The sequence below is a fragment of the Microtus pennsylvanicus genome, chromosome 3 (assembly GCF_037038515.1).
Source record: "Microtus pennsylvanicus isolate mMicPen1 chromosome 3, mMicPen1.hap1, whole genome shotgun sequence".
Classification (NCBI taxonomy): domain Eukaryota; kingdom Metazoa; phylum Chordata; class Mammalia; order Rodentia; family Cricetidae; genus Microtus; species Microtus pennsylvanicus.
In genome coordinates this window covers 21,090,761-21,199,602 of record NC_134581.1, presented here as the reverse complement: position 1 = coordinate 21,199,602, position 108,842 = coordinate 21,090,761, and the positions used below count along the sequence as shown (strand labels likewise).

Here is a 108,842-nt window from a genome sequence, read left to right as displayed (position 1 = left end):
GATAAAAGCATTTGGAGATATTCAGTCTCTAAGAAAACTGACCTCACCCAAGCCGTTTCTCTGACAGAGGACTACATCCAGTGAGGGGCATGGACCAAGAGATGCTACCCCTGACAGGAGGGGTGCCAGGAATTCCTGAGACACTGGCAAAGGAGAGTCTGCAGGGGAGAGGGAGGGGCTCACAGGGTAGTCTGAGAGATATGTCATCACAACAGAGAAAGGGGCCCTTGAAGAGCCTTCCTAATACAGCGGCCAAGAGAGCGTATGGAGTGCTGTTGAATTTGGAGGACGGTTCTGAGAAAGGTCTGCAGAACACTAAACCAATGCCAACCCAGCCAGAAAAGTATGTGCCAGAGACTGAATGTCATCACATTGCATGACATGTCGCTATTTGCATTATAGTAATGCAAATGTGATATTTACATTATAGCAATGTAAATGCTGTATGCTGATGTGTTGGACAGTTTGGATGTCTGGTAACCCTCCCAGCCCCATTCTTCCTTCCCTATCTCTGGAGGGCACAGATCTCTACTTCCCCGTGGAAACAGTAGGTCACAGCATTCAGGTGTGTGGATTACTAGCTGTTTCTGGGTGTGTATTGCTATAGTTTAGATGCTCTGGTAAATGGTCTCAACCTTTATGTTTATTTTCTCACTGTTTCTAGTCTGTAAAATGCATTTATTCGTATATGTGGATTTTATATCCAGTGAGCTTCCTAAGTTGCCTTCTCAACTGTTCACAGTTCAATAAGGAGGCTTTGTGGGGCTTTCTGCACACGGTATCACATTGCCTGAGAAGGACTTCATTTTCCCTCTTCTCTCATCCTGTCTTTTGTTTCTTCCCCTTGTCTGATTGCTCCAGGTAGACATGGTGAAGATAGTAGGTGTCTGCTCCATGCTTCCTATCTCGACTTGTGTTCAATACTTCACCTGGTTAGGGCGGGGCCATGCAAAACTTGTACGTTAGGAATAAATTCAGCCAGGTCACAATATATCATCGTTCTTATGCATCACACAGCTGGTTTGGTTTTGAGACAGGGTCTCACTGTAGCCTTGGCTGGCCTGAAAAACAAAATGTCAACAAGGCTGGCCTTGAGCTTGCAGCAATCCTCCTGCCTCTGCCTCTTAAGTACTAGGAGTGTAGTCATGGGCCACCACCATGCCTGTCTTCTACCATGGGATCTGATTTGTTGATGATTCAATTAGAATTTTTAATCAATACTCACAGGAAAGATTGACTTGCAGCTGTCTATTTGCAAGGCCCCTGTTGGACTCTGTGGAGGTTACAATAACCTTGAAAGCGACCAGAGAATTGCTGGAGAGCCAATGAGGGCTTTTTTCCCTCCTTAAATGTTCGGAAGCATTTGTTGGTGAAGCCACTGGAACCTGTGGTTTTCTTTGTGGGAAGATTTTCAATTAAAAATCAATGTCTTTAAATTATAGAAGACTTTTAGCATTCTGTTTCTCTGCATGTCTGCTTTGATATGCTGTAGTTTTGAAGGATCATCCATTGGACTTAAATTGTTTCATTAATTGCACCAGTTCCTTATACCTTTTTGTTAGTATCCATAGAATCAGACCCAATATGATTGTTTATTATTATTATTCCAGCTATTGCAAATTTGTGCTTTTTTTCCTTCCTATTTGTTCTTCACTGGTCCAACCAAAGTTTAGCCAATAGCTCACAACTAAACGTGGGGTGCAGATACCACTACTGAATGCCAGCTTTCATTCCTTCTGGAGTAGACCCAAGAGAGCGCTAGCTGGATAATATGATAGCTTCCTTTTAGTGTTTTGTTTGCTTTTATTTGATTTTCGTCTGGGGTTTCTGTATGTGTTACATGTGTGCATGTGTGGATTGGGGTGGGTACCACAGCGTCTGTGTTAAGATCAGAGGCCCACCTCAAGTGTCAGTCGTCACAACCACCGTGTTTGAGGCAGAATCTCTTCAATGTTTATTGCTCCAGGCCGGCTGGTCTGTGAGTTCCTGAGGATTCTCTGTCTATGTCCCACCTACCCAGTAGGAATGACAGAATAATAGACACACCCTACCATTCCTTGCTTTTCATTGGTTCTGGGGATCCAAAATTAGGTCCTCATGCTACCCTGTCAAGGTTTTACCAATGAACCACCTCCCCGGCCCCTCTTACTGTTTTGAGACAGGGTCTGGCTAATTACCTAGGTTGATCTCAACCTCCCGGTCCTCTACCTTTGGCCTCCCAAGAGATGGGATTTTTAGCACTCACCTGCGGTGTGCCACACACAGGTTATACATTAGCTTTCTGAGGAAACTCCATGCTATTTCCATGGTGGCTATGCTATCTTATTTTCCCACCAACTGTGTGTAGGGTTGTTTCCACCTGAATTCTCCCTGGGATTTATTGTCCTTGATGACAGCTTCTGACTGGGGTCAGTTCGAATGTCAGTGAGGTTTAGCACTTCCCTACTGACTGGGGATATTAAACATTTTCCATATCTATAAGAATTCTTACATACATAAACAAAAAACACATATACATACTTTATGGACTGGGCTTTTTGAGCCTTTTAGGAAGTTACCTGTTTAGTTCTTTTCTTGGGCATAATTAGATTGTTCTTTTTTTTATTATTTAATTAAAAATTTCCACCTCCTCCCCTCCTCCCATTTCCCTCCCGCTCCCTCATCCCCCTCCCCCTCCCTCTCCAGTCCAAAGAGTAGTCAGGGTTCCTGCCTAGATTGTTCTTTTCTTGTCAGAAATTTTGAGTTCATGGTAAGTTCTGTATGTTAATCTTCTGCAGATGAATATCCAACAGAGATTTTATTCCATCTTCCAAGCTCTTTCCACTGTTGCTTCCTTTGCTGAGCTGAGCTTTTTACTCTGATGAGATCTCACTTACCAGTTCTTTTTATTACTTCCTGAGCTCTTGGGGTCCTAGGGTTTCGTTGGTGCCTGTAATTATACCTCCAAGAGTTCCCCTGAGTTTTCTTCTAGTAGTTTCAATGTTTTCCATCTTCCATTAAGATCTTGTGTTAAACCTGAGAATCACGAGGAGAAAAAAAACAAACCCACAATTGCCCAATTGAAGCAAGTTATATTTTGGCGTGTACCTTGGACTGACGAGACAGTTATTTCACCCTAAGTCTGGATTTGAAAGACCATCCCCTGCCAGCCTTCTTATAGAAGGGATAAGGCTGACAGAGGCAAGAGAGTTGGCTGTCACACATTGTTAGAATAGAATAAAAGGGAAGGAACAAGGGTGAGGGTATACATCATATGGATGGGGTCGCAAGCAATTGACTAAGAAACAGGAACTTATTCTTCATTGCAAATAGAAGCCTTACCTTCCAAGAATTTGACACAGGACAAACAGGAACTTATTCTTTAACTACAAACAGAAATCTTAACCTGCACTGAACAAAGAGAAACTTAATGTCACAACTGCAAAAGAGAACCCTTAACCTGCAAGATATATTGTTCCTATTTTAGCCTTCCATTAACTTGCAAAGTATATTGTTCCTATTTTGGTCTCACACTTGGATGTTTTTAATTGTTTTTGTGGCAGATGAGAGATAGGGGTCTAGTTTCAATTATCCGAGTGCAGATACCCAGTTTTCATAGCACCCTTGATGAACAGGCTGTCTTCCCCTCCCCCATGTTGGTTTCTAGTACCTTTGTCCTATGGATCATATGGCTGCAGCTATTGGGTTTATTTCTGGACCCTCTGTTCTATGTGGGCTGTCAGCACACTGGTTTTTGCACTGGTACCACGCAGTTTTTGTTGCTGTGGCTCTCCACTGAAGAGTCTGTGGTACTGTGACACCCCAGCATTGCTCTTGTGGCCCAGAACTGACATGGCAGTTTGTGGTCTTCTATGCTTCCCTGAGGCTCCAAGGAGTACTTTCTGTCCTGTGAAGAATGGCGTTGGTACTTTGAATGGGAATTAAATTGAATCTGGAGACTCCTTTTAGGAATATAGTCATCTTAACACTATGAATTCTTCTGGGCCCATTTGCATGGGTCAGCCATAGCTCCATCTTCTAGCCACCTCTCCAGTTACTATCTTGGTGTTTTTTAAAGTTTCATTGAGGTTGCTCACTTCCACATGCTTAGGCTCACTCCTGGCTCTGTTCTTGTTTGTTTTAGGCCATGCCTAATGGGATTGTCTTCTTAATTTCTTTCTCCAACAGTTCATTATTGAGTTCTAGAAAAGCTATTGGTTGATTGGTTAGTTTGATTGATTGATATTTTGTTTTCACATGCATATGAAGGGTGTGCTTTTCTTTATTTTCTTTCTTTTTTCCTTTTCTTTTCTTTTTTCTTTAGATAGCATCTTTCTATGTAGACTGTCTTGGAACTCTCTGTGTAGACCAGGCTGGCTTTGAACTCACAGAAATCCTCCTGTCTTTGCCTCAGGAGTGCTGGGATCAAAGGTGTGCACCACCATATCCTCTCGATTATCTTTTCTCAGGAGTCGTCAACTTTGTTTTCTGAGATTGGGTAAGCAACCACCACCACCCCACCACTGTGTTTCCGCAGGCAACCCCAACTGAATGCACTAAAGGCATGACAACAAGGCAGAGTTGTTGAGAAGACGGGCGTCAGAGTAGATAAAACAGGATTATGTGGGGATTTTAATCCAAGTACAAAATACTTCTACGAAATTGTGAAGTTTTTAAAAAAATATTTCAAGTGTTTAGGGTTGTTTTTATATTTGCTAAGTTTTGCTTTAAAGCATAGAGTACCTGTTAGGGAGTAAGCTGTGTGAGCAGCTGAGAAGACTGTATCTATCAGTTGCTGTGTAGGGTGGTTTCTAGCTGTCTGCCCACTTGATCTACCATGTACTTTAACCCTGATGTTTCCTTGCTGATTTGGGGGATATTGGAGATACCTATTATTAATAAACATCATGCCCAGCAGTGTTTATAAAACTGCGTATACCAACATTCAATATATGTCTCTTCTTATTAATTCTAGTTTGAATTATACTTTGTCAGATATGACTATAGCCACCCCTGCTTGCTTCCTGGTTCCCTCTGCTTGGAATGTCACATCCCCCTCTACGTTCAGTCAGTGTCTATGTTGTCAATGTAAAGTAAGTTTCTTGCAGGCAGCAACTACCTGGAGCTTTTTTAATTAAGTCAGCTAGTCTGTCTTTCCACTGGAGAATAAAGACCACATACATTTACAGTTATTATTGAAAGGTATGCCCTAATTCATTTCATGTAATCTTCTTCTTATTTTCTTCTTCTTCTTCTTCTTCTTCTTCTTCTTCTTCTTCTTCTTCTTCTTCTTCTTCTTCTCCTCCTCCTCCTCCTCCTCCTCCTCCTCCTCTTTCTCCTCCCCTCCCTCCTCCTGTTCCTCCTCCTCCTCTTCTTCTTTTCCTTCTTCTTCTTCCTGTCGGGAATATTCTAATACACTCTTCCTTTCCCCTATTACCTTAGATTCCTGATTGTTTACTACATCAATCATCTTTCATTTCTCCCTGATTCTGATCTGTTCAGTGGCTCTTCTAGTGAGACTTTTCCTTTACTGAGATCTTCTGTCTTACTTCTCCTTCTATCTGTGTGTAGGATTAAGTATTTTATACTTAATTAACTAATTTAAGTATCACATACTGGCCCACTGGTCATGAATTCTTTTGTGTACACTGATCTCTGACAGTCTTTTATGGACAAGTTTCTAAGATAGAAACTAAGTTGGCAGTTGTCTTTTCTAAGGCCCGAAAGACATCACTGTGTACAATCCCTCCAGGCCTTTAGAGTGTATGCTGAAGAGCTTTCGGCATCTCTCTTGCATCTTAGGGGTTTCTCCCCTCTGTTCTTGATAATTTAACTATAATGTGATGTGAAGAGGCTCTTTTTCAAAACAAGGGGGGCTTAAATCAATACTAACAATTGCATAACAACACATTAAGGACTAAAAGTAAGAAATCTACCCAAATGCTTAGTCATGAAGCTGGAAATCCCCACTCATTTCCAGACAGACTCAAGAAGTTAATGCCCAGTAGCCAGCAGGAGGGGCCAGAGATCCCCAAGTTGTATCCACTATAGCTGGGAAGAGAGCGCAAACTCAAGCTCGCATCATCTACTTCTGGTGAAGAGCATGGACATAAAAGAAGAGAAAGGCTACTGCCAATGCTCTTCTGAGACGGCAGATCTTGGATGAGTACAGTATGCTGCTGCTCCCCACGTCCTCTGTTCACAGCTGGATCGAAGCCTTCAGTCCAGCTGTGGTCCACTCTTTGTCCAAGGGAAGCTACTGAGGGTTCTTCTGTCACCTCCAGGCTGTATTCATCATCTGTTTTGGGCTCCCTTGTCACTTTGATCAAAATACCAGAAGGATGCAAGCTCCAGGAGGAAACAGGACCAATCACTCCTGTATGCCAATGAGCTAGACATTGCGGGGGTCATTAAGTTGGCCACATGCTGCTTCTCCTCAGTGGCCTTCTGGAAGCTGAGGATCTCAGCCTTGTGCACACAGGCCACCAGGTGGTGAGTGCCCCTTGAGCCTCTCCCCACAACTTCCTGTGCTGGTGTGTCTGCTGACAGCTTCACATTTTACACGCCCACAGCAGAACACACTCATCACAGCTGCTGTAGCTAGAATATGCTCCCATGGGGCTGCTCTGGATGCTGTGCACATCCAGGGAACGTCCGTAGGCAATGGGAGGTCCTCAGGCACTCATGGAGGGGCTGAGCCCAAGCTCTGAGCCCGGGGCCAGCTACCATGCACTAGTCGAAATATACATGCTGAGCATCCTTCTGTCCAGCCTCTCAGAAGGCTGTCACTTCCCCTTGCATTCCGCCCAGCAGAGCAGCCTTACAGACCCACTGGCATTTGCCAAGCCTATAAAATCATGGCCAGCACCTAGGCTGCGGCATTTCATATCTAGGATGACAGAAGTATTTTTTTTAATCTCAGTTAAAGAGTTGGCAGAAATATCATCACTGAAACTATACAGGTAGATTTAAATTTATTGATAGACTTAAGTTATTAATATTTCAGTAATGGCCTTTGCATTCACATTCTTATTTATTTATTTTTATTTTATGTGCATTGGTATTTTGTCTGCATGTGTATCTGTGTGAGGATGCTGGATGCCCCGAAGCTGGAGAGTCTGGTAGAACACTTATCAGTAAATTTCTTGTAATGTCTCTGTCCATCTAGACTATTCTTTAAAAAATCAAAAAGGATTCTTTCTTGTTTTCTGAAAGTACTGTAATATAGTTGGTAATTTTTGTGTGTTTTAGAAAGGTTTTCTGAGATATAAATGATAGACCATAATATTTACTTTATATATGCATACACTTTGCCATTTTTATAAGGTTCTTGGTGTTGAATAGCCACTCCACAGTCCAGTTTCAGCACACGCCACTTACCCTGTAAAACTTCCCCAGAACCGTCTCTCACTCCAGGCAACTACTAATGTACAGATTTACATTCTAGATATTTTATACATAGACCCATGTTATCCATGACTTCCAGCTTCTGTTGCTTATGTAGTATGGATTTTCTCAGGGTTATCCATGCTGTAAAATGAGCCAACAGCTTGCTACTCTGCATGTCCTATAGTATTGTCCTGGTTGATTATAATATGCATTTAATTCCCCAGTTTATGGATGCTTAGATTGTCTCTGAGTTTGGGCTATTATGGATAGAGCTATAGACATTCCAAGTCTTTACACCAACATACATATAGACATACATGTTTCCATGTTAATTTGCAGGCTCCTAGAAATGAAATTGCTGTGTTGAATATGTAAACAGCCTTTACACCTTCTTAATAAGAAGACAAGCAGCCCAATTAAAAATGCGCAGAAGTTTTAAATAGACATTGCATCAAAGAAAATAGAGCACGCAAATAGCTAATAAGCCTGTAAAACTGAGCTCAACATCTTTAGTCATTAACAAAATGTAAATTAAGACAACGTGTGTTAGCTTTCCGCTACTGTAACAAAAGACCTAAGAAGAACAGCTATAAGGGGGAGAAGTTCATTTGCGCTCATAGCCTCAGAAGTTCCAACATGTAGTCAATCAGCTCTGCGGCTTTGAGACGATGGTGAGGCGGATCTCGTGGGGAGCTGGTTGTTGATCAAAACTTCTCCCTTCACGGTAGTCAAGAAGCAAAGAAAGAAGGGGCTAAGGTCTTAATATACCCTTCAAGAGGTCAGTGGCATGACCCAACTCCCTGTGACTAGACCACACCTCATGAAGCTTCCACCATCCCTAGCAGCAGTGCAGGCTGGGAAATGTAGCTTTTAACACCTGGGCCCTCATAAACATCTCTGATCCAGAGGCTGGCAATAAGTTCCCATGCTACCCACACACACTACGATGACTGTAATCAGAAAGACTGATGGTTGTCAAGAGCGGGTGAGGATGGGGTTAAACTGGAACCCTCAAATGTTAGTGGTGGGCAAGTAAAATGGCTTAGCCATTTTTGAAAACAGCATGGTATTTGAAAAGGCTAAACATAAACCCGGCAATTCAACATGTCACTCTAGGGAAAGCACAGAAATGAAATCTGTTTGAACCCAACCCAAGCCCAGGGCCCAGGAGTGACCTTGGCAGCTACCCACTTGCTGACTGCAGGTTTCACACATGGTGTGGCTGTCACTACCTCTGATGACACACAGAGCTACACAGCTTGTGGCTGTGACCACCACGACAGGTGCTTCCGAAGACAGAAGAGGACTTAGAAAGGCCACAAACAAGTTTATGTTAATTTGTATTCTGCGCTTTGAGCATATAGGATGAAATGGTGACATTTCTTAAGTCCAGGGGGAGAACGCATCTGCGCCTCTATCTTAAAGAATCTCTGCCTAACTCAAAAGAACAAAGTTTCTCTCTCTTTTTATTTTCTAGAAGTTTTATAACTGCAGTTTGCAGGGGTGTATGTGTATGAGTGTGTGTGTGCGCGCGCGCATGCGGGTGGATGGCAGACATCAATGTTTAGTGTCTTCCTCAATCTCTCTCCATTTCATTTTTGAGACAGTCTCCCCGTGCCAGGAGCCTGAATCCTCATTCGTCCACCTCCCCAGTGCTAGGATTACAGGCATGCAGCATGATAAACACCTGGCTTTTTATGTGGGTGCTGGGAGCCCACACTCGGTTCTAATGCTTGCACAGCAAGCACATTGCCAAATGAGTCATCTCCTTAACCCCCAGCTTTTTGGGGTTATTTTGTTTTTGAGGTGGGGACTTACTATGTAGCTCAGGTTGACCTTCAACTCCTGCCTCAGTCTCCCAAGTAGTGGCATTTCAAGCATATGCCACTCACCATGCCTGGTTGCCTTAGCTCTTAAAGGAGGTCATTGCATTGTGAAATACGCCCCATTCTTCCTGGATGATTGAGTGAGCAGGTGGCAAACGGTTAGATCCTGTGGCTTCAGTGTCTCCCTCCTTCCTCCCCTCCCCCCATCCCTACCCCAAAGCACTTTGAGCAACAGAAATGGCCTCCCCTGCTGTCTCTATTCTCCCTTTCCTGGGGTCCTCGTCTGTGGTGTATTATGGTCCTAAACCACCCTTATTGCTGTATTAGGACCATAAAGGTGGAGAGTAAAGAGCCTGCTTCTTAGTGTTGAAGTTAACTGGTATCAACATTTAAAAATAAGGAATGTGGCTTAAAATCTAACTGGCCATCTCCTCCCGAGAAGCTTGTGAACATCTCTGTGGGGAACCCAATTGTGCTGTCACCATTTGGCTGAGCTGGCTCTGCAGGCCACCCCATACCTGTCCCTCTGAAGGTCTTCTGAACCATGCAGCTGGTCAGCTGTCAGAACTGGTGATTCCTACAGATGCTATCTCTCCAACTGATGTTTCCTGCAGGGTCTCGTCCTCAGCTCTCCAGTTCCTGTCCCTCTTCAGCGTCTCACGTGGCCTGGGACAAGTTTGATGAGTTAGGTCACAGCAGGCATTCAGAATATAAAGATTCTGCCCAAGGGCATACAGCCGCTAAGTGGTGAGCTGGCTTTGAGGCCCTCTCTCTGCTTTCACAGTCAATGGACCCGAGCCCTGAGCCTGGGAGCTATCCTCAAGCGTTGGTGTGGTAGGTTGCTAAGGGGGCAGGTGTACCGTGAGTCCCGCCATACACACCTGTGCACCTTCAGAGGCACGCAGCTTCCAAGATGAGGGCCCTGTTTCATTAATGCGTGGAGGAACAATTAATAAATGGGGGGACAGTCACCCAGGCAGCTCTCATGTGGAGAACCATTAATCAAGACAGATTCAACCATAGAAACGTTTCAGCTGAGGTATAAAGGAAGAAGAGGGCTGCCCAACCAAACCAAGCCACCACAGTCCTGTCTTCTAATGACTGCACAGCGAAGGGAGAGCTTTCTGTCAAAAGCCTAAATAATAATGTTGAAACAGCTCTCAGAGGTCAATCTTCTGCAGCTAACTGGAGGATACCTGTGGTGCTTTGAATGAGAAGTGACCCCAGAGTGACTGTTTGAATACTTGATCTCTGTAGGAATATGGGCGGCGGCGGGGCTGCGTCCCCAAACACCCCAGCTGCCTGCCCTGCCCGGCTAGCTTATGCCCCGAAATAATTACACAGACACTGTATTCTTTTCATCACTGCTTGGCCCTTAGCTCTGGCCCTTACTGGCTAATTCTGATATCCCAATCAACCCATCTCTAATAATCTGTGAGCACCGGTCTTACCGGGAAAGATTCAGCATGTCTGACCTGGCGGCTTGCTTCATTGCGTGCGCCTGCCTGGGAGAGTGGAGCATGGCCTCTCTTCTGCTCCCGAGAGGAGAGCTGTGGAGTCTGACCTCACTTCCTCTTCCTCCCGGCATTCTGTTCTGTTTACTCCACCCACCTAAGGGTGGGCCTATCCAATGGGCCTAGCAGTTTCTTTATTGCTTAGCCAATGAAATCAACAGATTGATATATGACACTCCCACATCACTTCCCCTTTTTCTGTTTAAACAAAAAAAAGGAAGGCTTTAACCTTAACATAGCAAAATTACATATAACAAAAGTTATCAAGTAAAAGTTACATCAGAAACATTTATACATATAACAAAATTGACCGTAAATCTCTATCAATAAAGCAAAATCTAAACTAATGCAAATTATTCATGTCTATATCATATCCCCCTTTAAATGTAAAAGAACGTTTATAAACCATATTTGGGAACATGGGCGCAGTTTTTTCTCTCCAAACTGCTTCCTGCTGAATGGGGGTGTCGTTAATTAGGTCTTTCATAGTATAACCTGTGTGCTAGTTTCATCTCAGTTGGCAGTTGAGCAAAGCAATTTTCTGAAGATGTTCACAGCAACCCTTCAGGAGGACGTGGTCCATCATACCAAATCGGAATAGAAGAAATCCATAGAGTCTCATCCTCTGTGAAAACAAAAGAAGAATCTCTTTTCCAAAGTATCATATCCTTAGATCCAAATTCTGAAATCATACCCTCATGATATCCGTACTGGTTCCACTTGGCAGCCCATATAATGAAATGTCTCTCTGTACTTAGCTCCTTCACAGTCAAAAATTTTAGAGAAAACACAATGTACATAATCCAGACTCTCTGTGAATTTTCCATCTTTACGCGGCTTATTTTTATTTATATCTATAACTATCTGTACTCTGTCTCTTTAAAGACTTTACTTTTACATTTTTCTTTTTAAACCATTAACTTTATTCTCTATATTCTTTTTCTTCTCTCTCCCAAGCCTACGTACATTCATCCAAAAGTGTGATTCATTTAGTAGTCTGAATCTGTCCTATTGTGAATCTGCAATTTTTTACTATCCAGGAGCACTTTTGATTTACGCCTTTAAATCACTAGACGCTTAAGAATCTAAGCTGTGACATTCCTAGGTTAACTTTTTGCTTTTTGAGCGTATATCTGTAGACCAGGCTGTCTTTGAACTCTAGGAGATCCGCCTGTCTCTGCCTCCCAGGCATTGGGATTAAAGGTGTTTGCCACTACACCTTGAACTCACAGAGATTTGTTTGTCTCTGCCTTTTAGGCACTGGGATTAAAGGCGTGTGCTACCACACCTTGAAGTCACAGAGGTTTACTTTAAGAATTTTAACTTTTAGTCTGCATATATTTTTAACACACTTTAAATCATTTAGAAATTTTCTCTGTCTTTGAATCTCTCTTTACTGTATATCTCTCTTTTTCTGACTACAAGAGCCTTTAAATTACTGAGCAATATCAGTAGGACTAAAGGCATGGCTTTGCCGGCTGGATCCAGCCCATTCCTTAGCTTTCCAGCCTCATGGCTGAGGTACAGGCTGCAGCCATGTTTATAGCCACACCTGGCATTTCAAGGTCCCTGCCAGCCAGAAGCTACAGCAGACAACACTCAAGTCCTCTCTCGGTAGCCGGCCCTCCTGCCTCAAACAGTCAGAGTTTTCCCTGGCAGGATGGCCCAGAAAGCCGGCATTTTTAAACGGCACAGCTTTTTTCCTGCTACGGCTGATAACCGAAAAGCATGCATTCAGCTTTTCATCACCACCGTTTAAGTGTTTCGTGGCAGGATCTCTTAATGAGCTGCAGGGATTTGCAGCTGAAGCTGAGTCAGGAAAATTTCAAAATGGAGGACGTACCATTTTGTGCTAGCTCTGGGGCTACCAGGTAGGAGCGGCACTCAGCAGTTTAATTCTGAGACTGAGCGTGCAGCACAGAAATTCTTTTCATCCAAGTTACGTCCAAATCTGACACACAGAGCACTGTGCAGCCTGAAAACACGTCTCTGTATGGCGGCAGGAATCCGCCATGCTCTTCCGCCTGCCTACGCCTGATTCTGCCTTTTGCCCAGGAGCAGGCGGGGAGCTCTGAGTCATCGTCAAGGTCTCAGAGCACTCTCCTTCCGATCCCAAGCGGGAGCACAAACATAAAGCCAGAGTTTGCACTGGCGGCACAGCCCCAGGAAGCCACACTTTAAAATAACGCAGCTTTTTTTCTGCTGCTGTTGCTGAATCAGGAAATCTCTCTACAGCACACCACCAACAAACAGCAAAAATCTGTGTTAAATGCTCTCTCCCTTATTTTTAAGCCTTCTCAGGTTTTGTAAGTGGGTTTAGTTAGCCACACGTCTGGGCGTCATTTGTAGTAATAAGAGGGCGGTGGCGGGGCTGCGTCCCCAAACACCCCAGCTGCCTGCCCTGCCCGGCTAGCTTATGCCCCGAAATAATTACACAGACACTGTATTCTTTTCATCACTGCTTGGCCCTTAGCTCTGGCCCTTACTGGCTAATTCTGATATCCCAATCAACCCATCTCTAATAATCTGTGAGCACCGGTCTTACCGGGAAAGATTCAGCATGTCTGACCTGGCGGCTTGCTTCATTGCGTGCGCCTGCCTGGGAGAGCGGAGCATGGCCTCTCTTCTGCTCCCGAGAGGAGAGCTGTGGAGTCTGACCTCACTTCCTCTTCCTCCCGGCATTCTGTTCTGTTTACTCCACCCACCTAAGGGTGGGCCTATCCAATGGGCCTAGCAGTTTCTTTATTGCTTAGCCAATGAAATCAACAGATTGATATATGACACTCCCACATCAGATCTCCAGCCAGCTGCTGTGCTGGTCAGTTTCTATCAACTTGACACAAACTCAGGTCAACTGAGAAGAGAGCCTCTCAACTAAGAAATCACCTCTAGCAAACTGGCCCGTGGGCATTCCTGTGGGGCACTTTCTTGATTAATGGTTATTGGGGGAGAGTCCAGTCCACTGTGGGCAGTACCATCCTTAGCCAAGTGGTCCACGGTTGTATAAAAAAGGTAGTTGAGCAAGGCATGAGGAGCGAGCCAGGAAGCAGCCCTTCTCCCTGGCCTCTCCTTCATTTCCTTCTTCTAGGATCCTGGCTTGAGTTCCTGCCTTGATTTTTCTCTATGATGGACTGTAACCTGTAACCAGAAATAAACCCTTGTCCACTACCAATTGTTTTCAGTTAATGTTTCATTAGAGCAACAGAGAACCAAGCTAGGATCGTGGCATCATTCGGGGAGGTTATGGAAGCTGGAGGACAGGAGATTGCTGGGAGGAGTGTGTCACTGGGTGCAGGCTTTGAGAGTTTAGAGCCCCGTCCTACTTCTGGTTCATTCTTTCCGCTTCCTATATGTGACTGGAGATGTGACCAACATGTTGCCATGCCTCCGCCACCATTATGGGCTCTCCTGAAACTGTAAGCCAAGGTAAACTAACCCCTACGCCACTTCTGATCATGGTATTTTATCACAGCAATGAAAAGGATCTAATACAAAATATGTATGAGCTACCAAGAAATAGCCGAGTTCAGGTCCTTGGCTTCCCTGTAAAAAGGTGGGTGCTGCAATGCATATGTGTAGCTCCAACCCTGGGTAGACTGAGACAGGAGATACTCAGCTCTCACTGGCCAGCTAGTCCAGCCAAAATGGTAGACTCCTGGTTCAGTGAGAGACCCTGTCTCAAACAATAATGTGGAAAATGATAAAGGAAAACACTGTGACACTCTCTAACCTCCACACACCTACTACCATGTACACACATACTAACACAATGCACACACACACAGACACACACAAAGAAATGGTCATGTTGCATTTTATCATTAGTGGTATTGGAAGGCAAAACCTTTAACACATGATTAGGTCATTGAACATAACACCACTCTCAGATTGGATTAATCCTAAATTCTGGAGAGACTGAGCAAGCTCTAAACTCTCAGAAGGCTGCTTCAGTTGGGTGAAGTAATTCTAAAGCAAGGCTGTCCCCCATGCTTATCTCCTTCATGTCTCCCATGGCCCTGCTGTGCTCTGACAGTAGCAGGAGGTTCTTGTGGGTTGTGCTTAGCCAGTCTTGGATAGTCAGCCTCCAGAACCACAAGCTAAATGGAGCCTGTTCCTTTATAAATTACCATGGGTGGTAGTCTGAGCAAGAGACGTCCCTCATAGGCTCTTGAGGTTAGTGGTGCTGTTTAGAAAGTGTGCTAGTTAGTTGTTTGGTTTGTATTTGTTTTGCCAACTTGACACAAGCTAGAATTATTTGGGAAGAGGAACCTCAATTGAGGAAATGCCTTCATCAGATTGTCTGTAGGGCATTTTCTTGATTAGTGATTGATGTGCCACAGTAGGGCAGTGCCACCTCTGGGCAAATGGCCCTGGGCTGTATAAGAAAGCAGACAGAGCAAATCACGAGCTGCAAGTCGGTAGTTGATGTGGGAGTGTCATATATCAATCTGTTGATTTCATTGGTTAAGCAATAAAGAAACTGCTTGGCCCTCATAGGTTAAAACATAGGTGGGAGGAGTAAACAGAACAGAATGCTGGGAGGAAGAGGAAGAGAGCTCAGAGAGACGCCATGCTCCTCTCTCCCGGGCAGATGCACGCGATGAAGCAAGCCGCCAGGTCAGACATGCTGAATCTTTCCCGGTAAGACCGGGACTACACAGATTATTAGAGATGGGTTGATCGGAATATCAGAATTAGCTAGTAAGGGCTAGAGCTAAAGGGCCAAGCAGTGTTTAAATGAATACAATTTGTGTGTTGTTATTTTGGGGCATAAGATAGCCAGGCGGCCAGGGTGCTGGGGACGCAGCCCTGCTGCTCTTATTACAACAGAATGGCGCCCCACGTTGGGCGCCAAAATGTAACGGCATAAACGAATGCAGACAGATTGTAAAAATATATATACAGCTTTAATGGAGAAATAGACTTACAGAACCGCCGTTCCCACGGAGACCAAGAAAGCAGAAGCAGCGGCTGGGAGCACGCTCGCCAAATTTATAGGCAAACATTAGCCCGAGGCGAACACGCCCCCTTAGGGGCGAGACTTATCCCTACATCTCCCCTTTTTGTCTAAATAAGACAGAACTAAACCAAATACAACTATATACAATAATAACAAATAATAAATTTATAACAAACAACATTGAGAACAAAAGTTTTGCTAAACATTCTATCTCAAGGAGTCTAAATAATGTAGAGAGTAACTAAAATTATATAATCTTCAACTCCGTCAAAGATCTGAGAAGGGAATAAATATTACTTAACAAACGAGATATATCCAAAATGTGCAACAATTAACAGAGACAACTGACTACCTGGGCAATCACCCAAAGTCTCGTTTGCAATGTTGAGTCAACCAACTTTGGCTAAGGCCTAACATAACTGACATACCATTATTAAAGGCAAGGAACTTTTCAAAACTATCTTACCCTGTCTTGGCAGGATATGACAGTCCTGTTTTATCCATTGATGCATGCTCTGTATCTCTGTCAGTGGTTGAGGTATGGGCATTTCTTTGCCCAAAGGCCAGTTCTGCCAAATAGAAAGGCTCCAGGTGGAGTTTCTTTGGTGTTCAACATTCTCTCGGGAATAGAGCGGTGTTGCCAGGAGCAATTGTGTCTCACTATCACGAAACTCTGAGTTAGATTAAAGGCCATTTTCTACAGCTCTTTGAAGAGGTTGAAGATTATCTATCTATACTAAGTATAATCTCTATATATCTAGAGAACCTGATTAGTCTAATTATAAATGACAAACTTAGATGACTATTTATCTATATAATTCTCAATATCTATCTAACTTAAAGACTAAGACAATAAACAACTGTGTAACAAATGAGGATAATGACCTCCAAATATAAACACTGTACAAATATACATTACAATATGGTAAATATATATCAATACACAAACATTATATAAGTATCTTAATCAGAGGTAGAAATGTACACTGCAATATGGGAAAGAGCAGAGTGGTGCCCGACGTGATGGACTAAACCCACTTAAAAAACCTGAGAAGGCTTAAAAATAAGGGAGAGAGAGTTTAACACAGTATTTTGCTGTTTGTTGGTGGTGTGCTGTAGAGAGATTTCCTGATTCGGCAACAGCAGCAGAAAAAACACTGTGTCAATTTAAAGCGTAGCTTCTTGGGGCTATGCTGCCAGCATGAACTCTGGCTTTAAAGCATTCCAGTGGCTTTTATGGGACTGGATGTTTGTGTTCCCACTTGGGATCGGAAGGAGAGTGCTCTGAGACATGCTGATGGCATGCACCTGGGCAGAGGGCAGAATCAGGCTTAGGCAGGTGGGAGAGCATGGTGAATTCCTGCCGCCATACAGAGACGTGTTTTCAGACTGTGCAGTGCTCTGCATGTCAGATTTGGATGTAACTTGTGTTGTGCTTTCCTGTCACTTTAAGGGACAAGCCACGCCCACTCCATTACCTCTGACCTGCCCACCGCCATCTTGGGCCCTTCCTTTTCTGCTTCCTTGACATGCGTGCTTTTTATTATAAGGAAGACCTGGGAATGTTATGGTTTTGGTCCCTTTAAGAGACAAGCCACACCCACTCCCCTCCCCATCCGCTGAGGCAGGCTGATCTTCAGCTTCCAGCCTGAGCTCGCTCTCTTTTCCATCTTCCTCTCAGAGAGGCAGCTTCGCTTCTGCCTCTCTCCCCACTTCTCTGCTTCCCCCCTTCTCTGTCTCTTTCTCCTCTCTCTCTCGCTCTCTCTCTGTCTCTCCCTCTCTCTGCCCCCCTTCTCCCTTCCTCCTCCATAACCCCCTGAATAAACATTCAACCTCACCCTGCATGTCGTGTCTATCCATGTTTCTGTCTTCTGCCTGCCCGCCATGTATCTCCCTGCCTGGAACCAGCCATTGCTCGGGGACCAGCAGCCGTCTCTGCCTGGGGCCCACTGTCTCCTGCCACATGGCCTGCCACCACTGCTCTGAGACCAGCAGCCACCTCTGCCTGGGACTGGCTGCTCCCAGGGCCGGCTGTCTGCCGCCACATGGCCCGCCGCCACCATTTGGGACCTACAGCATTTCTGCTGCCTACTGCAGCGGGGATCTTGGAGCATTTTTTTAAAAAAGAATAACAACTTGGATGAAAAGAATTTCTGTGCTGCACACTCAGTCTCAGAATTAAAGTGCTGAGTGCTGCTCCTACCTGGCAGCCCCAGAGCTAGCACAAAATGGTACATCTTCCATTTTGAAATTTTTCTGACTCAGCAGCAGGAAAAAACTGGCTGTTTTAAAATGCTGGCTTTCATGGGATAAATCTGGACTAGCTGAACATAGCGGACAATGAGGAATACTGAGAACTCAAGAACAATGGCAGTGGGTTTTTGATCCTACTGCACGTACTGGCTTTGGGGGAGCCTAGGCAGTTTGGATGCTCACCTTACTAGACCTGGATAGAGGTGGGCGGTCCTTGGACTTCCCACAGGTCAGGGAACCCTGATTGCTCTTCGAGCTGATGAGGGAAGGGGACTTGATTGGGGGAGGGGGAGGGAAATGGGAGGCGGGGAGGAGGCAGAAATCCTAAATAAATAAATAAATAAATATGAATAAAATGCTGGCTTTCTGGGCTGTCCTGCCAGGGCAAACTTTGACTCTTTTACGCAGGTGGTTCGTGCGATTTGCAAGCACAGGCTGCTGAAGCTCGCTTGCTGGCAGGGACCTTGAAATGCCATAGAGTTGTGGCAGTAAACAAGGCTACAGCCAGTACCTCAGCCATGAGCTGGAAAGCTAAGGAATGGGCTGGATCTAGCTGCCAAAGCCACGGCTTTAATCCCACCCATATTGCTCAGTAATTTAAAGGCTCGTATGGTCAGAAAAAGAGAAATATACAGTAAAGAGAGATTCAAAGACAAAGAAAATTTCTAAATGGTTTACACTGTGTTAAAAATATATGCAGGCTAAAAGATGAAGTTCTTAAAGTAACAAACAAAAAAAGGAAGAAAGTAGTTGGGTGTGGTAGTACACACCTTTAATCCCAACACTTGGGAGGCAGAGGGAGATTGACCTCTGTGACTTCAAGGTGTGGTAGCACACGCCTTTAATCCCAGTGCCTAGAAGGCAGAGACAAACAGATCTCTGTGAGTTCAAGGTGTAGTAGTGTACACCTTTAATCCCAATGCCTGGGAGGCAGAGACAGGCAGATCTCTGAGAGTTCAAGGACAGCCTGGTCTACAGAGTTATTCCAGGTCAAAGATATACGCTCAAAAAGCAAAAAGTTAAAAGTAAAAATAAATGAAATAGAGGTTAAAACAAAGCTGTACAAAGATGGAAAATAAACAGAGAATTTTGATACTGTATGCTATTATGCTCTCTTTGAATTGTTTGAATACTGAAAAAAGAGCAACAGCTGCTAAAAGATATTTGTTTATAAATGCTGCTGAACTAATCCAACATAGATATTTTGAAAATGCCTTGACTTTGAAATTTGGATCTAAGAACATGATGCTTTGGAAAGGAGTTTCTTATTTTGTTTTCACAGAGGATGAGACCCTGTTCATTTCTTCTATTCCGATATGGTATGATGGACCATGCCCTCCTGAAGGGTTGCTGTGAACATCTTCAAAAACTTGCTTCGCTCAACTGCCAACTGAGAGGACCCTGGCACACAGGTTACCCCATGAAAGATATGATTAACAGTGCCCCCATTCAGCAGGAAGCAGTTTGGAGAGAAAAAACTGCGCCCATGTTCCCAAATATGGTTTATAAATGTTCTTTTACATTTAAAGGGGGATATGATATAGGTATGAATACTTTGCATTGACATGGATTTTGCTTTAGTGATATAAATTTAAGGTCAATTTTGTTATATGTATATGCATATTTCTGCTATTGATTAAGATATTGTGATTGTGTAGTTCATTAAAATGTAATGTATAATTAAGAAATATAGTTTAATGGATAATCATCAGAAATAGTCAAGCTTGTAGTCATGTTAGATTTTCTAGATATATAGAGATACATTTCAGTTAGATAGACATTCTTCATATCTTTCAAAGACTGCAGAATATGGCATTTAATGTTTTAATAACTTAGGACTTTTCATAACAATGAGACTCTGCTCCTGGCAGCACCAATCTACTTCAAGAAGATGGGCATCGAAGAGGATCCTTATGGAGTTTGATAGCCATTTGGGCAAGAAACTGTTCTTGACTGGACTATTGCATAAACTGGACACAGAGAACCTGCAGAGAGAAGACTGCTAAACTTGCCTAAAGGTGAGATGGTCTTTCGGGGTTCCTGATTCATGAAAGAGTCTGCAAGACATTCTTCAGGACATGCAGATAGTGACTGCCTTTGAAATTTCCTGCTTTGTGGAAATGTCTGCTGGAAACTATGGGCCTGTAGGCCCAACAGTACAGAGGAACTTTGGGTGACTGTCCAGGCAGTGAGATGTCTCTGTCATTTCTAGAGTTTTGGATTTCTTGTTTACTTAGGTAATATTATATTCTTCTGGAGTCTTTGATAAACTTGAAGAATGGTTAGTTATAGTTTTGCATTATTATAATAAAAGATAAGGTAGATATAAATATTGTAACTGTAATTCTTGCTTAATAACTGTTTTGTTATATGTAATTTGGCTATGTTAAAGTTAAAGCCTTCCTTTTTTTTGTTTAAACAGAAAAAGGGGAAGTGATGTGGGAGTGTCATATATCAATCTGTTGACTTCATTGGTTAAGCAATAAAGAAACTGCTTGGCCCTCATAGGTTAAAACATAGGTAGGAGGAGTAAACAGAACAGAATGCTGGGAGGAAGAGGAAGTGAGCTCAGAGAGAGCCATGCACCTCTCTCCTGGGCAGATGCACACGATGAAGCAAGCCACCAGGTCAGACACGCTGAATCTTTCCCGGTAAGACCGGAGCTACACAGACTATTAGAGATGGGTTGATCGGAATATCAGAATTAGCCAGTAAGGGCTAGAGCTAAAGAGCCAAGCAGTGTTTAAATGAATATAATTTGTGTGTTGTTATTTCGGGGCATAAGCTAGCCAGGCAGCCGGGGTGCTGGGGACGCAACCCCGCCGCTCTTATTACAACAGGTAGTGGCTTCTGCTGCTGTTCCCGCCCACAGGTTCCTGTCTGGAGTTGCTGCCCTGACGTCCTATCGTCTCTCGGTGATGGAGTGTGACCTGAGAGCTGCAGGATGAAACAATCCCATGCTGGTTTGCATGAGCATGGCCCCCATAAGCTCACGGATTTGAATATTGGTTCGCAGTTAGTAGAAGTGTTTGGGAAGGATTAGGAGGTGTGACCTTGTTAGGTGTGTCACTGGGGGTAGACTTTCAAGTTTCAAAAGCCCACACCATCCCCAATCCTACCTTCTGCCTTGTGCTTGTGGATGGAGATGTGAGAGCTCTAAGCTACTGCTCCAGCGATATGTCTGCCTGCCTGCTATGTTCCCCACCATGATGAGCACAACAGGCTCTAATCCTCTCTGACCATGAGCCCCAAGCTAAACTTTCTTTTATTAAATTCTCTTGATCATGGTCTTGTACCATATCAAAGGAAACCCTAAGACAGGAAGTGAAGACTTGTATGTCTCTGGAGGCTATGGGACTTTCTAGCCTTATCATACTTTTGTTGTCTCAATGCTCCTTGTATGTGGATAAAAACATGGCCAGCCAGCTTCCTGCTCCTTGCCTGCCACGATGCTGTACCTTTTCTGCTACAAGGAACTCTATCCTTCTGAACCATCAGCCAGAATAAACTTTTAAGTGTTGGGGACTGCAGACCCTCAGACTCTGAATTTTCTATGACCCCTTTGCCTGCTGGAGTAAACAACTTGTTTTCCTATGCTTGCAGCTGCTCTGGGCACGAGACCCTCATGAGTTCCTGATGGCAAAGGAGTGGTTTCTGGTGGGCTTGCAGCTGAAAAATCCCAAGAGCTAGGGCGTGACCATTAGTCAAGGAGAGCCCTGTATAAGCTTCCCTGGAAGACAATAAAATTGGCATTCTTGTTTCAAGAGTGACCCGTGTCTCTGTGCGGTTTTTAATCCCCAGACCCTTGCCGGATCGTGGTTCCAGGTTGTGCAGGCACTATGCTTAAGTTGCTTTTGGCCATGGTATTTCATCACAGCAACAAGGAAGTGACTAATGCATTTGCTCCAGGAATTCTAATCCATTGTCAGAAAACGGACAAAGACAATATGAGACAAATTTCATTACATTTTCTCTGAGATGTGTAATTACAATGAAAAATCCACACAAGAGGAATGGTATGTAGCTTATATGAAACTTTCAATGGAATCTTTGAAAGTTTTTTAATAAAAACTCTGACCTTTCTTGAATTACCTTAACTTTTTATATTAGGATTTATGTTTGAGACAATACACAATCCCTGTCTAGATATTTTTAGTGACAGCATCTTTAATTCTTTGTAGCCCACATTGATGAGACAAAAAAGTGCTAATTTTCTTTGCAATATTCATTCAGAAATCTTAACAGTATAGACTGTGCACAAAAAAGCAATGAGATTCCTCCTCTTTACCAAGTTTATTTCTAAACTTTTAATAAAATTATGCATAGATGGTTAATCCAATCAAACATTTTTAGATCTGATGTTTAAAAGAAAGAAGATGCCATAAGGAAACCCATTACCTTGTAAGCTAACCTTAAACATTAGTGACAAAGACTAATTTGAAGAACGTGTTTCTTGTGAGGAACAGACACCCTGGCTTGGAGTAGCTAAGGACACCAGCAGCAGATAGCATGAATTATTGGCTGCATGTTAAGTAATACTCTCAGCCTTGTTTGTAGAGGTTGCATAAAGATTCAGAAACTTGTTTGTAAAGGCAGATTTGGACCACTGCCTACACCCACCCAGGCTTTGCCTTGTCTCACCATGCCAACCATTCCCTTGTCTCCCCTGCCTCAGTGCCCTGGGGAATGCATTTGGGCATTGCACAGTTCTCCTGGGGCCACAGAGCAAGCACCGGGCTTTCTAATCATATTATGTGTTTCTTGTCCACAGTAGACAGTAGAACTCTCTGCCTTTCTATCAGAAGAGATGTCTAAGACCTCAAGTCCGCACAAGATGTCCCTCACTGGGCGCACAGCCCACAGGTACTTGAGTGGTTTGACTACACCTAAATTTCTTCCATAAAGACCCTGGAGATGAGTCTCCCTGGGGTTTGACCTGGCTGTTGATACCCTTAGGCCTTGTGATGCCTTGGAATCCCCTGCAACCCAGGCAGCATGCTCTGACCTACCAGATGCAAGGCAATAGTTCTCTCAGAAACTCAAATATGCTGCTTCGGGCTTTAAAAAAGTACCATCACTTTGTTAAGTTGCTTTGTTATCTCAGCCCATTTGAGAACTTGTTCTTAAAAGTTAAGGCTGTGGTGGTTTAAAAGAAAATGGACTCCAAAGGGAGTGACACAATTAGGAGATGTGGCCTTTGGAATAAGTGTGGTCTTGTTGGAGGAAGTGTGTCACTTGGAGGAGGGCTTTGAGGTCTCATGTATGCTCAAGCCACATTCAGTGAGACAGTTCACTTCCTGTTGCCTTTGGATCAAGATGTAGAATTCACCAACACCAAGTCTGCCTGCATGCTGCCATACTCCCACCATGATGATAATGAACTAAACTTCTGAAACTGTAAGCCACTACCTCAATTAAATGTTTTCTTTTATAAGAGTTGCAGTGGTCATGGTGTCTCTTCACAGCAATGGAAAACCTAGGACATGGCTCAGAGGTCAAGAGTACTGGTTGATCTTCTAGAGGACCCAGGTCAACTACTAGCACCTACAACCCACATTCCTAGCACCTACCACCCACTTGGTGGCTTACAATCATCTGTAACTCCAGTTTCAGGGCACCAGTTACATAAATGGTGCACACACAAACATTCAGGCAAAAACACTCATATACATAAAGTGCATTTAAAAAGGGGTTTACATTAAGTACAAATACTACCCCTACCCGCTAAACAAGTGAAATGTCTCCAGGGAACCAGATTGAATGAGACATCGGTAAATCTCTGAAATCTTAATCTGGAGACCACAAACTGCACCCCCAGGAGCCTAGAGCCAGAACACAGTCTAGAGCCCCATGAACTTGGCCCTCTAACTGAAATGTGGTTTCTTCTTTTGTAACTAGAGGCCATAACCCACAGTGGTGCCGCTGTACCTGTGGCTTTAATTCCAACAGAAATCACAGATGTTCCCACAGCTCATTAGAATTGCTACAAACATCCCAGAACATTCTTTGTATGCATGGCTGCTTCAAGGCCCAGTGGGTAAGAACCCTACCACTAGGCCTTGTTATTTAATGAGTTAATAAGAAGCACACAGAAGACTGTATCACAAATTTGCTTGTCTTGAATTGATAGCTCAGTGTCAACATAACAGCAATAGTTCCCTTTAATGCTATGCATTTTATTTCATGCACTTAGTCATGATTCAGAGAAGTTCCAAGGCTCCACCACAATGCAGGAGGACTCCTCAACACCAAGGCTACCAGCCCTTAATCCATTTGGTAAGCAATAAGGAAGGTGGGGGAGGGGATCCTGGCCAGTAAGAGGGGTTGACCTGCACCTTAGCTGTCTTGTAATGTTTCCTGTCCTAGTATGGCACATTCTTTGTGTGTACACATGTATGTGTTCATGTGTGTGGGTGTGTGCACAGATATGTGTGTGTGTGTGCATGCATGTGTGTGTATGCTAGGCAATCACTTTACACTGCATTGTCTTTTTCTACCCTGAATTTTCTAAATGGAACATAGCTGCCAGAAGACACTGGATAACAGAAAAAAAAATACGGAATTAAATCAGCCAGTATACTTTAAAGATGTGAAGACTTCAGAATGGAAGCCAGGATATGTGTTACATTGGGAAAGGTGTTTTGCTTTTGTTTCCACAGGAGAAGAAAAGCTATGAATACCATCAAAATTAATAAAGGTTTGATTTAAACACGAGAGACCTCTTGATTAGAAGAGGTGATAGTTCATCAACCAATGTGACCATTCAATCTAAACTAACTTATAAGACTAATAAATGCTTCTCATTTGATCAGATATAACTTGCCAAAAGGGAACTTCTCCAAATTTAGGGTTAGGGGCAGGGTTTTCTTTTGTCTTTTCAGGAGAATAGGAATCCAGCTAAGGAATCTGAAGACCACTGGACAAATGAGACATCTGAAGAAAAAGGACAAATCATCCAGAAAAAAATGTTCCAAGAAAAAGAGTAAATTGGCCTATTGGAATATCACATTTCCAACAGGATAAATTTTCATAAGTCTTTCCAAATGTTTGTTTCTGCTCTTCTCTACAAACATATAATGCAAAAGTTTTGTTGTAGTCAGACCAACTAAAAATTAAAACTGGTAGTTGGAGTGTGGCTCTTTCCTTCTCTAAACCCAAGCATGTTTGTTAAAGTAAAATCCAGAATCTCAGTTTCATGTCAGAAGTGTCACCTGATATGGAACAGAATAAAAACCAAAATTAAGGGACTATTTTATTGTCACTAATCTCATAATCCTTTAGTTTCATTTTGACTCTTTAACAAGTCTTCAGTTAGTTCTCCTTCCCCCAATGTCCACCAAGCACTCAGCAATCAGTGGTCTACCTCCTATCTATACAGGTTTGTCTGATCTGGGCACTTCATATAAAAGAACCATACTTTTTGTGATATTCTGTAGCTGGCTCCCTCCCTCAACACTGTTTTCCAGGTCCTTCCTTGTTGAGGAGTATTTATTTACAGTGTAAAAATGTGCCTCTGCCTAAGGTGCCTTCTGACTGGCTTAATAAAGAACTAAATGTCCAATAGCTAGGCAAGAATGAATAGGCAGGACTTCTGGGGAGAGAGAGGACTCTGGGAGCAAGACAGGCAGAGGTGCCAGCTAGAGGCAGAGCAAGTCAGACATACAGAATGGAAGAGAGGTAGAAGCCATGTGGTAGAACGTAGATTACTAGAAGCATGTTAATTTGAGTTTTAAGAGCTTGTTGGAAACAGCCTAAGCTAAAGACCAAGGTTTCATAATTAATAATAAGTTCCGTGTCATTATTTGTGGGCTGGCGATCCCAGAAAGTTCAATGAAGAAGTTTACCACACTTCCTTTCCTCATCACCAGTACCAGTCCAGTGCCTGGCTAGCTGCACGCTGCACACACACACTTCAGCTGTAGATGTCTGGCTTGCTTCCACTGTGGGGCTCTTGTGAAAATCGCCACTGTGGCCACGTATGGCCAGCTTCTTGCTTGACATGCTCCATTCCCTCGAGCATGCCTGGGACTGCTGCTGCCGAGGGACAGGCGACTCGTCACTAACTCCCTGAAGAACCATCATCTGCTCCCAGTGTCTATACCATCCTTCACTCCCATCAGCAACAAGAGAACCCACTTTCCCCACAACATCACCAGCACTCATCAGGGCCCTTCTTTTATAGTGGCTGTACAGTGGTATCTCAGTGTGGGTTTTGATCTCGTTTCCTGGTAACCAGTGATACTGAGTATCTTTTATGTGTTTTATCACATATCTGCATATCTTTAGAAAAAGATCCTTCACTGATTTAAGTTTTGTATGTGTATGGTTGTGCTGAGCCTCCCAGTCATGACCCTTTTGGCTGAGTACAGAGATTATGTGCACACACCACTGTAGTAATAAGGAGCAGCGGCGGGGCTGCGTCCCCAACACCCCAGCCGCCTGCTCGGCTAGCTTTTGCCCCGAAATAACAACACACAAACTGTATTCATTTAAACACTGCTTGGCTCATTTCTACCTAGCCTCTTCTAGGCTAACTCTCACACCTGGACTAGCCCATTTCTTATCATCTGTATAGCACCGGTCTTACCGGGAAGATTCTAGCCTAAGTCCATCCTGGGTCAGAGCTTCATAGCATGCATCTTCCCTGGAGCGGGGAGCATGGCATCTCTCTGAGGCGTCTGCTCCAGAGAGGAGAGCTGTCGAGTCTGACCTCAGTTCCTCTTCCTCTCAGCGTTTTGTTCTGTTTACTCCTCCCACCTATCTTCTAACCAATGAAATGGGCCAAGGCAGTTCCTTTATTAGCCAATGACCTTCCTCCATCATTTCCCCTTTTTCGGTTTAAACAAAAAAAAAAGAAGGCTTTAACTTTAACATAGCAAAATTACATATAATGAAACAGTTATCAAGTAAAAGTTACAATAATCTTTATCATAACTAAGGAAAACTATAACTAACTATTCTTAACTCCATCAAAGACTCCAGAAAGATACAATACTACCTAAGCAAACAAGAAAAAAGCAACTTTTAAAACTCTAGAAATGACAGAGACGTCTCACTGCCTGGACAGTCATTTAAAGTTCCTCTGTACCATTGGGGCATCCATCTTCAGCCTACAGGCCCATAGTTTGCAGCAGACATTTCCATAAAGCAGGAAATTTCAAAGGCAGTCACTATCTGCTTGTCCTGAAGAATGTCTTGCAGACTCTTTCATGAATCAGGAACCCCGAAAGATCATCTCACCTTTAGGCAAGTTCAGTAGTCCTCTCTCTGCGGGTTCTCTGTGTCCAGTTTATGCAATAGTCCAGTCAAGAGCAGTTTCTTGCCCAAATGGCTATCAAACTCCATAAGGTGCCTCTTCGATGCCCATCTTCCTCTTGAAGTAGATTGGTGCTGCCAGGAGCAGAGTGTCTCATTGTCATGAAAAGTCCTAAGTTATTAAAACATTAAATGTCCTAATCTGTAATCTTTGAAAGACATGAAGAATGGCTATCTAAAATATATCTCTATATATCTAGAAAATCTAACTAACATGACTACAAGCTTTACTATTATGATTATCTATTAACTACCTAGATACATTACATTTTTAAATAAACTACACAATCTCAATACCTTAATAAAGATCAGAAATACATATACATATAACAAAATTGACCTTAAATTTCTATCAATAAAGCAAAATCTATACTGATGCAAATTATTCATATCTATATCATATCCCCCTTTAAATGTAAAAGAACATTTATAAACCATATTTGGGAATATTGGGCACAGTTTTTTCTCTCCAAACTGCTTCCTGCTGAATGGGGGCATCATTAATTAGGTCTTTCATGGTATAACCTGTGTGCTAGTTTCATCTCAATTGGCAGTTGAGCGAAGCAATTTTCTGAAGGTGTTCACACCAACCCTTCAGGAGGGCGTGGTCTATCATACCATATCGGGATAAATGCAATCCACAAGGTCTGATCCTCTGTGAAAACAAAAGAAGAATCTCTTTTCCAAAGTATCATATCCTTAGATCCAAATTTTGAAATCATACCCTCATGATATCTGTTCTGGTTCCACTTGGCAGCCCATATAATGAAATGTCTCTCTGTACTTAGCTCCTTCACAGTCAAAAATTTTAAAGGAAACACAATGTACATAATCCAGACTCTCTGTGAATTTTCCATTTTTACGTGGCTTATTTTTACTCTATCACTTTACTTTATTCTGTCTCTTTAAAGACTTTACCTTTTTTTTTAACATTAACTTTCTTTTATATATTCCTTTTCTTTTCTCTCCCAAGCCTACGTCCATTTATCCAACAGTGTGACTCATTTAGTGGTCTGAATCTGTCCTATTGTGAATCTGCAATTTTTTACCATCCAGGAGCACTTTTGATTTGCGCCTTTAAATCACTAGGCGCTTAAGAATCTAAGCTGTGACATTTCTAGGTTAACTTTTTGCTTTTTGAGCGTATATCTTTGACCTGGAATAACCCTGTAGACCAGGCTGTCTTTGAACTCACAGAGATCCGCCTGTCTCTGCCTCCCAGGCATTGGGATTAAAGGTGTTTGCTACTACACCTTGAACTCACAGAGATCTGTTTGTCTCTGCCTTTTAGGCACTGGATTAAAGGCGTGTGCTACCACACCCAACTACTCTCTTTCTTATTTTTGTTTTTACTTTAAGAACTTGAACTTTTAGTCTGCATATATTTTCAACACACTGTAAACCATTTAGAAATTTTCATTGTCTTTGAATCTCTCTTTACTGTATATCTCTCTGTTTTTTGACCACATGAGTCTTTAATTTACCAAGCAATCTCAGTAGGACTAAAGGCGTGGCTTTGCCGGCTAGATGTAGCCCATTCCTTAGCTTTCCAGCCTCATGGCGTTTCAAGGTCCCTGCCAGCAAGCGAGCTTCAGCAGCCTATGCTTGCAAACCGCATGAACCGCCTGCGTAAAAGAGTCAGAGTTTGCCCTGGCAGGACAGCCCAGAAAGCCGGCATTTTTAAATGGCACAGCTTTTTTCCTGCTACGGCTTAAAACCGAAAAGCATGCATTCAGCTTTTCGTCAACACCGTTTAAGTGTTTCGTGGTAGGACCTCTTAATGAGCTGCAGGCTTTGCAGCTGAAGCTGAGTCAGGAAGCCTCTCTTAGATGAGGCGCTTGCTTGCCTCTAGCAAGCAAAGTAGACCAGAGAAATTGTCACAATCAAGAAAACATGCTTTACTCTTTCCCAAGCTTTCTCAGGCTTTCAGTGGGTTCAGTTAGCCACACATCTGGGCGTCATTTGTTGTAATATGGAGCGGCGGCGGGGCTGCGTCCCCAACCTGCTCGGCTAGCTTTTGCCCCGAAATAACAACACACAAACTGTATTCATTTAAACACTGCTTGGCTCATTTCTACATAGCCTCTTCTAGGCTAACTCTCACACCTGGACTAGCCCATTTCTTATCATCTGTATAGCACCGGTCTTACCGGGAAGATTCTAGCCTAAGTCCATCCTGGGTCAGAGCTTCATAGCATGCATCTTCCCTGGAGCGGGGAGCATGGTGTCTCTCTGAGGCGTCTGCTCTGGAGAGGAGAGCTGTCGAGTCTGACCTCAGTTCCTCTTCCTCTCAGCGTTTTGTTCTGTTTACTCCTCCCACCTATCTTCTAACCAATGAAATGGGTCAAGGCAGTTCCTTTATTAGCCAATGACCTTCCTCCATCACACCACTATGCCTAGTTCCTGTGCTCATCTTTAATAATTTGGGTGTCACTTTTGGGTATATACCCAAAGGATGCCCAACCATACCACAAGGATGTGTGCTCAACTATGTTCATAGTAGCATTATTTGTAATAGCCAGAACCTGGAAACAACCTAAATGCCCCTCAATTAAAGAATGAATAAAGACAATGTGGTACATTTACATAATGGAGTACTACAAAGCAAAAAAAAAAAAATAATGACATCTTGAAAAGTCATTTATTTGCAGATAAATGGATGGTTCCAGAAAACATCATATTGAGAGAGGAAACCCAGACACAGAAAGACAAATATAATCTGTATTCACTCATAAGTGGCTTTTAGACATAAAGCAAAGAAAAACCAACCTACAATTCACAATCCCAGAGAACCAGGACAACAAAGAGGATCCTATGAAAGACATACATGGATCTAAATAGGAAAGAGAAAAAGACAAGATCTCCTGAGTAAATTGGGAGCGTGCTGATCATGGGAAAGGCTAGAAGGGGAGGGGGAGAAGGAAGAGGAGCAAGAAAAAATATATAGCTCAATAAAAACAATTTAAAAAGAAAAAATAATGTGGGCATTTTTTTATTATTGAATAGTTTTCATTTTCTACTATACTTTAAAACTTAACACAGTAAGGAGGATTTGACTCCAACTTTACGTCTCTCACCAGGAAACAAGAGATTATCTCCAGGGCACTTAAGTCCTGAAAGCTGTGGCTCTTAAATCTCTTTTCAGTTCACAAATATCTGTAAGAATCTTAACGAAAATTCACTGCCATACAAACACATGTGCACACGCCTCTTTTTTTCATCTGGTACCTAGGAGTTTCTGGGCCTTCCACGGTCCAGCCATCACCTGAGCTAGATGCTTACTTTTTCCAGGACTGTAAACCCACTTTTGATTAACTGCCAAAGGGGGCAGCATAAAATGCCCAGATTCTAGGTTCCCACGGAGGAAAGTGTGAGCAGTGTGCTGGGACTATCTAAATTTCTCTTAGAATAGCATTTACAGTGGGCTGCTCTAAAGTCTCAACACCCACCCACAGATTTTTCTCCGGTCCAGCTTCAAGCCCGCATGCCTGGGATCCTCTCAGAACCAGTTCTGATCACACTTCACCCTAAGCCTTCGACCTGCAACTGTAAGGAAGCAAAGCAGATTCTTGATCAGTTAGGAGACTATTACAGTCTCCCCCAACACCTGTCGCCTAAACAGGTGTTCACCAGACCTGGCCAAGCTCAGCTTCTCCTAAGGCAGATGTCTGCTTCAACCTCAGAGGCACCAGAAGCCTTTAGAGTAAAAGTGTTTCCTCCTCTGCCTCTGCTGACAACTCCCTTCTCTTGTCTCCGTCCTGTGCGTCAATGCTCTTCATGACAACTGTTTGTCACCCATGTCCTCGGTAACATACAGATTGTTTTGCAGCATTATTCTCACCTGTAACTTTTAAGTTCTGGACTCAAGGGTGTTCTGCAAACAGAAAACACCATGCACAGCTCCTACATCTTCCTTGTCCCTGGGAGAGGGGAGGTAGGACCTGAAGTCAGGGAGACATCACAGAGCAGAAGGCGCAGGTTATTTCCCACTTAAGATACTTCCAGAGTATGCTGTGCCAAGTGAGCTGCTACGTGCTTTACAAACATACTGAGTTCATTTTCACAAAAACCCCGAGGTAGGCACTCTTTTTACTGTTCTATCTTACAGATGATAAAACTGAAGCATAGAGAGGTTTAGTTCAGTGGCTCAGGTTCACCTAACTAAAATGGGCTGTGCTGGAATTAGGAGGAAGGTCATTCATTGCCTGGAGTCCACACTTCCTCTTGGCTCTGCTAGAGGGAGAGCTCCAGGACCCTCCACAGACCATTTTAATTTCCTTATAAAGTGGGGGAAATTACTGCCACTGCTTCCTAGAATCTAGACACAAATTCATCAGGAATCCAGGGCAAGAGGAATGACCCAAGTTATGTGACACAGCAGTGTCTGTAAACAGCGAAGGAAGACTTCGTCCCCAGACACGCCGGTGCTGTGATCCAGCACCTACGATAGGTGCAGGCAGAAGGCAGCCCTTGGCTACCTAGGATGCTCCAGGATAGGCTGGGCAACAAGAGACCCTGACTCAACAACAACAAAGTAAACTTCCCATCCCTCATCATCTCATTTGCCCTGAGCAGTGAATTTTTAAAAAGCTGCTAAGAAACAAATTTACTTACTTTGAACAAATTTGGGTAGTAGCAAATCTGAAAAACCAAAGTCCAGGGAGTAACTACAATCCAATGTTCTACAAATTTAGACAACAGACTACTTCAGCTCTTGCAAAAGCACAGTTTAATTCTAAGGAAATTCACAGCACCTCGTGATTCCTTGAGTGCTCCCAGGGACTGAGCTGTCCTCTCCTCCCTGTTAGGACACAACACAGAAACCTTTCATCTAAAGCTTGGGAGACTCGGAAATGCAAAAACCCCTTCAGACTAATCTACACAGAACAGCATCTTCCGAGTCTGAACAGTCCTTTAGAAATACATCTTCAGTAACTCCTCTTAACCCCAGGAACAGTACTCTTGTTCTACAGAGAAGTACAATGAAGGCCAACGGTCATCATTTGAACACATGCACTATGATTACTGGGTACCACCTGTAGAGCAGCGTGCTGTTCAGCCCTCAGGAACAGAGGTCAGGGAAGGCAGCAGAGTGAGGCCGGTGCTGTTGGAGGGGCGTGCTCAGGAGAGCAAGAGCAGCTCCCTGCCCCTGGTCAGTCCCATCACACAGGTTAAGGCAGCCAAGAGTCTGGGTGCTGTGGGGCAAAACAGTAGCGACAGGCCGTGGGCAGAAGAGACCAGAGGGAAAGCATCCACAGCAGGAGGAGAGCGGCACGTGGGCATCTGACAACCGACATTTATCACTGGCTCAACGCACTTGAGCGCCTCCGACAAGATGGACTTGCGCAGTGTGTGAGGACCCCACGAGGAATGAGGCAGGCAAAGGCCCTGCCCCCAAGAGGTATAATTCAAGTTACGAAGTCTTTTTGGAGGATGAAGAGCCCACAGAAAAAACCTCTAGGAAACCTAGTACAAGCAGCTCACTGAGGGAGGCACAGTGAGGACCGTGTGCAGGCCCAGGTCATGGAGGCTCTGTAGGCATGACACATCTGGGTTTTTTTTTTTGGAGTGCAGTAAGAAGCCTCTTTAGGTTACAAAGTGGGAAGCAGTGACATTTCATTCATGGTTGAAAGCGCAGCTCTGGACACTCTGTGAAGGTGAATTACTGGTGTTGGGTACTAGAGTGGTACCAGGTGGGAGGCCATGCCCAGACTTCAGGTGATAGTCTGTGTAGTCTGGAGCAGGCTTGTACTGTAGACAAGAGCAGTCGGGGAGCTGAGAGAAGCAGAAGCAGCAGGGCCTCCCGATAAACTGGGCAGAGCACAGAGGAGCCAGCAAACACGAGCCCTGTCCTGAGGTGAATCTTAGCCAGGGAAGCCCAGAGTCCTCTGCTGGAAATGTGGAGTGTTGAACCTGTCCAGGACCACCAGACATCTCACCACCCGGAGGCAGCTCTCATTCCTTGACTGTAGAGTACACTGGCTTTACATGGTCGTAAGAGCTTGGGAACAGAATGGAATGTTCTAGCGAAGACTGTGCTAAGTGAGGAAAGCCATCTAGAGCCCTCCAGTGATGGCGAATGATGTGGAGAGACCGGGCAGACAGAGGGAGCCTGCAGGGGCAATGGAAGATGAGAATGATGTGCAGAGCTTAGGTTGATAGTGTCCCCCATGGCAGGAGAGCAACGTTAGAGCGAAGAGGGCTCAGGAGAGAGGAGACCAAGCAGAACCATCACTGCCAACAGCTGTTTATGGAGATGTTTGCTGAAAAGGAGCAAATCGTATGGAGGAGATGACCAGTTTTCCTGTTTAAAGGAAGAAAAAACACTAGGATGCTAGGACTCACTAGCAGGGGGAATGGAAGGTTCTGGGTCCCTGAGCTGGCAAGGACAGCATGCGCCTTCTCCTTGTCTCAACTGCACACTCCACTTCCTGTACTGGTCCAGCTCCTGTGATCCTCCGCTGCCCAGAACCCCGCTCTTCTCCTCTCTCCCACACCTCCTTGGTTGTCAACAGTGTGGCTTCAAACCCTGCCTCCATCTGGCTCTCTCGTCAGCATGCAAATGCTGAGCATTCACACTGGCTGTCCCAGGAGCCCCACACTCTTGGACTTCGGGATGGGGCAAAGGATTTCACACACTTCTAGCCAGATCTTGCGTGTAACATGGTGAGAAAGGGTACGAAGCCAGCTGAGCAACTCTAGAGCCAGGCTTCCACTACATACTTCCTTAAGGGAAGCGCTGTAGTTTCTTTGTTTTCAAACTGCATTAGAAAATCTTTATTGTAATTAGTACACAGCTATTCACATTTCAGTCAGAAGGAAAAAGTATTGCTTTGTGGTAATAAATATTCATGTGAGAAAAGTCTGCAAATTGGTTTATTCTCTTACTGTTACTGTTGGGAGAAGTCCTTCAAACAAGTCAGTGAAAATAATTAGTGCAGATTTTTCACCGCTGCTCTCGCCGGCATCCTCTATATTATAACTTTATAACCGAGCCATCTGTCTGTGGCTGTCCAGGGCTACACAAGGGCCGTGAACTGCCTCACCGTCCTTTCACTTTCTCTTCTCAGCTCTTCAATGTGTGCATCCAGGCGCTCTAGAATATGGTGCGACCGTAGCTCCTCCTCCTCCAGGAACCTGGTAGCTATCGATCCCAGAGGAGAGACGGGCAGCGAGCACTGGGAGAGGGACAAACCGTGACATGTGTTAGGAAGCAGAGATGGATGCTCTGACACTATTTGTGATATTTTCTGCCTAGCAATGCAAAGGGGAAATTTTCCTCTGAAGAGATATTTTTATCTTACTGTCAAGAAAAAGGAAGGTAAAGTTCTGAAAACATTGCACCACAGATCTCTTTCTTTCTGACCCAAGCAGTGTCCGCGTGAAGTGTAAAATTGGTATAGAAAAGCTTGTCACTAGTTGGAGAGGATCTCAGCTCAGACTTGAGTGTCTGCCTGCCACTGAGACAAGAACACAGCCAATGCCTGCTACTTCAGACGCTGAACACCACTCTCACTTTACAGCACTGAAAATCTACAGAAAGCAAATTGGATGCTGGTTAAGAATCAATACTTTTCTCCCTTTCTCAAAATTCCACTCCATGGTCTTTGATCTGCAATTTGAGGATCTGGCGATGTTTCAGATCTCGGGTTTTTGAAGGTAATACAGGAAATCTACCCCTCATTTATAGTTATATTTGAACATTACCCTGAATGCTGAGTTAGCACAGACAGCTGCCTCCAGAGTAAATAAACACAAAGTACAGACATACATACACCACAGAAGAGTCCCTTGTCCCCATCTGACAAAGCAGAAGTAGGTTTCTAGAGTGCAGACAGCACACTAACTGGGGCTGGAATTAAAACTCTTACACTGCACGGTGTAGCATCACCACACGAACACTGAGACAGAAATGCAGGACGAGGCTGCCCTGTGCTACCTCCATTAGGAACTTGTAAACCAGCTCTCCTGTTTTGTGTATGTCCACACACGGGCACAGCAGGACCACAGTAAAGTCTAATGGGCAGGCAATCAGGCAACTGCTGAGTAATCAGGACAACCATGCTGGCCCCACAGAGTGCTAGCACCAAATATCGAGTACTTCTGAAGGAAAATACATGGATGCTCACACTAATCAGAAAAAGCAACATCAATAAAATTCACATCATCGCAGGTCAGAGAAGGTGTGCTGCCAAACTTAGGAAGAAAGTCACTTTTCTGGGTGATGAGTTTTTTGTTTGTTTTGTTTTTAACTACATGTAAGTAAAACAGACATGTATTTGACAACAAAAGGGGAACCTTTCCATGAAACTGCTGACACATTTTACAAAAATCAAGGTTACTGAACTTGTACAAGGGTACGACAACAGCTGACAACAGTGACTGGTCCAACACAAGTACTTCCCTACTGAGGACAAAGAACAATAGAGCCCAGTGGTGGGGATGAGAGACCAGCACAGGGGCAAAGATGGCCTCTACCACTGGCCACTACAGGTACCTAAATCACACTCTGCACACCTCAGATGCACCGTCCTCTGCCACCTAACACCAGCCCCTCTTTTCCTTTCTCTCTATCCATGCTTTGGGACTCCATTCTTGATGCAATCGTTGCAGCACAGTCAGCCCTCTCTGTAAAAGGCAGGCAGGAAGGTGCAGGCTAACAGCAGTGGATACTTACACTCATATTTCAGAATGTGAGTTTCAAGTCATGTTGGCTGAATGTGCTTTCACAAGTAAAACCGCATGGTGGCAATGTGTGAAAATAATAAAGGGCACTGACTAGGACCCGGTAAGAAATAAAACAAAAACAAAACACCCTCTCCAGCTTAAAATGAAAAATAAAATAAATGTTAAGATCAGAATGTTTCCATACCGAAGACACAAACTCTTCTTGGTCATTCATACAGTCAGACAGGACGTCAGAAAAGTTGGCATCATCTATATCTAGCACTGAAGGCAAAGAGTGAGCTTGGCACAGAAAGTTGGAAGGCAGAGACACGGTGGAGCTGTCAGGGCTGATGTGAGAACTCCGGGGACTGGGGCCCCTGGCCATGGGGTCTTTGCTACCCAACATTTGTTCTTGAGGCGAGTGGTGACCTGTTTTATACTGCTCAGTCTTTATTCCATCATGTCTGTGCTGGCCATGGGTTGGCCTGGATAGCAGATTAGAAAACAAAATAAATGAAAAATTGTAGCAACTTTTCTTTCTGATAACTTCTGAAAGAAATATGCTCATTTGAATGTTAAATAAGAGGCTAGGCAGCGAGGCACTGTCACTTACAAAGGAGCAGCCCACTTGGGGACAAGCGTTCCCCACTCATTCAAGCTCTACTCTCATGCTTCCACCACACAGAGGCCAAACAAGCTGCCACTGTGATTCAGAGTGAGCAGGCAGGGCAGCCCTTCGCCCAGAGAAGACACATAATGCACGGTGGGTGAGAGTGGGGGTGGGGTGCCACCAAAGACTTCTGATTGGAAAACACACAAGCTATATATGATGAATTGAAGCCACTTGGCTTCTCATTGAATGAATCTTTCTTATGGTAATAACCAAAATTAATTAATTAATTAACCAAAAATACAATGGCTGCTTTTTATAAAAAGCCTCGTTTTACTTCTTATGGAACAGGTGGGACAGAGATGGTGGAAGACAGCATGGAAAGGCTCTGGGGAACAAGATGGTGTTTACACTACATCAGGGTGCACAGAACAAAAGCTGTAACGAAGTAAGGGCCGAACCCCCTGAGCCGCGTGTGCACACTGTAGTCAGAATTAAACCCAGAGCCTGTGATGACTACTTCTCAAAGCAGAGGAAATCACATTACAGCACACACATTTCAAAGAGACTTTTAAGAAACTTTACTTAGACTCTGTGTTCTTGAACTCAGCTGCTCTGTTATGTGCTGGTTTAAAAATCCTGCCATCTTTTTTTTTACACACGAGAGTAGCATGCTGCAGCTGAGACTTGGTGTTCATCAGATCTTTCTGGAGTTGTTGATTTTCAGACACTAATTTATTTAATGCCTCAATATAATTCTCCTGAAGGTCTGCTAGTGAAATCTCTTTTGCCTAATGGAAAAAGAATACTAGAATCACCCGCGTGTTTAAGGGTACATACGATCAATCTACAACAATGCTGGCTGAAATAGTTTCTTTTTTAGTTTTACTAATCCATGGCTTTACTTAAAGAAAGTGAAAATTTGTCTTTAGCCATGTTAAGATGAGCACAGAGAAAGCATCAGTCTTCCTAGAGGAAAGGGAGGAGAAAATTGGGGGCAGGATGGCTTCCTCCTATACATGGACACACAAGGGACAGAAAGAGGACAGAGGAAAGCTTAAGAATAAGAGATGGGGAAATCAAGAATATAACAGCCATGGCTCCTAAAGAAGAATGAGAGGCTCCCTTCCCACCCTACCCCCGCTCACACACAGAATACCTGTGAAAGAAAATAAAAAGAACAAATTCAAAGAAAGTAATTTAAACACAAGGCTCTAAAAAATTCTAGCCAATGGGGTAGCTTTTAAATAAATACCCTCTCCTCTTAGGCACTTTATGGTACCTCGTTTTACATAAAGTTAGGCGACATAAAAGCAGGACTCAAGTATATGGCAGGAATTACTACTGTGATCTGGTCTTAGTTCTAGGACCACACATCTTATTTCTTGATAATACAGGTCTACTTTTGTTTTCTAATGATAGATTTCAATTAACATTCTAAAACATAATGGTGATCTTTACAGTTTAGCATTTCATTGTCTGTAAAGAAAAAATTGTGAAAGCTAGCTGGTAAATAGTGCTCTGATAAACATAATTTACCTGTCAAGTCATAAACGTGTACATAAACCTGTAAACTAGGAATTACAAGATCTTTCAGTAGCTGCCCATGTCTGACACATCTCAGAGAAGCATATTTGCAGGACACGGGATTACACTGTCAACTACCACCCATCTTTAACGTGATCAATATTCATCAGAGCTGCTGCTTTCATTACCATAATTAGATTAATTTAGAAAAGTAATCTCACCTTCCCGGGTGGTAGCATGCAAAAAGCACTTCCTAATAATTATGTTTTGATAATTTGTACAAGATATTCACACTGTATGTAACTCTGAAACCACAGAAAGCTAAGACTGACAGGATTTTTTACCACTTTGATGTCTAAAAATCATTAAACTAGCATTTTTCAACCAGTGGGCTACAATCCCCTTTGGCAAACCTCTATCTCCAAAAATATTTATATTACAATTCATAACTGTAGCAAAATTACATTTATAAAGTAGCAACAAAAAAAATTATGATTGGAGGTCACCACAACGTGAGGAATTGTATTAAAGAGTCAACACATTAGGAAGGTTGAGAACCACTGCACATACATGAAAAAAATATAATACTTGTCTTTCCGTGCATCTTCCTGGAATCTCTAAGACTTAGTGGTTTATTAACAACTACTCCAGGAACATGAATGGTGAAGGCAACATGACAACTGGGTAGCAGGCCTGTACTTAGTGGGGTAAAGAAGGTTCAGTGTTCCCACTAAGATTCAGGAGAAGCTCAGCTGCACAGAACTCTGGGCAGAGTCCAAATGTGACATTCCTGAAAGCTCTCAGTTCTGAATGTGAACAGGGAATCACTCTATCACGTAGGGACCCCTAAATCTTTAACACTGCCAAATCATATATTCTTAAAGGATTCTGTAGTATAAATCAGATTAGTTCATGAATTACTATTCACTCAGTGTTGGCTTTATCGGTGCATACAAGGTCATTTGTTGTCCATACTCCCACTCACCCACTAATCCACCCATTTATCGTCCATCCATCCAGTCACTAAGCTAGACAGCTCGTTAGCTAACTGGCTTCCCAACCCCTGCCCTCCATCCATCTTCCACTTCCTTTATAAAATGTTTAGTTATAGGACTGAGAAGACGGTTCAGTTGGCAAAGTACTTGCCATGCAAGAGGACCAGCGCTCAGATTTATAACACTCATGTAAATGCTGGCAGAGTGGACTGGTAGACTCCCTGTAAAGCTGAGAAAGAGGAAACAGGATCTCTGGAGCAAGGTGGCTAACTACATCAGCCAAGTCAGCAAGCTCAGGGTTCAAGTGAGAGACCCTGCCTCAGTGCGTAATGTGGAGGATGATAGAGGAAGATGCCAAGTGCCAATCTCTAGATTCCATTCATACACACATACACACATGTGCCCCCACACATGAAGACAAGCATCTACCACACACACAAAAATAAAAGCAAACATTTTGTAAATGTTTGGCTACTGTCTCCTCTCCTATTTTTCCCCATCCATACAAGTTTGTGCTTTAAAAAAACAACTTTCATTATATCAAAAGGATGTGGAGTGGGGGCAAAACTGAATGAATATTTCCATCTGCTGTATTAAAGACAGCATATTTCACAGTACAGTCACAGACCAACCATTTTAGTAACCAGTTTATTTCACAATACTGCTGTGCCCACTTCTAGACATTTACTCCTACAAGATGGGTTCTTTGGGAATGCAAACTGCTGGGGACACTAAATAACATGACTATTAATATCACAGTTGTAAATACCCAGGTGTACTTGAGACTGTATGTATTTACAGCTTGATGTCCACGGCCAAACTTTCCTGAAAGTCATATCAATGTGCCCAGCAGAACCTGTCCTTTTAATATTTGCCAACAGAAGTCATGCATTAGCTTTTTAAAGCATTATCGAGTCCATTAGCAAGAGAAATTTTATTTTTAAAATTGTTGGTTATTAGGGAAGTTGAACAGCTTCCCTCTCTCACTTGAATTTAAATTTCTATGAAATATCTACTCAGTTCTTTGCCATTTTCCTTCTGCATCCCTTTCCTATTACTCTTTAGGACATTCTTATTTGATAGCCTGCGTCTGCTTACAGATTACTTCTCCTTGTCTGTCATTTGTTTCATTTTTATTTATTTATTTACTCCTTTTGCAGTGCAAGGGATATCAAATCCAGAGCCTCATGCTAGGCAACTGCTCTCCATCTAAGATACTAAGAACCCCCGGTTCTTTTGCTGTTACTTTTATTGAGACAGGGTCTTGCCCAGTTTGGGCTTGAACTCTTAGTCCTCCTGCCCCAGCCTCCTGAATAGCTGGGTTTATAAACATGAGCTGCCAGACCTGGCTTCTATTATTAATCTTTTTAATGGAGTCTTTTGCCATCCAGAAATTTTACATTTTTATGTTGTAAAATCCTTTATGGTTTCATGATTCTCAGAGAATCTTCTCATCTGAGAGATTACAGAACTAGTCCCCTATTTTTCTAGTTGGAAGTAAGTGTTCTTCTAGCCTTTTGCATTTTCTTCCATCTCAGCCTCCATGATTGTGAAATTGGGACTACTTGGGAGCAAAGAGAGAGCCTTGTGAGACTACACATCTTTTTAGAGGCAGAACTCCCTGGAAGTGCAGAGAAAAAAATTCAGTCTTCAGACATTTGACCTATACCAAAAAAAGATGGATCAGAATAGATGTATCATTTTATAAATCATAAGAATATTTTAATAAAATGTTTAAAGAACATCACACTGCCTATAAGTCAATCTTGTCCTCTCTGATTTCACAGTAGCTATTATGTATTTCTCACGGTCTCTATTAAATTAGTGGAATGTCTTTAGAATCAAGAATTTGATCATTCATCCAGTGTTCAATCTAGCACTTACTAAATATTCTAGAATATTTGACAAAATAAAATATACCTCATTGAAATGCAATAAAAACTTAATTATTTCAAAGATGGCATACTTTATAATAAAAAGACACTGTGAGTACAAGAACACAGGACTAAGACCAGCACCAGGATCCATTTCATGCTTACTGCAGCACCATGCTGAACCCTTTGCAGACACTCTACTTGCTGAGAACACAGACTATACAAGCATCATATCTCACACAGAACAGGAAACTATTCTATTGCTGCAGCAAAAACTCCTCTGGCAGTAGGATACTTGCATTTCATCTGTGACTACACCTACCAAGGGACTGTTTCACTAGTTTAATTCTAACTCCAACTAACATCAATATTTACAAATTACTTTTAAAGACTTCAAAAGTACAACAGCTTAAGTGTCTATGTGGGTACCTCGTGCAAGCCCAGTTCCAGCTTCATCACTGTTTCAGAAAGACGGCGATTTTCTAACTTGAGTGATTCTAGCTGACTCAGAATCTCCTGAAGAAGGAAAATCAGGGTGAAAAAAACTCACATAAATCAAATTATCTTACAAAGCTTTTCCATGGCTAATTTTCACTAGTCTAATTATTCTCATCTACATCCTCCATTCATATAGATAAACTTATTAAAAAGTGTGCACATATACTGTGTGTGTTGCATGTACAAGTGTGCCTGCTATGCATGTATGCAGAAACCAGAGCCAGCCTGTTCTCAGAATCCACCTGTCTCTGCCCAACCCACCCCACCCTGCCCCCACAATGCTGGGGTAACAGAACACAACATGCAGCCATGCCTGATTTTTTATGTAGGTTCTGGGAGTCTGAACTCAGGTCCTCATTCTTACAGAGCAAGTGCTTTTACCCACTGAGCCATCTCCCAGGCCCCACACATCCTTTTTAAAATAATGTGTCAAAGGTGTAAGCATTTAAACTAGCATGCATGCAATTAAATGTCACTCCCAGTGATGGATGGGAGCTGGAAAAGTTTCAGGTCACAGGTAAACCCGTAGTCACAATCTGCCTCCACCCCTGATCTTTCCACTTTCCAATACCACATGGAGCTGCACTTTCATAAACTGCTCAGTCCCCGCCCTGCTGAGATTTTCTACTTGACTATCTCTATGAAAAGACTCCTGCCTTCTTTTACACCTTCTTCCTCAGCAGAAACTGCCTGTAAAAGCTCCAGCTCACTATCTCTTTTTGTTTGTTTGTCTGTTTTTATTTTTCAAGACAGGGTTTCTCTGAACAGTCTTGGCCCTTGGCTGTCCTAGAACTAGCTCTGGTAGACCAGGCTGGCCTTGAAGTCACAGAAATCCACCTGTTCTGCCATCCAGTGCTGGGATTAACCACCACCACCACCCGGCTTCCCACTATCTTTTTAAACCCAAACTGAGAAATATCTTAAATCTGATTCAAGTCACTCTTGTGCATACTCTATTGCTTTTTCATTAAAGCCACTATGTCTGAGGAAGGGGAATTTCAAATGCCAACTTCATGCAAGGACTTCCAAAACTAAAGGGCTAAACCTTGGATTCCAGTCTTTCCATGGAGCCAACTAACCAGTTTTTCCCATATAAAAGTCCAGGCTTTATCTGAAACCAAATGAGCCACACCAACATCCGCCTCCACTAGCTTCCCTAAGACTTGTATTATCCTCCCCAACCCTTCAGCTATTTTCTGTGTCATTACAGAGTATTACTTAACTTCCTCAACAACAGCTTCTTTCACTGTCTACTCTGCTATCCCAGTCTAATCAAACACAAAGCCTAGCCAATCAAACCAGCCAAGAATCCTTAGAAGCCAACACTTCCCTCTACAGCCTTCGCACACTGCTCAGGCCACGTGCTGTTTCACACCCACTCCACACGCAGGCTTTCTTCCACCCTTACTCATTCTCCACCTGCAGCAGCAGAGAGCTACTCTAGACTGGGAACTCCCTGGCTATGCCCAGCACCTTGCCCACACAGTACTGGAATGTCTATATCCTTGTCTGTATCCATCGAACCTCCCCACCAACCCTCATTACACTGTTTGCTAACCATCCAAAATAGGTGTCTACTAAAAGCTCACTGAGGTAAATATGGAAGCTATACCTTGAACAAATTCATTTTTTGAAAACAAACAAGCAAATATCAATTAGAAAGCTCTGGGTGGACTTTACCTTATGCTCTACTGCCTTTTCTTCTGCTTTCTGCATCTCTGCCTTCAGCTGCTTTTCCATGTCTGAGGAAGAACACTTGGCAGAAGCAATAGTGATATCTCGCTGGTGTAACTCGCGAGTCAGCTGGGAGATTTCCATCTTCATTCCTTCCAGCGCAGAGCTATAGGTCTGATCAGCCTGCAGAATCTGTTCTTTCAACTACAGAGAAGACAAAAACATCAAAAGTGCAGAGACAGTATTTAGAATTTGGGAATATGGTAATATACAGGGTTAAATCTAGCACTCAGGAAGCGCAGTCAGAGGCAGGAAGACCCTAAGACTGAGACCAGCCTGCTCTAGTCAGTGATTTCGAGGCCAGATTGAACTTCACTGGAAGATCCCATCTCAAAAAACGAGGTTTGGGGATGCAGCTCAATGGTATAGCACTTGCCTAGCATGCAGACGGCCCTAGAAGAAAAGAATACTTAGAGGGAAAGACACTTGGTTAATGGTTACCAGGGAAGGGTGTCACCTTCTTTGGTGGTGTAGTCACTGGCAAACTGCTCCAGTAAATAACAATGTTATGTAAGCAACCCTAACTAAACTCAGTAATCCTAAAAATCCAAAAAAAAAGTGAAAGCAGCAGAGAGGCTAGATGGGAAAGGTGAGCTCAGCAGTAGAAGGGGGACAGAAGAAGGTAATGGTGGTGAATATAATAGCAGTACATAGTATGTATTATGAAACTGACAAATCAATGTTTAAAATGGATATAATTTAACTAAGAAAATATATGAAACATTAATAATGCAATGCTTATCTTAACTCAAGACATAAAATTATTCCTAGATTAAATAGACAGAAATGAGCAATTTATCAACTTGTATAATTATTTTGAAAATCTGGTAGTTAAACTTAAAATCATGTATTAAGTATCAGAAGAGCATGAGTTACTCAAACATTGAGGGTCAATGTCAAGGTCTATGCCCAACTTATGTAGGGGGCCCTAAGACTTTCATTCTTCTCACAGCTACAAATTAAAGTTTTGTTTTTTGTTTGTTTATCTGGTTTTCTGGTTCACAGAACAGGCATAAAAGATAATAGGAAGAAAGGAGCAAGAGCTTTTGGGGAGATGGCTCAAGCTACGATGCCCCTACAGGAGAAGCATGAGGGCCTTGTCTACATTCCTGGCACCCAGTAAAACATGCCTTGGCAGTTTGTATGTGTCTGTAACCCTAACATAGGGAGAGAGGACACAGGTCATCCTGGAATCAAAGACCAGCTAGTCAACCAATGAGTACTGAGTTCAGCAAGAGCCCCTGAGAAATCCTGTCTCAAAGTGGGTGGGGGTGAATGTCCAGGAAGAGACAGCAATAGACAGACACCCAACATCTACTTTTGGGCTCTATGCACACATATGAACACATATGTGTACATGCATGCACATACTGATACACTCAAACTAAGAATAACTCAAGAAGTAATGAAAATGTAATTAAACCACGCTTGGTGTCACACAAGTCGGAATTCAAAGGTCAGAGGATCGTGAGTTTGAGGCCAACCTCAGCTACATAACAAGACCAAGCCTCTATATAAACAAGTAAATAAATGCCAACAAAGAGGAGAGCCAGAGCCCTTTACTAATTTATTGTTGGTATTTTGAGACAGCCTTGTATAGCCTAGCTGGACTTGATTTCCTGTGTCTTCACTTCTCAAGTGCTAGGACTATAGTGTACCAGGATACCTGGGCCAGGAACCTCTAATAGAAAGGCTCTGAATAACTCAACAGTCAAGGAGGACACTAACTGCATCACAGCAAAGAGGAAATACATATTTAGCCAATGAGAAAATATTAAATGACAGGTCACATAATATGTTTTTATAAGAAACAATACAATTGTTTGGAAACCATTATGATGTTTAAAAGAAAGTTTTAGAGTTTGAATGGAACACATTTCAATTATATTTTTAATTTGCTGATTCTTTCACAATTTCGTTCATATACACAATGTATATGATCATCTCCCCATCATCCTCTTATCCCTTCCTTCCCCAGTGAATCTCTTCTTTCCAGCCAGACTTCCACCAAGCGCACTCCTAAACATCAGTCTTCCTAAACAGCTCCCTCACTAACAGTCTCCCCACTCACCCCTTGGCCCATAAATACATCCACCTTTGTGACCCAGGCACACAGGGCTTCACCTTTTTAATCTCCATCCTGTACTCATTGTTATGCCCTTCCATTTTCTTCAGTTCTTCATATTTTTCCATTAATTCTTGGCTCAGCTGTTTACATGTTGCACTCACAGATTCCAAACTGTATTGCAGAAATACAACCACATATAAATAAAATTCTTGAAATCCATAAAATGGATTATTTAAATGTACTCTCTTGATGCCCAAGATACATCTTCCTAATACCTTAAACTTCATACCCCATGTTAAAAAGTCCCTTCCAATTGCCCATAACCAGATGCAGCAAGTCCATCCCAAACCTTTGAGGTAGCTTTGACTTCAATGTTTACCTCCACTCTTCCTCTTGATTTAAACTGAACTAGTTACAGAATTATAAAGATACCAACTTTACTAATAGTTTTACTATAGCCATATGGTTTTTCTCTAACTGTATGAGAGAGGGAAAGCCACCAAGAACTGTCACAAGTGCAAACTTCATCACCTTAGTGACACATATGCCAGACTATACAAAAACCTCAAGAACAACCTTTAAAGAATACTAACTCACAGGGCGGTGGTGGCACACGCCTTTAATCCCAGCACTCCAGAGGCAGAGACAGGTAGATCTCTGAGTTCTAGGCCAGCCTGGTCTACAGAGTTTCAGGACAGCCAGAGCTACACAGAGAACCCTGTCTCGAAAAATCAAATAATAATAATAACAACAATAATTAGTTATAATAGTAAGCATTATTTGACTCCATCTAAAGTAAACACATCCACCTCAATAGTGATCATCAATGTCTCACATACTCCTAAAGGGGGTAAAGTTGACAGTGTGAGCAAACAAAGCACGCCCAATACTAGTGCCTCCCAGAAACAGCAAAGTGAAAACAAAAGGATGTAGTGTATAAAGACAACCTAGAAATTGCAAAGTGGCATTTCCTCTTGTTCTCTGTTTGCCTAATGGCTAATTTTTTGTTTTGTTTTGTTTTTTTTTTTTGTTTTTCGAGACAGGGTTTCTTTGTAGCTTTGGAATCTGTCCTGGAACTAGCTCTTGTAGACCAGGCTATCCTAGAACTCTCTCTGTAGATCAGGCTGGCCTCAAACTCACAGAGATCCACCTGCCTCTGCCTCCCGAGTGCTGGGATTAAAGGCATACACCACCACCGCCCAGCATGGCTAATATTTATGTAAATATTTCACCCATCTTTTACACACACACACAAAATTAGCACACAAGCAATTATGATAAATGAGTTTAAAATAATTTATCAAGCTCTGCCTAGTAAAAAATGTTTACAAATATAACAAACTAAAAGTTTGTAACTCTGGCAAAAATAAGCATCACCTGCTACACTATGCCATGCTGTGCTACACTATGCAATGATACACTACACTATGCCATGATACACTACACTATGCAATGATACACTACACTATGCCATGATACACTACACTATTCCATGATACACTACACTATGCCATGATATCCTACACTATGCAATGATACACTACACTATTCCATGATACACTACACTATGCTATGATACACTACACTATGCCATGATATCCTACACTATGCAATGATACACTACACTATTCCATGATACACTACACTATGCCATGATACACTACACTATTCCATGATACACTACACTATTCCATGATACACTACACTATGCTATGATACACTACACTATTCCATGGTACACTACACTATGCCATGATACACTACACTATGCAATGATACACTACACTATTCCATGATACACTACACTATGCCATGATATCCTACACTATGCCATGATACACTACATTATTCCATGATACACTACACTATGCCATGATATCCTACCCTATGCCATGATACACTACACTATTCCATGATACACTACACTATTCCATGATATACTACACTATTCCATGATACACTACACTATTCCATGATACACTACACTATGCCATGATACACTACACTATGCAATGATACACTACACTATGCCATGATACACTACACTATTCCATGATACACTACACTATGCCATGATACACTACACTATGCAATGATACACTACACTATTCCATGATACACTACACTATGCCATGATACACTACACTATTCCATGATACACTACACTATTCCATGATATCCTACACTATGCCATGATACACTACACTATGCCATGATACACTACACTATGCAATGATACACTACACTATGCCATGATACACTACACTATTCCATGATACACTACACTATGCCATGATACACTACACTATTCCATGATACACTACACTATGCCATGATACACTACACTATTCCATGATATCCTACACTATGCCATGCTGGGCTACACTGTGCTATATCCAACAAATACTACAGTATACTATGCCATTAGCCAGAATTCAATTCATATACAAGAAAATCTAAATCATACCGTATAGGCGAAAAAGAAGAAATAACACGTGCCCACTATGTTCTCTCCAAGAACAGTTTCCGTGAAGTAGTAGAGAGGAAAGTTGAATTCAGGCCCCTACAGGGGGCCTAAAAAGGCAAAGGGTGAAGTGAGGACAGTCAGAACACACAAATCTTGAAGAATTTGATTTTGAAGAACAAAGAAAGAGGATTTTTTTTTGATACAGGTAAAAGTTTTAAAGGGAGTTTAACTGTTTTCAAAATGGAAGAGATCACAGAACACTTTCTGTCCATATAAATCATACTGAAGAAAGAGCCCAGAGAGGAAATCAGGGCAGGAGCAAGTCAGTCTCAGACATCTCAGCAGACCACAGGCCCGATGCAGGCAGACTGGCAGAAAGATAGGACATTCTCTTCTATGTTTTCAATGAATTAGGAAGCAAGGCCATTATGAATGCTAGAGGGGAAAATCAACTTTATTTTCCACATTGTATTATTTTACTGAGTCAACACGAAGATCAAAGTTCATCCTAACAACTTGAAGTTTCAAACATGTAGCTAATTATCTACCTGCCTTCAAGACGAGTCACCTCTGCCTGCAGGAGCTCCTCGCTGGTGTGGCTGAAGTCCAGCTGTGACAGCACATTATCTAGGACTCCTGGGCCTGGAGAAGGGAACTTCCTTTCCACCTGACACTTCTCCAGCGGCCTGAGGAGGACAGGAAAGGAAGGGAACAAGAACAGTGCAGAGCCAGCCCGCTGTCGCAACTGCTCTCGTAATTAAGCTCAGTTTGCCGTCTGCTTTGTGGATAAAAAGAAATATATACCAGGAGAACAATCCAGAGTCAGCAGCAATTTAATCTTTACTAGGATTTGGCATATTTTTCAAAGGGAAAAGCCACATAAAATAGCAAAACCACTTTGTTGAAACTTGATTGCTAACTGATAAATTACAAGATGGTCAGGCAAGATGTACGACTTAAATTCACTTAATTATTTTTTACTATAAACCTAGCAATAACAGTTATAGAAAAACAAACCTAGGGCTAGGGATGTATAGCTTAGCTGGTATAGTACTCCCATGGCATGCATGAAGCCCTGAGACTAGATGTGGTCACATGCACTGGTAAACCCAGCACTTGAGAAATAAACACAGGAGGATCAGGAGTTCAACATCATCCTCAAAGTATTAATTCTGAAGGTAGACTGGGATACATAAGATCCTGTTTCAAAAAATAACAATAATAATACAATAAAATCAGTTTTCAAAAGGGCTAGCTCAGTGACAGGTTGCTACTGACGACAAGCAGCTATGCCCTAGTCTCCTACAGCATGGAGGTTTATCAGCCAATGAGGAAAAAGTAAGGAGTTCTCAGTTTATGATCCTCAGAATCACAGAGACTCAAATGAAAAGGAGACAAAACTATCCATGAAAATGTTATGATAATGAGAATCTAACTCATAAATTAAAACCAAGTCAGACAAGATGATCAAACACAGAAATGTAAATGTTCAATATTAAAATCGGCAGTCAATGCCAAACCTTCAAATAGACTGGCAGAATAATACTTAAGATTTGAACAGACCTCATGCTTTCTATGCAGTGCTGAGTGTCAACTGTCTTCAACTTTGTTTGCAGTTTCTCCTTCTGCATTTTTGCCTCAAGGATGAAGTTTTCTTGAGATTGAAGACTTGCCTTCAATCCTTTCTGTTCTTCCTGCAGAGCCTGCAAAAAGAAAAAAGTCAGATATTATTACAACTTTTCTTCAGCTCTCTCTTTTTCCTGCAGAGCCTGCAAAATACTCCCAAAAAAAAAAAAAAAAGTCAGATAACATTACAGCATTTCTATTTCATGAGAAAAGCAACCAGAGAGCCTGACTGTAAGTTTTATGACAAGGACAGTATTAATACAGCTATCAGCAGCTGAGCCATCAGCCTCAGCTCAAGGAGGAAGCTGAGAATTCTGGAACATAGTTCTAGGTCAACCAGTCTTAAACACTCGTACGCGTTTCCCTAACCTAAGCATTCTAACACACACCTCTAATAACTTCTCAGACTCCCTCAGTTTCTCCTCCTTCTGTCGCTGCTCCTCCAGGATAGTCATATTGGTCCCCATCAGGTCATTGACCCTCATATTAAGGCGCTCTATTTCCAGCTCGTTGGCACAAATGGTGTCCTTGGCCCGCTCGAGCTTACTGCTCAGGTGCTGGATTTCTGACTGGCTGGACAACTCCACAGACTCTAATTTCTGTTTCCGGTTAGCAAGCTGAGCCTAGAAAAATATTAATTTTTATTATTAGAAATTATTATTAGGGATTTTTAATAGGAAAAGAGAAGTGATAAAAGAATAATCAATAAAATAATAACTATTCACTGAGAAAAAATACTCATAGGAAGGACTGGTTCAATCAGCGGTTTTTGGAGACTTCTGAGCTGGCAGATATAACCAAATATACACAGCTGAAATTAGTTCCTTCCAGTGGCATCACTATCAAAGTCTACTCAAATCAAAGGACTCCAAGCAACTGTGTTGTGGGCCTGTGGTACACGCCAGCTGAGTATTTTGGCTTTCCACATTCTGGTTTTCTCAAGTTTTAATTCAGTATCCAAACTGGTTTTTCATCTATACATTCAAAATGGACATAAATCATTTGTAAAGGTAAACTTCCTTTATTTCAAACATCTTTTAAGAAAAAGACACACAGTTTTATTTTAGAAATTCAAACAGAAATATCTCTGTGGAATTCACCTGCTACAGATTTAAAGATTCTACTGTATATAATACAGGATCAAACTCTTGTACTTTAAATTATGGTGACACAAAGATGCTGCTGGGAGAGAGAGAGAGAGAAAAAGAGGGAGGGAGGGAGGGAGAGAGGGAGGGAGGGAGGGAGGGAAGGAGGGCAGGCAAAAACAGACAAACAGTGTTTGTGTAAATGAGAGCTCAAGGCTTTAGTGTAGAGGCAACTGCTTTGTCTTTTGACCAGATCCCTAGAATGGTGTGTGTGACAGTCAACCCAGCTTGACTGCTAACTGCTATGTATGAATTGTCTCTACACTTTCAAAAACAATCTAACCTTCTTACCAAGAGGATATCTTCAACAGAACCCTCTGCAGAAGTAAATACAGAGATTGGTTGAGGGTAGGAAGGAGAAAGTCTGTGGCTCTTTGTTGAGCCTCAGTTCACTCCAACCCTAACCTATCCACTAGCCTGAAGCTCACAGGACACAGCCTGAAACCTCTGCCCAAATGAGAGCTCTGGGGGACAGACAACACAGAAAACTCAACATTGTGACCACTATGTAACACTGTGATTGCTATGTAACACTGGGAGCGCTATGTAACACTAAAATGGCTATGTAACACTGTGACCACTATGTAACACTGTGATCACTATGTAACACTGTGACCACTATGTAACACTGTGACCACTATGTAACACTGTGACCGCTATGTAACACTGTGACCACTATGTAACACTGTGACCACTATGTAACACTGTGACCGCTATGTAACACTGTGATCACTATGTAACACTGTGATCACTATGTAACACTGTGATCACTATGTAACACTTGGAGCGCTATGTAACACTAAAATGGCTATGTAACACTGTGATCGCTATGTAACACTTGGAGCGCTATGTAACACTAAAATGGCTATGTAACACTGACCACTATGTAACACTGTGATCGCTATGTAACACTGTGACCACTATGTAACACTGTGATCACTATGTAACACTAAAATGGCTATGTAACACTGACCACTATGTAACACTGTGATCGCTATGTAACACTGTGACCACTATGTAACACTGTGACCACTATGTAACACTGTGATCGCTATGTAACACTGTGACCACTATGTAACACTGTGACCACTATGTAACACTGTGACCGCTATGTAACACTGTGACCACTATGTAACACTGTGACCACTATGTAACACTGTGATCACTATGTAACACTGTGACCGCTATGTAACACTGTGACCACTATGTAACACTGTGATCGCTATGTAACACTGTGACCACTATATAACACTGTGACCACTATGTAACACTGTGATCACTATGTAACACTGTGATCACTATGTAACACTGAGATCACTATGTAACACTTGGAGCACTATGTAACACTAAAATGGCTATGTAACACTGACCACTATGTAACACTGTGATCGCTATGTAACACTGTGATCGCTATGTAACACTGTGATCGCTATGTAACACTGTGATCGCTATGTAACACTTGGAGCGCTATGTAACACTAAAATGGCTATGTAACACTGACCACTATGTAACACTGTGATCGCTATGTAACACTGTGACCACTATGTAACACTGTGACCACTATGTAACACTGTGATCGCTATGTAACACTGTGACCACTATGTAACACTGTGACCACTATGTAACACTGTGATCGCTATGTAACACTGTGACCACTATGTAACACTGTGATCACTATGTAACACTGTGATCACTATGTAACACTGTGATCACTATGTAACACTGTGACCACTATGTAACACTGTGACCGCTATGTAACACTGTGATCGCTATGTAACACTGTGACCGCTATGTAACACTGTGATCACTATGTAACACTGTGATCACTATGTAACACTGTGACCACTATGTAACACTGTGACCACTATGTAACACTGTGACCACTATGTAACACTGTGACCGCTATGTAACACTGTGACCACTATATAACACTGTGACCACTATGTAACACTGTGATCACTATGTAATACTGTGATCACTATGTAACACTGTGATCACTATGTAACACTGTGATTGTTATGTAACACTGAGATCACTAGGTAACACTGTGATCACTATGTAACACTGTGACCGCTATGTAACACTGTGACCACTATGTAACACTGTGACCACTATGTAACACTGTGATCACTATGTAACACTGTGATTGTTATGTAACACTGAGATCACTAGGTAACACTGTGATCACTATGTAACACTGTGACCGCTATGTAACACTGTGATTGTTATGTAACACTGAGATCACTAGGTAACACTGTGATCACTATGTAACACTGTGACCGCTATGTAACACTGTGATTGTTATGTAACACTGAGATCACTAGGTAACACTGTGATCACTATGTAACACTGTGACCGCTATGTAACACTGAGATTGCTATGTAACACTAAGATGACTATGTAACACTGAAAGCAAATTCAGTTCTAAAGCTTTAGCTGTGTTAAACAACAGTGTAACCAGATTTGCTATTTTAAATTAGCTTCTCAGTTTTGAAAATCAAGTCTTCTTTTAATCATTCACTATTTCACTCATGTAAAAAGACAGTGTTGGCACTGACTAGAAATGATACCCAGGCTGTACTGTGCACTAGAGCAGTAAGAGCCATATGTGGAGACTGACCACTGCGCTGTGGCTACTCTGACTTTAGAAATGCTCTAATGTAAAGCACACAAGGGAGTGCCAATGGCCTGGTTTAAAAAAGAATGCAAATTCTCAAATGATAATATTTGACATACGGGGTTAAATAAAACACAGTAATTTCTTTTTACCTTATAAATCTAACTACAAAAAAATGGTAAATTGTGCAACTCACATTATATCCTACAGTGGCACTAGCATCAAGAATACCTCTTTCAATACTAAGCAAGTAAGAAAACCACAAAAACAACTAAAATTATCATCACTTCTCCTAAACAGCTGACTTTAGAAGCATTTAAAGGTAAATATATCAGAAATCTTTTCATGTATAAATTACTTCAAGGAAGCAGAAATTTTCCTTACTTGCTAAGCATTCAGCATTGTTTTACTGAATGAAGAGGGGAGCTACTACAACTCCACAGAAGACAGTGGAAGGAAGGAAAGCACCGAGAGGGCGATTACAGCAGGAAACAAAAAGCTCTTCAAGTCAACCTGCACTGGACGGTAGGCACAGCGGGGTCAGAGGTGCGCACGGAGCTCAGAGCTTTGCAGGCTCTTTAGGCTTCCCACTGGGATATGATGGCCTGCGTGGACACATCTGGAGGTGACACTGATGGGGAGATAGGTCAGGGGCTGGTGCTGCAATGACTAGGCCTTTATACTAGGATTCCCTGGAAAGATCAAAGCCCTGGCTCTTTCCAACCATGCTGTTCTTAAGCAATTTCCCTATCTGTAACAATGGCTTCCTTGAAGCTCCAAAATTACATTTAAAAAAAAAAGTCATAGAAAGGATGTCCTCATTTTTCTAAAATGAGCATGAAGTATATAATTTTAATAGCTGAGTAGAAGAATTGGAGTAAATGCATGACTCAAGAGCATGAAGTTATTTTTCAATCTCATTTTTAGATATAAAAATACTTAAGAATTTTTTCTCAAAAGATTTACCCAGTCTCCCAGATTTTCTGCTTTCCTACATATCAACTAAATGTAATGAGTCAAGCTCAACTGGATTCTGCTTCATAGAGCCAACTGTGGAAGGGTGGCTTTTAGACACTTGGAGAAAACTGTACAGAGTGAATATTAACTTATATTGTTATGATTTATCTATTAATGTCATTCTGTTATACTACAGAAATTTTAAGTCCTTACCTGCTCTGAAATGAGATGGTCTCATTTGCATTGTAACTTTGGGGTGGGGTTTCTCTGTGTAGCCCTGACTATCCTGGAACTCGCTCTGCATACTAGGCTGGCTTAGTCAAACTCATATACATCCACCTGCCTCTGCCTCCCATTGCTGGGACTAAAGTGTGCCACCATGTACCCAGTTTTAGTTTTCCAAGACGGAAAGAATCAGGCTGGACAGGTGGCTCATTAGATAGGAGCATAGGCTGCTCTTCTGGAGGACCTGGGTTCAGTTCCCAAAACCCACACTGTAGCACACAAGGATCTGTAACTCCAGTGCCAAAGAATGCAAGGCCCTGCTCTGACTCTGTGGCACTGCACACAGTGGTGCACATGCATACGTGCAGGCCAAACACCCATACACATAGATAAAAGAAAATATACTGATTTTTAATGCCATATCCAAACAAAGAAGAAAAAAGTTCCAAAGAACAGCTGTATAAAAATGTAGACGTGTTATTAACGCTAATGAATAGCACACAAAAAGCCAGTTTAGATGGCATGGGGTTTAGCTCACTGGTACAGTGCTTGCCTAGCATAAGTGAGTTCAATACCACACTGAAGAGAAAATTAGGTATAGCCAGGTGGTGGTGGGCATGCAGAGGCAGGTGGATCTCTGTGAGTTTGAGGTCAGTCTGGTCTACATAGTGAGTTCCAGGACAGCCAGGACTACACAGTAATACCATGTTTAAAAAAAACAAAAAGAAAATTAGGTACATTTCTGTAATACATTTCTAACGCCCACTCATACACAAGATTGACAAGATGATGACAACTATTAACACTAGGTAATGGGCACACAGAGTTTAATTAAATGTTTAAGAATGATAATCATATAGCATTGATTGACACAAACTGAATCACAAGAAGCTTTAATTCTAGTTTAGTTTGCCAAAGGAGAAAGAGAAGTACATTTATCAGATAACTTTATTTTAAACAAAACTATGATAAGAATTATTAAAACTATTATAAGAATTATTCAAACATCCTTAGTGGATACAACAGATGTCAGCTCTTTAACGGTGTCTTATTCTAGCTCTAGTCAAGTGAATGGTAAATAAAAACTCTATTTTTACTAACAAGGAAGTTTGAATTACATAGAATTAATCACAATAGTAATTTGATAGCAGTGGCTTAACGGCTATGTAATCAATAAACAACATGAATAAAATGAGAACTGAAAAAAATAAAAACTCAATTTGTTCTTTCCCAGTCTAATGGCTATAATTAGAATAGAGCAGTGTATAGCCTTTAAGAACATAGGGCTTTATCAATTAGGTTAAAATCTCACCCCATCCCATGCCCTCCTTCAATGAGGGCTCCACTTTCCCACTTTGGCTGGTAGCTTCTTGAATTTGACAATACAGTCTTTGTTCTATGGGGTGTAGGGTTGTCCTGCAAGTCTCAGCAGAGTTCCTCACAACAAAACCACTCACAGTAGTGTGCCAGACAACTGGTATCTCAGGGAGCCAAAGAAGATGAAGGTTTAAAAGAAAAAACAAACAAAAAAACAAGAACATCTTCCTCTAGCTCTCTAAACTTACAGGCATTCTAGAAACTGAGATCTACCAGTGTGGATGGATTGTCATACCTCAAATAACACACCTACTGACCAGTATCCAACAGGTAACAGAGAGTGGTTATACAAACTCACCACCCTCTCTCTGTTTATTTCTTTCTGCCTTCTTGATTTTAAAGGAAAAAGGCAAAGGAACTGGCTATGACCCAAAAAGACATATCCTGAAAAAATTCAGTGTCTATTTAGCTTTTGCTGAAGTCATTAGTTTCTGTATCCACAAGACATTATTTTCATTCTGGTGCACACCAGTGCAGTGAGATGCTTTTCAAACAGGCAAACTAACTGAGATCTCTGGCTGAGGCACCTTAGCCAAAGTGCTCAAGCTGTCATAAAAACAAACAAAGCAGACAGAAGCAGAGCCAAAAAAACCAATGACAGAAGCAGAAAGAAACGGGAAGAGAGACAGAGAGAAGGAAGAGGCATGGTGGTATAGGTAGAAACCAAATTTAGGAGAGTGAAGACAATGTGGACGAAGGGTGAGGCAGGGAGAGGAGGATCTGAGCTCTAGATGCTGACAAGGCTAAGCCACAGTAGAGGAAGATGGGCTTGCCATGCAAAGGTTAGCAAAGAGAATCCAGAAAGAACAACAACCATCAGAAGGTGCATGGCAAGAAGGTGAACCCAAAGAAAAACATATGGGCATCCTCCTGAATATTAACCTTCATCGGACAATGAAAGGAAACAGAGACAGAGACCCACATTGGAGCACCGAACTGAAATCTCAAGGTCCAAATCAGGAGCAGAAGGAGAGAGAGCATGAGCAAGGAACTCAGGACCGCGAGGGGTGCACCCACAGACTGAGACAATGGGGATGTTCTATTGGGAACTCACCAAGGCCAGCTAGCCTGGGTCTGAAAAAGCCTGGGATAAAACCGGACTCGCTGAACATAGTGGATATTCAAGAACAATGGCAATGGGTTTTTGATCCTACTGCACGTACTGGCTTTGTGGGAGCCTAGGCAGTTTGGATGCTCACCTTACTAGACCTGGATGGAGGTGGGTGGTCCTTGGACTTCCCACAGGGCAGGGAACCCTGATTGTTCTTCGGGCTGATGAGGGAGGGGGACTTGATGGGGGAGGGGGAGGGAAATGGGAGGCGGTGGCGAAAGAAAAGAAATTAAAAAAAAAAAAAAGGTGCATGGCAGTCGGTCAAATTCAGTCAAAACCTGTCTGCTGGACAGCTTATTCTTACCTGAATGATCTCCGACTGTTCAGCTAAAGCCTTCCTTTGTGCTTCCAGAGAAGACACCTGTTGCTGATAAATCAAACGCTGCTTCTCCCAGTCCAGAGACTTCTGTCGGAATTCCTGAGGAGACAGTTACAGTACTTAACACCTAAGTGCTTCCTAGACTGTGACACTCCTCACTTTGCTTCCCAGCCTCCCACTCCTGGATGCAGCTGTGCCCTTCTCCTCAGCAGGAGCTCCATTAGCTTAGCTGGCTGAGCAGGAGAGGAATAATGAACTCTGCTCACACTGTGCCTCTGGGTGCCTGTCTTTCTAAACTTAACACCCTAATGGTGAAGAGGAAGAAACAGACCTGACAGTGGGCTCATGGGCATCTTCACAGGTCTGCTGCCACCTAAGGGCTGTTACCATTTCGTATAATTTTACAGAGAAGTGATCTGAAATAACAGTATTTCCCTTGCCATCTAAATTCCTGACATCCACACCCAGAACTGAAGAGCTTTGGACAGATTTCCAAATCAGTAACTCAATAGCCCAATTCTAACTTCATATTCTACTAAACCAGTATTTTTGATAGTCAAAATTTTATTATTCCACAGAATTGCAAAAGCTTGAATAATATGGAAAATATGTACCACATTTTAACAGGTATTTATTAACAACCCAGAGCCAAATAGTTAAAAGTTATAGTTGATGAACAGAATTTTAAATTGTACACCATGAAAATGAGCCTGACATTTCTGAAAATAAGGCAAATCAAAGAAAAAAGACCCTCAATCGTCCCATCTTTGTCCTCCAGGAATCCTCAGCTTTAGATTGTTCCTTAGATTGTTATTTCAGCTTTCTGATATTCCATTCAGTCAGTCAGTCAGTCTGTCTGTATGGCATTCCATCATATGTGCCAGCACCGATTTAGAAAGTATTTAAAAAACAAAAAAAGTCCAGCCACACAACTGGAGGGTGACATATACATGGCATGCACACTAAATGAATAAATAGATAAGAATATTTAATGACATCAAACAGGACATAAACTTTTGAAGGAATTCAAAGAGGACATAAACAACTATCTAAATGAAATAAGAAAGTCAATACAGGATACGAAAGAGAAATTCAATAGAGAAGAAATACTGAAAAAAAAAAGAACAGAAATTTTATAAATAAAAAATCTTATTGAATCAAATAAAAACTTAATGGAAAGTCTTTCCAATAAATCAAATCAAAGATAGAGTTTTAGAGTCTGAAGACAAAGTAGATGAATTAGAACATCCTGACAATGACAAACATAATAAGAAAGTCAGGGCTGAGGAGATGGCTCAGTGGTTGAAAAGACTGACTGTTCTTCCAGAGGACCTGGGTTCAAATCCCAGCACCCACATGACAGCTTACAACTGTCTATACTCCAGTTCCAAGAATTGAACACCCTTACACAGACACGAATACAGACAAAACACCAGTGCACATAAAACTAAATTAAATATTTTTTTTAAAAAAATAATAAGACAGTATGAAGACAATGTACAAGATCCACAGGATACCATTACAAGACCAAATGTAGGGGCTGGTAAGATGGCTTAGTATGTAAACAATGCTTGCCATGCAAGCATATAGGCCAGCACTCACTAGAAAATGCTGGGCATGGCAGTACACAATTGAAATTCCAGTGCTAAGGAGGTATTAACAGAGGGATCCCTAGGCTTACAGGCCAGCCAGGCTAGCCGGATCAGTGAGTGTCAGGTTCAGTGAGAGACTCTGTCTCTAAAAGTAAGGTAGAAGGTAACGGACACTGACTTCTAGCCGCCACACACACAAGCATGTTCATACACATGTGCACATACATACATAAAGATCAATCTATAATTCATTAGCATAGAAGAGTGAGAAGATCAAGATAAAGTAGCAGAAAATACACTCACCGCTATGGGTTAAAACCCAAATACAGGAGCTGAGCAATGAAGACACAAAAAACACCTAGAATGTCAAGACCAGAAAAGAACCTTTCCACATCATATTATAATTAAACACTAAACATACAAAACAGAGAGCACCAAAGCTGCAAGAAAAAGGCACAAATACATACATAAGGGTAAAGCCATCAGAATAAAAGATTTCTCAACGAAAATTCTAATAGCCAAGGCATAGAACAATGTAATTCAAGCTCTGAAAGACAATATTGCCAACCCAGATTATTTTAACCACTGAACCATCTGTGTTAGCTGGCTTTTATTAATTTGGCACAAACTAGACATGTGGGAAGAGGGAAGAGTGCCTCCATCAGATTGGCATGTCTGTGAGGCACTTTCTTATTAGTGACTGTGGTAGGAGCTGCCATCCTTCGGCAGATGTGTCCGGGCTGTGTAAGAAAAGCACTTGAGTAAGTCGAGGAAGCAAACCAGAAGACAGCATTCCTCCATTGTCTCTGCTTCATTTCCTGCCTGCGTTTCTGTTTTGTTTGAACTCCTGTCCTGGCTTCCCTTGGTGACAGACTATAAGCTGTAAACTGAATTGTCTCCCCAAGTTGGTTTTGGTCATAGTGTTTCAGCACAGCAACAAAATATTACTAACACACTATTCTTCAGAACTGAAGGAAAGAGAAAAATTTTCCTTGATAAACACAAACTAGAATTCTTGACCTCGTTGTAGTAATCTACATACTGATGAGAAAGATCAACATCCATGATGCAACAAGAAAGAACAAACTTCAGTGGACAAATGAGGATTAGGAGGACACCAGACACTACAAAACAAGATGACAGAAATGAACAGTAACTTTCACTAGTATCTCTGAATAGCAATAGTTTCAATTCTCTAATCAAAAGACACAGACTAGAACTAGGAAGCTGACTCAGTGGATAGGAGTGCTTACTGAGAAAGTGACAGTCCCTGAGTTCAAATCCCCAGGACCCACATAAAAACTTGACATGTTTGTGTGTGCCTGTAATTCCAGTGTTTGGAGGGAGAGACAATAGGATCCCAGGAGCTTGCTTGGCCAGCCACCCTAGCCAAAATGGCAAGGTTCGGGTTTACTAAGAAACCCTGTCTCAAAACATAAACTTGAAATTGGCAGAGGAAGATACACAATTTCTCCCTCTGGCTTCCACATGTGCTTATATGGGCACAAAAAGACATGTGTACATTCAACTCTATATAACCATCTCTCTGTATCTCTCTCCCTCACAGACTAGTTAATTGAATTAAAAAATAGGATCCATCTACTTGTTGCCTGCAAGAAACACACCTACTGGAAAACATAAACACTGCCTTAGAGGGAAAGAATAGATCATTCACTCTGACCAAGTATGCACCATTACAAGGATACAAGAATGATTCAACATATACAAACATAATGCATCATATTAACAGACAGAAGGACAGAAATCACATGACCCTCTTAATTGATGCAGAAAAGACTTTTGACATAATCCAATAGCCCTTCATTATAAAAGCCTTGAAAAAACTAACAGTAAAGAATAATATCTCAACATAATAAAGGACATATATAGCAAGCCTATAGTCAACATACTAAATAAGGAGAAGCCCAAACACTGCCACTAAAATGAAGAATGAGAGGTAAAGACATACATTTTCTCCATTGTTATTCAACAGTCTTTGGAGTTTTAGAGCAAAAAGCTAAAGGAAGAAAAGAGATACAAATAAAGGAAGAAGTCACATAATTCTTTCTTTGGACACAATGATCCCGTACATGAAACTCTACTCCCACCACCAGACAGCTTCCAGAACTGATGAACACCTTCAGAAAATATAAAGTCCACACACAAAACTCAGAAGCTTTTCAATAACCAATACCAGACACCCTGACAAAGAACTCAAAAGAGTAATCTCATTCACAACAGCTTTAAAATAAATTATTTAATTTATTAAATTAAATGCAGAATTAAGTAAATACACATATGCACACACATACATATGCCGTGGGATAACACAACTAAGAACCCAAGAATCAATCTCTTCAATGAAATCTAAACACCAAAGAAGGAAATGGAAGAAAACACCGAGAATGGAAAGGTCTGCCATACTCATGGACTGGCAGAAATATGGAAATGGCTATATATTGAAAACATCTCATAAAGAGAACTGAGGAATGCCAATGGAACTAAGTGGATAAGACGAAGAGAACAGAATAGATACAGAAGAAAGGATGCTAAGAAACTCCAAAGGCAGAGTGTGCTATATACTGTGTCTGTGGACGAAACCCTCAAACGTTAAGATGAGAGCAATGTTGAAGAGGATAACAATGAGCTGGAAATGGCCTCCCAGAGTCAGTGCAGTAACCTGGGCCAGAGGATAACTCCTGAGGTTCTGTGCTCATGGTTGGCAGTGTAGGTTGATGATAAGGATGTGAAGGGCTGGGAGAAAAGGTAGCAGTGGAGACGGCTGGAGGGGAAGCAGTATGTGTGTGGTATTTTGAGTCCAAGTTCTAAATCTATAAAAACATTAAAGTATAAAAGAACATTAAGCATGAGAGTTACAGTTCAAGACAGTAAAGTATACTGGCATCTGTGTGTGACAGATAACCCAGAACAGAAAATGTTTAAGTAGTCACACAGAGGTGCTGACTGGTGTTTCTCAAATAGGGTAAAGTGTAGATTCCTAGATCCCACTCCTACTCTGAATCAGACTCTCTGAAGTCGCAAAGCACCCTGGTGACAGTTACAAGGCACTGCAGAGCTCATACAGAGAGGGAACTCACTGCCTCCTGTCAGTAATCACGGAGTTACAGAGCAAATACAAAATCAGCAGAGGGAGGCGAACCCTTTGTAACTCCGGCCCCATTTAAATGGGAACTGAAACTAAACCACCTGACGTGCAGAGCACTCTCTGCAAGAAAAAGCCAAGAATTCCCCACATTTGCTAACACCTACTCAGTTAGGTGTGGGAACACGGTGATAACAGGATGCTGCTACTAACTGATGGTCACCATTCTCACAATGGGAGGTACTGAACTAGGATCTTCTCCAGGATACAGTCCCAAGCATGTTGGCTACCCCTGCTCCCTGTACCCTAAATGCCAATTTCATGCTCCATCATCTTAACAACAATAACAAAAAACAAGCAAAACTTCCACACATTTCCAAGGGCCCTGTAGGGTAGAACTACCCTCTTGAGAATTACTGATGGCCTAGAACCCCATCAGCCACAGGGGAGCAAGTGAGGATGGGTTGGCTGTACTGTGGATCACTCACCCACTACTGAGTAGCTCAGAGGCAGCCCCCGAGATGGCAGGAACTCGCTTCAGGAAACGGGTTCATAAGAAATAGCATTTTCCCACACAATGGCTGACGGTCACGACAGACTACTGCTGTGAACATACCTCTATTTTTCCAGTCAGCCTCTCAATCTCAGACCGATCCTCCCGCAGACTTTTGGTATTTCCTCTAAATTCTCTTAGTTGCTTTTTCTGCAGCTTTTCATAGCTTCTTTTCAGTCTGCCTAACTGTAAAAACAGTTATTTATTAACTTAAATTTTAAGAGCTAGTAAACTGTGGTGGTCAGACAAATTGGGATTATAAAGCAAAAGCAGTACTAAATTATCCTATTGAAAATAGATTGGAAGCATGCTAGAGTTTCAAAGCAAAATAAAAAAAAGAAAAAGAACACCTAAAACTTCTAGGGCTGGCATATAGCTCTGCTGGTGAATGCTGACCTAGTCAGCACTGGGTCTGGGCTGGATGCCCATAAACTGTGTGTGGTAGCAAATGTGGTAATCACACAGTTAAGTGGAGGCAGGAAAAAATCAGAAGATCAAGGTCATGAAGAATCTGAGGTCAGCCTGAGATACCTTACCTCAAAGTACATTCCTGCTTGCATGTGTATGTGTGAGAAATAAATGCTAGCAATGAAATTTCCAGGCCGAAAAAAGAAAACAAAAAGTCTGGTTTTACTACAATTGCAATGCATTCATAGACCCCCATGACCCACTCCACATAAAAGAGGAAGCAGTAACTGTTCCCCTTTAGGTCAGTGGGTCTCAAGACATACTCTTAAGGGCATTAATGCACAGTAAACAGACTTTGATTTCAACCAAAACAAAAGCAATTTCCCCCAAAGTTAAAAAGTAAATTAAATACTGAAATAAAATTTTCTTCACTTTAAAGATTTTATTCTTAATTTCTAATTATGTGTGTTCTAATTATGTCTCTACGTGGGTATGTACATGCAAGTACAGATGCCCACGGAAGCCAGAAGAGGGCGTCAGATCCCTCAAGCTGGAGTGCTGGGTGGTTGTGAGCTTCCTAATGTGGGTGCTGGGAACTGAACTGGGGTGCTCTGCAAGGGCACTACACTCAACTGTTAAGCTAGCTCTTGCCTCCCAATCTTCTTCCTTTAAAAAACAGCTTTTAAAAATATTTATTTCTTTATTTGTGGGAGGTGGGGTGTTGGGGAGGGGTTAGAGTGTGTACTCTATAGCCTACCAAGGGAGGTTCAAAGGACAGCTTGCAGGTCTCTACCCAATGAGTCATTGCGCAGCCCTTGCTTTTCTTAATCCCAAAATATTTTTAAGCCTTTTGTCTCTTTCAATATTTAAAAATCAGCTACTGAATTACCTTGCAAATTAAAATATTAAGTTTTCTGGTATCAAGATTTTAATATTATAGCTCTTTTTCCTTTAGGTGCTCATTCAAATGCTGGTTTAGGTAATTCAAGTGTATTAGGCAAGATTCTTTGTCGAGATTCAAGGTCAGAAAATATATTTCTACCACATTCTTCCCACAGGGTATTCTGTACAATATGTATTTCCTACCATATAAAGTAGTAACCAGTTCTCAACACCAGTCAAGGGTTACAGAGAAAGAACATCACATCACATCCCAGAACTAAAGCCTCACTTCCTCCTGCAGCTTCTTTAACTCCTGCTTATACTCCATGGCCATTTCTTGCTTGTTTTTTTCATGTTCTTCTATCTGCTGATGCAACATTCCAATCTAAAAGCAGAAAGGGGTAGTACAATTCAGTATTAGCATTGAAATAATATCCCTGCAATACAGAAAAAGAAACTAATCCTTGCACTTCTTTGCAAACTAACGTTCTCAATGTATCTACATGGTTAGCCTTAAAATACAAATAATTCTTTTACAAATTTAAAGTTAGTTCAAGACTCACACTCCTTGTCTGATTTTTTTCCCCAACTCTCTTTGTTAAAATAAATAATAAATTCTCATAAAAATAGCATGTTTAAATTTTTTGATATCCAAAAATATTTCAGTTTTAGAAACCTGTAAAACTTTCTACAAGTAAAGCACAGTTCAGTAACATCAGAGACAGACTGAAAGACAATGAGTAGCTACTACTTACTTCATAATTTCCCAGACTATCAGAGTAAGGAAGGAATCCTAACCCATTCTGCAGTGATTGGATACCAGTGACAACAATTTCATAGCTCATCTGGTCAGCTAGACTAGGACCCTCCAGTGCTCATTACAGATGTGTGCAGTCACACCTGCAGTGGACATGGTGCTGGGGATTGAACTCATGCTTGTGTGGCAAACAATTTACTGAGCCACAGTGCCAGCTTTTTCTGATTTCTTAAAATGGTTATTTAAATGACTGATTTTCAGCCTTCCTATTGTAACATATCTGGAGATATAGATAGGTAAAATTCTCTTTAGGTACCATGTGAGAAGCATGCTGTGTTGTTTTTTAGTTTATTTTGGTTCTGTGCTGAGGACTGATCTTAGGGCCTCTGAATAGACAAGCACACACTCTGCCTGTCCATTCATCTATTCCTACAAATACTGATCCACAGGGGACTGAACCCAGGCCTTTGCATGTGTAAGTACACACTCTGCCACTGTGCATTCATCCAACCCTACAAATGTGATCCACAGGGGACTGAACCCAGGCCTTTGCATGTGTAAGTACACACTCTGCCACTGTGCATTCATCCAACCCTACAAATGTGATCCACAGGGGACTGAACCCAGGCCTTTGCATGTGTAAGTACACACTCTGCCACTGTGCATTCATCCAACCCTACAAGTGTGACCCACAGGAAGGTCATTTTCATTATCAAAGTATATTCTAATTTTTACTGCGATTTCTTCATGATTTAAAGGTTTCTGGGAGGCTGAAGAGCTGGCTCAGCAATTAAGGGCACTGATTGCTCCTAGAGAGGACCATGATTCAGTTCCCATCATCCATATGGTAGCTCACAATCATCTGTAATCCCAGTCCCAGGGGATCCAACGCTCTCTTCTGACCTCCGTGGGTACCACGCATGTATGTGGTGAACATAAATAAAATAAACAAATCTAAAATAAGGGTCATTTAGAACTATATTGCTTTTCCAAGTACTTGAAAGGTTTTTTTAGAAGTATAGTGCTTAATTTCTAAGTACTTGAAAAGTTGTCTTTTATTGTGTTGTTTTAGCTTAAAAATACTTTGTTACAAAAACACACAATTTAATCTGCTGTAGCTGCCTGACAGCAATAAAATGCTTCAGTCACATTAAAAGAACATGTTTAAAATGAATTAGGTCAAGTTGATTTTGGTCAATCCTCTACCTTAACTGCCTTTCCATGTACTTGTTCCATCAATAGCAAGAGAGCTGTGTTAAGGCTTCTACAGTTTCCATGAATAAAATTTCTCCCTAAATCCTGTGTTTGCTTTGTACACTTTCAGATTCTTATTAACGGCTGACAGTTGGATTACTAGAGTTACCGAGTAGAAGTCAGAGGACCACCTGTGGGAATTAGTACTCTCCCTATCCTCTATGGGCACCAAGGATTGAACTCAGCTCTTTAGGCTTAGCAGCAAGCATCCTTACCTGCTGAGCCATCTTGCTAGCCCGTTACCTCCATTTCTTTTGAACATCATCTCATGGCACGATATTTCCAAATTCTTACTTTCAAATTTTGGTGTATATTTTTCAATTTTCCTTCCTCTAAATTTTTTGGATTTAACAAGCTTTCTTCCTAACCTCTGAAATAAATCACTTCCTATAGATTTTCAACCTATCTTCTTCTGACATACTCTTATGCCCTCTTCGACACTACTGCACCCTGCAACTCTCATTATAGTTCTATCTACTACTTTTCATTTCTATTATGACTTCTCTGAGTCACTCAGAACCTTACTTCTTAATTTCCAAATGCACAGATTTTTCAGAGCTATTTCTGCTATGTTAAGAGAGTTTATCTGTGATTTCAAGCCTTTGTTTATGGCAAAATTCACTCCAGAGCCCAGGATAGAGTCGACTTTGGTAATCATTTAGTTTGTGCTGGAAAGAAATGCACACTCTGCAGTTCCCTTGTGTCATGGTCTATAGTTATAAACTAGGTCAGGTTTGCTGATCACGCTGTTCAAATCTGTATCTTTATGAATGTCCTCCATCAGTTACTAAGAAAAATGTGTTAAAACTCCCAAGCATGACTGTGGCTTCATTATTCCTACTGACAGTCCTGGTACTTTTTGCATACATCTAAGAAAGGTTAAAACTATCTTACTGTATTATTTTGTCCTATTTTGAGTTTTCCTAAAAATGCAATTTGAGATGTGGACTTCTGAACAGGTAACTGGAGTGACCGTGGAAAGCACAGTGAGGTGACAGGAAGGAAGGGCCATACTGGGTCTATTCCTGGGCAGAAGACCACAGTAAGCAGCTAGAGCTGTGTTCCTGGGACCCTACTAAGGAAGCAAACAGATGTGTTTCAGAACTGTCTCTATGAGCAATGGGAGCCTGCTGACCTTACTCACCCTCACCCTGCTGAGGTTTGCCCTGGAAAAGTTACCTACCCCACAGCTGTAGATTTAGGGTGAGCAGCTTTCCGAGGTCCTGATAGGAGCAAGTGCAGTGGAGTGCTGGTGACACAGAAAGCCATATTTCATGGCTGAGAATGAAGTCAGAGGGAAGGAATGTGGTCCAGAATGAAACAGTGTCGGTGACAACTGCCATCCTGAGACTGACGCCCTGCAGATGGAGTACCGCTGTCCCCTTTAGTCAAGCTCTGCGATTCCACTTCAAGCACGCTTTTTCTAGCATGAACAGTTACATCATCTTTCTCTTCAAGTGTCTGGGTGGCAGCTATTTTTATTTTGCCATTTACTTTTAACCTTCATGTGCTTTTACAATCATTAAATAACCATGGTTCATTATTTTCACTTTGTTAGCTAATTTTTGTCTTTTAATTGAGTCAGTGCCTAACAGACTTACTTGGATTTAAATTATTGCCTTATGTGCTATGTATACTTAATAAGCCCTGCACCTTTTTTCCTTACTGCTTGCCCTCTTTGGACTGACTCTGTTCTCATCATTCTATGATCTCCTCCTACTAACCTGAACAATATTCTCACTTAGTATAAACTTTAAGGTTCCCTCAGCCTGACACAGGAATCACTGGCATAACAAGTCTAATGTCAGATGGTCACATTTCCAATTCCCTGGTGGTTATCCTGAGATTAAAAATGTAATTTAACCCCATTCATCACCAGTTTGACTTCACTATGCACAATACTGAATGTATGATAAGCTGCTGCAGCTGACCACTATTTGCTTAGATTTTCTTCCTGGAGCTCTGGTCATCCATCTGAAGGGTGTTCTTTTCTAATTGTTTGTTTCATCCATTGTGTGCATGTGCGGATGTCAGTGGACAGCTTACAGAAGTCAGCAAGCACCTCACCACTGAGCTATAACCCCAACCCTCAGGGGTCACTTTAGATATCACTTATTTCTTTCAAGGTAGTCTCAGTCTTCACAGCAGTACTGGCATAGGGGTCCCCACTTTGTACATGATGGAGCAGGCTGAAGCTACTTGTCCAAAAACTTTCAGCTGAAAAACACTGAAAGAGAGCTTCAAACTCTCATTTGTTCCACTAGGTCAACTTGGAGTTAACAGTGGCAGACTCCATCAAAATCAACCTGATCTCAACTCTCTGAAGAGAAACAAATCATCTAGCAAAGCCCTACACTGTGCATGGTCTGTAAGCTGTTGGTGCTGGCCAAACACAGCAGCCCACCAGGAGATAAGGGCCTGCAATAGGTGAAATCAGTCACCCATGAAACTCAGGCTTAGTATAAATGACATTCACGCACAGTAAAACACTCCCACCGAAGATGCTGGGCACAGATGCACATCTGACCACAGGCTTCCCATCTCACCAGGCACCTGCCCTGGGACAACTTCCACCATGCGACTAACTGCTTCTTGGCCTGTACCTCTCAAATACAGAATACAAAAACTTAAAGCCCTGTTTCTAGTTGTTATATCATGTGAGATTACAAACACATTAGAAATAAGTGGGGCTTTTTGTGTGTATGTGAGTGTCTGTGTATGTGCGCACGCGCACGTGTCTGTTCTCATATGTGTGAGTGCACGCACAAAACCAGCTCGAGCATACCCTGTGAAGCTCCAAGGCTGACATCAGAGTCTTCCTCTACTGCCTTCTACTTTACCACTGAAGCAGGGTCTCTCAGTTGAACCCAGAGTTTGCCATAGAGCTTAGTCTCGCTAGCCAGACCCCATCTCTGCCTTTCAAGAGATGCCCACCTGGGATTTAAGTGAGTTCAAGGGATCTACACTCTGGCTCTCAAGCTTGGAGAGCAAGCACTTTATCCACCAAACCATTACCCTAGCCCTAGAAAAAAAGTATGTTAATGAAATAAGATTCGCAGACTCTATGGAATAGAGTCCCATTACTGGTGTTTCACAGAAGTACATAACATCTAGAAACTTAATCAATTCCTAATAACTCAATCAAGGAAGCAGCAAGTCAACTAGACATCTGCAATTCTAAATTTCCTGAATATCCCATGCCAAACTTGAAATCCTAAAATCCTTTCCTGGGAACCTTTCATTCAATCCTCTATTATTATTATTATTATATGTATTTATTTATTTTATGTACAAGAATACTCTATCGGCATGTATGCCTCCACACCAGAAGGGGGCATCTATCTCACTCCAGATGGTTATGAGTCACCATGTGGTTGCTGGGAATTGAACTCAGGGCCTCTGAAAGAACAGCCAGTGCTCTTAACCTCTGAGCCATCTCTCCAGCCCTCAATCCTCTTTCTCGCTGAAGCAATTATGTAATAGTAATAATGCCCATGGTATGGAAACTAAGCCAGAAAAGTAAGTTCAAACTCAGCCTCAGAGTGGAATAATAGTCTCACAATTATAAAAGTGAGTTTCTTTTGTGGATTTTAACAAACGAAACAACCTAGACATCAATACATACAGTCGTTTTCTGAACCAGGAAACTGCTGTCACTTCAGTTACTGAGCATAACTGTTTCTGTCTTGCCCCAGGAGAAGTGAAGAAACCTCAGTAGTTCCCAGAAAAGCAGCATGGGTCTACTCAAATTGATTTGTTTGCTTGTCTGTTTATTCTTATATGTGTAAGTGTTTTGCCTTTATGAATCTGTACACCATATGCATGCCTAGAAGGTGTCAGATCTCCTGGGACTGGAATTACAGACAGCTGTTAGCTACCCTATGAGTGCTAGGAATTGAATCCGGGTCCTCTGAAAGACAGCTGGTCCTCTTAACCACTGACCCAGCAAGTTAAGTTGTTGGGGGAGGGAGGTTGTTGGTACTTTTTTTTAAATCCAATGTGACTGTCATTTGGTGTGCTTTTTCATCACCTTCCCAATCTTTGCATAAATTGTATTCTTAAAAGATCTAACTAAACTTTAGGATAAACTCTAGACTAGCAAATAAACCATTTACAAAATTCTAAATTTGATACAGCTGTTATTACTAAAGTGGTATTTGACTCTAAGTGCAAAAGGCCAACCACTAGGAGATAATGTTTTAATTATTTGAAAACTTCCTACATGTACACAACATCATCACCCAAATCACAATGTCGTATTGCCAGTCCTGGCAGTACACTAGGCAGAGCAGTCAGCTGTATTAACCTTGATGAGGGCAAATCCCATGTAGGCAAAGCTGGCAAAATAATAATGAGGTTTGGGGTTAGCATCTACCTACAGCTCTTCATTCCCAGACTAATGTGTATAGAAACTTAGAGACAATGCTTCCACCTGCAATACTTCCTGCTTCCCTTCCAGTATTCAGTGTTCTTCTAGTGTACCAGCTGAATTAGGAGAAATAATCAGGGAATATTCTTAAACTTCCCCCAACACTATCAGTATTAGTGAGTGATGGGACTGCAAATTTATTTTATTTTCCTTCTTCTCCCTTAGTTTTTTTACTTTTGTCTGGCTTTTCAAGACAAGGTTTCTCCATGTGCCCCGGCTGGCCTCGAACTCACTTTGTAGATCAGGGTGGCCCTGAACACAGAGATCTGTCTGCCTCTGCCTCCGAGTACTAGAATTAAATGTGTGTGCCACCACCATCTGGTGGGTCTCCCTTAGTTTTAAACAAAGGTCCTTCTGAAATAGATTTCCTAAGCTTAGCTTACAGTGCGGGAGATCCTGGCCAGGACTGTGCACATGCTAGACTCCACCACTGAGCTTCTTCTCCAGCCCTGATTTGTTAACTTAACAAAAGAGGCAAATTATTAAATGTAAGGACTCAATTCTTGTTTTTGTTTTGTATTTTTGGGGGGTTGGGAGATAATGCTGGGAACTGAACCTAGGACTTCAAGCATACTAAGTAAGCACTCTATGGTTAAACCATATCCCCAGTACTTCTTAACTTTGTTTTTTATCTAAATTTGAAAGACAAAACCAGCTCCTATTAAACTTGGTGACATTAATACAGACATGTAATTTGATAAAAGTTATGCAAAGGTTACGTGGCCCTGTCTTCCACTTTCTTCATGTGCTAAGGTTACAGAGGCACAGCCCCATGCTCATCTTTATCAATGGGCCCTTAGGCTTGCACAGTGAGCACTAAGGCAGTCATAGCCCCAGCTCCTCTGACATTTTCTTACATAAACAATGTATTATATGTCTGCAAAGTAAAATGTCCTTAAAGTAAATATTAATATTATTACACTTTAACAATAAATTTTCAACTAAAATAAACCATAAATATTGGAAAAACACCAAAAAAGAAAAAGCAAAGAAGAAACTAATTTGGTAAACAAATGCTTTTTTTTTTTTAACAAATACTTAAAAAACATGTTCAGTACAAAATGTCAAACTATCAACAGAATGAACCAAGAGTACTGGGGTGTGGGTTGCTCCAACCGTGTTATATTCGGGCCTGAACATGGGCATGCAGAACCCTGGATAACCGAGAACCAGAGGTGGAAGCCAGAAGAGTGGCGCAGCCAGTCTACCTCCTTGTGCTTCATGTCCAGCTGACTTCTCAGCGTCTTCAGCTCCCGATCGCGGATGTCCAAACAAGTCTCCAGCGCGTGCGTCTGCCCCTCCCATTCAGATTTCTTATGTGCCACCATTATGTCGATCTGTTTCATGAGCTCCTGCAGTTCTGCTTCACAGGATGTCAAAAATCCCCTATAGACACCAACAGACCAACACCACTTATGCCCACGTGGATTCTCATCTTTCACAGATAAAACTATCACAGCCGAAGCCCAGCTGAAGGAGTAAAACATCGCAGACGCACAGCCCAGGATGCCTGTGCCCTTGCTCTTATGCTGTCATCTCCTACACTCAGTCGGCTGCTTACTCTATAGACCATTTTGCTCTCCTCCAGTGTGTAACCTAAAGCTAAAGCCACTTAAAACACAGATGGATGTTTTACATCTGGCTTTCCAAGTCAGATTTTCACTACTACTAACCACATTGCTGGAATATTTTAGAACGCTCTTGAGAGAATCCAGGCAAGCTTATGTCGCGTCTCTTTCAGCCCAAATGAATGGCCATGGCAGCAAACGGGCTACTGTGTAGGGAAAAGATACTTAAAAAACCAGCCAACAAACAAAAAGCTGTTTCAAAAAATTCATCCTTGAGCAACATCTATTGCAATTATTTCTTCCAACTGTTACTAGGAACACATTGTGGCCTACCTCACTGCTCTCCACCTACCGATGCCCTCTGAACCGTAGGAGAAGCAAGAGTCCATGCACCTGGTACTGTTAGGCTGAGATATAGGGAGGGATGCCATCCACAAATGTACAGTGGCTCAACTTAGCATCTGCTTAACAGAACCAGATAAGCTTTTAAATTGCACCAAGAAGCTCCCAGTCAAAGGCAAACTTACCCGCTATGCCCTCGATTTTGTATTCCTTCCAACAAGGCCTCCATCGCTAAATCCCCTTTGTTCTGGCAACTGGGGAAAAAAAAAAAAGGAAAGGTGAAGAGAGTGAGAAAAAAGTCACTATTCTGAATCCCAACATTTGATCTAAAGTGAATGAAAGCAGTCACAGTACGAAGCAGAGCAGGGTAAAATGACTGTAGAAGCAAGGAATCTCACTCAAGAAATGCTAGCACAGCCGGGTGGTGGTGGCGCACGCCTTTAATCCCAGCACTTGGGAGGCAGAGGCAGGTGGATCTCTGTGAGTTCGAGACCAGCCTAGTCTACAAGAGCTAGTTCCAGGACAGGCTCCAAAATCACAGAAAAACCCTGTCTCGAAGGAAAAAAAAAATGCTTAGCACCAAATACATTCTAAAAGAAAAAAAAATCCTAATTGCTTCTGACATTATCCTGCAAATCAATGAAACACCTAATTATTCTAGGCCTTTTCATTCATTGTTGAATTTAACTTAATTTTTGAGACAGGGTCTCACTACGCATCCCTGGCTGGCCTGGTATCAGTTTTGTTGTGTAGAACATACTGGCCTTGAACTCAGAGAAGCCCACCTGCCTCCGCCTCCTGAGTAGTAACACCACGCTTGGCTTCCTGTTTTTGTTGTCAGATTGATTTTATTTATTTTTATTTATTTATTTTTTAACTGTGTGCTTCCGCATGGGTGTGTACAGATATGTTCAGGTACCACAGAGGCCAGAGGCATCGGAGCCACCAGATCTGGGAGCTGGGAACAAACTCTGGTCATCCTCAAGAACAGTAAGTACATGCTCTTAACTGCTGAGCCATCCCTCTAGCCCCTCTAGGCCTAATCCTTAAAGAACATAAGGGCAGAAAGCATTTTCTCTCAAGGGACTTTTACAAACCTCTTTACAAAATGAGAGGAAAAATAGTTTTTCACTCACATAACACAGGGGTTTTTGTTTGCTTTTCAATCATAGGTTTCTTGATTTTTAAAACTAGAGCCATTATACAGAAGCTAAACTCCCTTCATTATACAGAGGCTAAACTCCCTGGTCATGGGTTGGAGGGTTCAGTAAGTCACTCCTGCTCTTGAGGAAGACCTGGGCTCAGTTCTCAGAACCTACATGGCTATTCACAATTGTAGCTCCAGTTCCAGGAGTCCCAACACCCTCTTCTGGCCTCTGCAGGCACCAGGTATGCACGTGATAAACATACATGCAGGGAAAACACCCATACTTATAAAACAAAATAAGGAAGTCTGTGAGTTTGAGGCCAGCATGGTCTACACGAGCTAGTTCCAGGATAGTCAGGGCTGTTATACCAAGAAACCCTATCTCAACGCCCCTCCCCCCAAAAAAATTAAGCTCCCAGGTCAGCAACAGACCCTACTGACTCTAAGAGAAAACTTCCTGCATCATACTCTGTCCCCTAGAACCTAAGGACAAAGTCAACAGCACTGCATGGTGCCTTGTCTTTGACACACTCCCCCACTATTCACCCCAAATTACACAGAATTTGCATGTTCTTCCTTTTTTCTAGACCACCGGTCTCTCAAGGACAGAAAACCGATGAGACTCATTTCTGCAGTGGAGAGCTGAGCTGTGTCCCAACATAGCACCATTGCATGCCTTTGGTGACCCCCATCTCCCCTTCCTCGTTATGCAAACTGCTACAACTGAAGGACAAAGAGGGGAGATAGAAAAGAGAAAGTCATACAAAAGAAAAAGACCCTTAAATTCAGAAGTATCGTGAGTTGTGTGTTAAGTTTCTCTTCATAAATCCTCAAAACATTCCTTGGCCAACCACCTTTCATGCCTTAAAAAGTGCCCTATTGGCAGAAAGAAAGCTTAATGGTTAAGAACACTTGTTATTGCAGAGGACCCAGGTTTGATTCCCTGTTGGGGGCTGCAGACTCCTGGCCCCTTGACTTTCTTTGCCTGCCTCAGACCCTTTGCTGACGGAGTGAAACAACTTATTTTCCTGTGCGTGCAGCTGCTCTGAGCACAAGACCCTCGTGAGTTCCTGGTGGCAGGAGAGTGGATTCTGATGGGTTTTACAGCTGAAAATCCCAAGAGCGGGGGCGTGGCTATCAGTTAAGGATCCCTGGAACACAATAAAGTTGGCATTCTTGTTTCAAGGATGACCGTGTCCCTATATCTGTGTGTGTGTGTGTGTGTGTGTGTGTGTGTGTGTGTGTGTATTTTTAAATCTCCAGCTAGTTCCCGGCTCGCGTACCGTCCCCAGCACCCACATGGCAACTCATAACTATTCATAACTTTATTTCCAGAGGATCGCCAGGCACGTGTATGGTGCACAGATAAACATGCAAGCAAAACACTCATACACATAAAATTTAACTGGCTTCTTTCCTTAAGCTTTCAAAGTCTCAACCATGAATTAGCTAAAGGTTAGGGTGTAGAGATTCAGTCCCTCTATCCTAATGCTTTTCAAAAAACTGTATTTCTCTGAGAAGTAGATTGCTTCAGTCTACAAATTCAGTATTATACAAACTGCTTTCTAGATAGCAATAAAAGGCATGCTCCTTTCCAAGGAATACCCCAGCGTGGGACTGAAAAAGAAACAGAAATGTTCACCACCCCAGGCAATGAATGTAGGGATGGAGGACACACAAGACTCCAGAGACAGACGAGGATGAGAAGGGGAAAAAGCACAAGTGTGCTGGATCTGCACCTGTTTCTACACTGTGCACTCTTCCTGCATGGTGTGGGCTCTTTCCTCCAGCTAGTATTCTGATAGATTTCACCATGACCCAAAATAAACCCTAAAGGAGAGGAATCCACTTTCTCCCAAACCAGTCAAATTACAAATTACACCCAGGCCCGCCTTTGCTCTGCTTCAGAACTGGGGGGCAGAAGAGCCCACTCAACACTAAGTAGAGGCCCATAAAGCAGTTTTGCTCTGCCACACACCAGCTATGAGTTGTCGGGCTTCAGTTGTTCGTATGAACAGCAACTGCCAAAGTCTTTATTTCATCTTTAAAGTTATTTCTCAAAATTACTCCTACTAAAATTATACCTCTCTAGGTCATGTTATTCTTAGTGATCTACTCAATAATACATAATTTGTTGGCATTTGTGTATGACAGTATTTAATAACAATGTGTATAAAAGATGTTAAACTTTAGTGACTGTTTATCTTATCTGCCTGCCTCTTACACTTTCTATCTTCTGTACACCCATAAAAGACATAAAATATGGTTCAGTGATTAAGAGCACTTCCAGAGGACCCAGGTTCAATTCCCAGCACCCACAGGGCAGCTCACAACTGTCTATACTCCAGTTCCAGGGGACCCGACATCCATGACAAAACACCAATGCACATAAAAGTATGTGTGTGTATAATGCATGTTATATATATATATATATATACACATATGTATAATATAATGTATGTACGTCTATGTGTGTACATATACACAGGTGCTATCACTTTGAGGAAACAGGCTTAGAGGGCACGATGACTTCACTACAGAAAGCTACAAGTTATATTGAAGCTCAAACCCAAGCAGTGTGACGCTCCAGTCCGAGCCATGTGCCACCTTTTATTTCACTCTGCCTTCTTATGCTTAACAAGATCTTCTCGGTGGGAAACAGACTAAAATTGAAGTATATGACCTTGTGGCCACTAGGTGGCAGCAGCACTGTGATAAAGCTATTAAGGGATCAGGAGAGCCACCCGCTCAAAATGAAATCCTGAGACAAAGGCATTCTTGTTTAAAACAGGCACAGAGGACCGGCAACGCGCCCTGGAAAAACGCCTGCCAATGTGAGGTGTGCTTCTTTGGCAACACCCTCTGCACCAGTCTCCATTCTCCAGGATCAGATAAACTGCGAGGACTTGGACTTCCTGCGGATTTGGTTGTCTTGCGTTTCTCACAGCCACAACACTGATTCTGTCCCTAACCAACATGGCCTTTGTTCACCTCAGACAAGTCACTTGTTTCCTCTTTGATGGAGCCATGTGACACAAGACTGTGTAGCAGAGTATTCTGTGTCCCTAATCAATACAGATTTAAGTAAAAATTGTTTGATGATCTGCCACTCCTTACCACCGACGCCGAATGCTAACGCGGCCTCCGCAGCCAGCTAACAGGCAGAACTCAGTATTCTCAATAGCCTTTGGGCTGAAGCCTGAAGGACCAAGTTCTCAGCACAAATGAGATTTGTTTGCCCCAGAGGGAGAGGAACAGAGGGTAGGGAATAAGAGACAAGGACAGGAGACAAAGGATGAGGGAGAAGGGGAAGGATCAAGGGAGAGGGGCAGGGATGGGTATTTGTTCCAGAGGACAAAGGACTGCCTCTGGATAGAGAGGAGGCAGATGGTGGAGCAAAGGCAAACGGTGGTCTATAAAATAAAAGGGAAAATCCCTGTGTTAAGATGAGGTGCTTTCTTTAAGTTGGGCATATTAAATAGGTGAGCCACAGGGGGCTTTTGATTGCTGGACTTCAATACTGATAGCTGGATCTTGGTAGTCAGTCTCAGAAGTGACCAATAAGGGAATGGAATTTGCTGTCTTTAGGAATGTAATCTAAGTGTTTTTAGCAAGGCAGAGAGAATGAGAAAGAAGGCAAGACCTGCCATATACTCAATCCTGCTCACTGGAAAAATATCAACTGAGATGTATAAAGGGCATTCCCAGCAGCATTATTCATAAAGTAGGAACTCACTTAATATTCATTCACTGAGGGAATACTAAGAAGCTATAAAAAGAGGTAACAATCACAATACTTCTATGGAGGATCTGTTACAAGGTAAAAAGAGTAAGACACTGGAGAGTAAAAGAAATGTGTAATGTAGAATATTATTTTAAGATGTGTTACATTTGTTTATGCTGTGGAATATTTGTTTAATGATGCAAAAATGTGTTGCATTCTTTTTTTGTTTTGTTTTTTGAAGACAAGGTTTCTCTGTGTAGCTCTGAAGCCTGTCCTGGCATGCACTCAGTAGAACAGACTGTCCTCCAACTCACATAGATCTGCCTGCCTCTGCCTCCCAAGTGCTGGGATTAAAGGCGTAAATCACCACCGCCTGGCTTAAGTTACATTCTTTTATGTTGCATTTGTTTAACTCTGTGAAGCTGTGTTACTTTTCCTGTCTAAAACACCTGATTGGTCTCATAAAGAGCTGAATGGCCAATAGCGAGGCAGGAGAAAGGATAGGCAGGGCTTGCAGGCAGAATAAATATGAGAAAAAAAAGCAAGGAGGAGGAGCAAGAGAAAAAGGAGAGGAGGATGCTAGGGGCCTGATAGTCAGCTACACAGCCAGCCATGGAGAAAGAATGGAAGTTAGATTACAGAAGAAAAGGAAAAAGTCCAGTGGTAAAAGGAAGACAGGATAGTTTAAGTTAAGAAAAGCTGGCTAGAAATAATCCAAGTTGGGGCTGGAGAGATGGCTCAGTGGTTAAGAGCATTGCCTGCTCTTCCAAAGGTCCTAAGTTCAATTCCCAGCACCACATGGTGGCTCACAACCATCTGTAATGAGGTCTGGTGCCCTCTTCTGGCCTGCAGGCATACACACAGACAGAATACTGTATACATAATAAATAAATAAATAAATAATTGTTAAAGAAAGAAACAATCAATCCAAGTTAAGGTCAGGCATTCATAAGTAATAATAAGCGCCTATGTGTGTTTATTAGGGAGTTGGGTGGCAGGCCTCAAAAGAGTAAAGAGTACAAGTGTGTTTGCCGTTGGGTACTTATTTACTGAGAACAAACTGTGAAACACTGTACCTGTAAGGAGAGAAATAATCACGGTGGAGGAGATGGGGCTAAAACTAACCTGCTACAGGTAAGCCTGGATTTACGTTGTTTTATAGGGACTATGATGGTGTTTTAGAACTAACACATAAAAAGGAAAAGAAGCAGTACTGAGCTGGACATGGTGGCTCACACCTGTAATCCTAGCACTTGGGAAGTGGAGGCAGGAAGACCATAAATTCAAGATCATCCTTGGCTACAGAGCAAGTTCAAGGTCAGCCTGGACTACATAAAACCCAGGTAAAGCAAAACTAGAAGGAGGAAGTTTTCAAAACTATGGGTCTTGAAGGGTTGCCACTGGCCAAAAACAAAATAATTTGGGGTATCAAAAAATTTGCAATATGTTCAAACAAGTTAAACACATTAAAGTCTATTGGTTTGTTTTTAAAGGTAAAGCCCTCAGGTTGCCTCAGGAGATTGCTAGGCACAGACTTAAACATAAATCTATGTTATCTGTTAGTTTTAAAGGTAAAGCCTTCAGGTTACCTTTGAAGGTTGCTAGGCCACCAATTCATTGATGTAGTCTGAAAAGAAAGGAACAGAGTTAAGCATTTCTCTTGCCGTTCCTATCCCAGTTATATTTCAGGGTAGTCAGATAGTTGTGGAAGGCAGGTTCTTCAGCAGAGCGCCAGATAAGCAAGCACTAAGAAATGACACAACTAGAAGGCACCACTCTGTGGCTGTCGTGCAGTAACAGACCCAGGCACAGCTAGTCATGAAAGATCTCCCTATCAGGGTTCCCTTCCCTATGTGAAGTCCAAGGACCACCACCCACCTCCATCCAGGTCTAGTAAGCTGAGCATCCAAACTGCCTAGGCTCCAACAAAGCCAGTACGTGCAGTAGGATCAGAAACCCAGTGCCATTGTTCTTGGGTTCTCAATAGTCCTCATTGTCCGCTATGTTCAGCGAGTCCGGTTTTAACCCATGCTTTTTCAGACCCAGGCCAGCTGGCCTTGGTGAGTTCCCGATAGAACATCCCCATTGGCTCAGTGTGTGGGTGCACCCCTCGCGGTCCTGAGTTCCTTGCTCGTGCTCTCTCTCCTTCCTCTCCTGATTTGGACCTTGAGATTTCTGTCTGGTGCTCCAATGTGGGTCTCTGTCTCTGTCTCCTTTCATCGCCTGATGAAGGTTAATATTCAGGAGGATGCCTATATGTTTTTCTTTGGGTTCTCCTTCTTATTTAGCTTCTCTAGGATCACCAATGGGAGGGGGACTTGATTGGGGGAGGGAGAGGGAAATGGGAGGCGGTGGCGGGAGACAGAAATCTTTAATAATTAAATAAATAAATAGAAAATTTGTATGCAGAGCTGGAGAGATGGCTCAGTGGTTAAGAGCACTGCCTGCTCTTCTAAAGATCCTGAGTTCAATTCCCAGCAACCACATGGTGGCTCACAACCATATGTAATGAGATCTGGTGCCCTCTTCTGGCCTGCAGGCATACACTCAGAATATTGTATACATAATAAATAAATAAATATTTTAAAAAATAAAAATAAAAAAATAAATTTCAAAAGAGAGAGAAAAAAAAGATCTCCCTATTCATTGGAAGACTCTTGAGCAACTTCATGGTGGGTCAACTGAGCTGACAGCACAGGAACCAGTGCACAGCTCGACCGTAACATCCCAAATGGGAGGACTCATATTACATGTCTCCCTAGTAATGAATGCAACAGATAATTTTCCTAATATAAAACCTATACCTAAGCCAGGCGGTGGTGGCACACGCCTTTAATCCCAGCACTTGGGAGGCAGAGGCAGGCGGATCTTTGTGAGTTCGAGACCAGCCTGGTCTACAAGAGCTAGTTCCAGGACAGGCTCCAAAACCACAGAGAAACCCTGTCTCGAAAAACCAAAAAAAAAAAAAAAAAAACAAAAACCAAAATAAAAACCTATACCTATGGCATTTTTCTTGTATCTCTCATCCAAAAAAGCAAGGCTGAATCTAACATTTTGACCACTGTATTTCAACAGAATTTTCTGTAATTATGGAAACATTTGTATCTGTATTACTCAAACAGTAGCCACTAGGCAACCTATGACTGCTGGATTAATGCAGCTAATGCAACTGGGGAACCACTTTTATTTCATTTAAAACAGCATGGCTATCTGAAGACTACCACATGATGACTGGACAGTGTAATTCAAGACTTAGTGAGTGGAGGAGAGGTTACAGAGGAAGGAGAGGCACATTCAAATATACATACAAACAGCTAAATTTTAAATAAAGAGAAAAGGGAGATAAGAAACTGTTGTTGGTTAGAGGAGATAAACGCCTAGCAACCAGGTACAGCAGACAGTTCTCTGCAGAATTTTGGTCCAAACAAGGTATTGCAAGCACATATGGAGTAGCAGGAGAAACCTGATCCCTCTGGACACTGACGTTGTGTATTTTGCACAAATTTGTACTGATATAAAAATAGTACTGTGGTTTTGTAAAAGTAAATCTAGCCCTTGGCATGGGAAGCACCTTCACTATGACAGCCAGGGGGTGGGGAGCATCTTCGCTATGACAATGTGGATAAATGCTGTCACCGTCAGCTCCTTCCTACACAGTACTTGAGGGCAGAAAGGCTAAGTAACAGTAACAGTCCTCTACAGCTCCACTGGAGGAAGCAGCATTGGCATAACTAACAATATCTGTATTGTTGTTAAAACTTCAGTGTACACACATCTTAAATGGCTGTGTGTCTGAGTTTGTAAATCTCTGACCCATTTTAGTTTCACAGTCTCCTTTACTATACCGATCACTAAAAGACAAGGTACATGGGACAAAAATTAACCTAAAGATGGTGTTACATTCCATATAAGAAATTTTGTTTTAGCATACATTAAGCTACAGACTTTAAGAGTAAGTGTAGCCGGACGTGTTAGCGCACGCCTTTAATCCCAAGCACTGGGAAGCAGCGACAGAGGATCTCTGTGAGTTCAAGGTTCTGGTCTACAAAGCAGGTTCAGGACAGCTAGGGCTATTATACAGAGAAACTTTGTCTCAAAAAAACGAAGTTAAAAAAAAAAGAGCAAGTATAAATAGCTAAAGATAATTTATATTCATTGACCCTTGCTTACATACAAAATATAAATACAAAATTAAAACTAAATGGAGGTATTTGAGAAACTGAGCACCTACCCTGTTTTACTAAATAAATTTTAAAATTTATTAATTTAAAATAAATTAAGACCTCAAGAGAACTTAGAAAGTCAAGCGAGGTGATGCAGATCCTTAACCCAGGAGGCAGAGGCCAGCCTGCCTTATACGAACTGAGTTCCTAGCCAGCCAGATTTTTTGTTGTTCCTGTTTTTCTGAGCCAGGGTTTCTCTGTGTAACATGTAACAGCTCCGGCTGTCCTGGAACTCGCTTTATAGATAAGGTTGGCCTCGAACTCACAGAGACCTACCTGCCTCTGCAACTGAGTGCTGGGATTAAAGATGTGTACAGTTCAGGCTTCATAATAAAACCCTGTCTTAGAGGGAGAGCAGGCGCTGGAGGTGAAGGTGTACTTTGGACAAGTAAGTATACAGTCCACACTGCAGACAACGCTCTGACTCCACGGTTTTGTAAAGGACAAAAGCCCTATTTGTAATCCAGACTACTGTCAAGTGTCGCCGTGATTACAGCCTTATGGAACTGCCCTTTCAAAGCTTTCATTTCACTCTCCCAATATTGTTTCCGATGCTTGACTTGAAGGCAGGAGGCCATCTGCAATTCCCCTGCATCAGGGGTCCCGCCATACTTCCCCACCTCTCCTACTACTAACATTACCAGTCCGCTCCGCCCACCCCCCCCCCCAACACACACACACTCCTTCACTACTGCCTCCCCCGGGGGGCAGGTCCTACGCCTGCGGCGACAGCCGCCCGCAGAGGCCGCAGCACCTGGCCGGTCAGCACGGAGCTGCAAAAGGAGGAGTCGGAGCAACCCAGGGGTCCTGCGCCCGGGCGGCCGCGGGTGGACGGCAGCGGGCCTGGCTGCAGGCGGCGGCCGGCGACGGGCAGCGGCCGCGGGCCATGCGGCCTGGAGGTTGGCGGCACCACGGTGGCCAGGGCCGCGTCCGCACCACAACCAGCCGCGGCTCGCCCGGCTGTGGGGCACGCAGGCGGTTACAGAGCGCGCCCCCGCCGGGCCGGCGCGCCGTTCCTGGGGGGCGCGCTCGCGTCACAACAAATGGACTCTCGTCCCGCCCCCTTCCCAAGGCCGCGAATGGACTCACCCGCGTACGGGGTACGAGCGTGCCGCGCGTCACGTGACCAGGCGGAGGGGCGGGGCCGGGAGAGAGCCGTTTCGCGCGCTGCGGGTAAGGGTGCTTTTCGCGCCAGCGGCCGGGGTTTTGGAGGGTGACCAAGCGTGTGCCCTAGGCTTCGGGCGTCCGGTGCTTCCAGACACACAGGCAGGTGCTCCCGACCGACCTTCAGAGCCACTTCCTTATTGCACGCCGCGCGGAGTGGAAGGGACCCGGCACGGCGACGCTCCACCTCCCCTATGCACTAACGCATATGGTATCTCCAGCCTTTGGGCCGGAAGCGGCGGCGGTGGGCGGCTTTGCGTCCAGTGATACAGGATGGTGGCCTGCGAGGGCCAGTTTTAGTGCCGGCGCCGTGCTTTTAGCTTAGAAATACATCTACAAAGCTGTAGATTTTGAAAATGTATATTACGCGTCTAATATCTGAAAAGAGATATCTTGACAGTTGTGGCAAGCTCCCCTGCTATCACGTTTTGTGCCCAGAGATCTAGGGGACTGGTGAAGAGATAGGCTCTTAGAACTTGCGTTCAGCCTGAGTCTAAAGGAGACAACCTCAGAGATGAGAGTTTTGTATTATCGGGTGTGGGGGTGGGCGCTAGAAAGAGAAGGGTACATATGTAAAAATATGTTTAAGAAACCCGGAGAAGTTAGGATGTGCGGTAAGAGTTCGGCGCAGTGGGGGTTGCCTGGGCATTGTCTGTGCTTGCTTCTTTGTTCATGTAAAGGGGAGTACCCGACTGCATCACCCAAAGATCACTCATCGTGTTGTCTTGGAAGGACGGCCAAGCATTACTGGTGAAGAAGTGCAGGAGGTGGATGAAAAGCACGCCAGATTGCGAGCCTGTAGAAGAGGGACATGTTACAAAATATTGAGGCCAATCTGTAGAAAGATTGGGAGTCATTGGTACAGCGTTTACACGTTACCACTGAAACAGAAGTGTCCTACCCATCAGTCCAAAGCTGACCTGATTCGTTTCATAGATTAGTTAAGGACAGCAGCAAGCCTTCGAGGACAGAAAGCCTCCTAAAGCTGGAGGAGTCAGACCGCTGAAGAAAAGGGTGCAATCTATATAGACCTGGTCAGATCAACAGAGCAAGTGTGAAGTGTAGCCCACGGTACAGCCCCAAGAAGAAAGGAGTGATAGGAAAGTAGGAAAACTTGGGGAATTCTGGACTTGTAACTAGAACTGACAGGAAGGATTAGTTATACACTACTGCAGGTGGGAATCCTTCAGCTAGCTTCAGTGAGCACTGGCTAGATGCAGTGAAATCTAAGGATAAACGCTAAGCCGTCACCTGGTTCCTAGGTGGCAGGAGGAGCTGATGGTGGTGGAGTGGGGGGGTGAGTGTAGAGGCCGGAGGTCAGCAGCAGTGTCATCCTCTAAAACTTCCACCTTGAATCTTTCACTAAATCTGGAGCTTTCCAATTCAGCTAGACTGCCTGGCCTGGCTATCTCCCAGAGATCCTCCTGTCTCTGCCTCCCAGCTCTGGGATGACAAGTGTGTGTCACTGTGCCAGGCTTATTATGTGGGTGCCAGGATCTGAATTTGGGTATTTTTGCAGAGCAAGCACTTCACCCACTGAATTGTCTCCCAGGCCCCTTCTTTGTCAGTGTTGAAAGTAAAAAACCATTCCCCCCCCAAAACCAGATAGTGCTCACTTGCCTCAAATACCGTTGGAGCCAAGTGCATACTTGTATGGCAGAGTTAAACTGCAATGCCAAAGGTTGTTTCTTACATTGTTTCTTACACTGGTGGTGGTGGCCTTCTGTGGGTTGCCACTTTTTGCAGGGAGTACAGTGGGGTATATTTGTGGAAAGGAACAAACTTGGAAGCTGGAAACCCAGAAGTACTCCATGATGACCAGTCTTGTGAATTAGATTGCCACTGTTTCAGGAGAAAAATTAGGAGTGGCCTATGGTCAGGGAGCACTGGGGCCAGGCCCTGCGGAGGGCCAGCAATGTGACTCAGTGGCATAAAGGCCAGCGAAACCTGGCAACTGAGTTCTACCTCTGGACCCACCTGGTGGAGGAAGAGAACCATTTACCCCAAGATGTCCTTTTACTTCCACATGTACATACACAAAGAAATGTAATTTTTTTTCCAGAGGAAGAGGGTTGGGTGTTGGGAGCACAACATGAAGGTCCTTGCACCCACAGATCTCCAGGAAGACTAGGAAATGTTCAGCATACAGGATTGTCTTTCCAATGGGAAAAAGTGGAAAACCTCTTCTTCCATCCAGAAAGCTGGGAATTGGAAGTGACTAATAGCCTGGTGATTTGTGATAATCTGTTGGGCCAAGCTATATCAAGCTCGCACAACCAGGACTGGAGAAATAGTCTAAATAACCCTTACAATAGTGTATAACCAGAGACTCCCCCAAACGTCCACAGCCAAGACCAGAGGTGGCTAATAGTCCAAATGGCCTCTGTGCTATCTGTTTGACTGAGACCGAGACCTGACCAGACCCTTCCTTAGGCCCTTAAGCAAGTACAGGTGCCTATCTCTAGAACCCATCTTCTTGGAAGAAATAGCATGTACCCTGAGTCAAGTTTTGTTGTGATTATGCTTCCTTGTGCACTGGGGATTGTATTGCACCAGGTAACTTTTTCCAAATTATACTGTGTTTAAATGTGTTTGAAATAAACCACCTGACATCAGACTCCCCAAGTGTGATCCAAGTTGACAAAGTCAATCTGAACCCTGTTTTCATTCTCGCTTCCTCACAGTTTACTTCCCTGCCTGGACACCTGCAGGACCCCCCCTCAGCTGGGGATGTAGGTCATTTGGTACGGACCTTACCTAGTATATACAGAACCCTGGGTTCAATTCCCAGTACCTCGGTGGCACATGCCTATCATCCCATTGGTAGAGGCGGGGGAATTAGGAGCTTAGGCTGATTTTGGCTAGGGAGAGAGTTTGAAACTCCGTCTCAAAAAAAGAGGAGGAGGGCCCGTTGGGTGGTGGTGCACACATTTAATCCCAGGACTCAGGAGGGAGAGGCAGGTGGATCTCTGTGAGTTCGAGGCCAGCCTGGTCTACAGAGTTAGTTCCAGGACAGTTATGGCTACAGAGAAGCCCTGTATGAAGTGGAAGCCCAGAGGGACACACAACCTGGAGCCGCCACTGTTGATCATGGATACTGCTTTCAGAGCTCAGTCTGGACGCTGTTTAAGAAAGGAAGTGTTTCCTTGGCACGCCCGTATTGTTCCTGCGTTAAGGGTTAGCAGTTGGTCTATGGCTAGTCACTTCACACGTTCCAGCTCAGTGTCACCCTGCATGTTCCCATAGCTTCCGTGTCTCAAGAATGCCAAGGTTTGAGCCAAGGCAGGTGGAGATTTGTGCCAAATAATGGGGAAGGGCTTAAGGAGCAAGAGATGAGACTCAACAAAGACATAACAAACAGGGAAAGATTGTATGATTGTAAAGAAGGCTACATTTAGCTGCAGTGCCTTTCAGGGCTGTTTTCAGAAATGTGTTGCTCTCTGTTACGCTAGGAACTTGTCTGTCAACTAGACCGTCTCTATACACAATCAAGAATCTGTCAGTGAAGTGAGGAAAGAGCTGTGGTCTTTTATATTGTCACATGACCCATGTAAGATGGGCCATTCCTGGGATGGTATTAAGAAACAAAACAAACCACAACAAAACCAATTTCAAGCTTTAAAATGTGGGGAATCCTGGTCCTGGATTATACTGTATCCTCATTATGACCTCTTTGGCTTACAGAACTGACGAGACCAAAGCTGCAGGAAAATGGACAGCGAGGTGCAGCGAGATGGCAGGATCTTGGATTTGATTGATGACGCTTGGCGGGAAGACAAGCTGCCATACGAGGATGTCGCGATCCCACTGGTAGGTCGGGACAATGAGTCAGAGGTGTAATGTGGTGAGGCCTTGTGGATGCTGCTGGAAGGTGAGATGCCAGGGCCCAGAAACCCGTGCTGTGGCATCTTCTAAATCTAGAAGCCTCTGGAAAACAGCTAGTTCATCTCTTCGTGGCTCAGAACCATCTGGTGTAACCACCTTAGTTAGGGGTCATTCCAGAGCTGGTACCCATATTCTCAGAGTGATGTTGTGTCACCCAAAGCCAAGGTGAGCCAAGCATGAGTTCAGTGCATCACCACAGAGGAGCGAGGAGCATGTGTGTCCTCACTTCCCGAGTTCAGTGCATCACCACAGAGGTATTTTACGTTTGTAAAATCGATGCAAGTGATGCAAACACATTTGGGTTTTTCTTGCATGTGTGTGCACCTGTGTGCTATGACACACATGTAGAACTCAGGTCATCAGCCTTAGCAGCAAATGCCTTGACCCACTGAGCCATCTTACTGGTCCCGATTCAAATACATTTGTACATATTGTAGATAAATATCATTTACTATATGTTGAACATAATTTTAAGGAGAAAACTACCTAAAAAATAGTAAATAAGAATTCCGTGGGAAAGCCTAACTGAATATTAAGCAGCAGTTTGTCAATACAAAGTGTAACTTCAGGTGATTGCACAGAAATACACGGTATCGGTGAACCCTGGGGCCAAGCACAGATTCAGCAGAAATAGGTTCACGTGTATCAGGGAATGATACCAGATTCTGTCTAGTGTGGTCCTGTGGGATGTGAGTTAGTCTTTCCTGTGTTTTTCCACTAGGGGGAAGTCTCATCTGTTACATTGTCAGTGTCCCTTACCCAGCCCATATTGTCACATAAGCATTTGGAGTGCAGCATTGTTGTTGGTACATTTGCTGTATTTAACAACACATTCCAGCAAATCTGATTTGCCTTTACTGCATTTCCAGAAAGGTTCAGCATTGGCTGTTGTCAGTGTTTTCAGCCACTCATCCTAGTGAGTGTCGTAGAGCACCGGACACCCAACGCAGTGCCAAGCACTGGATCTAAATGTCCTCATTCTATCTTACCAAAGCCTGAGATGTGAAAAAAGCTAATTTTTTTCTTCCATTTGTGAGATGGGAAACAAAGGCCCCATGAGTTTGAATTATCTCATCCAAATAAGCCAGCGAATGAATGAATGGCAGCTTGGGACTCCTCCAGTCCCTGCCCTCGGCCCTTCTGCCACACTGCCTTTTGTAAGAAAACCAGAGTCACATATTCCATTCTGAAAGGGGAAGCGAGCCACGCTGAACAGAACCTCTGGTGTTTTCCATACATCAGTTTATTTTGACTCTTTAGACTGCATATCGGTTATGGAGGCTGTTCTTAGGACCTCACGGGCTTTAGTTCCTAGCGCTCTTGTGTTTTCAGAAGTAAGTATTCAACCCCGGGTCCACACCTGTAATTGCAGCTCCTGAGAGGCAAAGGGAGATAGGATAGAGTTCAAGGTGATTGGCTGAGAGTGTGGCGTGGTGGTGAGATGCTTTGAAGCATGCGCGAGGCCCCTGAGCTCAGTCCCTACCAGCGCAGAAGCCGCACAGAAGGTGACTTAGTGAGTCTGAGGTCAGCCTGGGCTGCGTGAGACCCATCCCTAAACTAAACAGAAAGAAATTTCCTGATGGTTGCCGTGGGTGTCCTTCCCTTTCAGAGTGAGCTTCCAGAGCCTGAGCAGGACAACGGTGGCACCACAGAGTCTGTGAAAGAGCAGGAGATGAAGTGGACGGACCTGGCTTTGCAGTGTCTCCACGAGAATGTCCCACCTGCCGGAAACTGACACTGGGTTTCTTTCTCTTGGTAGAGTTTTCAAAAATATGTAGATCTTTGAGTAATAAATCAACTCTCAAAAACATACACCCACTTGATGTTTTAGGAACAAAACACAGTGTGAAATGTTCTGAATGAGAAGCTGAGACTTCTCAGGCATGCAGACTGTGGTCCTCGAATCCTGCAGTTAGTCCTGCACTTGCTAGCGCTTGAACACAGTCCATTAAACATCTGCCTTTAGCTCCAGTGCGGCTGCTGTCAACGCCTAACACTTCCCAGCTACTGCCATGTGTCCTCCGGCACAGACAGTTGAAGATACAAGTGGGAAAGGCAAAGAGGAAGCCAGACGTGAAGGGAATCTCAGACCTGTATGTCCACGCCTGAGAAGCATTCTGAGTGGAGGTAACCTGTAGGTGTGTGTGCCTCAAGCAGATACCCACTCACTGATGACTGGCATTCCTAAGGTTCCCAGGCTATTTTCAGACCTTCCCTAAAAGGACAGACTAAAAAGTTACCTCTGAGGAGCTAGGGGATGGTTTAGTCAGCACCTAAGTTTGATCCCTAGAACTCCAGTAAACACTGGGTTTGGTTGCCCAGTGGTGTGTGTTTGTAATCCCAGTTAGCTGTTAGTTCCCTTTGCTCCCTGTCTGTGGTTGTTACCATTGGGACACCGGAAGGGTCTCTATTTGATGGAGTACTCCTTTTATTCAGAATAGTAATGGCATCTCATATCTCAGAGCCCCTGCAAATAGAAAATGCTTTGGATCCAGAAGCCAGTACTGGAGAGAGGCTGGAGAGGCTCAGGTAGTTAAGAGCACTTGATGCTCTTGCAGAGGACCTGGGTTCAGTCCCTGGTGTCCACATATTAGCTCACACCTGTCTGTGACCGCAGTTCCCGGGGTTCCCTTCCCCTCTTCTGGCCTCTGAGGGCTGCACATGTGAGGTGCATATGCACACGTAGACAAGGTGCTCAGACACATAAAAATAAATCTTATTCTCAAAAAGAATCCGTGGCTTGCCAAAACACTCATGCATATTTCACCACCAGACTTATCTCTGTTCACCCCTCGCCAGCCTGTGGCTTTGTGGTTTCAGAGGAAACAATACGACGTCCCCTGGAAAGTTGGTTGCAGCAACTTCCCTGTGCCCCACAGGCATGCAGACTCACCTGCCCTGCCTGCGAGTCATCATCAGAAGTGAGACCACAGCACCATACACCCCTTCTATAACTAGAGACAACCTAGTAGAAGAGAATCACCTTGAAAAAAAATAAATAAAATCCAGTGTATAAACTAAGGATTTCAACATCAGGCATGTAAACTGAGGGCATGACCGTTCCAAGGTATGGTTGAAGGGAAGATTTTTACTGTATATGTGAGGGAGAGAAGAGCCAGAGGCACCTGGAAGAGTTCAGGGTAGAGAGAGAAATATTAACCTGATCATGGTCTGAACGCTGTAATTGATTGTGAGAAGAGAGAGAGGAAAGCGAGAGAGGAAGAAAAGTAGACAACAGAGAGAGAGAGGCAAAAGAGAAGCATAGGCCAAATACTAGGGTTCTAAAGAATGAGATGCCTGTGAGCTGAAGTTTAGGGTAGGGGCAGGGTGGGAAGAGCCACAGGCACTTGTGCTACAAGGGAGACTGGAAGTCAGCATATGCTTTGGGATGCTAATAGGACCTTAGATGGCTATTTGTCTGAGTTCCTTTCGGAGCCTTTCTTGGGAATATTGGAGCACCAGTAAAATTGAAGTATTGCCTTGATTTTGACTGAAATGGGATATAATCTCGATAAGACCCCTTTTGGGGCTGGAGAGATGGCTCAGTGGTTAAGAGCATTGCCTGCTCTTCCAAAGGTCCTGAGTTCAATTCCTGGCAACCACATGGTGGCTCACAACCATCTGTAATGAGGTCTGGTGCCCTCTTCTAGCCTGCAGACATACACACAGACAGAATATTGTATACATAACAAATAAATATTTTAAAAAAAAAAAAGACCCCTTTTGATTTGTCTGATTGGCTTTTGGCTCTCATCTAAGTAGGGACTCCATGCCCAGGAATGTCCTGATTGTCCAGCTTGACCTGATAAAAACAGAATTGTGATTCATTGTGTCCAATTAAGTGACCTAAACAGGACCAGTCAGAGACTGTTAACTCTGGCTTTGGAATTTGAGAGGACTAAACAAGAGAAGGCAAGCTGGGGCTGTAGGGTGGCTTTCTTTCCCGAACACCCAGAGGAGAAAGTGTCTATTGCTAGAGAGGTTAAGAGGCTCTGTGACCCTCGGTGTCTGCCAACTTCTCCATTGTATGCCTGGGTTCAGATTGACACTGCTGGAGTCATCTTGAGTCATAGCCACCATGGCTGCACCCTCGCTGCTGTTCCCTGCAAGGCTTTCTAGCAAACTATAACTAGATAAAACCATTAGTCGGGCTCAGCGGTTAAGAGCACTGCCTGCTCTTCCAAAGGTCCCAGAGTTCAATTCCCAGCAACCACATGGTGCCCTCTTCTGGCCTACAGGCATGCCTGCAGGCAGAGTGCTGAAAGTACTGTATGCATAATAAATTTAAAAAAAATAAATAAAAATAAAACCATTAGTCATCTGGAGCTCTACACCTAGACTTTGACTCCCAGGATGGACCTGACGCTTGCATATCATCTTAAGAAAACTGTATGCTCCTGCCCTGGCTTTCATCCTAACTGGCTGAATATGCCCCCACCATCATATCTTCTCACCCAAATTTCAGGGTCCACCTGGGCTTGCTGCCACCAAGAAGCATGATTCCGACATTAAGTTCCCGGGTATATGCGGCACACCACAGTGGTAGCTCTCTGGCTCTCCTCAGTCTCACTAAGAGAAAGAAGCGACCTAGTCTCTATACTTAGTGCTAGGCGGTGGATCTATGTGAGTGTGAAGCAAATCAGGTCTACCTAGCAAGTCCCAGGGCTACGTAGTGAGATGAATGAAAAGAGGTCCGTTTCCATGGGATCTTTGTTTACTTAGGGATACTTGGGATGAATAAATATTAAACTAATAGCTGTAGAAACTATAGATTCAAATCGGACATATCTAGAAAGGATAAAGGATGTGACTGAGTTTGGGTCCCTAGAAGCAGAGCCTATGGTGAGGTTTCCTGTGCAAGTGTGATGAATCAAGAGGCTTCCAGAAGCCTCGAAGAAGTGGGGCAGACCGGAGAGAGCCAAGCAAGAAATGCTTTCGTGGCCCGTGATGGTGGTGCACACCTTTAATCCCAGAACTCAGGAGGCGGATCTCTGAGTTCAAGGCCAACAAGAGCTAGTTCGAGGACAGGTTCCAAAGCTACAGAGAATCCCTGTCTTGAAAATCCAAAAGAGAAAGAGAGAGAGAAATGCTTTCGCTCAGAGTCTCACTTTGGGGGCATAGGTACTGCTATGAATCTAGTGAATTGTCAGTTGCTAGCTTCCAGCCATCCCTGGGAGACAGTATAAACACAGCACTCCAGAGAACATGAGCTGGGTACCTACGGCAGCCTACACTCAGTGGCTAGAGAATGGGTGAAAGAAAGTAGGGAAAGGGGTATTGCTGAGGCACAGCAAAGTAGACTCAAATAGATTTCATTTGCTTTAATGAAAATGTGACATTTCTTATACCCCCCTCGAGTTTGTGCACGAACACATGATGCACGAGCCAAGTGGACGGGGACACGTGAGAGGTGACTATTGCCTATAGAGAGAAAACTGTCCAAAGCCTCTAAGTGGAACTAGTGTACGAGCAAGGGACCTGGGTGGGCAAGAGGCTTCTCAGTATTTTCCTGAGTCACTGAAAGGTTTAATCAGAGCTAGGATCATTTTGTTTTATTTTGCTTTTTCGAGACAGGGTTTCTCTGTACAACCCTTGCTGTTCTGGAACTAGCTCTGCAGACCAGGCTGGTCTCAAACTCACCAAATGCTGGGATTAAAGATGTGGGACATCATCACCCAATTTTGGTTTTTGTTGATTTTTTTTAATATAAGTCACCCCAATATATGGATTTCATATGCAGGAAGTACAAAAACAAAAGAACTTTACACTGAAAGAGATTCTGGTGCCTTGGACCAGCAAGGTGAAGGTGGAAGTAGAGAAGCTTGGGATAGCTCTTCCAAGTAGACCTTGTCCAGGCTTGCCCACTGCACAGTATTTCCCACAGTGAGAACTCTGTCTTGTGGCTGTATGGCTCTAATACATACAGTGTGAGCCGTGTTTTATAATCCAGGACTGAATTCTCCGAGCAAAACACAAGCCTGCGGCTACAACCTCTGTCCCTAAGAAAACAACAGAGTCCAGGAGCTGTCATCCAAAGCTCGGTTTAGACCCACCCCTTCATGGTATAGTAACAGTGACAAAAGCTGTCCATCATCCGAAGCCCAGTTTAGACCCACCCCTTCATGGTATAGTAATGGTGGCAGCTGGGATAGATGAAACATTTCCATGGCTCAAAGATCTCCAGCCTTGGCTTCCCCTTTTAGCTGGATGTCACTGTCCTTTGAACAGAAAATGGCAGCTTAAAATTTGATGTCATTTCAAGTGAAAATCAGCTTGTTGCAGGTTAAGAACATTATGCAAGTCACGCAAATAACAAGTGACTTCCAACCCAGACTGTCGCATTCCTAAACCTATGTCTTTCCAAAGGCCACATCAATGCCCTAGGAAATCCCACCAGATTTCTTACAATTTTCTCATTTGTCTTATTTCTAGAATGGAGGCAGAATTGAGATAATTTTTATTAGGGATCTTAGATACATGAAACATTAGATATTCCTGTTTAATTACCAAAATAATGTCATTGCCTCAAAAACTCAAGTCTCACTAGTTTTCATAGTCTAGTGTCAGTGCCCCTTTGCACCCAGCAGGGGTCGCTCAACGCCTTTTTTAAAGTGTGTGTCCAGTTCCTAGTTCCTTCCTATACCAAACTCCTTCTGTAAATCCAGTGGAAGCAGCAAGGCCTGAGGGGCTCTCCCAGAAGGGCAGCTGGGAGCCAGAGGATAGACGCCCCTAGCCTCTGGCCCTAAGCCAGCCAGGACTGGCTCCACAAATGTGCCTCCCCAGAAGCATGCATTTGGGTCAATACTTGATTCTTCTTGTCTTGAATCCCTCAATAGCCTTTGACTAAGGGCCCACGTTTTCGTCTTGCAAAGGATTCTAAACATTATGTACTTAATCCACAGCAGCCATCTGTCGGCGTTCCATGCCAGATAGAGAGTAACTCAAATGGCACTACATTGAAGGAGTGCACATTTAAGGTCCTATACAAGCAGACTTTAAAGTGCCAAAAAAACAGGCTGGACCAGGAGAAGCAGAGCAGAGGGCAGGGATGAGCATCCTTGCTGCCCTTTGGGACTTCTTGCTTCTCTCAAGATCTCCCGAGGGGGTTGCCATTGAACTCCCTTGACCAGGGTCTCTTCGGGAAGCCTTGCCTAAGTGACCACGGGGGAGGGGCAAGTATAGAGATTCTGTAAGCCCAGCAAGACAGGTGTGTGGACAGCTAGGAGCACAGGAGTACTTGAGGCCAGGTTATCTATCGCCCCACTCCAGGGCATGTCCTTACTGCGGCTTGCCCTGGCTCATAGCCAGTAACTATGTAACCTTCCCTAGCCCTGTTTCAGAATAGACCCTTTAACCCAAACAAGGTAGGAAACACATGACAACGGCTGGGGAGCGTGTTCAACTCCTTGGTCCATTACTCAGTAGTATAAAGAGTTTTTGCCTGTGCTTTTTTTTTATTTGTTTACCCAGTTGATTGACCATATACAAAAACAATTTTTGTAGTTCAAGATTGGCCAAATCATAGCAGCTTCCTTTGTTTTCAGCTGGTATTATTCTGAGACTTGATTGTACATATATAGAAAAATATGCACACACACACACACACACAAGCCAGATTTGCTGGGGGCAGGAGAAGGGGACAAAGGGTGGAGAATTCAAAAATACCAAATGACTGGAGAGGAAGTGAGGGAGGGTGATGTAAATACCCATCCCTGTTATCCATGTCTTCCCTGGTGACTCAGATCCCCTTTGTGGAGATGCCACCACCCAAGGGCTAAAAAGATTTTCCTCCACCCTTGCTCTGGTCCTGCTTCGCCCTTTTGGCACCTCTGCCCCCAGTTGCCTTCTCAGTAGCGGCCCTTCCCCCACTGTCCTTCTCCCAGAAGGCTGCTCACTGGAGCTGGTACCCATGCTGGTACTAGAGGACTTCCCGCGGGAAAGAGAGGGAGCTGTGTCCCCGCCTCTTCACCAGTACCTTAACACCCGTGCTCTTGACTGAGACCCCTGGGTTCATCTGCACAGCTCTTGCCTTCCCAGCCTCTCTCCTCCCAGTCCCTCTTCTCATGGCTGTGATGATGTTAGAAGATGCCAGCTCTTACCCAGGCTGCTGAGGAGACAAGGAACTCGGGAGTCTTAAGACTACAGGCACCAAGGCATCGGAGCCCTGGGCTGGCTTCAGAGGACTCCTGGCAGAAGCGGGGAGGAAAAGTCCTCTTTTCCCATGGACTTCTCACCCTGTGGCTTTGTCTCGATCAACCAGCCCATCTCCCCATGTTCCCGTTGTCTCTGTCACTTTTATTATCCTCTTATCTAGAAGCAGTTACACTTCTCCCCACTCTGCTTTCATATTGCAAAATCTCTGAAATAGACTTCGTGTCAAATTCACAGCTTATTTTTCTCACATAATAGTTGTTTATCTAACATTATCTATGCATAAAATGCATATAGTACACTAAGTGCACAAACCTTGAAACAGAAGCACGCGAGTTCAAAACCCGAAGCCAAGCAATACTCCAGCTGGGCAACCCCTCAGGGGTTATTACCTTTCTGAGCTCAGGTCTCCTTGGAGCCGAGGTTGACAGGACTGCCTGTATCCTGTGCATCTCAGAAGGTCCGGTGAGCCAGTGGAGGTGATGTGCTAAGAACAGTTTGAGACCCGTGGCAAACACCTGTAAACCTGAGCTGTTGCTTCTTATCGATCTAATGCAGTACACATCTCAAAGGCATCCTACGTTAAGCTCAAGAGTCGGAAAACAATTTCATGACCTTCAGAGACAGCGAGGTTCAAACAACAATGAATCAGAAGGCAGAAGGCCTGGGTTTGAGTTCTCTTTTAAGGGAAATAGTGCTGACCTTCCATTGTACTCAACAAGCACAATACCACTGAGCTCCATCCCCAGGCTGACCTCCATTTAAGCTCTAGTTGACTCCTTACTGACCCTAGGACCTAGAGGAGTCTGTCTGCTAATTTCTCTGAGCCTTCCACGATCAAAGAGTAAAAGTGCATTCGAGACTCCTTTGTAGCCTAAAGAAGGATAAACATTGAAGTTACTCATCCAGATTTTACTCCCTGCATGAATTCATAGGGTTTTCTCACATTCGTGTTTTAACAGCTCTTAGTGTGTGTGTGTGTGTGTGCTAATTTGATAGATGCTTACATGGGCATAGCTGTCTGTGAATCTACATAAATGGGTTTTATACATACAGTCTTGAAAGGAAACTACTGGCAAGGGTCATATCTAGGAACAAGATTTGACAGGCCGAGGGAGGAAATTCCACAGTTAGCTTTCTGAAAAAGTAGTAGCTCTTTGGGTAATTTGTTCAGATAATCATATAAATACCACAAAACTTAGAAAAGTATTGTTTATTTAAAAAAAAACTCTTCTCACTGCTTTTGAATGAGGATCTGGGACATAGGTCAAAACTCCTATTTGTATTCAGGAACTTCCATCCTGCTAAATATTTAGCAGCAAGCAGCAGATACATGAAGAAGAATTCTGGGCAATGCACGTATAGACCAGAAGCTGGGGCTCTGCCTGACAGTAGAGTGTGAGGCAGATGAGCCAGCCGTGTAATGAGTACAGTGGCAGAAGAGCTTGCACAGCTAATGCTCTAGAGATACTGACGGGAAGGATGGGCTGCTGGATAGCTGCATGCGTGCACACGTCAGATGCAAGGATGCATGGGTGGACTGCTATGGACACGGAGATCAAGAGGGGGGTCAGAAACACAAAGGGAGCTGGCGGTTAGGGAACTTGGAAAAGCTTGGTGGAAAAGGTAGCTTTTGGAAGAGGCGTTGAGAAGATGGCTTACAGTAATGGCCTACTCTTTATTTCTGACTCAGTCTGTTTTCTCCTCCCTCCCTCCTCCCCTCCCTCCTTTTCAACTAAGGGACAGGAATGGTATGTTTTGAAAGCATGTGAGAACATTTTTTTGGTTGTCCTGACTGGCATAGGAGGTAGGTAGCTGTCGGGAAGTACCAGTGCATTTAGTGGGGTGCTGGCTAAGACCATTAAATACATTGCAACAAAGAACTGTTTTAGCCAACTTCTATTTTTGAAGTAGGGCTTAACTCTGGAGCCAGGGCTGGCCTGGAATTGTGTTTGTCAGGTGGAATTCAGACTTGGGGTCTTTCTGATGCTTCTGACTCCTTTTTCTTTTATCTAAGATTCATTTCTTCTTCTTTTTTTTTTTCAAGACAGGGTTTCTTTGTAGCTTTGGAGCCTATCCTGGCGCTAGCTCTTGTAGACCAGGCTGGCCTCGAACTCACAGAGATCCTCCAGCCTCTGCCTCCCGAGTTCTGGGATTAAAGGCGTGCACCACCACCGCCCGGCTAAGATTCATTTCTTTATGTATTTTATGTATACGGATGTTTTGTTTATTTGTACATTTGCACACTAGAAGATGACATCAGATCCCATGGAACTACAGTTATAGATGGTCGTGAGCCACCATTTGGGTGCTGGGAATTGAACTCAGGACCCCTGGAAGAGCTGCCAGGGCTCTTAGTCATTGAGCCATCTCTCCAGCCCAATAACTAACGTCTAATGGAGACCACATGGAGAAATCCTAATAGGTGAGGGGAGAATTCTAAAGGCTGTCCAGTGATGTGAAGAAGTTGCTGTTGTGGATATCCGCACCCGTTCTTGGCTTCTGTCAGCCGATTCCTGTGTTGTCTTCTCTTCTGCACACATGAACAGGGAAGTAAGATGGCCAAGGCCACTGGTAGGAGACGGGGGTCAGCTGGGCAAACCCAGGACTAGCCAACAGATTAAACCTTTAAGGTTGAGGAAGAGCGGCCCAATCAAGCCTTCTGAGTAGGAGGGTGACCTATCACATCTGTGCTTTGGGGATGCCAAACCCATCTTTTTAAGGCTTTTGAATAACAAAAAAGTGTGAAGTCATCAAAATTAATTATTGTTAGGCTTTATCAAGGGGAAAAATGGCTTGAGAAAAAGGAAAGTGGTTGTCTTATGTTTTAAAACATTCTCGGAGTCGGGCAGTGGTGGCGCACGCCTTTAATCCCAGCACTAGGGAGGCAGAGGCAGGCGGATCTCTGTGAGTTCGAGGCCAGCTTGGTTTAGTTCCAGCTAGTTCCAGGACAGGAACCAAAAGCTACGGAGAAACCCTGTCTTGAAAATCTAAAAAAAAAAAAAAATTCTCGGGTCTAAACTATGTTTTTTGAGGGGGCAAACAAATTGCTCAAATTAAGCTAGCTGGGACGATTTGTTGTCCACTGGGGTGGGGGTGGGGACAATGTTAATCTAGATCCCTGGATCTACCCCACATTACACTTGATCTTAGCTGAAAGGCTGAGCTGCGATTATACCACACGATAGAGAAAGTTTTAAGAATTAAGCATAAAATGTCTATAACAGCATTATGAGGGCTGGTAAGATGGTTCAGCAGATACAGGAGTTTGCCAGAAGCCTGATGATGTGAATTCAATTCCCAGAACCCACTGTAGAAAGGAATACTCAACTCCTGAAATCTGACCTCTGACCTTACCACTCAAGAGCATGTGCCCCTACACACATCACATATCGCCATCGTTTTAAAGTAAGAAACAATATGATACAGTACAGTTGCGTCCAGTAGAAACACTGAAGTAGAGATGCGTTCTTAAGCTACAAAACCTAGGAACCACAAACTAGAAAAACAGATAAATGTAAAATGCCTACATGACAGGAAATATAAAATTAAATAGATGGTTATTGCAAATATAATAGCTAAAATTATTTTCCAGATAACACATTAAAGCATCAGTGAATCAAGTAGGAAAATGTAATCCCAGTAGAAAAGTAGACAAGGGGTGTAACTGAGCAATCCATTTGAAAAGAAGATACAAAACACAGAAGAGTGATGATGTCACAGGTTTCAGACTGGCTCAGCCCACACCCTCCACCTTGCAGGTTATCTTCCTGCCTGCTGGAATGTGGATGGCAAAGCTGTCCCCTGCAACTGCGTTAGTGCTAAGCTTGGTATATTCTGATGTGGTATCCTAGAACTGTAGAAAGGGCTGCTGGCTGTGTTCCGCCGCCTGGCTCCTGGCCACCAGCTAGCTTTATACCCGAAATAACAACACACAAATTGTATTCTTTTAAACACTGCTTGGCCCATTTCTATCTAGCCTCTTCTGGCTAACTCTCATATCTTGCTTTAACCCATATCTAATAATCTGTGTAGCACCAGTCTTACCAGGAAAGATTCAGCATGTCTGACCTGGCGGCTTGCTTCATCGCAACTGCCCTGGCTTCTGAGCTCACTTCCCTTCTTCCCAGCATTCTGTTCTGTTTACTCCACCTACCTAATTTTCTGTCCTATCAGGGCCAAGGCAGTTTCTTCATTTAACCAATGACCTTCCTCCATCATAGAATAGCATTTCTCAACTTGTGGGTCTCAACGCCTTTGGGGGGGGGGTCAAACAACCTTTCATAGGGGGTTCTTTTTCTTCTTTTTTTAAATTTTATTTATTTTTATTTTATGTGCATTGATGTTTTGCCTGCACCTATGGCCATGTGAGGGAGCCGGGTCAACTAGAATAGAGTTACAGACAGTTGTGAGCTACCATGTGGGTACTGGGAATTGAACCCAGGTCCTCTGGAAGAGCAGCCAGTGCTCTTAACCTCTAAGCCATCTCTCCAATCTCTGATAGGGGTTTCTTAAGACCATCAGAAAACACTGACATCCACATTACAATTCATTGCAGTAACAAAATTACAGTTATGAAGTAGTAACAAAACTAATTTTATGTTTGGGGGTCACCATGACATGAGAAAGTTTATTAAAGGGTCACAGCATGAGGAAGGTTGAGAACCAGTGGTTGGGAGGGTGTGTGTGTGTGTATGTGTGTGTGTGTGTGTGTGTGTGTGTGTATGTGTGTGTGGCTCTACATGTATGGGTCTCCAGATCCATGGGTGTACTTGACAGAATATAGCCATGCATTGTTTAGCTCAGATAGCTTGGTCCAGCTGAGGCTTCCTGGCTTCCAGGCTGCTAAGTCTGTGATTATGTCCCAGGTTCTCAAGTTCCCAGCTTCCAGATCATGGCAGAAGGGAAAGTTGCATTCATGGTAGTCTGTAGCTGCAATTCGGTCATGGAATCTCAACCTGGAACCTTTTATTCCATCTGATTTGGTGTAATTTTAATCAACTGATTTTCAAAAGTAAAATCTTTCTCCCCGTGGTGATTTCTGTCATCTGAAACTGAGCTAAGACACACTACTAATAATTAAAGAAATGCAGGTTATCAGCAATGCTGTGATATCTCGTTCATCAAAGTGTCAACCCTTTTTCAAAGACTACCAGAAGACCCCACACTGGTGAGGCTGTCTGTCCTGGAAGCTGTGACTTGGAGAAAGCATTGTTTAACATAGTCTGGTAGCGTACACCTAGAAGTAGCAAGTTCACGTCATCAGGGATTGTACCTAGAGGATGCTGTCAGAGAAGCATGCCCTTCAGGAGACACTTGCGGGGTTAACAACTGCATCGCTCTGAGGGGGCGCTATAATAAAGGAAGAACTGGAACCCCCACCAAGAGGGGACAGCCTGAAGAATTATTCTACAGCCACCCCTGGGAATTCTTTGCAGCAGTCACAGAAGAAGACAGAGGCACCCGCGTGAGTGAGAAGATCATCCCACAAGTGAGAAGTAAACTGCTAAACAGCATGTGGAGCATGACCTCATTTGGGACTGAAAACATGCGTTTCTGTGTGAGCACATGTATGTGTTCACATAAACATGGAGAAAGGACCCAGTGAAGCTGCCTGGGAGAGGGTGGCCGTGGCAGGAGAGCCCATGCCTGGTTTTCGCTTATGTTCTCTCTAGAGTCTAAACTCTCTGGTTTGATGTCTTGTGAGATTATACTCACATGTCACGTTAGTATACAATTAAACTCTCTAGGGAGCAAGATACAGATTTTCCAATGTCTAGGAAAAGATATGTGTGGGCATTTCCTAGAGGAAGCGGGGAGATAGAGGGGGCAGGACAGAACGGAGCACTTCCTGAATCTAGGCAGAAGGACATGAATGTTCGCCGAGCCAGTCTAACAACTTGAATTCCTTTCATAATGTACAATAAGAGCACATTAAATAAAAGCCCTTGGATGCACAGCATTTTCCTGCAGAAGCAGATTTTTCCAGATGTGGAAGCAGAGCCTGTGGCTTGCTCAGCTGTAATTACGGCCAAAAGTTCTTGGTGCTCCTCCTTTCCCTCCCCCACCCCAGCTGCTTAGAGGAAGCGTGTCCTCACCCCTGTGGCCAGTCCCTCTGAGGGCTAGGCCCTGCTGAACCGCAGAGGCCAGGCTGGTCTTCTACCCCTCCTCCTGACCCTTTAATCCAGCACATGTCCCCCAGGTGTCCCTGGTCTCTAGCTGGTGACAACGCAAAGAATGCGTGTCTGAAGAAAGCATGGGACCTCCTAGCAGCCCCAGGAAGAACCAGGTGGCCAGGGCGGGAAGATGACATGAAGGGCCCTTCACGGCCATCCAGGGGACTCCAAAAAGACCCTATTCATTGGACTTCGCTCCTTAACCTGGGGTTTATTTTTGAGATAGCAGTTTGAGAAGAATGGGGGGGGGGACTGCAAACATGGGGATGGGGGGAACTGGAATTTTAATGAGAACCATCTGGAGTGTTTTCCAAGCGCACAATGTTTGGTACGAGAAGCTAATTCCTCAGCTCAAGTGAAGAGAAGAGAAATGGAGGAGACTGTTTCATTGTGTTTACCCTCAAAATGATGCCAAGCAGAGCTGCTTAACCAGGCAGGTCGCCCTTGAGTGGGGCTGGGGTGGGGGCTTGTTTGGAGGGGCAGAGGGTGGACAGCAGCGTCCTCTCTAGCTGTGACTGCTCTGACGTGAGAAGGAATGCTTCATTTCTGCCAGGGAGACTCTGAGGGATGGGTTGTGGTGGGCCCAAGGCCAGTCCCTGGAATCTGGGTAACTATGGAAACGGGCTGAGGATGACAACAAACACAGGATGGAATTTCAGACTTTGCAGCAGCAGGCCAAGGAGGAATGGGAAAGTTCGGGAAAGTTTCGCTCCTTTCTTTTTCTCTTTTCTTTTCCTTTTCTTTCCTGTCTTTTCTGCATTCCTTACCTCTTTTTTAACTTGGGGGAAGAAGGAGGCACAAGCAGGCAGCCCCCGCCCCCCCTTGCCCCAGCACCCTAATGGAGGGACAAGAAACAAAATTCGCCAGAAGTCTCAGATTTTTGCTTTATTCTTTATTTTTAACCTGTTGCATCCAGTCAAGCGCTCCATAGTCACTAAAGCCACTCTGGGGGGACCCTCTGTCCACTGTCTAATGGGTGGCAGGCCATCATGGGGACAGTCACTCTCCTTGGGCACTTCTGTACAGCTTCTCAATGCATCCTCACCTCAGCCCTGCAGCCCAGATGGGATGGTTCCTGCCCTACAGATGGGGGAAAGGAAACTCAGAGCCAAGATCACCCGGAAATCTGGGAGCAGCTGGCTAGCCCAAGCCCAGCAAGTCATCATTCTGACAACTTTTATTCTGAGAAAATAATAATAATAATAATACAGCCAAATTTTATGAACGCGAATCAAGCTGCTTCTTACAGTGATGGGGAGCAAAAGGCAGCAAAGGCTGCAGAAACAGCTGCACAGGCTGCCAGCTCCTGGATATGGCCTTGAGAGGTTAGGAAAGAATGCCCGAGGGAAGTGGGGAAGTTTAGAGTTAACTTAAGTTTAGAGAAAAGTTCAAGAAAAGAGTATGAACTCTGGAATCTTCTCGCATTTCTAACTTAGAAACGGAATAGCCAATGTCTGTGTAGCCATAATAAATCGATCTTTGTCCTCCGGATGGAGAAACCAAGGCTCAATCATTACGTTCAACTCAGAGTTCTGCTACTGACTCAAAGTTATTTTCCTGCATGAGCCAGGGGTCTAGAAAGAAGCTCCTGGAGCCTTGCCTTGGGGTGTAAGTGGGTTAGGTAACTTCTGCTTAGAGCAGAGGGTTGAGCCTGGGTTCCAAAGAGGAAACAGTGGGGGACAGGCATTCACCAAGACTGCATCAGTATGGTATAAATCCACGCCAGTTCACCATAAGAATCACAGCAGCAGCTAGGTAGGAACCTTTGTCCTGCAAGGAACAAGAGACTCAACAGCTAAGGATTTAACCAAGAAGATTACTTTAAATCAGTAAAGTCACATAATCTGTCCACGGTTTTAAGGGGGAAAAAAAAGCTCCTGAATAGGCCAGCAGAAAATAAGAAACACAGGAATTTCTGGAAACGAGAGAATGGTTTTTTTGTTGTTGTTGTTGTCTGTTGTTATTTTAAATGGAAAAAAGTTTTGAAGGAAAAAGGAAGTCCTGACCCACATAAAGATAGAGTTTCAGTAAAACTAATTTGAGACCAAGAGGACCCATGTGAGGTGCTCAGCAAGGCAGCTTGGGCGAGGCCCTCAGGGCTTGGTGTAGGGCTGATGTTACACACTAAAGGCAGACCTTCACCAAAATGCAACCAGTCTGCAGGAGATTGTCCACGGCCCTGTTGAAGTTTAACCGTGGAAAAAATTTCAAATTGCTTTAGCGTTTGGCAATCCTGGAATGCTTGTGATTTATCCTGAAATAATCGATTTTCTCTAAAGCTCCGCTTTGTAAAATTGTATCTTGAAAACACCCTGGAGGGGGTGTCACTCGAGTCTCAACTATGTGTGTGTGTGTTTGTGCATATAGGAAAGAGTGTGCATGCATATGCGTGTGTGTGCACTCAAGTGCATGCGTGTGCATGTATGTGCATGTGTGTGTGTGTTTAGAGACCAGGTGTCAACCCCAGGCATTTTGAGACCTGTCCATCTTGGTTTTTTGTTTTTTGGGGGGGTTTTGAGGGAAGTGGGGGTTCGAGGCAAGGTTTCTCTGTGTAACAGCTCTGGTTGTCCTGAAACTCATTTTGTAGCTCAAGCTGGTCTCAAACTCACAGAGACCCACCTGCCTCTGCCTCTGCCTCCCGAGTGCTGGGATTAAAGGTGTGCACCACTACTGGCTCCACTTTAAAAACAAACATTATTTTTATTTGCTGTGCTTTACTGTTTTCCCTGCCTGTCTATCTGTAAAAATGTCAAATCCCCTGAAACTGGAGTCATGGATGCTACGCCCAAACCCGTGGGCCCCCACAAAAGCCAACAAAGGAGACTAAGTCCCATATGTAAAAGCAAAGAGCCTTTATTTTAATCAAGTTTGCAAACTCGGTCTCTCCGCATGTCCAATGTATTGGACTATCCGGAGAGCCCCGAGCTCAATTAGAATTGGGTTTTTATAGTAGTAAAGGTGGGGGTGAGGAGTCTCTGAGGTTCAGGACCCCTGATTTGCTGACATTTGTCTAGGGGTGTCCTGGTGAAGTGCTGGAAGGTGTTTCTGTTTACAGTGCTTGGAATGCTGGGAATTTCCTTTGAATGGTCTGCTCTTGGGTGGGGGTCAGGTAATCTCGGCCTGCCAGGCATTGTCTCAGGGTTAGACTCCGTTTAAATTCATCAATGGCCAGAGTCCCAGGTGATGATGGTTGGAGGAAGTAAAGAACTTCCTTTCTGCCCAGACTTAGATCATCATGGTTGGCCCTCACAATAGACAGTTGTGAGCTCCCCTGTGGGTGCTGGGAATTGAACCTAGATCCTCCAGGAGAACAGCCAGTGCCCTTAACCACTGAGCCATCCCTCCAGCCTCTCCACCTTGTTTTCGAGACAGGGTATCTTACTGGGACTTGGTCTATAGTGGCATGACCAACATGTCCCAGGGATCCTCCTTTCTCTGCCTCCCCAGTTCAGGATCAGAAATACAGGCTACCATGCCTGGTGTTTGTGTGTGGTATATATGTACATATGTACCAGTGCATGTGGCCATGCATGTGCATGGAAGCCAGAGGAGTACATCTTGTGGCCTTCATCTTTTTCCCTTGAGACAAGGGTCTCTCACTGATCCTGGAGTTGAGCTGGGAGCCAAAGTTAGGGAGCCCAAGCCACTTTCCTATCTCTGCCCCTAACAGTGGGTGTTACAGAGACATATGCTGCCCTGTCTGGGTTTTTTATGAAAATGCCAGCTATCAGTCCCAGGTCTTCATGCTTACATGACAAGCCCCCTCCCCTTCCTCTCAACAATTTAAATTGCATTCTTTATTTCTTGTGTGTGCATGGGCACTCCATCAGAGGGCAACTTGAGGAGAGCTGGTTTTCCCCTTCTACCACATGGCCCCTGGGATGGAACTCATATTGCCAGGTTTAGCAGCCAGTGTCTTTGCCTGCCAAGTCATCTCACTGGCTTAACAGACCTTTAACACTATGCCTATCCCTAAACAAAGTGCTATGAAGTTATCAGATTCTTTCTTCTTGAGCCAAACACTGTATCTAAGCTTTAATACTAAAACACAGAATGTGGCTGGGCAGTGGTGGCACACCCCTTTAATTCCAGCACTCGGGAGGCAGAAACAGGCGGATCTCTGTGAGTTCGAGGCCAGCCTGGTCTACGGAGTGAGTTCCAGGACAGCTAGGGCTGTTACACAGAGAAACCCTGTCTCAAAAAAATAAAAAAAAAAACAACAACAAAAAACACAAAAGGTGTCATGAATCCATGTATCTCCCACTGAGTACTGAGTTTCCTACCTTCAAATACCGTGACTACTGCTTCACAAGCTGCGGGAGGCCACAGCTCCTTCCTAATGAGAATCTTCTGTCTATGATTCACGGGTTAAACTCCTATAAATGGTTTTATGTACATGCTCAAAATATGTGGATCTGCCAGAAGTCGGGGAGTACTCGCCTAAGTGTATATCTGCTCGTGAGAAAGTGTGTGTGGGAGGAAAGGCGGGCGCAGAAACTGCTTTCATTTGAAAGAGCCAGGAGGGTAAGCAAAAACTCCTGATAGACATCATCAAAGAAGCGAGAGCACAGGACACAAGGAAGGACGAAAGCCAGGTGTGTTCAGTGGCCATTCCTTTCATCCTTTAAGGCAGTGGTCCTCAACACTCCTGATGCTGCAACCTTTTAATACAGTTCCTCATGCTGTGGCGACCCCCAACCAGAAAATTATTTTGTTGCTACCGTAAATATCTGTGTTTTCCAATGGTCTAAGGTGACCCCTGTGTAGGAGGTCGTTAGACTTCAAAGGGGTCATGGCCCACAGGTTGAGAACCACCGCTTTAAGGCACTGTTCCCTAATAAGAAACCATGAGCTGATGGCACCCTGTATTGAGGGCCAGGTCCCCACTGCTGGTGGGCTCCACACCTGTAGACCAGCCACATTCATTTCAAGCCAGCCTGACTGACAGGGAAGGAGCCATGGAGATCCCCTCAGCCCAGCATATGTCCATGATTGTCACGAGTAGTGACAAGTTCTCCAAGCCAAGGTGGCCTTTTCTGGTCAATTCAAGACTGTGTCATTGGATGAGCAAAAGCTTGATTACAGACATGCTGCAAGTCAGAATCACGCTCTAGACCCCATCATCTCTCCATCATTGCTGGGTCCCCGTGGCTTTCATCCAGCTAACAAATAACACTTCTGGTTTGGTCCAGATGCCTGAAGTTTCTACCACTGTCTCCGACGAAACACTGGGCTATGCCCCGGGCCATCAGTGACTGATAACAGCAAAGAAAGCAGCATCAAGGAATGGGGTGATAGAATCCACTGTACCTTTTGCTTCGGTTGGAAGATTAAACACTATAGGCAATTGTTATTTCATACAATCTACTCCGATCTGGGATTGGTTAATTCAGTGCCTAAATGATTCCACAGAGACCCTTGTCCATCTTTAAGGTTCTTGAGTTTTAAGCTCTCTTGTTGTCATGGATACAGGATGTGGTTCACAGCTCTGTGCAACCTCTGCTCACCTCAGAGCAGAAAAGGGCCTAGCTTCTCTCTGTGGTTAATCTGGGCCTCTGAGAAATTAGCCTTTGGACTGTAGGCAACCATCCTGTGACCATATTGTGGCGACATATCTAAGAAGGAAGGGCTCCACCAAAGAGACAGGACACATAGGCACCCTAATGTCAGCCTGAGCCCACCAAAGCTTCTGGACTTTTTCAATGACCCCAAAGCTCTCTTCTCAACTTGGTTGCCTATCCCTTGTAGCCCCAAGGACTTACTCATATGCTCTATTTGTCAAAATAGAAATCTGTTGGCCCTAAGCTCCAAATCCCTTGTGGAGAAAACTGTTTGGAGTTGGTTCTCCCCTTCCTCCGTGTGGTTCCCAAGGATCAGGTCAGGAGCTTGGTGGCAAACATCTTCATCTGCTGAACCATCTCTCCAGCCCCAGTGGCTCGTTCTCTTTAGAGCTGCTGAGATCATGAGCAAAGAAGAAAGTTGGAAATGTCACATGCTAAGCAGATGGATAGCTACATGTGAACAGATATGCCGGACCATTCCTGGGGTAGAAAATGAATCCTGGGGAGCCAGGCAGTGAAATTAAAATAGAATCCGGTTCACAGTTCTGCATCTTTGTGAATTTTTTCCTTCTGACAAACACTCTGGCTTTCTTAAGACGTAAAGAAGTGGGAGTGGCTTAGTCGGGAAAGTGCTTTCCGTGAAAGAGTAAGGACCTGAGTTTAACCCCTAAAACCTACGGACAAGAGTTGGGTGTGGCGACACATGCTTGCAAACTCGGTCTGGGGAGGCAGAAAAATGAAGATCCTTGGGGCTCACTGGCTAGTCATTCCAGCAAGATCAGAGCACCAGGCCAGCAAAGAGACCTGGTCTCCAAAAGAACAAAGCCAGAACTAACCAAAGAAGCCAAGATGGATGGCTCCCGAGGCATGATACCCAAAGCTGAACTCTGGCTTCCATACACATGCACACACGAGCACAAGTACCTCCCTCACACACACACACACACACACACACACACACACACACACACAGTGATATAAAAGATATAAAAGAAGTTGAATAGAAGCTAACATTAGGAAAAGCTACCTGATTTTGTAACTTTATAAATCTAAAATTATTTCAGATTCGGCCAGAGAGATGGCTCAGTGGTTAAGAGCACTGACTGCTCTTCCAGAGGACCCAAGTTCAATTCTCAGCACCCACATGGCAGCTCACAGCTGTCTATGACTGTAGTTCCAGGAGGATCCAACACCCAATACACATAAAGTAAGTAAATATAAAGAAAGAAAATGATTTGTTTAAAAAATTATTTTTTTATTTTTATACTTTACTAGCCATTGATGCTTTTAACTCTGGTAACCAGTGGGCCGATCTGAGTTTTTCACCTCACAGCTAGCAATACTAAGTCCCAAGGAGGCTAAGGGACCTGCTTAGGGCACCAGGCCGTTCCTGTCAGAGCTGGACCTAGGACCAACTCTTGTCAACCCGGGTGGATGATTCCTGCAGCCCAGGGATGCCAGACCTTTCTCACAGGACTCTGTTCTCATGGAAACGGAGCTTTTATAAACACACTCAATTCCCTGATGGTCCTCACCACATTAGCTCTGGATTATTACATTTCAAAGTCCATTTTTCACATTGATAAATTACACAGTTACAGCCATCCAAGAATGAGCTGTAACCTCACGCAAATGGAATTTGTACTAGAAATTCACACTGCCATATGGCCCGCGGATTAGCATTAACCGTAAATAGAAGCCGCCACACTCTCTCTGGGGCTTGCCAATCACATCCCTCTGAATTGAGTGTTTTCTGAAAGGCACTAGGTGAACATGGTTGATGCAGAACAAACCAAGGCCGCCGCTTTTCTGAGGACATTTTAAAGCGGTTGTGCTTCAAATCACGTAGGTGGGCGTGACTGTGACATACACTGGAAAAAAGCTATATTAGATGATTCAAGAAGTGGCTTTCGCGATGACAGATGCTGATGTCAAAGGCTCATTTGTAAAGTGTGGGTAACATGTGTCCCATAAAATGTGAAGGGAAGAAACAAGAGACACACCAGCACTCAAGGGCCATCTCTGTTTTCCAGAACTCTGCTACATCCGCTTAGATTTCATAACCCAGTGTCCGGATGAGACGATGTTCCTAAACGAGGAAAGAGAGAATCCTGGGTCTGCTTCCCTTTCCAAAATCCATCCACTCCTATCCTTCAGTGTCCCCTCCTGCCAGGCTCCACCATCCATGCCCCGGTACCCTGTGCCAGCAGCAGTGTCATCTGCGAGGGTTAGAACCCTCCACTCCTGTCCCCACCCAGTAATTACCCCTCTCCCACTCTGTGAGTGCCAGGCCCTTGGGCAGAGTCCAGGCATCCTGGAATGCTGATCGCAGAATGTCAGAACCCAGGGGATCCCTGAGCAACGCAGACAGAGATGGCTAATGAGCACTCTTCCCTGTAATTGCCCGGACTATTGGAATTATCTGATCAGAGCCCTGCCAGTTCTCTTCCTCACAGCAGGGACACGCCTCTCAAGAGAGGGGAAAGCCAGATGCGCTGATGTTTGCCACAGTATTCTTCTAGCTAATGGTTATATGACAGAAGATTTAAAAAAATGGTCTTGACAGCGAAGAGTGATGGGTCCCACATAATAAAAAGTAATTCAGAAAGAATGTAGGCAGCTCCCTATAGTTAAAATCTCAAAAGTGTCCTGAAGAGACTCAGGGGGCAGTGTGTGACAGAAGCGGAACTTGAGACCCAGGCCTTGGGAGCAGCAGGCCCCGTCCCTGCCAGCTCTCCAACTAGCTGGTTATGCTCCAACTAATGACTAGCCTCCCTGGATCTTAGTGTCTTCATCTGAAAGTGATCGCCCATGTACTCTCCAGAGTCAAAGAATTCTCTGCCAAAAAACAGGAGAGCCAAATAAATTCT

General features: G+C 43.4%; 2 protein-coding genes across 13 annotated transcripts; one reads left to right on the top strand and one right to left on the bottom strand.

Moving 5' to 3' along the window:
- Positions 1–2,867: 2,867 nt before the first annotated feature.
- Cep63 (centrosomal protein 63) lies at positions 2,868–82,255 on the bottom strand. 10 transcript variants are annotated; one of them, XM_075964849.1, is made up of 16 exons: positions 82,125–82,252; positions 78,402–78,439; positions 72,127–72,195; positions 71,240–71,417; positions 63,881–63,976; positions 62,365–62,487; positions 57,039–57,152; positions 49,692–49,925; positions 49,240–49,379; positions 48,225–48,362; positions 45,266–45,380; positions 43,088–43,285; positions 41,339–41,425; positions 37,099–37,304; positions 36,109–36,388; positions 29,777–34,414 (listed from the first exon to the last, which is right to left on the bottom strand). In XM_075964849.1, exons 2-16 carry the CDS (start codon positions 78,428–78,430, stop codon positions 34,256–34,258), a joined length of 2,166 nt encoding a protein of 721 aa, XP_075820964.1. In that variant the 5' UTR covers positions 78,431–78,439; positions 82,125–82,252; the 3' UTR covers positions 29,777–34,255. The 10 variants fall into 10 exon arrangements, with proteins under 10 accessions (XP_075820971.1, XP_075820973.1, XP_075820964.1 ...); XM_075964851.1 differs by lacking the exon at positions 82,125–82,252 and adding an exon at positions 81,790–82,006; XM_075964850.1 differs by lacking the exon at positions 78,402–78,439 and having other exon boundaries at positions 82,125–82,255.
- On the top strand, positions 82,115–87,894 carry Anapc13 (anaphase promoting complex subunit 13). 3 transcript variants are annotated; one of them, XM_075964860.1, is made up of 3 exons: positions 82,115–82,208; positions 85,884–86,009; positions 87,694–87,894. In XM_075964860.1, exons 2-3 carry the CDS (start codon positions 85,911–85,913, stop codon positions 87,817–87,819), a joined length of 225 nt encoding a protein of 74 aa, XP_075820975.1. In that variant the 5' UTR covers positions 82,115–82,208; positions 85,884–85,910; the 3' UTR covers positions 87,820–87,894. The 3 variants fall into 3 exon arrangements, with proteins under 3 accessions (XP_075820975.1, XP_075820976.1, XP_075820977.1); XM_075964861.1 differs by lacking the exon at positions 82,115–82,208 and adding an exon at positions 82,212–82,301; XM_075964862.1 differs by lacking the exon at positions 82,115–82,208 and adding an exon at positions 82,322–82,410.
- The last annotated feature ends 20,948 nt before the right edge of the window (positions 87,895–108,842 follow it).

Excerpts from the sequence above, each read along its gene's own strand:
- Anapc13 (XM_075964860.1), top strand. The coding sequence starts at position 85,911 with ATGGACAGCGAGGTGCAGCGAGATGGCAGGATCTTGGATTTGATTGAT. Across the intron at positions 86,010-87,693 it reads AGGATGTCGCGATCCCACTG|AGTGAGCTTCCAGAGCCTGA; the intron begins GTAGGTCGGGAC and ends CTTCCCTTTCAG.
- Cep63 (XM_075964849.1), bottom strand. The coding sequence starts at position 78,430 with ATGAATTGGTGGCCTAGCAACCTTCAAAG. Across the intron at positions 71,418-72,126 it reads CAAAATCGAGGGCATAGCGG|GGGATTTTTGACATCCTGTG; the intron begins GTAAGTTTGCCT and ends TGGTGTCTATAG. Across the intron at positions 49,380-49,691 it reads AGTCTGAGAAGTTATTAGAG|GCTCTGCAGGAAGAACAGAA; the intron begins GTGTGTGTTAGA and ends TTCTTTTTGCAG.